Raw genomic sequence first — 125,498 nt, 5'->3', positions numbered from 1 at the left:
GCTGCGCTTTGTGAGGGGTCGAAGTTGGAGGAAGCGTTTAAGTTGTGGAATGATATGTGTTGGGTTCCTTATGTTGATGATAACATGCCCATTTGATTTGTGCTATCTTAGTTTACCTTTTCAGGATTATTGATGTAATCAAGCATGGATTAAGAAGTGTTGAAGTTGTTAATCATCCCATTGTATTAAGTCAAGTGTCATCTAATGTACAAGTGAGAAAGTAGAGTATCTTAGAGTAATAGAAACAGTCCAGACGACTGTTGCTTTAATTAGTAAACAGCTGCTTGGATTGTGCCACAATTCGTAAAACTTGAAGTCCCTTTTTATCTTTCAAAAGCTTTCACGTGACTCTTATTTTTCAAAGATAAAATTCAGATTTGTATTAAGGAGTTGGTCTTCAATAAAGAAGTGGTTTGAATTATTATTATTTTCAAAATGTTTCCTATTTATGCAAATTCAACCCTTTGGTTCTTTAAGAAAACAAAGAATGCTTTTTGCCATTTTAGTGTTAACTTGTCATCATGTGACTTGTCTTTTCTCTCTTTGTTTTCTGAATTTGCATGAGCATTTAAGGTTATCTTTCAAACACTCTTTCTCTATTCTTACCTTTGCAAAAGAGCCGTCTTTGGTACAAGTTTTGGGTGGTTGCAAATACCCTTCACATGTGAGGTCTTTGACCCTTCAAAACCCTAGCAACCCCTTCACTCACCTTCTCTATATAAACCGTGCCTCTCCTTCATAAAATCTCAAGACTTCTTTCTGAAAATAATTTCAAAGTTTGCAAAATTGTTTTTCAAAGCTTTAAACCGTGTCACATTTGCAAAACCTTTAAAGAGTCTTCAAGTTGTTACAGTCGTGGCTACTGTTACTTTATAATACTAAACTCTCTTGCTTAAGAATTGTTGATCTTGTAAAAGTTGTCCATCTCTATTCTTTGCTAAGAATATGTTAGTGGAAACTTGATCCTATAACATTCTAAGTGTGTTAGTAGAGTTTAGGACGGAGTAGTCTTTAACTCTTGGCAACCGGAGTAGGTTGCGAGTTAGCTTGTCATAAGAACGGAGTAGTTCTTGTACTAGCTTTACAACCGGAGTAGGTTGATGTCTTTTATTGTAAGGGTCTTTTAGTTGTCGGAGTAGATCACTAAAAGAAAGCAATAAAAGGTAGATTGGACGTAGGCACTTGAGTATTTGCCGAACCAATTCAAAAATCTTGTGTTCAATTGTTTTACTTTATTTCCGCTGCAATTTACTTTGTTTGTTTGTTTTGATTTGCTTAACCTCTGAAGTAACAGTTCATCATACTGTCACATTTGGTCTGCAGTCGTATTCCACAAACTGAGACAAATAGCTACAGTCAGAACGATTGTTACTTTCATACTTAAGCAAACATTCATCGTGATACTTGTTTAGTCTTTCAATATTATTCAAAGTATCCTCTCATCTCTTTGTCCCTGTAACTCACTTTAATTCAATAAAGTTGAAGTTATAATTTTTAAATAGTACCTAATTCACCCCCTCCCCCTCTTAGGTACTTGAATCCATAAACTCGACAATTGGTATCAGAGCCTCATGCTCTTGATCGAGGCTAATCGCCTTAGAGTTTGATTCGTGGGTAATGGATTCCGAGAAACACTCCAAGATCTCGGTCTTTACCGGTTCGAATTTTGGATGGTGGAAACTCAAAATGGAACATTACATCAAAAGTATCGATTATCAATGTTGGAACATCATCCAAAATGGACCTCTTGTCATTGAGGAAACCGATATTCTAAACGGTTTCACCAAGACAAAAGAGGAAAGAAATTACAATGATAACGACTTCAAGCTTGCCGAAAAGAATTCCAAAGCAATGTCGATTCTTCAACGTTGTGTTGGTGAGGGGGAAGTTAGTCGAATCTCCGGGTGTCCTACGGCAAAATCTATTTGGGATTCCCTTGTACTTGCCTATGAAGGGACGTCCCAAGTAAGAAAACACCGTATTGACCTTCTCATGCAACAATATGAGATGTTTAGAATGTCAAAGGACGAGTCCTTAAATAGTTTCTCTTCACGTTTTTCTTGTATTATTAATGAGCTTAAAAGTCTAGGAAGGAATTTCGAGTCCGAGGACATCATTCGAAAAATCCTTCGTAGTCTAACCCCTAAATGGCAACCTAAAGTCACCGCCATAGAGGAAGCTAAAGACTTGTCAACCCTATCTCTTCATGAACTAATGGGATCACTAATGGCTCACGAGTTTAACCTCGATAAGCATTCTAGTGAGTCATCAAAGGGAAAGAGTCTCGCCCTCACATCCTCTCCAAGTGATGGAGAAGATGAGGAGGAAGACGAGTTTGCTATGTTCACAAGGAATCTAGCCGGGTTGGTCAATGGACAAGGAAACAAAAGGTTTACTAATAATTACTCGAAAAAACGCTTTCCTAAGAAACGACCTAACTCCACCGTGGGATGCTTTAAATGTGGTGATAAAACTCACCAAATTAAAGAATGTCCCAAGTGGGAAGAAATCAAATCAAAGGAAAGAAGAGAAAATGTTAAAAAGGATTATAAACATAGAGTCATGAGTGCTATTTGGGGAATGTCCGACTCCGAGGAAGATGAGGAACTCATCGAGGAGGAACTTGAGGCTAAAATGTGTCTTGCAAATCATGGTAAAGAAAATTTCTCAAAAACCTCAAAACTTGAACACTTAAGATGCCTCATGGCTAACCCCGACGATTCCGACTCCGATTCCGACAACGAGGTAAATCATCTAAAGGCCAAGGCTAGAACTTACTCCAAAGAGAAAGTATGTAAACTTCTTGACCAACTTTTTGATAAGTGTCGGTTTCAAAATGATAAACTCGAGGTAATGCAAAATGAGATTGAGGAAATTGCTCAAGAGAACTTTAATCTGAAAAATGAACTGAAAGCAACAGACAGCGTCACTGTCACATCTGAGGCATATAATGAAGTTAAAAGAGTCAACAAGTTAAACAAACATTTGACTAAAGAACTTGAGCGTCTTAGGTTGACCCCCACGGATGTCTCTGACCTTGAAAATGTCAACACTACCTTGGTGATGCAAGTTTCCTCTCTAACCAAGGAACGTGATGATATTTTGAAGGACAAAGATGCTCTTGAAAATGAGATCTATGACCTTGTAGTTGAAGTTGTAGACTTAAGAGAAACAGTGTCTAAGACTGTTGCTTCCAACAAAGACTTAGACAAGTCTAAAGAAAAGAGTGAATGGTTGGAAAATGAAAACGAGTGTCTTAAAAGTGAGGTTGTTTGTCTCAAGAATGAAATAGAAGGTCTCCATGATAGGCTTACTTTCTTTCAAAAAGGTATGTCCGAATGTAGCACTTCTAGGTCTTCTCCTCACCATAGATCCGATGAAGTCGTAGATCTAAACAAAAGACTTGACGAGATGACATCTAAATATGAAGAGTCCAAAGAAAGAATCATATATCTCGTGTCTAAACTCAACAACCACACCCATGACTTCATTGTTGAGAAAAGATTGTCCATAGAAAGTGTTAACAATGATGAACTCAAGAGAGAAAAAGAAAAGAATTTGCATCTCCTCTCTCGTGTCAATAACTTGACCAATGAACTTGTTAATGCTAAGAACATCACAAAAAACTGGGAAGGAAGTCAAACCGTGTTAAACTTCCTCACGAATCAAACCGATAAATGTGATAAAGTTGCTGGTTTGGGGTTCAAATGGAACAGTCAGACTGACTGTTGCATCCAGAAGCCTAAAACCGATTTTAGAGGAAGGAAATACGTGGGTCTTCCCGAATACATCATTTGCAATTATTGTGGTGGCAATGGTCATGTTTTCAATGGATGTACAAAACGGTTTGATGACATTGACAAGAATACCAAAACGATAAAAGAAATGAGCATTAAGAAAGACACCACAAGTTATGTTGATCACAAAAAGGGACCCAAATTCATTTGGGTTCCTAAACTCAAAAACTAATCTTGTGTAGGGCTTGGTGAGAGGCGGCCGCAATTGGTACTTGGATAGTGGATGCTCTCGTCACATGACGGGTGATAGAAGCCAATTCCTCTCACTTAAAGCATACGATGGTGGCACGGTAAGGTTTGGTGACAACAAGAAAGGTGAAGTAATTGACATTGGAAAAGTTGGTAAGTCATCCTTACTTTGGGTCGACAATGTGCGGCTTGTCAAAGGTTTGAAACATAATCTCCTTAGCATCTCTCAACTTTGTGATAAGGGTAACTTTGTAGAATTTAGTGCTAATGTGTGTCGAATATTTGGTGCCACTACTAATGAACTAATACTCGAAGGAAGACGTGTCAAAGATGTTTACTTAACTAATTTGAACTCTCTATCCGGTCACACCATGTCTTGCATGAGCGTAATGAACAATGATCCTTGGTTATGGCATAAAAGGTTTGGTCATGTTAGTACAAAAACTCTTAATACCCTTAAAAGACTTGACTTAGTTGAAGACATTCCTAATATAAAGTTTGATTTTGATAAAATATGTGATGAATGTGCTAGAGGTAAACATGTTAGAAGTTCCTTTAAATTCAAAAGAATTATGAGTACATCTCAACCTTTGCAACTTTTACATATCGACTTGTGTGGACCAATGAGAACTAGAAGTAGAGGTGGTAGTCGTTATGTGTGTGTCATTGTTGATGATTACTCTAGGTTCGTTTGGGCACTCTTCCTAAGCTCTAAGGATGAGAAATTTGATGAGTTTCTAATTTGGTTAAGAAAGATTCAAAATAAACTTGGTTTAAAACTTGTTTCAATGAGAACCGATCACGGAACCGAATTCGAAAACTCATCATTTGGTGCTTATTGTGATGACAATGGTGTAGACCATAACTTCTCGGCTCCTAGAACCCCACAACAAAATGGTGTGGTTGAAAGGATGAATAGAACCCTTGAAGGAATGGCTAGAACAATGTTATTATCTAGTAAGTTGCCTAAGAACTTTTGGGCCGAAGCGGTAAATACCGCTTGCTACATTCATAATCGTGTCATGATAAGGAGTATATTGAATAAAACTCCGTATGAATCGCTACGTGGAAGAAAACCCAACATTTCATATTTTAGATGTTTTGGAAGCAAATGTTTTGTTCATAACAATGGTAAAAACAATTTGGGTAAGTTCGATCCACGTAGTGATGAAGGAGTATTTATTGGGTACTCCGATCATAGCAAGGCCTATAAAGTTTACAATAAACGAACCTTGTTAATTGAAGAAAGCATCCATGTCATTTTTGATGAATCTAGTGTTCTTGGACAGGTACAAAACATGGATGATGATGATAAGGATGAGGATGATGAGTTTGAGATTGGTCTTGTTCGAAAGGACTTCGTGTTTGCGGATGAAGAAGCTCCTAGCACTGAATTGTAACAGACACAGAGACTGTCACCTTCAAAGGAGATCAGTAACTCAGGGGGAACACGTAGCACCTCTGCTACTGATTCTTCTCTGGAAGCAACATACCCAACGACTGTTGCCTCCACCTCCAGAACTGAAGCAATCCAAAACAGTGAGGATGAAGATCCTTCTAGGCCAATAGAAATAGTCACTGTGACTGATGCTGTTGAGGGGGAACAAGAAACCATTGTTCCAAAAAAGTGGAAACATCAAAGCTCTCATCCACTCACTAATCTCACAAGTGATCTCAACTCGGGAATTCGAACAAGATCATCCCTCAACAATCTCGCTCATCTCAATGAGTATTGTGCCCACAATGCCTTCCTTTCTCAAATTGAACCTTCAAATGTAACAGTCGCTTTGACTGATGCAGACTGGTTGTTTGCAATGCAAGAAGAGCTCAATCAATTCAAAAGAAACGAGAACTAATGAAATCGGAGTTTGAAATGAGCATGATGGGTGAGCTAGGATTCTTCCTTGGGCTCCAAATTAAGCAATCAAAGGATGGAATCATGATCCATCAACAAAAGTATATTAAGAAAATGCTTAAGAAATTTGGGATGACTAATGGTAAGCCTCATGATACACCTATGGTAGCCGGGTCCAAATTGGACAAATATGAACTCGGTAAGAATGTTAGTGATAAGGTGTATAGAGGTATGATAGGCTCACTTCTCTACTTGACCGCAAGTCGTCCCGACATTCTCTTTAGTGTTTGTTTATGTGCTAGGTTCCAAGCAAATCCGAAAGAATCACATTTCAAAGCCGTTAAACGAATTCTTCGGTATTTGATTGGAACACAAAATCTTTACCTATGGTACCCTTTACATTGTCCTTTTGATCTTATAGGCTTTTCGGATGCGGACTATGCGGGGTGCACGGTGGATAGAAAGAGTACCTCCGGAATTGCAACGTTCTTGGGTCCTTGCTTGACTTCTTGGGCCTCAAAGAAACAAAACACGGTAGCTCTTTCTACGGCCGAAAGTGAGTACGTTAGTGCGGCACATTGTTGTTCTCAACTCCTTTGGGTAAAACAACAACTCTTGGATTTTGGTATTATTTTTGACTCCATTCCCTTAATGTGTGATAATACGAGTGCAATAAATATTTCAAAAAATCCTATTCAACACTCTAAAACCAAACATATTGATATTCGTCACCACTTTATTCGTGATCATGTTGAAAAAGGACATATTAAACTTATCTTTTGCAAAACCTAAAATCAAATTGCCGATATTTTCACTAAGCCACTTGCAAGAGAACATTTTGAGAAATTTAGACTAGAAATTAGGTTAATTAATAGCTTGTGATTTTTAGCGTGAGTTTTACAAATTTCCTTAATTGATTAAATTAAAATTGGATATATGTTATTAAGTGTTCTAAGTGCATTGACATCATGTTTAGACCAAAAATTGACACCGTATTTGTGAGTTGGTAATCACTCAACCTCATATCTAAATTTACGTTTATTATATGCTACCTTGCGTTTTTGTTTCGAGTAATTAAATGTGTTTAAGTTGGGCCAACTACCTCACCTTCCACATTTATTGGGCCATTTACTACCTCAACCCACCATTTATCCCTAACCCCGTCCAATCTCACTAACCCGTCCACTTACCCTTTCATCTCCCAAATCCACAAACTCCCTCATATCTAACCTACCCTTAACCCACCATGGTAAAAACCTCTTTCAATACTACCATACCCGTCAAACTAACAAAAATTACCTCACCACGTGTCACATCAAACCCACCGACATCAACAACTCAAACAATGTCTTCACCCAAAATCTCCTACGCCTTTCCTCCACAGACCTCAAACCCGATTCCTTCATCTAACCCAGATCCACCAAACCCACAATCATCACCGACCCCCACTGCTTCATCATCACCAGACGACATCCCTATCTCCACCATGGTAGGTCGTCGCACTCGAGGAGGTCGGAAGAAAAGCTCTGCTGTTCCAAGCTCTTCCTCTGAACCGGTCTTAGTAAATGTTGAAGATGTTGAAGAAACCGAGTTCGATTTAAATGAGAATCCAACCAAGTCCGCCGAATCTGATCCGATTCCGGCGAAGAAAAACCTCAAAAGAAAAGACAAAGCTTTCTCATCCCAATTACCCCTAATTTCTGAGAATGTCGAACAAAGCAACATCGAAAACCCTCTCGTTAATTCCCCTGATGAAACACCCACACCCAGTGAACCACCTCTGAAAAAATCAAAACAATCAAAGAAGAAACTTGTGTACCTCTCTCCCTCTGATCCGGTTTCCCTAACCTCTAAATGGGACTTGGCTATTGTTTGGGATCACCTCGAAAGTATTGATCTTCCCACCTCAATCTACAAAAATTGTGAGAGGCTAATGCATCCCAAGGCAATCCATTCTCCTCGGGTTTACAACCAAACCTGGTTTGAGCCTCCTGCTTTTCATTCTGTCCGTGACATGATATTGGCTCAAGGTTGGGAAAAATTATTGGAAATGCGTGAACCGGTCTTTGTGAGTGAAGTGATTCAATTCTTTGCAACTGTCCGAATTGATAAGTCGGGTGAATTTCTTACGGCTAAGGTGAACGGTAAGCCTCTAAAACTGACTCAATCTGATTTTGCTACCGCCCTTGATATTCCTGTCGGAGGTTATGACAAACTCCCCTCTGAAACACGGGTTGCTTTACCTTATGCCTCACCCCTTAATGTCGCCCAAGTAGTGTGTCCCAAAACTGTCTCTCCTGGTCCAGTGAGCAACACCCAAATACCCCCTCCTCTTCGAATCATTTTTAATATGCTTTGTCGCTCAATTTATCCCTCGGGTGATAGGGGAAAACTCACCATAGCCCAAGAATATTTAATCTATCACATTCCTACTTACAAAAAGGTGAACTTAGTTGGGTTAATGTTCAAGCGTTTTCATCTTATTTCGACCAAACTTCGTAGACCCTCTTCTAGCGTGCTACACTTACCCTATGGAATATGGTTGTCGGTTGTGCTCAAGGCACATGGGATTTTAGTGAGTACTAGCTTGGGGTCATTGGACATGTGTGATGTTATGAGTGATGGTCAAATGGGAAAAATGCTCATCAAAGTTGAAAATGATGAATTAATCTCAGTGAAAATTAAGAAGGACCCGGAGGTTGGGTCGTCTAGTCAAGTGAATTCGGGTAGTATGCGGGAAGTTCTTAATGCCGTGGCTGAGTTGAGTGCTTGGCTTAAGGAAGATGCTCATCAAAAGGATTTGGCAATCTCGGCCCTTGCTTCTACAGTGGACCTCATCCGTGGTGAGGTGGATATCATTTCCACCCTCGTGTCAACAAAGGAAATTGGTGATGATGCTCATGTGGATGATGATCATTTGGGTAGTGGCTCGGATGGTGAACAAGCTTCCTCCCCTTAGCCTATCCCCTCCCTCTCGGCCTACTTGACTTTTACCCGTGCCTTCTCATTTTGTCCCACCATGTTGTGCCCTTCTAAGACATTATTTTCTTTACTTGTTATGTTAATGCTTGGTGGTGTAGTTTAAACTCTATTTAGCCATGTTGAACTTTGATTAACTTATGTTTAATCCTTGTTTATGTTGACCTTGTTACCTTGTCACGATTACATGTGTCTTTTTGTGTTTTCTTGTGAATTATCTGCACTCTAATGCTTTTGACATCCCTATCCGTTTGATGATGTCAAGAGGGGGAAAAGGTAAACTCATGCTCTTAATCTCTTTGCATATTGATTAACTAATGCCTTGTCTAACCTTCTTAGTTTTGAATCTTGTTTTGGGGCAATGTAAAATTGTCATGGTAGTTTGATTCTAGCTCTTGCCTTAGGTAAGGTAATATTGTCCCTTCTCTCATTTGATCTTGCTTGCTTAAAATCTTGAATCAAGGTGTTTACATTGCTGTTTGGAGCTTGTCATCATCAAAGGGGGAATTTGTTGGGTTTCTTATGTTGATGATAACATGCCCATTTGATTTGTGCTATCTTAGTTTACCTTTTCAGGATTATTGATGTAATCAAGCATGGATTAAGAAGTGTTGAAGTTGTTAATCATCCCATTGTATTAAGTCAAGTGTCATCTAATGTACAAGTGAGAAAGTAGAGTATCTTAGAGTAATAGAAACAGTCCAGACGACTGTTGCTTTCATTAGTAAACAGCTGCTTGGATTGTGCCACAATTCGTAAAACTTGAAGTCCCTTTTTATCTTTCAAAAGCTTTCACGTGACTCTTATTTTTCAAAGATAAAATTCAGATTTTTATTAAGGAGTTGGTCTTCAATAAAGAAGTGGTTTGAATTATTATTATTTTCAAAATGTTTCCTATTTATGCAAATTCAACCCTTTGGTTCTTTAAGAAAACAAAGAATGCTTTTTGCCATTTTAGTGTTAACTTGTCATCATGTGACTTGTCTTTTCTCTCTTTGTTTTATGAATTTGCATGAGCATTTAAGGTTATCTTTCAAACACTCTTTCTCTATTCTTACCTTTGCAAAAGAGCCGTCTTTGGTACAAGTTTTGGGTGGTTGCAAATACCCTTCACATGTGAGGTCTTTGACCCTTCAAAACCCTAGCAACCCCTTCACTCACCTTCTCTATATAAACCGTGCCTCTCCTTCATAAAATCTCAAGACTTCTTTCTGAAAATAATTTCAAAGTTTGCAAAATTGTTTTTCAAAGCATTAAACCGTGTCACATTTGCAAAACCTTTAAAGAGTCTTCAAGTTGTTACAGTCGTGGCTACTGTTACTTTATAATACTAAACTCTCTTGCTTAAGAATTGTTGATCTTGTAAAAGTTGTCCATCTCTATTCTTTGCTAAGAATATGTTAGTGGAAACTTGATCCTATAACATTCTAAGTGTGTTAGTAGAGTTTAGGACGGAGTAGTCTTTAACTCTTGGCAACCGGAGTAGGTTGCGAGTTAGCTTGTCATAAGAACGGAGTAGTTCTTGTACTAGCTTTACAACCGGAGTAGGTTGATGTCTTTTATTGTAAGGGTCTTTTAGTTGTCGGAGTAGATCACTAAAAGAAAGCAATAAAAAGGTAGATTGGACGTAGGCACTTGAGTATTTGCCGAACCAATTCAAAAATCTTGTGTTCAATTGTTTTACTTTATTTCCGCTGCAATTTACTTTGTTTGTTTGTTTTGATTTGCTTAACCTCTGAAGTAACAGTTCATCATACTGTCACATTTGGTCTGCAGTCGTATTCCACAAACTGAGACAAATAGCTACAGTCAGAACAATTGTTACTTTCATACTTTAGCAAACATTCATCGTGATACTTGTTTAGTCTTTCAATATTATTCAAAGTATCTTCTCATCTCTTTTGTCCCCGTAACTCACTTTAATTCAATAAAGTTGAAGTTATAATTTTTAAATAGTACCTAATTCACCCCTTCCCCCTCTTAGGTACTTGAATCCATAAACTCAACAATATGAGTCGGGGATACAAGATTGAGCCGAATGTGTTTGTTTACACGTCGCTGATTAAAGGGCTTTGTGACACAAAGGACTTAACCAAAGCTTTCCGACTCAAAGATGAGATGTTAGAAAGAAACATGAAAATCACTTCGCCTATTTTCACTATCCTGATTAGAGGTCTGTTTAAGGTTGGCAGGAAGGATGATGTTCAAGGTGTTTTGGACGAGATGACGAGAATTGGGTGTAAGCCGGATACTGCAACCTACAACGCGTTAATTACTGGTTATTGTGAAGAAGGTCGGATTGAATTAGGTCTAGGAGTATTGAATGAAATGGGAGATAAGGGATGTAAACCTGATGTGGTTAGTTATAATGTCATTATCCGTGCTTATCTTAATGACGGTAAAATTAGAGAAGCCATGGATTTATTCGATGATATGCTAAGACGAGGATGTAAACCTGATGTCGTATCCTATCGGGTACTTGTTCAGGGGCTTGCTGATGAAATGGAGCTGCGGGATTTTTTTTTGTATTTGGATGAAATGGTATTCAAGGGTTTTGCTCCTTATCCTGTAACGATAAACAAGTTCATGAAACGTTTGCATCAGGAAGGGAATTCAGAGATGGTGTTTCGAGTGTTAAATAGCCTAGCTAATGGAAATTACATTGATACTGATTCTTGGACATTAGTGACTTCTATGGTTTGTGAGAACAGCGAGTTGTCAAGTTTCTGTCATCTTTTTGATTCACTGACTAGTGACAATTGCCATGTAGGGTTCAGCAGTTCTGTCAGAGCTCGAATCAGACCGGAGAAGTTTATGCCAAGGTGGATGAATCAAGGAAATGGACCAAAATGAAGGGGAAGACATTAATGGAAATAACACCGTAGCTGTTTACGGGTGCCTCCTTCGTTGGACCCTGTATGTTCGACCTGCAAAAAACGCGGTATGGACTATGCATCTTCTCAAAATTTTGCAAAGGCCATCGTCATACTATCCCAAACCCGTTAGCCCGTTTGTCTAGATTAGCATTTTGATTAAAAATCGAATGAAGTGCTTTGTCAAGTTTTAGATTTGTATTTTGTCATTTTTGTTATTGATCCAGATTATTATTAATGAAGTTGATTTTTTCCTCAAACAGTGCTCTTTTGAGTCTTTCATAAATTTTAATGCCGCTAAAAAAAAAGGTGAAATTATGATTTTTTTTATGAGAACAATAACATAGAATATTAACAATCAAAAGGTTTTAGCTCCCAAAATAACTTCACTGCTTAACTAGTTTTATAATTTATACCCGTGCAAAAAATGCACGGCCCTGTTTAAAAAAAAAATCTACTCGTGTAAATTGTACGACCCTACTTTAAAATAATTGATTATATAATATCACCAGATAACACCACATGTGAAATCTAAACTAACAGATATGGCCTTATTAAAGTAACCCCTTTGTCAATCGGATCAGGTTTGGCCAATTCGGGTTGGCAAGAGTTCGGGTTAGACCAAATTCGGGAACTATTATGAATTTATTTATGGATAATAATAATAGTAATAATATGTTTGTAACCATAAATATTTTGTCGGGTTATATTGGATCAGTCAAACTCGGGCCACGAGTTCGGGTGTCGGATCGGGTTACTCAGGTCGAGTCTAATTTACCGGGTCTACTTGGTATGTGAAAAACTTGACTACACATGTTAAATCCAAATTGCATGAATATACTTTTTCTAATACTCATTTTAAGAGAGCGTAAAAGTGGAATTATTCCCGACAATTAATCATTTTAAGATGTTAGAGCATCCGCAAAGGTGGGGAGGTGCCTCCCCATATGTCCTCTCTCTCCTCATATGGGGCTCCTCATTGTTGCACAAAGCTCCCCAACATTTGAGGTTCCACTGTTTTTAGAGGAGCTCCCCAAAAAAAAAGTAAGGCAATTTGTGTTACTTTTGGGGAGATTCCCAAATTTTTGTGTGTGAATTGGGGAACCCCATTGTTGCATAAATGTAATTATGAAATGGTGAGGGTAAATGGAAAAGTTAGTGGAAAATGAGGTGGACGAATAAGAAAAGGAAAGAGAAGATATGGGGAGCCTCATCTTTGCGGATGCTCTTACTCCATATCTTAGTGTAGATTGATCCACATTTATAAAGTTCAAACTAACTGATTTAGTTAATCGAAAAGAGTAAAGAAATACGAACGAATGAACCCAAGTGTTTGGCCCAAAATTTACTCATTTAAAACCCTACCTATACCTCCATATAAATTTTATTCCCTCAATATTTATTATTTAACCTAACCCTACCCCAAAACATTAGTCACCTACGCCGTTACACTATCACCTGCAGCTCATTTTATTTCCATCTAGAACCCTCCTTATTTCCGTCGCACCTAGTTGGAATTATCTTAGTGTAGCGACTAAAACTGAGCACATTCCATCTCACCTTCTTATATCTTTTCCGTCTCACTTCCGCCTCTACAATATCACCAATTCAAGATCATCCGGGCAGCAGTTGAACTCTCAATATTCCGATCCATGTCCCTCTCTGCGATTCTCCATAAATTTTTCCTATATTTTTTGAGCTCGATAAATTCTTATATTACTGTTTTTGGTCGTAGTTTTTCGGGTTTCGATAAAAAAAATTTTAACAAAAATTTCTATTTTTTTCAATTTAACTAACTTTAACAATCCATGTTTTAAAAAAAAAAAGAAAAAAAAAAAGAAAAAACGTTTAGAGAGAAGAACTTTCTCTCTCTAAAACAGATTCTCTGAAAATCCCCGCCATTTTTACGCTTTCGAGCTCCTGAAACTTTCTCCATGGCTCGCGGCCGAGGTCGTCCACGAAAAGGGAGACCTCCAATGGGTTCTCCATCTCTTTCCGCAGCTCAAGGTACTTCTTTTGCTCCCAATTCTTCTAACTCGCTCGGACTCGCCTAGTGATGCTTTGATTTCTCCACCACGCCAACCTGTGATCTTGAATGATTATCTTGTTGATGCTACTCGATCAAATCCTAAGCGTAGTTCTCCTGCGACTTCCATTGTTATTCCCCCTAATTTGGATAATTCAGCGCCTAATTGTGAAAACCCTATCGCCATTGATGTCCCTGTTTCTGAAACTGTTGTGATATCCACGACGACTACTGAAATTGCTTCTGGAGAAGTCTCTGAAACCCCCGTGTTGGAGACTCTTTCTGCTACATAGGAGGTCCCTTCAGTTGCTCAAGAGATTTCATCTACTACTCAAGAGGTTCCTGTCATAGTAACCTCAGAATCAGTAGGGCAACCTAAGGCTAAACCTACTTGGTCTGAAATTGCTAAACCCAAGAACCCGGTTGGAATGAGTTTATTCATGCACCATGAGAGTAAACATGCCTCTGAAATTGATGTGGGTCTTTCATGTTCATCCAGTTAAGAAGGCTTTTTATCAAATGTGCACCTTCATGAGTGAACCTTCTGATTTCATGGGGACAGGTTCCTTATAAGTTACAATTTATTATATGTTGGCGCATACGTAATGAAATGAAGATAATAAAACAGTACTTACATATACAACATCTTGTTCAAGGTTCGTGGACTTTGTTTCAACCAAAGTTGAAATTTGCCAAACTCGGAATTTCTTCTAAAAGTCTTGCCAGCCCTTTTCGGGCAAAAATGTTGCCCGTTTGATTGACAATGCCTTCCTCCCGTTCAACAAGGCATATCGGCTCGGATTTATTTTATAGTTGAACAATTATTTGGACACGTCCACCTAGCAAGGTGGAACCACATTATCATTTCACCAAGTAGCATTTCCAAGTCAACACATAAATTTCAATTCAATTTTGGCAACTAAAAGTGTTACCGTTGCCTGAATTTTGTTATTAGTTTGTTATGGAAAGCTAGAAGATTGAGAGGGCTCTCTTTAATAAGCTTTAGATAGAAACATACATATATGACTTATGTAAATGGAGTTAAATATAATAAATTTGTTTTTATAAATTTGTATGCAAAATCGACTTACCTAAAATTGGAAAACACGGGACAACCAATCAGCGAGAATCACTAGGCCTTCACATGTAAAACTTGAGCTTGTAGCCTCTAGTCAACAGAAATAATAATGTTAATATTGCTAATATACGTATGTTTTCTATATATTACCACGATTTAATAAAATTTTACCACATTTTATTAGTATTTTGCCACGACTATTACTATCTGATGTTATCTTTTTTTTCTTCTCTTTATTATTATTATTATTATTATTATTATTATTATTATTATTGACTACAAAGTAAATCATAGGTAGATAAGAAATAAGATTTAAACAAATAACAATTGTTAAAAACATTCATACGACCAATAAATGTCTTTTACTTGCCATGCGGATATATAACTTGGAAAACATATCTAGAATTTTTCTACATGAAATACAAGAAAAATAGATGAATATTGTTACAACTAAAAAGTACCGGCGCATCTTGTTTCAGACGGCCGTTTCTCGTCTGAAATAAGACGAGCAACATGTTGTCATTTTGGAATAAAATGTTGTTATATTCTGATAACATGTTACCATTATTTTCCAGAATCATTTTCAGAGTAAAAAAAATGACACATCTGGTGATAACATTTTGTGGATTAAGGCCATGTTCCTTCTGGCTTATTTTCAACCCACTTCTGTTCAACTCAGCTCTATTCAGTTCAGTTCAGCTCAACTCTATTCAGTTCAGTCCAGCTCAGTTCAGTTCAGTTCAGTTCTATTCAGTTCAGTTCAGCTCAGCTCAGCTCCATTCTCAGCTTAGCTCACTTCAGTCCAGCTCCACTAAATTCAGCCAACTTCAAATTTGCGAATCTTAAACTTAATAGTTTTTATTAATATATTATTATTATTATTATTATTATTATTTATTATAAAGGATGCGCGCAACTATTATTATTAACATTATTAATATTATTATTATTATTATTATTTTATTATTTTATTATTTTATTATTATTTTTATTATTATTTATTTATTATTTTTATTTATTGTTATTGTTATTGTTATTGTTATTATTAATTTATTATTAAGTAATCATCCCCATTATTGTTATTATTATGAATATTATGGTTATTAAAATCAATAATATTCATATTAATATAATTAATACTATTATTATTATTATTAATATGAATATTAATTAATAATAATATTACTAATAGCATTGTTAATTTTATTATTAGGAAAAATTACAAATAACCACCACGTATTTGCGCTTTTTTACAAATTACCACCTCGTATTTTCATTTTTACAAATAACCCCCGAACTTTAATGTATACTCCCCAATTACCACCGTATTTTTATCCCGAACATCATTTTTCTTATTTTCCGACTTTTTAAGTTCCGATTTACGCGCAATACCAAGTTTACCCTCATTGACATACACTAACTAATCCATTAATAAACCAAACTTTTCCCTTCTTTCTCATTTCCAGAATTCATTAATAACCAAACTTTTTCCTTCTTCCCCAATTCATTCATTTGTTTTCCAGATTCTCCTTCTTCCTGCTCTCTCACTCTCTCATTTTCCAAACTATTTCAATGCTGCAAATGGTATGATTTTTCAGTGAGTATGATTCATTTTCCAAAGTTTGCCTTCACTTGAATTAACGACAACTTCAACAGACCCGTGCGGTTTTACCATGGACCCAAGTGGGATCGAGTTCAGGACCCGAGCAGGAGCAAGTCGACAAGTAGAGTGGGGTTCATTTTCGGTTCAACGGAGTTCATGCTCTTAGTTAATGATTCATGTCCTCCTTCATTTCGCCACTTCAGTTCTTGCTCGCAATTTATTATTAGGTGCTCAGTTTCGGGTCAACGGAATTCATTTTGTTGGGTTCTACATGGGGCAGCAGTAGAGTGGCGTGAATCCGTGAATGATGATTTAAAACGGTGTTAAACATATGACATGTAATGATGGTACCATGTGAGCTTGAGTTTGGAGTCCCGAACTCGAATTCAGTGTGAAGATTGTATTAATAGTGATTATTGGAGGATGAAATTGGAAGGTGAGAACAGATAAGCTTGTGAGGGAGAGCCAATGCTGGTGTCCTGGGTAGAGCGTGAACCACCAATTGCGGTGGCCTGGTCGTGTGCTTGTGTTGAAGCGGAGATGGTGCTGGTGCGGGTGCAGCGCTGAGTTCATCCAGAAATCGATGTATTATTAGGTAAAGGAAGAGGAGAATCTGGAAATTGAAAGAGAAGAAATTTGGGATTTTTTGGTGTAATTGATGAATCAAGTTGTTATTTGATTAATGAATTAATTAGTGTAAGTTAATAAGGGTAACTTTGGTATTTTGCGTAAATCGTAATTTATCAAGTCGAAAAATAAGAAAAATGATGTTCGGGATAAAAATACGGTGGTGATTGGGGAGTATACATTGAAGTTCGGGGGTTATTTGTAAAAATGAAAATACGGGGTGGTAATTTGTAAAAAAGCGCAAATACGCGGTGGTTATTTGTAATTTTTCCTTATTATTATTATTAATATTAATGTTCTTCTTCTTCTTTTTCTAATAATAATAATAATAATAATAATAATAATAATAATAATAATAACAATAGTAATAACAATAATAATAATAATATTAATTATTATTATTATTATTATTAATGCTAATATTAATATTAATAACTATAATAATTATAATAATAATTATAATAATAATTAATAGTAATAATAATAATAATAATAATTATTATTATTATTATATTTAGTATTAATATTAATATTAATATTATTTAAGTTCAATTCAGCTCCAATCAACTTAGTTCAGTTCAGGTCAGCTCCATTCAGTTCAGTTCAGTTCAGCTCAGCTCCATTCAGTTAAGTTCAGCTCAGTTCAGTTCAGCTCAGCTCCATTCAGTTCAGTTCAGCTCCATTCAGTTCAGTTCAGCTCTAAAAAGCCAGAAAGAACAGAGCCTTAAATAGTTACATTCTCTTAAAAAATAGCAACATTTTGTCGGTTTTATTCCAGACGGGAAAACAGCCTGTCTAAAATAAGAATTTGTGAAAAAACACTGATACAAAAAAAAATAGTTTTTTCATGAGAATGAACAACGGTTCCTCCAATAAAATATAAAACGTTATTCTATGTGCAAAACTTGTATTTCAAAATTAATAAACAATGCGTTACCATCATAAATTAACATACAAAGATATCACGGTTTTTTTGTCATTCTTAGTCAAGCTGATTCATGTAACTAAGCTCATGAGTCAGGATTGGCTAGTTACATTCGATTATGGGTCCATGATGTGTGTAAATGTTTGTGTGAGGTTCTGACCTCATGAGTCATGGTATGGATAATATTCATAAAGTTGATATCTGTGATTCCGTGTAATATGTTGTGTCATTATCTAGTTGAGCGGTTTTAAGAAAATCTTCTGGTCAAGAAAGTTGTACTGAGTTAGTGTTATGAGATTGTAAAAGTTGCGATGTCTATCGATATGGTTGTTGTGGCCGAATGGCGATTCGGGCACGGTTATATAGATTGTTGTTTATTTACTGATTAGACAAACTTTCGAAAGTATATCTCAGTTACTTAGATTGTTGTTTTTTTACTGCTGTTTGCTGTCAGTGTCGGCCTGGGCATATAGAGTGTTGTTTTGTTTATTAATGTTTCTTATCAGTTTCGATTTCGGATTGAGGGTAGAGTAGGATATGGAAGAAAGTTGAGTATGTTTCCGTTGTTGTCATGGTATAGTGATATTCTGTTATTGGGACATAGTGGTAGCAAGAGTTGTGTCAAATGGGTGCATGCTGAGCTAGAAGCGGCAAGTGGTTCGTGATATTTGTTGGGACAGTGAGTGTAGAGTGTTGGGAACTAGTATTATGTTAAGTTATGGATGAGTTTTACGGCAATAAATAGGAGAACTCACTACTACAAATCCAGGCAACTACAACGCCCCATTAACAACGAGTATTCACGAAAATCACAATAGACGTTGTAGAATGTATGGCGCGAATTTTACTAAAATGAATTACAGCGGGTATGGTTATAAAAACCGTTGTTATTAGTTTTAACAACGGGTTACACATACACAACCGTTGTTACTAATGTCGCGCAAAATTGACGCAAAGTTAGTGAAAAGTAATCACAACGTTTGCTTTTGGAACCCGTTGTTAAAACTTCTTTGACAACGGTTGTTGATTTACAACCGTTGTTAAAACTTATTTGACAACGGTTGTTGTTTAATAACCGTTGTCAATATCTTCCATACTATAAACCACACAAACACAAGTCTGCTGCAGCCACAAAACACAAACCTTAATACACAAACACAAACCCAGCAGCCAAACACAAACACAAAACACACACTTTCTCATCGTCTCTTTCTCTCTTTCTCTCTTTCTCATTGTCGCTTTATCTTCTCGCCGTCACTGTTGATTTCATCGTCTCTTTACGTACGTTCTGTAATTATCAGGTTTGTTTCATCGTCATTATTTTATTTTTTTAATTATTTCATTTCCATGTATGTGTTTTTATCGACCATTAGGTTCCGTTCAGCATCTGCTATTTCGTCATATAGCTGCAGCTGCTGCTGCTCCGTCAAGCCATCTTCTTTGGCGTCCTTCAGTACGGATGAAACTGTTGATTTATTTGGAGTTTGTTTTAGCAGTTAGGGTTTGGAGAATATAGTTGAGATAATGCAATGTATTTATACTAAGCAATGTGTGGGTTGAGTTGTTTTTTAATTAATATATATGTTAGGAAGTTGTGTCATAATCATCATCATATCTGGATCTTGATTACTGACTGATCTATGGAGTTCAAAAAATGCAAGCAAATCAAACAAGCATAACTCAACACTTTCAAAATGATCATTTCATTTAATTTTAAACCAAATACATTACAAAGAATTATCGAAATCAAAAGATGTATAATAAGCCGGAACAACCCCGGTTAAGCGTAAAAAGCGCTTCTCAACCTTCCACCAATCACGCCACTCTGGTATACCGCTAACTTCCGGGTCATTGGCTTCATATTTTGCAATAACAGATTGAATATATGCAAGGACACGACTTGCATGTGGAGATAAGGTTGGAAGAGTACAACTCAACATATCTCTCGCGCACCAAGTTGCGAGTAACAGTAGACAAGGGTATGAAGATGATGATGATGATGAGGCTTTGTTGACAAGCCGGACTGCTTCACGCCTCTTAATCCAATAATTCCGTTGATGTTCAAGGGATGCTTTGATTAATGGGTGTTGATCGGCGGGAAGCCCGGCGAGAACCTTCCCATCATCTTCAATCGTTTGTGTAAGCCATTCTTCGTTGTTGATAAAATTAGGGTTCATTGCCATGTTGTTTCAAATTTGTGTAATGTTGATGAAATATTGTGATTTGATTAATGAATGTTAGTAAAGGATGCTTTAATATTTATAGTCACATTTATAATATTTATTATGCATCTAGTAATATTTAATTTAATTTTTTTTTATTTTTTATGAACAAACAACAACGGTTTTGTATATTACAACCGTTGTTATAACTTTCCCTACAAAATTGAGTCACACTTTCCACAACGGGTTTGTATACTTAAAACCGTTGTTAATAGTTTTAACAACGGGTTTCTTAAGAAAACCAACCGTTGTTAAAACCTTTTACAACGGACGCTTTAACAACGTCCGCTTTTTTATATAACAACGGTTTTCAACCGTTGTTATAGCCTGTATCTGTAGTAGTGACTTGAGGATCTAGTATGAGTGTAGGTAACAATTGTGAATCATGAGTTATGATTGTGGAAATAAGTGCATGTATAAAGAAGTATGTCGTTTGTGGTATAGGTTATGTGGTGTGCCGAATGAATTGAGGTATGAGAACAGCTAGAGTAAGATCAGAGAGCCTTGGATATAGGAATGGATGTAGTAGGTGTCGAGGCTATAGGCGAATAACGTTGACATGCGGTGGTGATGAGGATAATGAGAAGATATAGTTAAGGATCTTGTATTAGTGAGTTACGAGGACGTAACATTTATCTAATTAAGAGGAGTAGGATGCGACAAAGAGAGTTTGATGGTTGTACATGTTATAGTATAATTGGAAGTTTGAGTGTTGGTGTAGAGTAAAGGATGGATCTGTGTTATGGTTGATTTTGTTACAGGTAATGGCAGTGCTTGTAATAGTATGTTGGTTGTGAGTGTGAGTAAACTTCGAGAACAAAGTTCGTTTTAAGGATGGTAGAATGTAACATTCCGTTTTGATGGTTGATCTTATTTGGTGGATTGTCTTGGTATTGAGTTGCTAGTGAGTGTTATGGAAGTGAGACAGAGTTGGCAACACTTATGTTATGGTTATTCGATAATATTATGGAGTTAGTATTGAGAGGCTATGTTGTAGTTGAGACGTTATCGTGAGCCGTGTTGTGGAAGTAAGCTTGGTTGGCGGAGTTAGTGTTAGGTGTCCATGTTTTATAGGTTGGGTTGGAATTTCGGGGACGAAATTCTTTTTAAGGAGGGAAGACTGTAATACCACAGTTTTCTTAAGTCTGCTACTCGGCCGAATATGGCTTACTCGGCCGAGTAGGTGTGTCGTGTGTTTCTGGATAGCTTTCTGCCCAGGAATACTCGGCCGAGTATGGGAATACTCGACCGAGTAGTGGATACTCGGCCGTGTATACTCTATACTCGACCGAGTATCCGGTCTGACGGGTGTTGTTTCCGCGGTTTTGATTAAAATGATTAGAGATTATATATAATCGTTTGTCAGTTTCTAAAATCATTTCTTCCAAAACATAAACTACGTTTCATTCTCATCTAATCGTCTTCATCAATTCCAAGGTGCGTCCTCGGCTGAGCGGAGTCACTTGCGGGAGTGGCTTCGCGCCCTAGTTTCGCCCTCTGTGGAACCCGCCACAGGAGGGGATGTGCACATTAATGGACAGGATTATCGCTCGTTGATGAGCGGGGCTTAGGTGGGGATTGGCTGCGGCCCCCCACTGGCGGCGAGATACCTGTTGCGATGGGTAATCTGGCAGGACTACACACTTCAGTGTGTAGTCGGTTACTGTGTGAGAACGGGAGACGGAGGTGGATGTTGATCAGTGATACGGTCGTTATGTACCAAAAATAAATACCTAAGTACTACTAACAGAAGTCAGCGGTAAGTAGGGTCGATCTCTACATGGAGGCGGTTTACTATCTACTTGTCTACTCGGTCTGTCTAATGTCACTAGATCGGGGTTTTGAATTGTTTTGACTAAACTACAAGATAAAGGCAAGAGAGAAGGAATAAGAGAAATTAACAGAAGAAAAGGGAAACTAGGATTTCGGGTCATCAATGAACGTCAGTTAAATGTAGCTAAGGTCACAGATTAGTCGATGTGTCGGTCTAAGGGGCAACGAATATCTCCTTTCGGTCTCAATTCACCCTAAAATGCTATTAGATTAACTTTCGCCCTCACTAAAGCATCCTATTGTTCACTGCGGTCTCACCCCTTCCAACCTTTCGGCCCAGGTCAAGGTTTACCTAAATTAAAAGGCTAATTGCTTCGAATCAACTAGCAGGATACAGTTAAAGCAGCGATTAACAACAGAGACATAACAGCTACGACAGATCTAATAACCTAATCAACAACTAACAACAGTCCATTGACTATCCTAATCCTAGCAAGATAATTAGCTAGACATAAGTAAATGAAGAACAAGAATAAAGGGGAAAGAAATAATAAGCATTAAATTAAAGAGAAAAAGGAAGGGAAAGAAGTTACAGTGGAAAAGGATCCGAAGAATAAAGAGAAGAAAGTAACAGTAGCAAAGTAACAGTGTATGGTAAAATTCGAGAGGAGAAGCCCCGAACAGGGAGAGACAGAGAGAGAGAGAGAGAGAGAGAGAGAGAGAGAGAGAGAGAGAGAGAGAGAGAGAGAGCTAAATGACGTCCTACTCTCCTATTTATAAGAAAATAGGAATTATTTAACCTAATGACGGAAATAAACAAAAAAGCCCAAGCCCGTAGGAGAATCCACTCGATCGAGTGGTTTAAAACTACTCGATCGAGCAAATCAGAGCCCAAACCGTTCGATCGACTAGAAATAGTTCTCGATCGAGTAGACACTAAATAGCAACAGCTCGATCGACCATATAAACTACTCGATCGAACCCTTATTCCATCCTAAACCACTCGATCGACTAGAAAAGCACTCGATCGAGTGAAAACTAACTTCAGCAGCTCATTATTCTCGTTAGTTCAGCTATAACTTGTCCTCTTAGCTCCCGAAATGGCTTCACGCATCCCAAGACAGCTATATTTCCGCTCCAAATTCTCTCTTCCTCCAAATGCATGCAAAACGGACGGTAAAAGGCATGATTTCACTACTTTATGGTCCATTCCTGCAAATTAGACAAAATAAACCAAAGTAGCATATTTGGGGCATTTCGTAGCAATAAACTACGATATTAGCATAAAAATACGTGCTAAAATAGGCTAAAAAGACTATATAAAATGCACATATCAATCAGCTGGTTACCTTTTTGTACTTATCTTATTTTGATTATACAGTAACTGACCCCGTTTAAATGTTTTAAAAACTGTGGTGATCCATTCGTGGATGGTGAACAGTTTGTGATAGGTGATTGTTGTCTTTAGCTACGGGGACGAGATGGGATGTCATCACTTCGAGTCTAACTTCTGCTGTTATGAGTTTAGCTTTTTGATTCAGTTGTATTGAAACTTTATACTTTTCTTTTGAGTCGGATTACGAGATAATGTAATAGTTATCTTTAAATACTTTAATAAATGTTTTGGAATGGTTTCTTTTGATATACTAGCCTCGGGCAACCGAGATGGTAACAGTCTTTCATGCTAGGGTGGTCCTTGGTAAGGCACCTTGGTATGTGGGGGTGTTACAGAGGGTTTATGAGATTGGATTATTGTTTGAATGATTAATTAGTTAATTGGGTATTTATTTAAGATTCGTAATTTGACCCTATGATTCATGTTAATTTATTTAGTTTGATCACTTATATTATTTTTATGAGTCAATTGTTAAATTGAGAGTAATATTAATTGGGTTGGAGTTTTCTGGTCCGATTTTCATTACTTCAATCTTGTTTATTAATTGAATTGTATGGGGTTGTAGTTTTCTGGTCTTATCTGATTCAGTTGATTGGCACTCTTAATGCGACGAGCTTGTTAGTTTAATACATGTTTTCATGGTTGAATTGACATAATTTGATTAGGATTAAATTTGCGTGTTTTTAAGGGATTTAACGAGTAAGAAAGATAAAATCGACAGTTTGCTTATTTTCAAGGGACTAACTAGTTAACCGGCCAATCTATCGAATACTAAGGCTCTGTTTGGCAAAACTAGCTGAAAAGGTAGCTGAAACCTGAAAAGGTACCTGAAACCTGAAAAGGTAGCTGAAACCTGAAAAGGTAGCTGAAAAGGTAGCTGAAAATTAAGAGCTGATAAGGTAGCTGATTTTTATTAAAACTGTTTGGAAACAACCTGAAAAAGTAGCTGATATTTGACAAAATGACGTAAAAGGACATGGTTTATTATTGTTATCGTTTATGTTTTTACTATTATTTTTGTGTTATTGGCGTTGGCGTTATTAGTAATAAAGTCATAATGTAATTTTTTCAATATATATGTAAACAATAGGTCTTGGTATAGACGGGTGGGGCGAACAGACGGATAAAGACCTCTAATAAAATGGATAGGGGAGACAAGGTGAGACACCCCTCATGTGCTTCCCACTTTACGACAAATGGGTATTTTGTGAGGTAAAATGGTATCCGTCTATACGTATAGACGGATAGTGTCCGTCTATAATGAGAATTTGTGATATGTAAAGCTGATTTGAATTATGTAAAGCTCCTAAAGAACCAAGACTCCAATCATCCATCAAACTGATAACATAACTCCTACTAATCAAACCATGATCATCCTCTACAAAACTCACCTATAATGAAATTTTAATTAGATTTTCTATTCATACTAGATAATTAATTAAGCCAATTTGACCGAATCACGCTAAATTAATGAAAAAAAAACAATTAACAATACCTCTATCCGTAGAAGCAAGTCGGTGGAGCAATCCGATGCTCAAGTCTTGTACTTGTGAGAGTGCAGTGAAACGGCAATGGTAATTTTTTTTGGAGAACTATTGAATTGAATGAGGTTTTTTTTTAATTGGTAACATTAAAGAAAAATAAGGGTAAAATAGGTAGTTAAAAGAAATCGTACTGATTTCTCAAAAGCTACATGAGGTAGCTTTTTATTTCAAAACCTTTTCGGTCAAAAAGGTAGTTGCCAAACACTTTAAAAAAAATCAGGTACCTGAAAGTTTTTGCAAAAAAGCTACTTGAGACAAATCAGGTACCTGAAGCGTACTGCCAAACAGAGCCCAATTAGGTGAGTCGATGATTTTACCCCGATATCTATAGAAAATCACATGTTTCCTATTAACTAGATTTTGTGCCCGTACGTTGTACGGGTTATAATATTAACTCGTCTCTAATTGTAACTTTGCAATTGCGAAGTTATGTTTACTTTCTTAACATTACTTTTCTCGTGAGAATGTGAGTATATACAAATACATTGAAATATTTTGTTTAGAATATGAGTATATACAAATAAATTAACCTTTTCCATTTGTTCTTGAATAGCTTCTAAATATTCAAACATCAGTAGAGTCTAATAGGTACGCAAGTGTTTTTTGCAATACTTTGTATATTTTAGTTATCTTTTTTTACTATAATAATGCCATCTCATACTGTATAAAACTAATACTTTGTATATTATTTTAGTAGGGAGTAATTAACTAAATATAGCACGGGATCAATTTCTTTATGCTTGTTCCTGAAGTAAAAAGCGTTCCATCTGTTCTTGAATAGCTTCTAAATATTCAAACACCAGTAGAGTCTAATAGGTACGCAAGTGTTTTTTGCACTAACTCATTTCATATGTATAAAACTAATACTTTGTATATTTTAGTTATCTTTTTTTACTATAATAATTTCATCTCATACTGTATAAAACTAATACTTTAATTTGTATATTATTTTAGTATGGAGTAGTTCATAAAGTAGAATACTCAGATACGTACCGCTCAAAATAGTTATTTGAATATAAATATCTTTAATTTATGATTTGAACAAAAATTAGAAGATAGTCTTTTTAATACCTCATGGATATGCACATAACACAATAAAGGATTCTAATCACCAATTAACCTTTCTTCTTGGATCAATTTATTGTATAGATACCATCATAGACTGGAAGTCTAGAATTTTATCGCTAGAAAAATTAAAAGCTGATCGGCAATTTGGTTTTGACTTATATCTATGATTTTCATTTTATTTATTTAAATTTGTATATTTGTTTAATCAGTTAACATATGTGGAGAATAAAGAAATCATGTGAATCAACCTCATGTAGTCATGTCTACTATCTACAAAATTGAATTCGATTCTCTATACAAATATGGGGTATAAAAACTAAAGAGTCCAACCGTCTACTTTACATGTTTTTGGCTCAAGAGCGCGTGTCCAGGCCTTAATTGAGATTGTGACAATTAAACCAATGTAGTTGTGTGAGAAGTGGTTAAAGAATTACTCAATGTGTTTGGATCCTCTCCAGTACCCTCCCTCAGTACTGGAGGGTCCAGTTCTTTTCTATGGTCAAGATCATTTTGTCCTTTCCAATCCTATGGTCCATATTATTTATGATTATTATAAAAAAAAAAAAAAATAGAACCATTTTCCTCTTCCGTAGCTTCATCAATCATCATCAATGGTGGTCCAAGAAATTGGTTCATATAGCCATGCCTTGCCACGGTGCCACCACCCCAAATATCCACCCCTAAGATCCACGGTAAATCACCTTACCGTTATTTTTATCATACCGTTATTTTTTCCGTACCGTCACACCGGAGAAATAGAAAGCCACTTCGGAGCAGCCTTGAACTTTTTCCTTAATTTGTCTACTTCAAAATTTAGATTGGATGAAAGAAATAGCTTGGTACTGGACCTCCAGTACCTATATTGATTGGTACAAATTAACTGATATATATATGTATATATATATTAGGATACACAGCTAGGGTGCTCTTTGTTCCCGAGAACTGGGTTGTAAGCTCTTCTGGTCATAGGTAACTTCCCCTTATCTGTTCTTTCTTTCCTTGGTATTGGCGCAACATAAGCGATAGGCCCCATAGATAAGGGCTATGGTCTCCAGCATACAAAAACTCCAACATTTGTACCCGTATAAGTAATAAGAGAAGTAGTTGTCCCCTAATTCCTTGCTTTTAGCGGAGAGAGAGTGATAATTAATTCTGGTTCTATTCCGGCATCTTTATCTTTCCCGCGAGCCAATTCAGTTGATCAGGATGGAAATACATATGAAGATACGATCTATAGGCAATGGACTCTATTTGTGGTTTTTTTTGTTCAAATCAAAATACCCTCAGAATTAATACCAAAGATTCATAACAAACCTATATTACGGATACCATTTCCTCTCACAAAATACTCATTTGCCATAAAGTGAGAAGCACATGGGGGTACCCCACCTTGTCCCCCTATCCATTTTGTTAGAGGTCTTTACCCGTTTATACGCCTCACTCGTCGTCTATACCAAGACCTATTGTATTAACATATAGAGTACAAAACTTCCGCAACTATCGTACGTATACGGAGTATTAAACTATTAGTTGTCTCACTTTTAAGCAATCTGAACTCTATTTTCTGAAAAAGCCATTTTTCCATGACAGCTCCACTTCAAATACACGTCTTGGTGACTTGGTGAACCATGGAAGAGTAGCAAAAGTGGGTGGGCCGCTGTTCATATACATGGCTGTTTGTGTAGGCTGGAAGCATGTGGTAGTGAGTGATTTCACAAGGTGAGGATTGTGCAGAGAAGGTGTTCGAGGAAATGTGTGATACAAACCTGTGTATTTCGTCAAAAGATGCGATAATATCTAGTGCACCCCAGGTGTTCGACGAATTGTCTCAACCAGTTTTAAGCACAAATTCAGGTCAGATAATTGAAGAGAACCAAGATCTCATATATAGTTTTTGACAACAATAATGAAATACAAGCTGATGATGAGTGTACTCATGGACATGGGAATGAAGAAACACAAATTGATGCAATAAGCTCATCTAATTTTAAGCACAAATTCAGCATTCCGTGGACGAAGTATACGAATTTAGGGGTGAATCTGACCAACAACTTTGTCAAGGACATTCAACCCGATGCACACAACATGGATGCAGACAACATGTTCGATGAATTGCCACATCTAACTTTTATCATAGATGGGGGAGAGTTGAGCGTTGAATTACATGGGTTGTTAAAATTAATGGGGTATAAATAGAGGATCAAATTGTATGGTTGTTTAAGTAGTTGTGTTTCAATAGAAGTCTTAGCATGAGGCATGACGTATTAATGCATGTTGCTTCTACATTCTTTATCTCTATCTTTTTAAAATTTTATCATTAATATTTTTTTAAATTTCTCTATTATTTATCTATTTAACGTGTTTCATTAAAATTGGAGTCTCTAGAATTGCCTGAAAAAAACCTCTTTTATATATATATATTGATGATTTGTCATTCATAGTCTATAATTAAATAATTAATTATAACTATAGTTATAGATTCGTTATTATAAAAAAAAACCTAAACAAACTCCCATTTATATATTGTAGCTATATATTATAATTAAATAATTCATTTGAGATAGTAACTTCAGTCCCTATGGGTTCGACCCTTACTTACCCTATCTATTTGGTAGAGTGTGAGTGAATATAAATTTATTTTTGACTGCGGAAACGACACACATTAAATTTTGGCGCCGTTGCCGGGACTGATTGTTTATTATCTTAGGTTATATATTTGGTAGTTTAGTTGGTTTGTGCTATTACAATTCAGTTACGGTTCGGATCGGTTCTCGAATACTATTCGAGTTTGTAGATGACAAAAAATAATGTCAAATACCTGTGTACGAGGTGACTTATATGTAAAATAGCTTCAGATAAAAAATTAAAAACTTTTAAAAACGACCTAGGCCCTGTTTGGTAATCAGTAGATTGGAGTAACATATTTGACTAGTATATTTCAATTAGCAGATTTAGTAAAAGTGTTTGGTAATCAGCAGATTTTGGTTAATAGATTGTTGTATCTATGTGTAAATTATTGACAGATTCATATTTTACAATCTACTAATGTGAATATGCTGGGTAGAGCAGCATATTGGAAAAGAGTTGATTGAGCTCCAATCTACTCTTTCAATATGCCATTTACCAAACACTCAAAATAGTAAATTGATGAGTCAAACATGCTAAAAGTCTTGAATATGCTGGAAATTTCTCAATCCGTCGTTTACCAAACACCCCCCTAGATAAATGTATATTTAGAGAGTTGATTTTTTTCCACTTATTCTCATTTCAGACACATTTGACTGTAAATGAATCATATATAATCCGTATGAAAGAATCAAATAAAAATGACGGTTTGAAGAGACCTTCTGTCAAATTATCTACGCGGGAACTTTTTATTTGTATCGACTCTTATACTAAACCGTTACTCTCAGAGTCTCAGCTGTATCAACCAACAAAGATGCAGAAATTAAAACCGATGTCCCAATTTCGTGTCTCATCTTGTATTCGTAACGAAAAAGACCCAATTGCTGCTTTCAATCTCTTCCTAAACCCTAATCAAACCCCCAATTCAACCCTTAAACCCTTCAAACATTCTCTTCTTTCCTATGATCTCATCATCGATAAGCTCGGTCGAGCGAAACTTTTCCATGAATTGGAGCTAATCCTCTCCAAATTGAAGCTTGAGACTCGGATTAGTCCGACTGAAATCATGTTTTGTAATGTGATCACTTGGTATGCTAGAGGTCGTTTAATTGATAAAGCACTCCAGGTGTTTGATGAAATGCCAATGTATCGATGTCCAAAAACGGTGAAGTCGTTGAATACGCTATTAAACGGGCTTTTAATTTGTCGGGAATATGATAAGATGGAGAGGATTTTTTTGGGTTTTGGTCGGTTTGGTTGGCGGGATGCTTGTACTTATAATGTGATGATTAATTCTTGTAGAGCGCGAGGTGATTTGGTGGGTGCGCGGAGATTGTTTGATGAAATGCTTGAGAGGAGGTTTCGGCCAAATGTAGCGACTTTCGCGACTTTGATTGCTGCGCTTTGTGAGGGGTTGAAGTTGAAGGAAGCGTTAAAGTTGTGGAATGATATGAGTCGGGGTTACAAGATTGAGCCGAATGTGTTTGTTTACACATCGTTGATTAAAGGGCTTTGTGACGCAAATGAGCTAACCGAAGCTTTCCGGCTGAAAGACGAGATGCTAGAAAAAAACATGAAAATCACTTCGCCTATTTTCACTACCCTGATTAGAGGTCTGTTTAAGGTTGGCCGTAAGGATGATGTTCAAGGTGTTTTGGACGAGATGACGAAAATTGGGTGTAAGCCGGATACTGCAACCTACAACGCGTTAATTACTGGTTACTGTGAAGAAGGTCGGATTGAATTAGGTTTAGGAGTATTGAATGAAATGAAAGATAAGGGATGTAAACCTGATGTGGTTAGTTATAATGTCATTATCCGTGCTTATCTTAATGACGGTAAATTCAGAGAAGCCATGGATTTATTCGAAGATATGCCAAGACGAGGTTGTAAACCTGATGTCGTGTCCTATCGGGTACTTGTTCAGGGGCTTGTTGATGGAACGATGCTGCAGGAAGTCGTTTCTTATTTGGATGAAATGGTATTCAAGGGTTTTGCTCCGTATCCTGTAGTGATAAACAAGTTCATGACACGTTTGCATCAGGAAGGGAATTCGGAGCTGTTGTTTCAAGTATTAACTAGCTTAGCTAAAGGAAACTACATTTATACTGATTCTTGGACATTGGTGACTTCTATTGTTTGCGAGAACAGCGAGTTGTCAAGTTTCCGTCAGCTTTTTGATTCACTGATAGGTGACAACTGCCAAGTAGGGCTGACTGCTGAGCAGTTCTGTCTGAACTCGAATCAGACCGGAGAGGTTTAGGCCAAGGTGGATGAATCAAGGAATTGGACCAAAAAAGGCGGTATGGAGTTAACTATGCATCTTCCCAAAAATTTGGTAAGCCCATCGCCAAACTATCCCAAACCCGTTAGCCCATTTGTCTAGCTTAGTAGATGTTCATTTTTATTTTAAAAACCCGAACAAAGGCGGTATAGATTTCTATGTTGCCATTTTGATATCAATCCGCTTTATTTTTAATGAAATTGCTCTTTTACTCAAAAAGTGCTCTTTCGAGTTTTAATAATTTTTTGACACACCTAAATAATCGATAAAATTACGGATTTTCTTATGATACAAATAATTTTGATAACAATCACGACCCCAAATAAGACCGATCACATCAAACTGTGGAATTGCAAAAAATCGCGACAACATGACCAATACATGAAAGTTTTTAAATTTACTGAAATCACTTCGTAAAACCTCTATAGATCGCGGTTCTTTGCAATTTAACTCTAAATACGGTTTATCGACTCCAAATAAGACCGGTCACGTATTTACGTGTCAAACATGGAAAAAATGTGTTACTAACTTATTAATTTTCTTTCCTGAAAAAACGTACACTACATTCTAAAATTAGAAACAATTCTTATCCAAATTCCCGTACCAAACGTTGGAATCAATCATAATTCATACAAATTAGGATTTTTACACTTGACTGATTCTTAAATAATTCCCTAGTATCTCTAATTGTTAATTAATAAAGGAGGAATAAGGGATATATTTAAACCTTAAAAATCACAGTTATCTAGTCAGAGAAAAGTAAGGGAGTATTCTTAGGATAGTTTGTTACATGCAACAATATCAAATAAATTCATAATATAAATATGTAAACAACTTAGACAATTCTCATAACAAAAAGTGTAATTTCATTGATCTGATCGTGTCGAGTTCGTGTTTCATGAATTCATTATATAAATATACAAACAACTTAAACAATTCTCATAATAAAAAGTGAAATATTGCTGGCCAGGTCGTGTTGGGTTCGTGTTTCGTGAATTTGTTCTCGTTATAACTCGATAATTTTCATTTTGAGTGATTGGAATTGAAGAAAGAAGATTATTTTGTTGGGTGGAAGATTGATAAAGAAATTTTGTTTGTCTATAAATGACAATAGGATTTATTGGGTCTGTACATAATAGTTTTTCAGCTGGATTGAGAATTGTAGGTGTGACGAAATCGAAGAATTATCAATATCAATATCAGTATCAGTATCAATCGAATTTATCTTCACCTTCACCGGAGTATTTCCTCTTGGCTTCGACTGTTGCACGAGGTTCCCTTTGCGCTAACAAAGTTAGGAAAAAGGTTCGTCTTGCTTTTTATTATATTTCTTGTATATTTTGTGTCGATTTATATTCGTGTAGAGTATATTTTGAGGTAATGTTGTTGTTGTTGTCGTTGTTTTTGATTTTGATTTACGAAATGACATTTTATTCGCAGGACTGATTTACCATGGCGGAAATGAACTCGCCTAATCACATCCATGAGACATCTCAGAAGGTCAGTTTATTTACTACTTGATACATATATTATCTTGAGGCATGACGTGGATCGGACGTCCTTGTTCGGAAATTGATTTACTTATAAAAAAGATTATTCATTAAAATTTAAATCGTGTAAAGAAAGGGTAAAACCGACACTAAGCACTCATGACGCTCTTTGCGATATCATGAGCGGCCTTTTAAAACGCCTAAACGTTGTTTAAATGTGTCTAAACAGGCAAGAGAAGATGCCATTGTGGTTCAGGAAGGACCAGTTAACGGCTCGGAAATCAGTCTTAACAACGAGGATAGGGAAACAACAATTGCTCCAATTTCGCAACAACGAAATGATGCTAGCCCTTCGATTAAAAAGAAAAGAAAAGGAGGCTGGAAATGGGCAATGCTCTTATTAGGTACACATTGTTACCGATTTTGTAATTGTAAAATGGTAGTACTTGGTCCGTCATAAGGGAGACTAATTGAAATCGTATATGTATGTATGACGCAGCAAACCAAGGGCTAGCAACATTATCATTCTTTGGTGTCGGAGTGAACTTGGTATTGTTCTTAACAAGAGTACTTGAACAAGACAATGCTGCCGCGGCAAACAATGTTAGTGTATGGACCGGCACTGTTTATATGTTCTCTCTTGTCGGCGCTTTCCTTAGCGACTCCTATTGGGGCCGGTATCTCACTTGCACCATCTTCCAGCTTATTCTCGTCATGGTATGTTGGACCATTTCATTATCTTCCCCTTTGTTTTTTGTCCATTAGTCTGCATATGTCAGCTAGCATAGTTGGTAAAGTCATGAGATGTGGTAATCATGACCAGGGTTCAATTCCCGTCAGCAACTGATATAAGATCATACAATTTTTTTCAGGGGTTAATGTTGCTATCATTAATATCATCAATATTCTTACTCAAACCGAAAGGGTGTGGAGACGGAAAATTGGAGTGTCACAAGGTATCCACCATCGGCGAGGTAGTATTCTACCTATCAATTTACATGGTAGCCTTAGGATATGGAGGACACCAACCTACATTAGCCACATTCGGGGCAGACCAATTCGATTTAGCCGACCCAAAAGGGGAGTCTTCAAAAGGAGCCTTCTTTTGCTACTTTTACTTTGCTCTTAATTGTGGCTCTTTGTTTTCGAATACTGTCTTGGTATATTATGAGGACACCGGTGCTTGGGCCTTTGGCTTTTGGGTGTCGACCGGTGCAGCTGTACTTGGGCTTGTTCTCTACTTGGTGGGGTCACCCAAGTACCGGTATATCAAGCCCCATGGCAACCCTTTGCCACGGGTCGCTCAGGTTTTCGTTGCTGCTTATCGGAAATGGAATGTTGATGTTGGTGATGCTAATGAACTCTATGAAACTGAAGGGTCTGAATCTGCTATTAAAGGAAGTCGGAAGATTGTTCACACAAATACTTTCAAGTAAGTCTCCCTTAAAAACAGTCCTAATTTAAGTCGAGAAAATGCGAACATTTTATAGTAAAAAGTGATTATTTAATGGTAAAATGTTATAACTAAAATTCTCACTTTTTTATCGATAAACTGATGGTAACATTTTATCAGGAAATAATTACATTTATTGTAAAATGGTCATTTTGTCCGTCTTAATTTCATACTAGTATAGATCCCGCGCAAATGTGCGGTTTTTTAGATAGGAATATTAAAGAAAATATGAAGTAACAATTATAAAACCTGATATTTAACTCAATTTGATATTTAATTATAAAATTTATTATTACTAATGTTTTGTTATAATCGGTGGAATAGGAAAATTTCAGTATAATCCAGTTGTAGATATAATAATATAATGAAAGTACAATTACAGATATGATATAATAAAAGCTCAATTACAGATATGATATAAAGAAAGCCTAATTATAACCAAATTCATTTAGGCAGGAAAATTTGGAGATTTCTTATTCTTTTAGTATAAGGTAGATGGAAAATGCTCGTCTGAAATGAGAATTTGCCAAAAAAATTGAGTGTTTATTGATGAAATTATTGCAGGTTCTTGGACAAGGCGGCGACAGTAACTCGAAAAGACATGGCAGAGCCAAAGAATCCATGGCATATATGCACAATAACTCAAGTCGAAGAAGCGAAATGTGTACTAAGACTACTACCACTTTGGCTATGCACAATCATTTACTCTGTCATCTTCACTCAAATGGCGTCCCTCTTCGTCGAGCAAGGAGACGTGATGAACACAAGTATAGGCCACACTCACCTCCCTGCAGCTAGCATGTCTGTATTCGACATTTGCAGTGTCCTGCTCTGTACCGGCATTTACAGACACATCCTGGTCCCAGTAATCGGAAAACTAAGTGGAAACCCTAAAGGACTGTCTGAACTACAAAGAATGGGAGTTGGATTGGTTATCGGGATGTTAGCCATGGTGGCCGCGGGAATGACAGAGATTGAAAGGCTAAAAAGGGTAGTTCCGAATCAAAGGTCAAGTAGCCTAAGTGTATTTTGGCAAGTACCTCAGTATGTTCTTGTAGGTGCATCAGAAGTGTTTATGTATGTAGGACAATTGGAGTTCTTCAATGGACAAGCTCCTGACGGAATCAAGAGTTTCGGAAGCTCGCTTTGTATGGCTTCGATGTCATTTGGGAATTATGTTAGTAGTCTTATGGTTCATATGGTAATGTTGATTACTAAAAGAGGTGAAAGGCCAGGGTGGATACCTTCTGATCTTAATTATGGACATATTGAGAGGTTTTATTTCCTTATTGTCGCGTTAACTGCTATCGATGTTGTTATTTACGTGTTCTTTGCTAGGTGGTATAAACCGGTTACTTTCGTCGAGAATAGCTATAAGCCTACTGAGGAAGAGATTGTTTATGAAGAAGAGGAAAATGGAGAAGATCAAGTTATTAGAAGAGTGTGATCTTTTGGGTTTTTTAATAGAGTTTTGTAGATCTCAAGGGTACCTACTAGGTAGGTACGAGTCTATAGAACAGATCCGAACAGATGCTGTTCAAGTAAGGTCGTATTTTCTGGTTGATCGAGTTTTAAGTTAAGGATTGTTGGCTTCTTGTTGATCTTTTAGAGATATGATGCTCCTAGCCCTTTTGATTCTTGAATGAATAATGTAGTAATGTTTGATTTTTAATTGGTGCATTATCTATTCTTTTGTCTTTGATCAAAATTCTTTATTTGATGATTATTTGAAATAAAATGTTCTTGTACATTAAAAAATAAAAAAAAAATCGATTATGAATAATTTGAGATCGGTTAACATGAATTATTGCACATGAAAGAATGGTTAGAAGACTATAGACCCTTATGAAATGTTACCAAATTTATTGCACGAGAAACACGTATTCATATAAATTGGTCTCGAATTTCCATTTAAGACTTAAAATTCAAAAATCTTAAGCCATACTAATGGATTAAGCATTAGACTTCTTCCATTAAAATGTTAACAACATCATCATCATTACCTAGCCAGTGCCTTAATGGCTTCCGCGAATTGGGGGGAGAGGAGGTCGAATGTACCACCGTGTACGTAATATTACCCTTTTGTCTGCAACGAAAAGATAACTGTGATAATCTTATTATAAAATGATCCTACATCAAAAAATTTGAAAATTAAAACGGAAATTATACAACTTAATTATCAGCTGAATGATCTCACAATCTCAGCAATGTTACACCTATCAAAAAAAAAGATCAATTAGTTTTAGGATGGAATATTTCGACAGTCGACACTCACATACAATGAACCCCGATTACGTGTGGTATTAGAACATAAAAGGTGACATTTTTGTTGTTTTCCATAAATAGACATTGATTTCCACAGTATATAAACTGTAGATATTACCTTTTTAGGCAGTGGAAAATGAATTTCAATGTCTTAATTCAAGAATTTTGATGCAGTTAACAGTAAAATCCACCTTTTCGAAGTGTTGTATTAGAATGTAATTCTTCATCAAGAAAAAGTCAAAGTTAATTTCTACCTAACTCTAATCCTAGTTAATTAGTTATGTAAGGCAACATCTCAACCATTAGAGTGTCTTAATAGGTTACTTGTAACTTGTAATTTTGTCTTAAAAGATTATTTAGGTACATTTCAATTCTAAATATTTGTTTTTTTATCAGAGTATCCCTATCAATAATAGTGTCAATATCCTTCACTGAAGGCAGTTCTATTAGTTTGATTTTTCAATCGCACATCACGAATCGAACCCTGAACATACATTTGTTTAAGAGCTGAAAGATTTTACCTCTCACACCAATCAACTTTGATCGATTCTAAATATGGAAACTTTTTGCATGAATTGGCATTTTAACTACTTGATTGAACCATATTAGTACACATAATATAATTTGAGTTATGGTATATAAAGTTGTTGATAGTTACATGCATGAGCTAGATTGGCCGACAAGTAGGACTACTTAGTATGTATGTTTATGCAAGCGACTCATTAAATTATTTATGGTAAAAAAAAAAAGTTCTTTTATAAATTTTTAATGTAAGACACTGTTCTTTTGGATTGGAACTGACTGAACTGAACTAAATTAAATTGAACTGAATTGATCTAAATTAAGTTGAACTGAATGAACTCGAACTGAATTGAACTGAACTGAACTTATAAGCAATAATTAATCGAACTAAGCTTGATCAGAACTAAACTAAACTGAACTCATATGATGAACTGAACTGAAGTGAATTGACCTGAACTAAGCTCATCTGAACTGAACTGAATATATCTAAATTACTGAACTTATAAGAATTGAAATTAAGTTCAAAAGAACATGATTTTATTAAAACGTCTTAACAAAAATTTGTATACTACGAGACCAACCAATCAACGATCGAGTACCACTTATCTCTAATGATGCTTGCACTAATAATTTCCATCATCCTCGCACACCAAAGTGGGCAAATTTAATTAGATTCGCTAATCATATATAATAAGAAGCAATTGAAATTAGGGCTACATGAATTTATTAATGTCACAATATTTCTCAAAAAGTTCACCGATATAGAACGGACTAAAATAGAAGTCTCGTCTAGAGTTGGCATAAAGGGCCGCGGGCCGGTGGGCGGCACGGCCAGGCACGGCCCATAGCACGGCACGGCACGGCCCGACGAGAAAATCGAGGAAGCACGGGCACGGCACGAATGGGCTTTGGACGGGCTCCGGCGCGATTTTCATCAAAAATCCGTGCCTAGGCACGCGCACGCCCCACGCGTGGAGTCCGAAGACGCACCACACGACGGGCTTGGCACGGCCCGGCACGAAGAATGGCCCGTTTATTATTATTTATTAAATAAAAAGTACAGTAACATTTAACAAAATATATATTTAAGCCATTAATCATCATTTATTAAACTAAAAGTACACTAATATTTAATAAAATATAAATTTAAACCATTAATCATCATTTATTAAACAAAAAGTACTAAAAATATATCAATTATATAACGTTTTTTTTTTAAATAAAAAAATATTAAAAGCACGTAAGGCGTTTTTTTACATGACAAGACAAAAAAATCCATGGGCATGACGGCCCGAGAACGAAAATGGCCGTGCCTTGAGCGGGCCGCGGCGTAGGTTTGGATCAATGGGCCTGGCACGGCACGGCCCGAGGAGCCCAATATCCGTGCCTGGGCCGGGCCAATTTTTGGGGAAGGCACGATGGGCCGGCACGCGGGCCGGCCCAGCACGGCCCATTGCCTACTCTAGTCTCGTCCCATGCATGTATATTGCAAACATACGTCAATTTCAGCTTACATGTCATATCAAGTAGTGCATATTCCATATAAAACCTGATGATTTCGTATCACCATATTTTATATTTTGGTCGTTCTAGATGTCCCAGATATTTGAAATTTTGACTTTTGTTAGTTAGTGTTATAACGACCTTGTTAATAATTGAGTTTTTTTAACGTGTGCCTTAGGGCAGACATTAAGAGTCTAAATATAGAAAGAATTAAAAGAATATTTCACTAAATATGGAATAAATGAGTTGATTCAGGGCACACGTTAGAAAAATCTTAATTTATTAACATTCGTTCAAAAATGTCTTAAAATGAATATTAAAGGTAAACAAATAACTGAGAGTACTAATTTATAAGCTATATGATCAAGATTACGAACTTAGATTGCCTGGTTAATTGTTTAGCTTGGTGACTATATTTTCGAATTAATAGTCGAATAATAAGGCCTAGGCTTCAATTACAGTAATCAAATCATTTTGTAATCTTGAAATAGTAAAGTCTGACTTAAGGGTAAAATTAAAGTGTACCTCAATTATTATTTTCATTAAATAAGTTTTAAAAAAAATAGAATAGCGGAAATAATACATCAATATTATTCACGTAAATTCAATTTTATAAGTAAAATAGGATGTCATTAAATTTTGTTATATCTTTTAGGATTACATATATAACATTATATGTACTTCAGTAGATCTAATTATTTGTTTACTTTTTTAACTCATTTTTAATAAACTTTTAATTAAAGGTAAATAAATAATTGGGACGGAGTAAATAATTATCAAAAAAGGTTCGAGAAAACAAACCTTATAGGAGTATATCGTTATATAGTACTCCGTATATATGTACATCATTATGCATGCGTAGCAAATCCTATTTGATTTCTGTTGTATTCGGGGATTGGAATTATAACACAAATCATTGACTCGCCCTAGTGGTATATAATTAATTAATTAATTATATTTTTTTTACTCCTAGTAGTATTTTAGAAATATAACAAACATTTGTATATTCAATAATTCATCTTGTTAATTGCATACACTAATAACCGTACGTAATGGCAAATATTACTGTAAAACCGTTTTACATATAAGTATTACTGTAAAATCGGTTATTATTTTACTTAAGTACCCATGCAAGCGTGTTATCAATAACCTTTATGTAGTTATTTAGGTAAATAGAAGCAATGCGATTACAATAAATTTATTGAAAAACCGTCTACTAAAAGAGACGACCTCTAAACTACGAGTAATTCAAAAAAAAAAAGTTTGAGAAAACAAACCTTATTATACAGAGTATATCGTTATATAGTATTCCGTATATATGTACATCAATATGCATGCGTAGCAAATCCTATTTGATTTCTGTTGTATTCGGGGATTGGAATTATATCATCGATCACCTCATCATATTCTCATAACCCTAACACAAATCATTGACTCGCCCTAGTGGTATATAATTAATTAATTAATTAATTAATTAACGATTTTTTTTACTCCTACTAGTAGTATTTTAGAAATATAACAAACATTTGTATATTCAATAATTCATCTTGTTGCATACACTAATAACCGTACGTAATGGCAAATACTACTGTCTACTGTAAAACCGTTTTACATATAAGTATTACTGTAAAAATCGGTTATTATTTTACTTAATAAGTACCCATGCAAGCGTGTTATCAATAACCTTTATGTAGTTATTTAGGTAAATAGAAGCAATGCGATTTTACAATAAATTTATTGAAAAACCGTCTACTAAAAGAGACGACCTCTAAACTACGAGTAATTCATAAAGCAACATAAATGAGATGGCTACTCAACATTGCATGGACATCATATATTCAAACTATAGGTAACTTCCACCATGCATCGTCTTAAATTATCTTCCCATTTTGACCCCCACCCTTCATATAAAATTACTTGATACTTACGTTACTTCGATCACTATAAATTCAACTTGTATCACTACTAAAAAAAACCAACATCATAGGAACATATAATAATAATAATCTCCCAAAATTATAGCATTGTTAAAACAATTAAAATAAATTCCTAAGTCATAATATATTGTTACTAATTTTAACCATGGCTCGCTCGAGCGTGATTATCCTTATAATCATGTTGGTCGGATTAGTCATTTTGGTCGTTCCTAATGAAGCGACAAGGGTTTTAAAAGAAAGTACGAATGGAATGTCTATGAAGGGTAATCTGATGGAAATTGCCCTCCATCATAAGGGAGTCACCATGTTTTCTTATGGTGGTCGCCCTAAGAATGGAGGGCATGGAATAATGCAAGATGAACACCATAATCTCTCATCTACGAGTGACCATGGCCGGTTTTTGCAGTCGGTCCCTAGTCCCGGTGTTGGACACTAGCTAGGTCTCATTTGCAAGATTGTGATTTGTGAAGTAATACTTTATGAAGGATGTGTTATGAGGTCATTATGTTTTATGTATTTACTTTATTTATGTATATACGGAATACAAATACAATAGGTAAACTACATAATTCAACAAATAGTTATATGGATCACTTAAACGGCAATGAAAGCGATCAAAAATTTAGAGGTATTGAATTCAATATCAGTATTATTTCATGCATCATATACGTACATGATTCAGTAGATGAATTTGCATGATGTACAATATTTAGAGTTAAATACAAGATTTTTATTTTATAATTCATTCAGGGCGGTTTCCAAGATTTCGGGGCCCTGTGCGAATAAGGGGGGCCTCAACTATAATTAAATTCTATCTCACTGGGTGAAATTTTGAGGTGCACACTTTGAGTGTTATGTTTTTAAGTTTTCTACGTTCAAAAAACTACTTACATGTTCACGTCATTATAAATTTGTCGAATACTTCCTCGGTTAGTATTGTTAATTTATAGATACTTTAATTAAAGGTAGACAAATGATTGACACAACCAGTATATATTAATTTATGATACTCTATTTTTAAAACTTTGTATGTGTTGTTACATAAGAGTGTTCTTCCATACTTTAATTTAAAATGTTTTAAATCCCTCAAAATATGATCATAATGATATAAAGAAATATTACGAGTCGTGTACTTCTGCAAATATTTAACACATGTTTGGATATAAATAAAATAGGAGACAAAAATTCTTTTAGAGTTTGATAAAGAACGTAGATAAGACTAAGTTTATTCACAGATCGAATATGACTCTTAACAACAATAAAAATGACTTACTTTATCATTAAGACTTAACTCATACGCTCTTATTTATTCCACTTTATCCTCAAACATATCAAAAGTATCAATAATAATAAATATGACCCACTTTTACACACACAATACACTATTCACGGGTCTTAAAGTGGGTCTTGGATATTTCCAAGATCCATTCTAAGACCAGTGAGAATCCTCTGTCCCATTTGGTGTCCCATTGTGTGTGCCACACTATTTAGCTTCTAACACATCAGCAAATTAATATATTTATTCCAATATTTTATTTTGTCATAAGTGATGTGTCGAAATGGAAGTGGTGTGCAGACCCGTCTTTGAGCCCGTGCGGCTGCACATGGCCCCCAAAATTTCAGCCCAAAAACCCAATTAATCAGACTATAATTAAATCTAGCGCATGAAAGAAGTATTGGTAGCATTGTGTCTAGGGATGGCAGTGGGTCGGGGACCCGACCCAGACCCTGAGGGTCGGACCCTAATGGGTCGGGTATGGGTCTCATTTTTTCAGATCCAATGGGTATGGGTCGGGTATGGGTCTTAAGAAAATATTTCGGGTCCGGGTCCGGGTCTAAGTTATGAGACCCATACCCGACCCTTAGACCCTTTATTAAAGAAAAAAAAATCAAAATTACAACTTTTCGGAATTCATACTCGTGTAGAAACCCAACTAAAGTCTCTTTCTCTTCCCTCATCCCATAAAGTGATAAAAATCAACCAAACTCTTCTGACAATACCACCACTCCACCACTGACACAAAAAAACCACCACCACATGATAGGCGACTGGCAACCAGCTCTCTAATAGCCGGCGACCGACAACCACCATTAACGGCAGATTAATAAACTCATAATGTTAAAGTAGTATGATTTTTTTTTTAATATTATAGACCCCATAGCTGTTAATCTTGTTACTAAAGTGGCTGAAACTCGGACCATGGGTAGACCCAGACCTACCCTTACCCATAGGGTCCGGTATGGGTCCTCAAATTTTAGACCCTTGCGGGTCTGGGTCGGGTACGGGTCCAAAGGAAAAATCTCGGGTCGGGTCCGGATCTAGGCGGACCCTACCCAGACCCTACCCATTGCCATCCCTAATTGTGTCCAAGTGGTCTGCCTTTTGCCTTCCATCGTCATATCCCGTGTTCGATTCTTATTAATGTTCAGTCTTTCTCTTGCTTGCATTTAATAGTGGGCCCCACATAATTGGTTTTAATTCCATATTCCTATTTTAGCAAATGAGAGTATAAAACGGTATTGAGAGTTGAGGCCCAGCAGGTCAGCACAATATTTTTCACCTTTTAAGAGTTCAACCAAATTTAAAATAATCTATGTTCAACTAAATTGTAGTCGACCCAAATTATTTTGGGATCACAAAAAATTCAGAGAGACGGTCTCTCAATAGCGTTATTGAGAGACCTCTCACATGATAGGGTGAGTGACCCATTGAATTTCTTTTTTCCTTATTATGTCTTCCACTAAATTAGTGGCAGACAGTCTCTCACGAGACCTACTATTTTGGGATTAAGGCTCTAATGTTGTTGTTAGTTGTCTGTTATAAGTAAGATTTCACTTAAAAAAGACCCAAGGATGACGGGAGATGACGTTCAATTTCGCTCATGAGATTTAAATAACTAATAAATTTATATTTGTACGTGGGTTTAATTTATTATTTCATTTAGCATCCTAAAATGACTTTATAATAAAACTTAGGTTTTATTTCATAATATGTTTAAATTTCAAGCTTTATTTTCGATTGGTAATTGAAATTTAGATTTACACAAAAGTTAGAAAAATTCGTTTTTGAACAGTTACAAGGGCCCATTTTTAAATTTCGCACAGGGGCCTCTTACTCTCCAAGACGGCCCTGGTGGTGTGTGGCACACACAATGGGACAGATGAGCCTGATTGTTCTAAGACTTCTCTACAGTGATGCTACTTTATCCCTCAAAATGTGCAAGTTTGATGCTCACACTTTGCCCAGACCCATGTTAAGACTAGGGATAATCTCAGTCTAAAGATGACTAAAGAAATGCACGTGGACCCCGATTAAATGTTACCGTAACAAAAAAAATAAAAAATAAAAAATAAAATAATAGGTGAGAAATTGTTTTAAGTGAATTGAATTAAACAAAATTTAACGGATTTGAACTGGTCTTAATTAGAGTGAAAGAACCTTAACTGAACTAAAATTTAAGAATTGAAATTAAGTCTAAAAGAGCATGACCTTAATAGTTAAGAGTGTGATTTTTCATGGCATTATCAATGGTCAATAATTTTAGGTTGCAAAAGTTCGAGATAGGACAGGTCGGCCCATAGAATTTTGGGTTTGGATCGTTTTCGGGTAAATAGAATGTGGCATGTTATATGTGGACCTATTTAAGTTCTTTTCTTTGCCATTATCTCTGATAAGCAATTAGCTGGTGCATTTTAAAATACTTGGCCCTATGTTTATCTTGCAAATAAACGGTCGTGAACTTTTATGTGAGCAACTTTAACAATTATTCCAAATAATTCCAAGGAATGGTTACATATATTTAAAATACCACATTTTGTGTGATAATAATATACTCCGTAGTATATATAAGATTAGATTTGGGAAAAAAAAGTAAGAGTAAAGTAAGGATCGAAACTTTACAGGTGAACTCTAATAATTATTATGAGTAGTATAAGATGAGCAAAACTAATTACACATTTCTCGGAATCACGCAATAAATAGAGATTTATGCATATACGATTCTAAACATAGCTTCTTCATATTCGATCATTCATCAAAAATTATAATCAAAACAATACTATTATACTTCATACGAAATATTAGCCTTTTATAATCCAGAAGAAAATAAAATATAAACAAATCATTCAAAAAAATATTTATCCAAAAATTATTGTGACTTACAGAATAGTATATTTGATGGAAAACAAAAAAAAAATTATTTAAAGGCTTGAAAGCATTGGAATTGAAACAATGAATTGGAGAATAAGAATAGGTTTATAACTAATTAGTATTTATGCATATTATAACACTATGATAAGATCAAATTGACATGTGCATCGTACTTTAACAATTTGGCTAAGCAATTTGATTTGTAACCTGTTTGACAAAATAAAAATAGAACATAAGTGTTACAAAGGAGACTAAAGTGTAGGAAAGAGTGAAGGACAATAATGTAACAACATGTCAACAACTTGTTAAAGATTTTTTGCTACCATTCGATATTTCTAATACACCATTGTAGAAAAAAAGAAAAACCGACAAAAATAAAAGAGTCATCCAAACCAAGAAAAAATTCTGTAAAGAAGATCCATAGCCATTATTTCGAATCTCATGCATTGTTATTGATATGTGAGTATGTCATCCTCCTATAATATTAATAGAAACACACACACACACACACACACACACACACACACACACACACACACACACACACACACACACACACACACACACACACACACACACACACACACAAATAACTAATAAAATTCTAATTAATTCAAAACATAATAAAAATAAAAAGTGAAACAATTAATTTAGTTCTCATTGTATAGTTTACCTACCAATTTTTTGAACAAAGTTGAAAATTCATTCTCCTGCAATATTAATATAAACACAAAAAAGTAACTAATAAGATTCTAATTAATTCAAAACATAATAAAAATAAAAAGTGAAATAATTAATTTAGTTCTTTAGCTATTCCTTACCTACCAATTTTTTGAATAAAGTTGGAATTCATTCTCCTGCAATATTAATACAAACACAAAAAATAATAACAAATTAATACAAAACATAAGAAAATAAAAAACGAAACAATTAGTTTACTTTTCTATGTATACTTTAGGTGCTATTTTTTGAATAAAATTGAAAATTAGGGTGAATATAATAGTTATATATATGAAAAATTCTATTACAAATTCTCTCAAAATTTTTTGAATGAAAGAAAAATAAAAAAATATGGTACATAAAACGGAGTTTATATAGTAATGCTGAAAGGAAAGTTAAAAAGTCATTTAATTAAATAAAGGAAATAATGGTGAAATAATGGTTAAATAAATAAGGTAAATAAAAAAAATTACGAGAGGAGATCAATGGCTTACAATTTTTTTTTGTTTTTTTTTTGTTTTTTGTGTTTTTACCTTATATTTTTAAATATTTTTACCTTATATTTTTTAATTTTCTTAAATTGGTAATCCATATCACTTTTTTTTACCATGTCACATTAAAAGTTGCCACGTCACAATTAAACTTGCAATGTCACATTTTTTAAGTTAGCATTTTAATAAGATTTTATAGATTTGCAATTCAATTCTTCCAATCAAATGGTCAATCGTCTATCAAGGTTAGGGGTGTTAATGAGACGAGATAGCTCGCGAGCTACTCGAGATCGGCTCGGTCAAAGCTCGGTCAAAGCTCGGCTCGTGCGAGCTCGACTCGGGCTCGGGCTCGGCTCGAGATCTTAATGAGTCAAGCCGAGCAAAGGCTGGCTCGACTCGAAAAGCTCGCGAGCAGCTCAAACTTGTGTGATTACATCATATATTGCTCATATTTTATGAAAAATTATCATGATTTTATTTTTGTATCACACATATCAAATGTCTCGTTGATTCGCAAAATGTTTTTTTATATATAACCTCCGAACCTTGTTATTGAAAATATCGAAGATAAAAATATATAAAAAAAAAACAGTTTTATATATAGGCTCGATTTGGGCTCAAGTTTGGCTCGAGCTCACATTAAAGCTCGCAAGCTTTATAACGAGCACATTTTTTTCAAGCTCGGGTAAGCTCGAGATCGGCTCGAGCTCGAGTTTTAGTTCTTGAGCACAAGCCGAGCAAGGCCAAGCTCGCGCTCGGCTCGGCTCGTTAACACCCCTAATCAAGGTAATATCATCACTCTCATTCGTTCTTTAATTTTCGTTTGGTGTTTGATTCTGATTTTCATTTCTGTTTTCTATACGTGAACGGTTTAGCGTCGTTAAAGGACAACGAATTCAACAGATTAAAGCCGACATTCATGATTTCCGTCAAACTGAGTCGATGTCCGTTGCGGTATACTATAGTAAATTGAGTCAATTGTGGGATGAACTCGATAAATATGAACCAATTATAAAGTGTAAGTGTCAAAAGTGCGATTGTGACGTTGAAAAGCAACATGTGGCACGTAGAGACTCGGAACGTCTTCATCAGTTTCTCCTTGGATTGCTTCCTCAACCCTATGAGTCTCTCCGGTCTGTGCTTCTTTCTCAAAACCCGCTACCGACGTTGCATCGTGCGTTCCACATTATCTTACGTGAAGAACTTGCTCGTACTCAATCTCCTCCGCCTCTTTTGATGAGGTTTGATCTTCTTTTCTTTCTTTAGATATAAGATCATACTATCATAGTGATAATAAGACAAATTAATGGTTAACCAGCTGATGTGGAGAGTCTTAAGACGAGTCTTGGTGATAATCTCACCCTTGTAGGTTATAGGTAGCGGAATGCTACTACTACCTATTCATATGTGGTTGGAAATAAGCGCTTTTTACAAAACGGATTTTCTAACATGTGCCCTGATCAGAGCACACGTTAATAAGTTAATTAGAATTTTTTGGCAAATTGGTGTTTATTAGCAAAATAATTAGGGAATTGGGGTTGGTTTGAAACTATTTAGATTTATGGTGTCCACGTCATCAGTTTTTATTTTTTTTTCCAGTTTTTATGGTAAGCCGCTAAGTTTATTAGCGGCTTACTATTTTTTTTTTTTTTTTTTTTTTTTTAAAAAAAAAAAAAAGTGAATAGTAAAGCCGCTAAGAAACTAGCGGCTTAGCGGCTTTACTATTCATTTTTTTTTCAAAAACCGTCACCTTCTAACACTGATGACAGCCTATTCTAGAAATGAATAACCACCAAAGCCGTTAAGAAAGTTAGCGGCTTCCTTATTTCTCTATTTTTCATAAGCTTATGACATTTATTATCAAAAAAATGACAAAAAGACAAAGCCGCTAAGAAACTTAGCGGCTTTGCCTAAAAATTGGAAAAAAAAATGAAACTGATGACGTGGACACCATAAGTCTAAATAGTTTCAAACCAACCCCAACTCCCTAATTATTTTGCTAATAAACACCAATTTGCCAAAAAATTCAGTTAATTATATAAAGTTTGTTGAGAATATTTTACTAACTATGGTAAACGTGGGTTTGTCTAATTAGCTTATTAAAAGGGCACATGTTAGAAAAACCCGGCATCTTGGTTGTTTCCTTTTATATACAAGGACGTAATTTTCATCATGGGTCATTCTAAAACAGTCTGTTTGTGTTGTTAACACGAGGGAAGCCCTTGAGACACTGAGGGAATGTCGTCAATGTTGTGCACTCTCTATTTGAATTAGTTATTTTCTCGTTGCACTTGAAACACTGAGAGAATGTCGTCAAAGTTAGTGTTAATGAAAGTCCTTTGCAATTAATTTCAGGAGAATGGCAGCAGCAGAAGAAGAGTTTGCAAATTTGAAAGAAAAGGTGGAATTTTTTTGTGACAAATACGAGATAAATTACGACTGGCAGATGAGAAAACCAGACAAATGGGGAGCGCAACGACAGACAGAGAACGATAAACCAGTCTACTGCGTTGCCTTATCTCATGACAAATGGTCTCTAAAGAATGAAGATTTTAGCAGCGATGAAGTGCAGAGTTTTATAATCCAGATCTTTATCCTAGTCCCGGAAAATTGCTCCCTCTACCATTTTGCCAATTTTATAGCTTCCAGTGAAGGGACCGCCTGCGTGGCTGCTAACTCTAAGATTTACGTATTTGGTGGTGGCTGTGGAACCCGTGTCTGGTACATGGACGCGGTGGGGGAAGGTGATAAGCAAGGGAAGGAGTGGAAACAGGCCAAAGCGTGCTTTAACCGTGAAAAGTGTAACCCTCTCTCATTTTCACTCGGGAATAAGATATACGCCCTTGAGACTCTCTATTTCCCGACCTCTGGTAATGGTTATGGGATAACGGAAGAACAGATTGGAAAAGTTGATGATGATTACTGCTTTGAGGTACTGGACACTAGCACTGATGGCTCCTGCTGGCGTTCTTTGTGCAAACCTCCTTTTCCCTTTGGTGGATCCGCTGTTAATGCGTCTTGGTCTTCTGATGGAGGTGATGATCAAAATGATGACTCGAGAATCTTCATTGAAGCTTGCTACGATTACACCAAGTATCTATTTGTATACGATGTGGGAATTGACACCTGGGGCAAATTTAAACAGCATTGTCCACTGAAACTTGTTCATCATCCGTCGCTTTATCTAGATTATAATCCTTTCTATACATGGGCTCTACACTCGATTGGAAAAGATTTCGCACCTTTTCCGCCTCATGAGCCGTACACTGGTGACCTCCGTGTCTTGACGGGTTTGAAACGGTCCATACCAGAACTACAGCAGATCGCTTCTGAGTGTCAGAAGGGGTTATCTCTGCCCTTTCCTGTTCGGGTTGAAACTGACAGGATGGTAAAACTGAGTGTACCGTGTAAGAATTCATCCCGCTGTCTGACAGGAATGGATTTGGAGTCGCTCTGGACATTACATTGTCTTCCGGTTGAGAAAATGATATTTTGGCAAGCCATTCATTTGGGTGGCTCCAGTTTTTGCACGCTTGCGTACTATATTCATACGTTCTGCTGCAGTAAACATACACATCTGTATGCCCGGGTTGCCAATTTTGATATCACCACCGATGCAGCAGCAGCTGGTGTTGATGCTAATGAGCCCGTCTTTTCTGCTGAATATGGCGCCAACAAATTGTACTTGGTTAGCAAAGGTTTTGGAGCTTCCCCACTTCCCTGCAGCAAACTGCAGCCTGTTTAACCCTGACACAGTTACTGTTTATATGCTTCAGAATTGTTATCAGTAAGACAAATCGACTTTATGAAGTAATTTCCCGACTTATATTTTGTACCGAGTTTATCGCGGTCTCAAAAAGCAAACTCTTAACAATTTTTTGCTTCTACATTTAAAAACATGAAGTTACTGGTGTATTTTCATATCATCATTTTTTTATGAACTGTGTACATACTGTGGGAGAAAAGTCGGTCAAAGTCGATATATTAAAGCTCGCCACAAATTACCAAAATTTGCAAAACAAGTAATATTGGGAACAAGAATGTACAATCTAAGACGACACGAGATAACTACTCGTCTGACGGAGAGCCCCGGTTGCTCAATGCTTTACATTGGTTCCCTTCAACAACTTACATGTCTAACTCCCAACATTAGTCTATAAAAATACAGAAACATTCTACTTCTTCTTTAAATATACAGATAATTCAACTTATTGCCTTTTTGCTCAATAATTTTGAATTGTATTTTTTTTTCTCCGCCGTTACTTCACCCAGAGTTCTTCCTTGTGGCTAGAAAGAGAAGTTCAACTCCTAGTTAATATACTTTACGACCTGGAGGACTTCCTTGCGCAAATATTTCCTACGAAAACTGAAGTATAATGCGGGTCTTCTGAGACTCCGTGAGAGATGCTTCAGAATTTCAACGGTGTTGGAATCTGGTACCCAATAGTTGTCAGTTTCGATAGCTTTCTGTTGACCTTTAGCAATAAAGTCGCAACTATTGTCGACTTCAGTAGCTTCGACACGAGGATAAGAGATAACCTTCTGTGAAACAATGATCTCATATCAGTGGTTGAGGATCACAAAACTTCGTATACAAGCTTTTCAACCATCAGCATGTAACATGACTGACTAATTCATAGCAACTCATGGTTTCATCTTAAGATCTTATAAGGTTATGAATCTTACGATCAGATCGTTTAGCATGTACTCCCTCTGTCCCGGTCAATTGTTGTCCTTTGGTTTTGGCACAAAGACCAAGGAAGGAGGAAGGGGCCAATTACTAAAAGACAAGTGGAACAAACTGAGTGTGAATGATCAAATTGCTCATCAAGTTCATTCTTAAAATAGAAGGACAACAATTGACTGAGACACCCCAATATAGAAAAGGACAACAAATGATCGAGACAGTTGGAGTAACTTTTAAGATAAATCTGTGACTTATAGCTATAAATGGAGTAATGTTTATATATCACCACGCTCCAAGTCGGAAAAACCTCATTATATCTTGACAACTCATGGTTTCATTTTGAAATATAACATGACTGACTAATTCATAGCAAAGACAAAGGAAAGTAGGGAATATGAAGATGATACCTGTATATCAGAAACACGTGAGCCAATCACAAGCCATACCGCCTAAGAACTTTGGTAAGGGTTGGCATTACGTTGTAGGCTTGATAGGACCGTCTGAGATCAATGATTGAGCCCACCTGCAGTCGGAGAACAAGTCCTTGAATAAGCACTTCGGGTTCTTTGAGACATATAAAACAATGATTAACATTAGCCGCAGTAAACTGAAGTGGGACGTGAATCAGACTTACGATAATGAGAATTGAGGTAAATCCAATGGCATAGCTCTCATTAATGCGCCTCAATCGATGATCAAGTATGCTCGAGGATGTGGCTAAGATACTCAGCAACAAGCCCCCTGTATATTGTTTGATAAGTGCATTAGAATCATGAATCCTCACAATTGACAAGACGAGGATAACCTCGGGAAACCATTTAAATACTCCTTCCATCCCATTAATATCCCTATTTGATTTTGGTAATAAACTCTTAACAGCAATTTTCCCAATTAAATATAATAAGAAAATAATTAATCTAGGTAACAAAAAAATTTGATACGGTACTTTTATATAACTGGACTACCGGAGAGATCAATGGCAGTTGATCATCAAAGTCAAAATGGGACAATATAAGCCAGAAAGCCGAGCTAAAAGCACGAGCTGTATAGCATACCCCAAAAACGTGTCGATGCTTGAATTTTAGTTAAATATTCCACTGTAGCCTTTCCAGGCTTTACATTCGGGATCCTAGCGCCCATCTTATTCAAGTATTCAGCAATTTCCTTCGGCATGTTTGCCTGAGATTTTCAACAAGTCGTCAACGGCGCAGTGTAGAATACAGGCAAATGATGAGAAGAAAAAGGAGCCATATTTGCAAAAGCATACAATAAATTGTATAAAAATTGTGGGGAAGTATACTTACAATGTCGAAAATATTGAAAACAAAGACAAAAAATGCATAAATTGCATAGTAAACCCAAGGTGCTGCTCCAATTGATGTCTCGGGATTCAGTATCTCTTTAACATGTCCCCAGAAACGTGAGCCAAGGAGACTGCCAACAAAACTTCAAGTTAGACTATAGAGCACCGAAATCGATTACATAATTGACTGAAAAGGCAAAGACAATAAGTAACACCAACACAGACATATACAAAACAGCGGCAGTTATGCAACCATCTTTCAGTTCTATTCTTATCATCAATTTTTGTGTTTTAGTATAACTACGAGTTCTTATAGTCCCATTTTTGTGTTTTAGTCTAACTACACAAATAACTTGTTTAGAATAGAAACACGGTATCAGAAGAGGACAATGCATAATATTACAGGACGAATTAAGCTCCTAAGTCAAATCAGGCGGAGAATAGGTAGACGAAAACATTCACATCAGTGTACCTATATTGAAGCAAGTAGGGTTTAAACTCCATTATATCCAAAAACCAGAAGGAGCACTTAATTTGGTTTCCGTACTACGTGAAGCAGTCACCCTAGTTATAATTACTACAATGCCTCCAAAGAAGCTGCTGCACCAGGTAAAAGGGGTCGGACAGGGTACCCTTCTGAACATTATCTCTCAAACCATCGAAATTTTAAATAAATAATGACAAACAAAACATTTTTCAAAGACACAACAGAAATCAAACCAAGTAAAGATGAATAACATGGCACCCTTTTAAGACCGTAATATTATGCTTGTAGCATGCGCGTGGAAGCAAAAAAAAAAAAAACTAGTAATAAAATGTTTTAGCAACATTGATATCTGGTTTCAGAATGGGATGCTCTCTAATCCAACGTTCACATTTACAATAGAGCAGAATTTATAACCTTGCTAGGATGCCTGGAAACGCCAAAAGGTATGTTGTGGTGAGAATAGGCTGCATTCCTGATGGGTTTATGTTGAAAGGGATATATGGCTCCACCTCCGTAACAGGAGACTCATTTCTGTGCAATTTGAAAGCAAATGGTTAACCTAATTCCATACTCCAATAGACAGCACCACAGGCATGTGATATAAAACAATAATAAAGGAGTCGTGTCAATGGATCGTCTTCTGAGGTATTCTTCAGGATAAATTAACATCTAAACTTAACTGCTACAAATAATCTTTTGCCACAACTCTCCTTGAAGTAAGAACGAAAGAGACATATCTATCAATGACTTCACGGAAATATCTATTTGTTCTTTACATTTTTGTTCATCTAACCACCACATTAGCTCATTAGCTTCTACTTATAATTGCAAGAGTTGTAATCAGAGGCTAAAAAATTCAAAACTAAAGTAACCAATTAAAAACAACATTACCCCAGCGGCTAAATGGCTCTCGCTGAGTCTCACCTGTAGCAGGGTAAGGGGGGTCTAATGTACTCAACCCTATCCATAGTACCCCCTCTATAACACATACCAGAGTATTAACTACCCACATTTCAAAATTCTCTTCACATATTTGTGGGCCATGGATAGTTTGGCGTGGATTGCAAGGAGTATTAAAAATCGGTTTTGGTCACAATTATTGACTTTTACGGCATAATCTCCCTAAATGCGATAAAATGTGGTCGCAATGACTTTCAAAACCTTTACAAAAACAGTCACCCCAGTGATGCAACATTGATTTAATACCACAGCCCTTATCCTAGATTCCTAGCGTCAACACACAAATAGATTGTTTTCAGATCACCCCTAATGAAACTTGCGTTGCAAAATGCATCTCCACTCTACCACTCTGCTACTTCGGGATATAAGAAGCGTGTTGAGTTTAGGGACCCATTTTGCTGTATTCTATCATATTCCAAACTAAAGTAACAAATCAATGTAAGAAAAAGAAATACCTTGCTGTAGAAGCGAGCTTAAAACCATAGTACTGAAGCTTGATTTTCCTGCAACCCTCGGTCACTACAACTGCCCACATGGTTACTGTCGTGAAGATGCCCAACACAGCTAAGGCATAAGGCCACCAATTTAAAGCGCTGCCTGCAGGAAAGTAGACGAAACGCGAACTTTAGAAGACAATTATTCTATACTTAATGTTTATGTCCAAGTTGCCCAACTGTTTTAATAATAAGATACAATTGCAGTAAACAGAAGAATTGTATACGCAGAAACTAATCAAGCAAATTGTCTGAAATAGAAAGGAAGTACATGCACACTTAAAACTTTCTCATTTTGAGGTTTGACCACTTTAAGATCATATGAAAGCTATATCTGTTCAACATAATAAATTTAGAAAGTGAACAAACCAAGATGAAAATATGGACGATAAGACGGGAAAGGAGGAAGTGTTTTTTAAGCTCAGAATTTGTGACTATTTATTAAAAGATAAATTCATCACTCAGATTTACAGAATATTTTGTATCAGGGCAGATGATCAAATAGCAACTCTTTCAGCACATATGCGGTCCTTTAAACTACTAGGGACAGAAAGGAAGTGTTTGTGCGATGCAATTTTATGTCCACTTTCATACCTGAAAACTGAGACAACATCTTGAATAATGTATCTGTGTAGCTCGTCAATATGCCCACACAAATTACCAGAGATGATCCTTGGCCTGAAATTCAATTTTGATTAGAGATGAAGAGGAAAATAAATAAAAGACATTACTTGATGAAAGATCAGATACACTGGTTTGAACTGCCAAACGCAATACTCTCATAACGATATGGTATGGAGCAAGACGATATAAAACCACAAAAAATTTGGCAACAAGCCATTTCAAACATTCTCAATCATAAGAATATGAAAATACCATACCAAATCCAGAATCGGAAATCTTATCACATATCCATGTCATACTCATCGCTCCGCACACCAGCAAGAGAGACGTAACCATCACATGCTTAACCCTGTGTTTGTGAGAGAAGTCAGAGTATACATTTAGTTATCAAAGTAAAGTCCAGAGTATGCAATAATATCGCCAGGAATTATCTATCATATGACGGCAAGCTTATCCTAGTATCCTAAAACTATAGTGAGCTATCTGTTCTATAAACTAGAAGGCCGAATTATCTGAGCATAACTAAAACCAGAAAAAACTCAGGAAGTAAGATCATTCGAGTTGCAAAAGATAATTTGGCAGAAGTCTTTAAATGTACCCTGTAGAAATATCAAATATGACATATGAATATTGGGGAAAACCAAAATAAATACAATGACATTTTGGCAGAACGGAAATCAGAGCATTTAATATTACAATAAAAAGATGGCAAAGGAGATGATGAAGCTGAAACGCAGAATGATCATATAAAAGTAGAATCCATATTCTACATATTGAAATTAATTTACACCTGACATCTCACAATATGCTCACCGCTAACAGTAAAAACACCACAAAATTAAGTATTACTTCTTCAAAAGGAATTATTCAGTAGTTACCTAAAACTAGCAGCATAGATAGAGTATTGGAGGGAGTTCCATGCCACTATCAAGGCTTCCAATATGGCGAAGCCAAGAGAAATCCACCATCTGAAAACTATCACTTCTCAGTGTTTGATTATTCCTTTTTAAATTAGATAACATTAAGGGAACATCTAGGGTCAAATAAGAAACAGTAGTGAACGCACATATAGCCCTTGATCTTCTCATGACCATCTAAGCCTTCTTTTCGCAGCTTGACCAAGGAAGGAACAATGTGACAAAGTATCTGCACAAAAACACAATAGTCACTTCAGTAGAAGCAGAAAAGAAAAAGATAATAAAAGACCAGAAAAAGAAAATATGCTTAATAAAACATGAAAACCATCTGTCAGTCTGTCACAGATAGGAGAATAACAAAGAGTCCATGGGGCGCACATACATTTCCGTTAAGTGCAAACTAGGCATACTGTGTTTGCAGCCAAACTATGTTTTCAAAAATAAATCATTTGTCCAACTATACCAATCTTTGGATGAAAAAAAGGTTAAAGTAAAGAGAAATAAACGTAGGGTACAATGGGACATAGGGAAGGGCATAACAGAAAAACCAAAATAATGTGGAAAATGCGTAGTAGTGCACTGTGCACCTTGTTGGCCGCGTCTTGTGTAAAAGACGCACCTAAGACGCCCGGGGCATTTTTTTGACAGATACCTCAATTGGTATTGGTTAAACTAAGATGCTATTGTTGAATTAATTATTTGTCTCAACATAATTTCATTATAAATGCATCAGGCATCTGCCATAAATTTGTGACAATAAGGTTATGAAGATAACATAATACATAAGAGTATAAGACACATACATAATTCAGAATTCAGGTCAACTAACCTGCATAAGAATTGATGCTGCTATCTGAGGGCTAATTCCTAACTGAAAAAGCGACATCTTTATTTCGGGAGCAAAATCACCAAGTTGATCTGTCACGATAAACAATAACTGATGGATTAAATTGATAAAATCTATGAGTTCTGCAAGTAGCCTGAATACTTCCAGTACTATACCAACTGAAACTACAGACGACTTATCAAGAGCAATATTGTTGACACTCCTGTTATTCTGAAATATGTAGTAGTATCAAAGTGAAACCATTGCAAAGTCCACTTGCCTTATACGGAGTATTTTTTTGTACATTGACTAAGACGACACCTTTATTACAGGATTATCTGAGGTTTCTTCAATCTACAACATTTTCAGAAAGATCTTACTGAGGAGAATGGAAAACTTTTCAACTTCAGTACTACCTAGACCATGCATCAAATTTTTTCCAAGCACCACCACATATACAAATAATCTCCTAAATCAACGGTGGAGACACGTAGAAGAACCTAGGGTCCAAGACACTAACTATTTCCTTCATCAAGTATAACCATAAAATGACAGTAATTGTAGCAAGTAGCAACACTAGATGATTCAGGCAAGGGAAAAAAAGAGAAGGACGTACCAGAAGCTCCTGCAGCAAAGCTCAAGTAATCTTGAGGTATGAGCCTTCGATCAAACCCAGGCAGAGGAATAAAGTATCCAATACGGCTAAGAACCAGCAATGCAGCAGTGACAAATAACCTACGTCGGATCTCACTCTTGAAAAAGGATTCAGCAGCACCATTAATGACAGAGCCAAAACGTACAAAGTTCAGAAACCTATTTTTGAAGGATTTACTAGCAGGTGGCAAATTATCACCATGATCAACACTATCATTTGGCGATGACACAAATTGTTGAACATCCAATTCGGACAGTGACATGTCACTGGGAAAAGGGTGTGTGGAAGACATAGCCTTGGCATGTTGAGACTCTTTTCCAGTGGACCTCAAGGACAAATCTCTTCTCCGTTTAGAGAAAAAAGGATCACTTGACCTGATAACATGTCTTTGTCGGACAAACAACGAAACATGATTTCTAGGAAGTAAAGGCTGGTATGACCTTCGACTAGGGGTAACATGTCTTCCTGCAAATTGCAAATGGACAGACATCAGCAATGTGGTTAGAAACCAATAACAGAACCTTGACCCTGCAAGTCTTGCATAAATGGCATCACTGATACAGGACACACATAATGTACACTGTAAACAATAAATGAAAGCTTTGGTAGTAGCTTAGTGATCTAGATGAAGTGTTTGTAACATGCAGAAATCTTAAAGTTGAAACATTGATCCTCGCTATCAAAAGAAGAAGTTTGTTCAATTCCTGTTTAAGTTTGATCAGAGACTGGAGCTCTCCCTCACCAGTTCACCTACAAGCCTGAAACTTGATCTCCAGACTACCTCTTTTAGGGCCTTGAACCAAATCATTGCAATGATAACACAATAATAGCTGTTGTAAGACAAACGCTCTGTTCGGAGATGAATGCTAGAGAGCCAAAATACTTGTTTAAGCAACACTCCTTAACTCATACACCAAATGAAACAACCTGCAACACTCCTTCACGCATACACCAAAAGAAACAACCTTCAGTGAAATTTCTTCTAGACAGTGAATATCAAGCGGTCACCATTTCATATCTCGGCTCTCAAAAATCAATCCAACTTTCATCCCAAAACCTAAGCTAAGTAAGACGAATGGCAGGTAATCACTCATCAAATACATTACAGCAACACAAATCCAATGTGTTCCAATAATTGCAAGCTCTTACTAATCAAGACAACGAAAAGACCAAGTCTTTCCCACAATCGGACTCATGTTCATAATTCCTCTCAAATCTTCCATGCTTCTATAATCGTAGTCTCCAATGTATCTATCAACTAATTTGATAACTTCCTTCAATTCTCTTGCTCTTCTAATTTATGCGCCAAGCTCAATTTACACAACACTAGTTTAACGGATTCGCTCAACCCCAACAAATAGTATCAGCTCAGATGTATTCTATTACATATACATACCTATCAGATACAGCTTATTCATATCGAATCAGGCAACCTAAAACTACACTAGCAAGTAACCCAATATACCTCCATTCAACATATCTTACAATCGGTACACTCAAAAACCAACAACAATAGCTAAAAACAAAGAAACTCTTGCTTCAGATTAAGCAACTTTATCAACAAGCCGCAACCCATCAAGGGAATCAACCAATTCAGTAATAAAGTTGGAAACTTTATCAACAATAAGCATAATTCAATCAATTTTAACACCATTTTGAAATCAATAGCCCGTCATAAACCGGTTAATCCGGGCCGAGTAAAGTCCAAGACCCATCAAGGGAATCAACCAATTCAGTATTAAAAGCAGAAACTTTATCAACAATAAGCATAATTCAATCAATTATAACACCATTTGACATCAATAACCCGTCACAAACCCGCTAACCCGGTTCAAGGAAGGTCCGTATGTACGCAGTCTTACCCCTAACCAAAAGAATGCATACTGGGTATCTATCTAATTATCAAATTCAGCATAAAATGATGCACAAAACAAAAATTACTTTGAAACAGAAATAGCAAAGCAATTAAAAGAAGAATTAGGAGAAAAAGGTGAGAGAGAGTGAATTACCAGAAGGAAGGAAGGAGATTGGAGGAGAAAGACGAAGCATTTGGATGAATATGGATGATTATGAGCCCCAATTTTATGGGTTTATCAGGGGTTTTGCTGCAAGTTTGCTGCTACAATTATACTTTTGAATTATCACAAATCCTTCTCTCAAAAACTAATATGAGTATGACTTAAACATAAAACCGGTCAAATAGGTAGATAAGACAAAAGGTAAAATATTGCGGGAATTATTATGTACACTTTGAACAAAATAAAGGTGGGAGATTATTAGTGATTAGTGAATAAAAGGAATAAACATAAAACAGGTCGAATAGACATATATAACAAAAAGTAAAATGTTGCGAGAGTTATTATATACACTTTGAACAAAATAATGGTGGGAGAAATCGGAAAGATCAAGTCGATGTCATGTCATATCGCGGTAGGGCAGAGTACGGATCGGGTATTTGATCCAAAGTGCTAATTCGGATCGGATATCCATATTAAAAATCCTGAAATTAGATATCCAATATCCAAACCAAATGTTTCGGATATCCAATGTTCGGGTATCCAAAATAATCGGATCGGATGCGGATATCCATCGGATATTCATACTTTTGAATTTACTTTAAAATTAAGTTTGAAACACGATTATATTCATAGTCTTACATGATGATTTTCTTTAGTATTCTTATTCCAATGTTCTCGACATAAAATTTAAGTATCACTTAGATATTTCTCTAATATTTTAAACACTAATTAAGTTGTTATATCAAATAAAATTTTATTTTCTCGAAATTATACTAGAAAACTATAGTTTCGGATCAGATCGGATATCCAAATGTTTTAATTCTAATATCCATATCCAAACCAAAACCAAAGATTTCGGATCAGATATCCAAACCAAACTTAACTTTCGGATTGGATATCCAAACATTCGGATCAGATATCGGATCAGTTTGGATAATCGGATTTTTTGCTCTGCCCTATATCGCGGTATGATTAAATCAAGTTAGGTTTGGGTTGCTTATGGGTCGGGTTAGTTCTTAGCTTGGATTTTCAGCCGGGTTTGGTTAGGCTATCAGATATATTTGTTGAGTCAGGAAAAAAGAAATTTAATGGATCCCTTACCCATCATGTGAGATGTCTCTCAATAACGCTATTGAGAGACCGTCTCTTGGGAGTTTTTGTGTTTTGCAAATCTGTCAAGCTTTTCAACAAGATATCGGCTACAAATGGTTAATTACTTCATGTTTGCTAACCTACCTTAGCTAGTCTTCCTTAAGACAATACTATCCACTTTAAGTTTTGTTCCGGGTGTAGTTCCGAAGCAGTTATTTGTTATCACTCGTGGCTTGTAGAATGACGTCCTTGATTGAATCCTCTTTTCGGTCTCCTGAAACAATGAACAAACTGAGGGCTCGGCTTTGGCCGAGCGTACTCACTCCGACGCTCAAGTCAGTGGACTTAAAGAGATAAGTTGTTGTTACTTGGCGAACTATATTTTGTAGAGAGATAAGGAAGATATTACCAGATGAATAGTGATTCTTAGGTTAGATTGTGGATCATTTCCTCAATAAGGGTTGAGGAGTATTTATAGACTTTCACCTTTTGTCACGTAGTGGCCAAGTGGCCAAGTGGCTAGCAGGTGGAAAGACTGATCTACCCTCGGCCGAGGGACCCATGGCAGGCCGACGGGCCCTATTGACTCGCCGCCGAGGGGTCTTGGATATGAGTACGCGGATATGTGCCCCGGCTGGATAGTCACCGTGGCCGGGACATAGGTGACAGGCCGACAAGTTGCGTCGGTTAGGCTGTCTAAGTCGTTGACTTGCTGTGGATATCTTTGACCTTGCTCAATATGTTGACTTGGTCGTGGTGCGAGAATATGCCCCATCAATTTGCCCCCAGCGTAGTCTATGTCGTGGTATGGACCTTCGATGAGTGTTGAGCGTATTCTGCGTAAGTAAAAATTTTTCTGCCCCGGCTTCTTCTACCTCGGCTTGGTTCTGCTTAGGCCGTACCATAGGGCCCTTACAAAGTGGTTGAAGAAATGAGGCCGGGTACATACCGGCTGACAGACATGGAGGGTGTGCCTTTGATGAGCAGTTGGAACACTGACAATCTCAGGAAGTACTTTGTATAGCGGCGGAGGTGTCTAAAACAATTGTTGGCACCCCAACGCATGTTTATATCTAATGGAGAATCATCCAAGTTTTCCATCAAAGTGTTTATCCCCTCCGTAGTCATATCGAGGTAGACGCCACGGCTCAAGCCGGACAGTCACCCCAAGAAGTAGACGCCACGGCAGTCACTACCAGCGCAGTTGATACTCGCGAAAGCGACCAACATGCCTTAGGAACGTATAAGTACAGTTGAGACGCAATTCTAGCCGCCTCGGCCAACCGAAGGCCTGACAGAGGAAGCGATCAATATGTCTACAGATACGAACGCTGTCGAGCCGTAACCTCTAGCCGCCTCGGCCAACCGAAGGCCTGGCAGGGGACACAACGGTCGATACGCTAACATGTTCACAACGGCGGTTGGAACGCAAATCGGACGCCTCGGCCAGACCGAGAGTGAAAGAGGAAGCGACCAACATGCTAACATGTTTAAGAAAAAAGACGTTAAACACAGTTGAAATACGCATTCTAACTGCCTCGGCCAGGCCGAAGGTAAAAACGAAAAAGCGCTCAATTAATAACGCAAGAAGACAAGTGAAGGATTGTGATCAAAACCCGGCCAAGTCGGGGGCCAATAAACAAGCTTTATTAAAAAATGATTACAAGTAAGGAGAATACGACGACGGTCCCCCATAGGGATAAGCCAAAACACAACCTACCAAAGTTTTACAAAATACAAGGAAAAGAAAAGCAAAAGGTTACAGACATATCATTTGAAGCGCCAAAAGATGGCGGGGAGGAAAGGCTTAATAATTGGCCCCGAACAGTGAAGCTATCCGAGATGCTTAAGGTGAGCCTGGTGACGACCGCTTGTCTCCCTATGCCTGTTCTTTGCTTGCCATCGACAACGTTAGCGATCGTCTTTGGTGGGCGACCCGAGAGGCGTGTTGGCGGCCTCGGCTTTCTTGGCGGCCTCGGCCTCGCCTCGGCTTTCTTGGCGACCTCGGCCTCGGCGGCCTCGGTTGCCTTCATCCTCTCGGCTTCCTCCTTGGCGCCTTAGCCTTCTCGGCAAGGGGGTCGCCTTCTCCGCGGCCACCTCTTCCTCCTTCTTCACCCTTGCCTCCTCCTTGGCCTTCTCCTCCGCGGCTTTCTCCTTAGCTTCAAGCTTGTCATCAAGCAGCTCGTCGAATCTTGGCCACGGAAAGGAGCCATCAAGAGGAAAGAGCTCCCCAATCACTTCCCTGGCGGCTTCCTCGGCCAGGTCCCGGTATTGGGCGCACATGTTAGGGAGGATCTCGCGTTGCAGCGTCTCAATGTCCTCCTCCCTCTGGGCGATGATAGCATCCTTATTCCGGACCACCTTCCCCTGGGCCTGAAACTTGGACCTCCATTCCTCCCTCTGCTTAGCATTAAAGTCGGCGACTTTCTGAAGGTGGTCACGCCCCTCCAGCAGCTTAGCAGCTTCAGCCGCCGCAGCCTCAGCCTTGGCTCTCTCAGCGAGGACCGCCTTTTCAGCGTCCTCCCTAAGTTTTCTCTCAGCACGGACTACCTCCGCAGCCTCAGCCTTGGCCCTCTCAGCCTCCTTGTTCGCTGCGTCGAGTTCAAGCCTGAGCCGCTCGAGCTGTGGGGCAGTTTCAGCAATGGTCTTCTCTTGCTCCACAATAAGAGCACCGGCCGTATCAGCCCACTTCGACAGCAACCTGGCCAAACTTAGGCCCTCCGACTTAATCTGTAAGGGGGTAGACTTCGGGAAGGAGGTGACGACGGTGTCATTATTACCACCTGTCTGTGCAGATTGCTTTTCAGGACGCCGTTCAACATTGTGTCCGGTAGACGGCAACGGTTGATCTACAAAAAATTCAATTAAAGCATCCGTGTCAACATACATGGACATACCAAAGAGCCTGTCATCAGGAACGCCTAATGAACCGGCTAAGTCTGAGCCACAGGATAGATCTGTACCATGCTTGGCCTTCTTGGTCGGAGGTCGCATTTCTTTGCCGGCAGCAGATGGCAATGACAGAAGCATCGGCGGCACAGGCTCTTTCCTCTTACGGAAGAGAGGGGTTTCCACTGCCAAGGTGACCACCTCCTCGGCGGTAATATCAACGACCTCCACCGTCTCCTTTTCGACTGAAGGGAGTGGAATTGGAACTGATGTTGACGCCGTCGTCGCCGAAGACTTTGTTTTCCGCGTTCGGCGCGGCATGTTACCATCAACCTTTGCCTGGGCCGCCGCCACATTTAAGCCATTCAGCTGCTGATCCATGAGATCATTCGGCGGCGTTCTGCGATCACGAGCCAGGGCCTTAGGATGCATATCAACAACTGACTTGTCCTTGGCAAGCCCCATTCTTCTAAGGATATTCTCTGACATATCCGGGCCAAAATGGTCTGCAAAGGAAACGAAGCAACAGTCAAGTGAAAGAAATAAATCAAAATTCAAATAACAGAAACATTAAAAGCAGAGATGGGCCTCACACCGACCCCACTCACCCCGTTCGAGAGCCGGTATGAGGCCGACGTGGCAGAGCAGCTCATCCTGGAGAATGATCTGCGTCGGGGGAATTCATCCCTTCGGCATCCCATTCTTCTCCGCCTCAAACAGCCTCATCGCCCGCTTCTCATCCGCATTAAGAAGGACCTTGTTGGCGTCCATCTTAAGCTTACTCCGGGAAACCCATTTGTCATGCTCCGCCTTAGTCTCGCACCGCAAATTGACTTGGTGCTGGAAGGACCGGGGCAGTGGGTAATCCTCCGGAACCTCAACGTACACCCACCGATCTTTCCAATCCTTGCAGGAAGAAAGCTTATCAACGGAGACGTAACCCGGCTCCGTCTGCACGATGTACCACCCAACGCGACCAGGGGCCGACGGCCGAAGGTGATGCATCCGGCGGAATAAGTTCACCGTCGGGACCTCCCCCTTGAAAAGGCAGAGCCACACAAAGCCGACTATAGTCCTAATGGACAACGGGTGGAGTTGGGCCACGGCGACGTTCATGGCTTTAATTATGGCCATAACGTGTTCATTCAGAGGAAACCGGAGCCCATACTCCAGGTGTCTGATGTATAGGCCGATGCAGCCCGGAGGAGGGCAACAGACCGCCTGACCTTCCTCAGGAATTACAATACTATACTCCCTGCCGAAGGAGAAGTGACGTTCGAAAACGTCAGAACCAGAACAGCTGGCAAATTTGTGGGTCCAAGCGCGGTCAGGGCGACCTTGCAGGCGTCGCCGTGATCCATGACGTACGGTCTCTCCTCATTAGGATGAGCCTTTTCAGCATCATCATCGTCATCATCAACATCATCATCATCCTCCTAATCCTCCAAAACTTTTGGATCAACTTCGGGAGAAGGAGACCTAGGGCCCCCAGACCTTATCGGGATGGCGTCTAGTATCTCCTCCTCATCAAGACGCGACGGGGAACCCCCCGGCGCACGGTTACTAGGACCGGCATCAGAAGAAGACAGAAGACATGTTCACAACAAAAAACTTAACAATTAAAAGTTGAAAATTTGTTTGTTTACCTTGAAGAAAAGTGCTACGCCGGCGTAACGCTTCGAAGACTAGAGAGAAGTTTCGTCAAAGAAAGTTAAGCAAGAAGAATTTTTTTTTGAGAAAATGAATTTGGAAGGCCAAATTCAGGGGCTAACTCTCCTATTTATAGGGCAAAGCCCACTCAATCCGACCAATCAGGGCAAAGCCCATGAAGCGTCAACCAATCAACAACGAGACACATGTCAAGCATGCAGCCATGGAAGGTCAATCGACAAACAAGCACAAAACTTCTTCAACACGCTCCTTGACAGAATGCCAATCGACGTATCTTCTTCAACACACCCCTTGGTATCTACTTGCCAAACGGCCCGCCGATTCAACCAAGCTTGGCGACCACTGGGGGCAATCAAAAGCACACGGCACTCACAACCTCGGTCTCGGCCCGCGCCACTTTCTTTTCCACATCTGATGTCCATTACACATCCATGTGGAGGGGGGATATGGTACGGCCTAAGCGAAACCAAGCCGAGGTAGAAGAAGCGGGCGAAAAAAAATTTTACTTACGCAGAATACGCTCAACACTCATCGAAGGTCCATACCACGGCATAGACTACGGCTGGGGCAAATTGATGGGGCATATTCTCGCACCCGTGACCAAGTCAACATATTGAGCAAGGTCAAAGATATCCACAAAGAAGTCAACGACTTAGATGACCTAACCGACGCAACTTGTCGGCATGTCACCTATGTCCCGGCCACGGTGACTATCCAAATGGGCACATATCCGCGTACTCATATCCAAGACCCCTCGGCGGCGAGTCAACAGGGCCCGCCGGCCTGCCATGGGTCCCTCGGCCGAGGGTAGATCAGTCTTTCCACCTGCTAGCCACTTGGCCACTTGGCCACTACGTGACAAAAGGTGAAAGTCTATAAATACTCCTCAACCCTTATTGAGGAAAAGATCCACAATCTAACCTAAGAATCACTATTCATCTGGTAATATCTTCCTTATCTCTCTACAAAATATAGTTCGCCAAGTAACAACAACTTATCTCTTTAAGTCCACTGACTTGAGCGTCGGAGTGAGTACGCTCGGCCAAAGCCGAGCCCTCAGTTTGTTCATTGTTTCAGGAGACCGAAAGGTGGATTCAATCAAGGACGTCATTCTACAAGCCACGAGTGGTAACAAATAACTGCTTCGGAACTACACCCGGAACAAGTTTAAAATGGGTTAATAAATACCACGCAATATGGGTTATGGGTATATAGAACAAGTCTTTTACCTATACCAATGCATTTTGCTTTTGTCTTATTTATTTTACATAAATATATTTAACCTGTCTTAAACGAAAACGTCGTCTTAAATAAAAATTTGTGAACCTAATGATAAAAGGCATGGTGTCAAACTTATCAATACTCAAATGGCTAAATTGGACACCCATGTAGCAATACCATTGTTCTTGGCCTCGTGGGCTGTCTTTCCATTGGTATTAATAAAACCAACACACTCTAACGTTTTTTTTTTTTTTTTGGTGTTGACCAGGGGTATCCTCTACCAACAGCTGGGGCAATCTCCTTCGGGGTACTGAAGGCAATTTAATGGGTTGACCCCTCCCAAGTTTGGCTTTTTCATTCGCAAGAGTCAGAAATCGAACCCCTGACCACTCACACCAGCCAACTTTTGGTACCAACACACTCTAACGTTATACTCATTTCATTGTTCTGTTTTCTTCTCATTTCTCTAATATATATGATGAATATTTTAATGAAATGGAAAGAAAATAAAAAAAATAAAAGGGAGTAAGTTATAACCTGATGAAAAGGTTCACATAGGAAATTTGAAAAGTTATAATTTAGAGCTGATCAAATAGCCCAAATTCGATGGCTCGACCCGCCTTGTCCAGTTCGATTATTTTTGGGCCCTAAAGTAGCCCCAAAAAAGCCCGTTAACTTATATTGGGCCGGGAATCGGCCAAGCATTTGGCCATAATTTTGGCTCAGTTGTGGCTAGGAACTTCAAGGTTTTTAATTAAACTTTTCCAACAATTTTCGAATTTTCTTTAGACCATTACTCGTTCACCTCCGTTGACATTTTTCACCTTTCTGGCTCCTCTATTATCCGACTCTTAACATCACAAATTCACGGTTATCTCAATTGGTTTCAAAATGCAGACTTTGAAGGTTCTAATTCAAGTACGGGTCGTTGTTCAATTGTAACATAAATTAATGCAACATTGCAGAGGATATGATGTGATATAGTCATGCTTAAATAAGTGAACTAATTATAACTTTAGCTAATTACAAATCTAACAAGTAACAACACTATGATATGAATTGTTGGAGGATCTCAATGATCAAAATATCAAATCTTACGATAATTATGCAACCCATGTCACAAGACAAAATTCAAAATTTTTTATTATTAAACTCAGATTCTATACTACCGATTGTACTATAACTGGTGGTATAATCCATATATTGCATGTCACCATGCTTTACAAGTTACAACCCAAACTTGACTAATTCCGAATTACAGCACCACTGTTCTCTCACCCTCGACTCGCTCCACCACTTAGCTCAGTTGCATCAACTCCCATTGATTGTCACCTATTATATATTCAAAGACGGATTACAATGTAAAAACTCAAGGGCTTCATTGCCACCATTTTTTCGTGATTTAAAAGAATTGACGACAATATGTTGTCTACGGGATTCGAACTCAGATCATGAGAATCAACTTTTATGACTTACCAACTAAATTAGCTGACAACAAAGGAAGAAAAAAACACCTTTTTTTTTCATATACACAGAGCATAGAACATGTTACTTGGTGCAATTATACTCCGCATACAACCAAAGAGTACTAGCCCTACTCTTTTTTTACCTAGATATCAACAAAATTTGGGAAAACATGATAGTAAAAACGTTGGAGAATTTAAACTACTCAAGATTTTCTTCCCAATGCCTACAACGGTCACATATTCAAAACACAAACGCCACAAATTAAGGGACAAATTGGCCTAGGTTACCAAAAAAGAAGGGTATCTTTTCATTTTTCCAATGACCCACAAAACCCAACAAAGATCACTATTAAGTATTAACCTATTTCGTCCTTCGATTTAGTTTGTGGGCCCCGCTCTCCGAAGCTCTGGCATTTGACCGTCTCAGCATAGTTTATTGTGTCGGTCATGCACCGGCAAGATACACTTGAGATTGGATACATGTCTTACCGATCTTAAACCCGGGAACTACTGTAAATGCTACGGTTGGATCGGTCCCTGGCAAAAATGCCTCGTCGGAGACACTTTCCATGTACACTTCTGAAAACCGACACCCTTTCTTGAACTGGAAAATGGAGGCTACTGGTTCAAAAGAGAATGCCAAGCAATGCAGAAGCCATATTCTTTTTGCCATTTCTGCAAATGTGGTGAAGAATGCGGTATCGGGGTAATCGCCAGAGTTGACTTGGTTTCTCTGGGTCAAGTTACCAAAGAAGGATGATTCCATCTTAGGGTGCACGACTCGTAAGTACTTGACCCGGCAGAACTTCCCAAAAGTCGATTTAGGCTTTTGACTTAGATAATCCTTCCCTCTGACAGACTTAAGTTCGGTAAATCTCTCGAAAAATAACCTACGTCGTTGCTTGTGATCCGGTAAAGATTCACCGGCAACAGCAAAGTTCGGGATGTGGAAGCTATCAAACATTTCTTTGCACAGAAATGACTCGAATGTGAAGCACTTATGCTCAGGTTTCCAGTACTTCACACCGGGATGAATAACATTCACAGCTGCATCCAAATTCCACCCAGAAGACTGCATCTCATTGACCATCAGCCTCACAAACGTCCTGATAGATCTTATAGTATGTCGAAGAACAGGAATAAAGTGGTTCGGGCTTAGCCCCGACATGTGAAGATTGTCAAGAACAAACAGTTGGCCACTGGCATTCAACCTTTTCTCAATTAACCTATTTTCTTTCTTGGATTCCTCCAGTTTCTCTTTCAGGAATGTGATTTCCGAGTCTTTCAACTTCAGCTGAGACTCCAATTTTCTCCCTAAGATCTCGTATGTTTTCAGTACATTCTTTTGCTCTTCAACTTCATATGTAAGGAGAGCTTTCTCGGGAAAAGGGTCAAATTGTTGCTTGGCAAAACATTGTTTCGACTCCGATAAACTTTTTAGCTCACTGATCACTATCTGATCGGAAGACTGAATGCCTTCGGCATCATAGGGAGATTGAGCATGTTGTAACTGGGCATATGCAGCTTTGATAGATGAAATGCTGGCAAATAGTTTGGCAATAAGAGCATCTCGAGCAATCCTATCAACTAGCTGTTGATCTACCTTTAATGTTGACTTGCATTGGACACCATTTAGTGTCTCAACCTTGTGTGGCTTCAGTTCCCGGCTCTTTTCTTTCGTTTTAACCTTTTGAAATCCATCAGCCGGGGAAACCCCTGTGAGAGCCCGAACATGGAGAACTTTTGAGATCGCACGAGCAATCCTACTCTTACTCGCGGTGGTTGATGGACCTTTAACGGAATCCATCCGCTAAGTAGACACGACTTAGCTCAATTTGCAGCTTAATTTGCAGTAGTTTGATGGATAGGAAACCAAAGACCTGCAACACAAAGGATAGAGTAATTGATTATAGTAATACAATAACAATAACATGCAAGAAAGGAAAAGTAAAGTTTGCTTTAACACTTAGATCAAGAGCATTATTCAAGGGATACTTTATTCATTATGTCTTTTGAGGATCCAGTAATGCTTTCTAAATAAAGTGAGGAAAAGATGCAAACGAGGACCGGGCTAAAGGAAAAAGAACAGGATAAAAAAAAAAGAACAAGAGAACAAACTAAAGATCGGTGTGGTGCATTTTAACTGCTCAACAGAAAATGCCTAAAGTAATCGTCGAAGGTGTGACAAGTTCCTTATGTTATGGCTAGGTACAATGAGTTGAGCGTAAGCACCTAAACTCATATTGAAAACAAGGAGAGATGGAACAGGTTCACTGGATGTCAGATATTTGATCGTATCCAAATCATCTATAAAAATAGATGTCGAGAACTGCTAGATCATCATTTTTGCTAAAATCCAATATGAAAAGTTCAGGTAAATTAGATCATCATTTTTGCTAAAATCCATAGCTTTTCGCTCGATTGGGCTTAAAATAAATCTCCCTAAAATGTAAAACGTTGTATCAGGCAATTATAAACATTTAGCTATCATCTAGACATACTGCACACTTGTCAAAACTTGCCCTAATATAAAAATTAATGTAATGTTTCTTCCTAGACAAGGTAAAAAACAATGGAGAAAAAAAGAAACCAATTTAAGTTTCCAACATTAGACCAGTAAAGAAAAAATATATAAAAACTTTTTCCAGCTATTGTTGCATGTGTTGACTAATGATAGTTTAATGCCAATCAATTGCATGATTTATCGAACATAATAATACACTAATTTTACGTCAAGATTCTTTGGGATTTCTGCACATTCCAAAGAGAAAAGTCATGGTCACATAACTCAAAAGTTCTTGCACAATAATTCCGCTAAAGTGCTGTCTAATTGAAGTGGAAAAACAAGGATTCAAATTATCGCGATGTTGAAATGATTTTTATTTCATGAATCCAACTAAACTTCACATAACAGCCAAATTAACTTTACACAAAGACAATAACTTAATGTCTTGCACAGTTGCACTAGATTACCAAAAAGTATACATATCAACATCACATTACTGGAAGTTAGTGTTTTGGACTCAAGAGCCTCTGGAACAAAAGTGCACCGTTTTATTTGACCACTTGAGACAGATTGGACACAGAAAAAACAATATGATATTAACTATTCATCACATGTTTTGTTTAGCCAAACAAAAATCATTTATTAACAAAAAATTGGCAGTCGTATTGGATTAGCTATAGGATGAACGATTCTCAATCACAGTGAGCTCAGTTTGATCTTTTGGGGTCATGAATAGGGTCAGTGGAGGTCACAATTTCCGGGACCAATCCATAACAAGTTGATATGCTCTTCTAGCAACACCCCCAAAACAGCTCACTCATGTGGAACCTTTTTTTAATAGACAACACAACATGATTTCACCTCATCATTCTAAGTAAAAGTTTGCATGTAATGACCAATGAGATTAACAACCCAAATACAACATTACGCCAAGACCTCAATGGCTCCCATAAATTGCAGGGTAAGGAGGTGGAATGTACGCTACCTTATTCTTGTGTTAGCAACAAAAAGAGACTGTTTCCGATTGACCCGTATAATATTATTATTTTGGTTTTAATTTTTTTATAAAGGGGACCCCCTCAAATCACACAGCCATCCTTAAAAACACTCTAAACACTAGCCAAGTGTGGAGGTAGGCAGTAGCAATCCCTGCATGACCACCAACAAATGTGCGGTATGTGCTGCAGTGCTGCTTTCACGACTTAAATTCCCATGTGGTTAGGTTTCCTCTAAAATATCCAATTTAAGCAATAGTTACCAATTTTATTGCCAACACTGCCTATAATTGATTTTTTCCTCTCTACAAGATTAGTACTTCGCCTTCCCCAAAGCCCCTTGGCAAGAACTGGTTCCAATATGGATCTTAAAATCGGTCATCGTTGCCTAATCCTGGTCATTGTAACTATATATATATATATATATATATATATGGCTAAGAAGAGGGAAAAAGAAGATCAATCAATTAGTGTAAGCCAGGAAAATAATTTCTGGAGTGGTTTAGTGCAGTAAAAGTAAAAGTGAAAACATCAATAATTGCATTTTTCAGGTGAAAATGACAAGATCACAAATTTCTACCACTCATGTAATGCAAATCTAAGAGCTGTGCACAATCCTTCTTTTACCTGTTTCAGTATCATAACTTTATAATTTTGGAACGTTATATTCACTTTACAGATCTCTTTGGATTCTTTGAAGCACTCAAAAAAATTCATGCAGAAGACGCAACATCATACATACACACACATGTACAAACTATGCATAGGCTTGTCTATTGTGTCACCTTGTGACCTACAACTATACAAAAACAATGGCCCCCTACCAAAATATTTCAGCAGAGATTCTCTTAATGCAGAACAAAGCCAACAAATGCTGCATTTCTGTTTTTTCACACTATTATCATAATATAGGAGTCACGTGGACCGGGTTATCGTCCCTACCGAGTAAAATGTAGTACTGTGCCTTTTACAAGGTCCCATTTTTTTCTACGGTCAAGATAATTATTCACTATCTTAGTGATGCATACTCCAAACAACTGATTTCACCATGTGGATAATTATATCTACGTCAAAACCAATTATTGTCCAAAAGTACCCGCCTACTATACCCCAAATTTGGCTACGAGTATCGGACTTGGATACGTGTTGATGTGTATAATCTTACGACAAGTGTGTTTTATGGGTATTAAAGATGGGCTCGTCTAACTACTATTACCGCTATCTTGAAATAGGAAGATAACGTTAATCGAGTGAATACCAAGTTAGACAATCAAATAAAATCCCAAGTCAAAGCTTTGAATCCGGGTCCCTTAAAACATATGTTCCTAGATGTGTATGATCTATTTTAGATCATCTCACACACCAAAAAAAAAATCAATATTAGACAATCTAGCATTGCCAATTTTACTCAATCAGCCACATTCTCCAAAACATAGATCACATATAAAGGCAAATTAAGGTAATTTGGATTTATCGCAATAAGCATTTTCTTAGTTTCAAGGGCTTCAAAAATTGTCTACTCATCAATACCGACCTATATATACCACGTTTTACCAAAACCAAAATCGACAAATAACCCATTTTTTGAAGGCCATAGTAACCTATGAAAAAAAACTCAAAATATAATCTAACAAGCAAAATTTGATTCAAAAGCAATTTAAAATAAGACTTTATGAGCTTTCTAGTCCTTTACATAGAGTGACCCCTTGTCCCACCCTAACGTTATGTAAATGTTGGTGGTTTTGTTAATCAATCACAATGAACTTTCGGCCATGACCATAAGCCCCACATAGATAGACCATTCCCAAATAAAACAATCAATGTTCGATATCCATCTATTTAATACAAATCGTATCAAATCATGAATGTATGCTACAATGAACCATAATAAACAAGTAATGCAAACACATCTAGACAACTCCGACGTGACATTCGTACCTTTAATAATGAGTCAACAAAAATCGGTTCTTGTTCACAAACGATCCTCTAGTACGTTCTCCTACAATTAATAAACGTCCTATTTCGACACGTTCAAATACTACATGTATATAACTAAGAAACTTAATTTTCTGACTAACTTAAAACTTCGCTATCATTATAAATATCAGATTGTCAAATCATCCGTAATTACAAGTGTTACATTTTTAAGCTACACATCTTTTGGCATACCTAATGTTTATCGTACCACATTTTAAGCACTAGACTAAGACATTTCGGCGCCGTGATCACAAAATCTCATTATACACGACACATATCCATCTATAACTAAAGACGGGTCAAACACAATACTACATTCCTAATAGAACAAGCAACAAGTAGGGTGGTGGGGCCAAAAATGTCCCCACTTTCAAGCAATTTGACCCGTATTTAGCTATAGCTGTACCGAGATATTAAAAAAGTTCAAATTTTTGAGCACTACAGCAAAAGAAAATACAATTATATAAGACGGTTTTATAAGACAGTTAGGGAAACAATATTAAATAAAATACCTTGGATTAAAATATCGAGAAATGCAATCCCGTGAGCTACTGTCACCGTCTCAACATCCTGACGAAAAAACCTGCAACAATTCAGGCAAAACACATCTTGATGCTTACTGACGTTATATATACAGTAACATATAAATTATAAAGTTTTTTTATTTATTACTATTAGCTCATCACAAATTACGTAATGAAACCGACTCACAAATCACACCTTTATATTGGTTAAAACGACATACGATAAAAAGACCGTCTCACACGGTAAGACAAAAGCTCAATTAGTTTTATTTATAAAAAGACGGTCTCATTTTATAAGACGGGGATAAGAGAGCTCTTACAACTTGAGCTAACTTTTATTCTCAATCAATTGCATTTATAAAAAGACCGTCTCACACGGTAAGACAAAAGGTTAAAAAGTCATCCATTCATTGCATTATAAGACGGTCTTTCTACAAATACACAATGTGTTACTATTAAACAGTAGAGTTTAATTATGGTAGTTGAGGCATTAATTTAGCAAAAGTTCAATAGATTCTGACTGACGTCAGAAAATGATAATAAAAAGTCATAAAAATAAGTCGTAAAACGACAAATAAATAGAATTTGATACTGTATTTATTAAATTTAATAAATATATTGACTGAGAACACCTACCAAACATTGAATATTTTGATTATAAATACATTATTAATTATAAAAGAACCGTTTCACATTGCAAGACCGTCTTATGCATAATACGATTTAAAAGAAATGTAACATGATTGAAAAGAATCGTTTAATTACATAAGTGAATCGTTTCACAGTGTAAGACGGTCTTATATGAACCATAAAAAGACGGTCTAAAACAAATTTAGCTTTGATTGAAAAGAAATTGACAAAAAAAATAAACATTAAAAATAAACGCGTTAATATTCCTAGAACAAAGAGAAGGTGTTGATCAAATTAACGATTATATATATAAAAAAGAACGGTTTCACTGTGTAAGACCGTCTTAAATTGAGCTTAAAAAATGTAGAAATTGGGGAAAATAATTGAAATATAAATGTTTATATAAATAAGACATTAAATTCAAGGAAATAAGGAGTTACAGAGTATAAATTAGATAACAAATTGAAAAAAGAATAAAAATTTAGATTTGATTAAATAAAAAAAAACAAATAAAGAAGGGGATTTAGTGATTTACCTTGGAAATATGACGGTAAAGCTTGATCATATGCATAGACGAACAAATTTGGAAACTTTTTTTTATTTTTGTGAGGAATTTGAAGGAAAATTAAGGAAATGTGAGGTGAGATTTTTGGGCAAAAATAGAAAATAGGGTTCTTGAGGAAATTAAAATGGGATTTTTTGGGGAGGAAATGTATAGGAAATGAGGAAATTGGGAAAATGAGGAGAGAGAAGAGGCGGGAGGGAGTATGTATGGAGGGTGGAAATTTTAGAAATGGTAAAGGTCAGGTTTATTAGGTTTTTATTAAGATCTGTTTCGTTTTAAATGATGGTATGTGAAGTTACCGTTTCGCCCTTTATGGTGATCGGTCCTTTTTGTGCGTGACGGTTTTTTTATACTCATTTTTTACTTTTTGGTTTTCTAGTTAAGGACTTAAGGTTTAGGTAGCACGGACACTCCTCCTAAATAGCCGTCCCGTGTCGGACACCCGACACTCGTCGGACACCTGCTTAAATATGTTATAGTTTAGACGAGCAATAAAATGTCAAAAGAGATTGATTAGAAGATGTGTTTGGCTGAAAAATGAGAATTAGTTATAGTCAAGGTCAAAGTTTACCTTCACTTATTTAAATTTAATATCAAATACATTAAAAAAATAAAATCATTCGTTATTTATAACCATAAAATATATATTTTATTAAATTTAAATAGCGTGTCCCGTGTCCTAAATTTCATGTGATGCCGTATCACGTGTCCGTGTCGTGTCCGTTTTGGTGCTACCTAGCTTAATGTAAAGTAGTTTTCATTTTTTTTATGATTATGGATTTGTTTTATATAAATACTTCGAGAGTTATGACGAAGTACTCGAATCCAAGTATGATCGTACTCCCTCTATACCAGACCAATGAGAACACTTACCTAATACGGCTGTACCACACTAATAGTAACAATAGGCTGTTTTTTTTCCAATAATACCCTTATATCCTTCTCATATTTACACAAATGTCAACTAGCGAGCCTCTCACCAACCCAATATTTTTACCATGTTACCACTGGTCTGGTATAGAGGGAGTAACATTTAAACAATATCGAGTTCGAGCTGCTGATAAGCTTTTCGAGTCGAGCTTGACCTTGTTCGGCTTGACGTGCGAAGGACTCAGGTTATATTGAGCTAACATGAACCGAGCTTTAATTAAGTCGATTTCAAATTATTCGCGAGGTGTCATGACTTATTATCACATGTAAATAAGACATTTTGTAAACAATATTTCAAAATGAGAGTGTAACGGTGGGAAAGGACGGTGAGGGCCAAGGGGTAAGATGGGAAAAAGGGTGGGGAAGTGTTGTCAGAATAGTTTGATTTAGAGTTACGAGGGGAAACGCAAGTGTGCTCTTCTTTAATTGCCTTTTACTGACTTGCTTTGATTTTTGCGTTTTCTTCTTTTAGTATAATCTTTTTGTTAATATATTTATATTAGTGCATGAGATTATGTCTAGTTAGTTCAAATTAAACGAGATAGTGACTAATTTTATTGGTAATTGAGTGAATTAGGGATTTGGTAAATGGGTTAACCATGCCGGGTTTGAATTAGGTTAGTTTGGGTCAGGGTATTTCCGTGGTTGCGAGAATTCAGATTATTTCGGATCTATCATTATCAACTTCTTTAGGAGTTCATTATATATAGCAATAAGCAATCGTGACTCGAGTTCGAGTTACGAGTCATGCTCGCATCCTGAGTTCAGGTGTCGAGTTGATTACAGGGTTGGGACATTCGAGCCGAATCAATTTTGCGCTGCCTAGTTGAGTATTAAGTACTTGAGATTATGTCTACTTTAGTTCAAATTGATAAGACAGGGACTATTTTTATTTCGTGTCTTTACATTTTACTATTATTTTTCGATCTCTCCACTTATTGAGACAATACATACTCAAAATGACTTGCTAAAATAATTTCTAATTCAGAATATTGTACTTCAAATTAAGGAGGTAATGATTGTTTGGCAGATTATTATTACCAATACAAGCAAATTCAGCAAATCATTATTAGTGGAAACAAATTGTTTCAACAAATTACAAATAACATTGTTTATTGACGAGTTTGACTATTATATATTACTGTAATTCTAATCGGCATATAGTGATTAAGGCAAGCAACTTTGACTAACATTAAACTTAGAAGAAGGTTGCTATTTACCTTTTCCCTCTACCCTCTTACAATCGGTTAAATTAATATATATCGTGTGGATCGGATGGCGAGTGAATGAGTCAAAAACTATTATATTTTAACAGTTTATTAGATGAGAAGGTAGATAGTAATTCTCCACTACGTAAATACCTAATACTCTTTGGTACATCCAAAGATTTCCTATGAAACCAACTAGAACAAATTAACTAACAAATTGCACAAGATAATTACATGTAGGATGAAAAAGATAAAAGCAAAATGTATTGAAAAAGGTACAAGATTTGTCCTATATACACATGCAAGATGATAACCCATTTTAAACTTAAGACGGATAGTAACATCTTAAGAAAGACTAACCGCAAACGGCAAACATAGATATACGAGTAATTCCAAAACCGAACCGAAGAGTTGAAGTAAGAGAGTCCATAGTACGTAAATAACCTCTAGAGGTCACCTATAAGAGTATAAGCTAGTGCCCCCTACTTGGCGGGAATGGCAATATGGCCTCCCAAGAGTGATCGGAAATTCTGAATATCTTACGATATGATGAGTCCAACGACTGGAGTATTGGAGCCAAAACTGGCGCCAAACACAAGTGCATATCACAAATTCTCTTACCGGATAAATGTGACCATTTAATGATAAAATATTATTATTTGATAAATAATAATTTGTAAATAATTACTTGTGACAGATTAAATAATACTCATATGGTTAGATAAAGATAAGTTATTTGTGACTCCTTATGCACTCTAATTCTGTAATGGCTAATATTTCATCCGTTAATCCGTCACAAGGAAGACTTAGGGTGTTTTTGGATAGGAGGATTTAGAGGGAAAGGGAGGGATGATAAATCCTTTGTTTGGTTAGCAAATGGAGGTGAAGGGATTTTGAGGGGAGAGAAAATGGATCCCTCCATTTCCCTCCTCTAAGCCAAATTATTTCCTCTCCAACAAAGGCAAGATTTGGAGGGAAAATGATCTCCTCCATTCTCCCTCCCCTTCCCTTCCATCCCTTTCTCTTCCCTCCTTCTCTCTCCCCTTCCTTTCCCTCCACTTTAGTTATCCAAACACACCCTTAGACCATTCCCAAGCAGAAGGTCGAGTTAATCGGGTCATCAATATTTTTCCTTATTATCACACATTAATTATCTTGACCCACTTTCATCCTCCCAAGCAGAAGGTCACGACCTAGGTCACCAACCCAATCATTTTCCACTTTCTAACCAATGAGAGAGTGCCACCTACCGGGTCACCGTACTCAACCAAAGGTCACCTTCCCTTTATTTTGACGGTTGTCCTCTTTTTTGTTTTCAGCCAATGGAAAAGTGCCACCTAGCGGATCACCAACAAGGTCACCAACTTAACTCAAGGTCACCAATTGACCCTGAGTAGTTGAAGGTCACTAAAATTAACCCCTTAATTTAAGGTGTCATTAAGGTGACCCAACAAGGTCACGACCCAGTCGGTGACCTTGCTTGGGGATGGTCTTAGGGTACTTTCAAGAAAAAAAACTATCACATTTCGTCCGTCACAAGAGAAACTTACTAGGTATATATATAAGAAAAATTCGTATGTCCTCCAGAAAGACCGTACTCCTTATCGTCTTAAGGTGTATGGAGGACGATACTCGTAGAGGTTCACAAGAATTTTTTGGGTATCTAAACACAAAAGCTGAGAACATTGATTTGACAACACCTTCTCAAACTTTGTACTATTACTGCTGCTACTACTACTCTGCTGAGTACTCTACTAGACTACTAAGTACTACCCACTTAGTTGTAGTAGCATTCTGTTCATCACCTAGCCAATCCAGCCTTATGTCTCCTCCTCTTTACTTTTCTTCATTGCTATAATTTGCTTACAGAAGTTTGGTAACAGACTTAACAGTAGAACTGTAGAAGCTCACTTTTGGCAGGTGTATATAAGAAACAAAATGGGCCAAGATTACTTCTTTTGCCAATGGGCTTGGTACATCAAAGCCCGTTTGATGACCAAAGAAACACAGAAAAAAAATACATTCTTCAAGTCCATTAACCATCATGGGTCATACTAGTGATACTACAAATCCGAGTGACCGAGAATCCGAGATAGTGTCCCCGGTAGGGGTGAACAAAAAGTGGTCCGGACCGGTAAACCGGACCGACCCGGACCGTCCGGTCCGGTCCAGACCGGATACATACCGGTCCGGTCTCCGGGTCCCAAAAAATATGGTGACCGGTCTCCGGTCCGGTCCGGTCCGGTCCACATAAACAAATAAAATTAAATTGCCTTATAAATTAGTACCGGTCCTGTCCAAACCCGGAAAAAACCGGACCTAAAGGGTTTCGGTCCGGTCCGGTCCGGGTCCCCTTTTAACCGGTCCGGTCCGCGGTCTTGGGATATGTGGTTATCCGGTCCGCGGGTTCATCCGGTCCGGTCCGGTCCGGTCCGGTTTTGGACCGGTGAGCACCCCTAGTCCCCGGTGGCCGTGGGCAAAGCATTTACCCCTATGGAAATATGGAATACGCGCTCACGAGACTGTGTCCGGTGGAGTTAAGACAGATTTCTTTACCCCACTAGAGTTGGGGAACAGGACGAGTCGGCAAACGGTCCCCCAACCTGGGCCGTGACAGGGTTGGAGCTCCTTGACCTGGCCAGGCCAGGACCGTCCCTCCCCCAGGGCCGGATTAGGGTCTGACCCCGGCCTATGGCCAGCACTAAACCCCATTAACAGGTGTGAGAGCTATTTTAAGTTAAGACGGTTGTGAAAGAAGAATTGAGGGAACATCACACTATAAACTATAAACCAAAAAAAGTAGGTCAAACTACAACATCCAAAAGCATCCCAACCCAACATAATTAGAAAAATTATCAAATCAAAACCAAACAAACAAACTGAGGCCAAAATGATAACAACCTTATTTATCCCACCCCTAACCTGAACAAAAACCTGCTTAGAAATGACTATGACCTGATCCTAACTCAATCGGTCAGAAGTCCATGTTAACGAATGAGCTTAATAATTATCCAGAAAAGATCAAATTGACAATTATCAACTGTTTTGACTTAAAATAATATAAATGAAGCTTCCTTGTGAATTTAATGGTCCAAAATTGAAAATATAAGAGAGTCTATTTCTACAGCATGAACCGGTAACGAACACCTCCGCCTGGCATTTAGATGATGACCCTACATGAAGTGGCTCCACAATAAAACTCAAACCCGAGATGATGTGACTCGCTTTAACCCGAGTAACCGACTGATATCTCTAGGTCAAACTAATTCCAAGCAAAAAGTTAGTGATGAACAAGTGGAATACAAATTGGACCAGAAAGAATAGTGGCTCAAAGGGTCGATATCAGTTACCACTCAGCAGTTTTTTTACCGAGGACAGGTGATCTGATGCTATCAGCCTCCAGCCAAGGTATATCTGTAAACCTCAAAAAACGATAATCTTAACAAACACTCTAATCCTCAATCTACAGCTAGAAATTCAAGGAAACCTGAAAGTCGAGGAGAGAAGCACATCTGTGGTTTCATCAAAAGAATCTAATCCTTTGATAAGCAGCGATTGCAGGAGCACTTGAAACCAAATCCATTGAGTAGGACATTCTGACGAGCATCAAAATCCATACTTGCGTCAATGTAACATATGCGAAGCTCTTCACCTGCAAGAATTACGCAGGAGACACACTACATTCAAACTCAAGTACTGACTCAAAAACACTAAAGAACAAATGTCCTTGGAAATGTGCTAATGTTTATCAGGTATTCAGGTTCTTTGTTATCCAAGTTATACTATCCCAACTCCCGACTAGTGCAGGTGAAAGACTTTCCGGATAACCCATTATGAGAATTGCACCGAGAAATCCAATAAAAAGAAGAGCATTCAGTTTGCTTATTCTGTCAACAATCAAAACAAAGAATAGCAAGTCTTTATCTCCAAAAAGGGTGTTTTGGTCACATGTAATTTAATTTATCCAACAAAATTCTTTCATGCTTCTTAATGTGTTTTTGCATTAGCAGCTTGTCTTGCGTGGAACCATACAGGTCTTCTGTGATTATATTTCGAAAGAGTAATGTGAGTTTCCAATAATGCAACAGGTACAAAGCATACCTTCATCGATGTTACGAAGTGCTTTCAGCCTTGCATGAACATTGTCCATCCATATTATATTCACATTTGGATCTGAAATGGAAAATTCTCATAATCAGTATCAAGCAAACATTATTAGAGCATGCAAAAATTTCTCTTCTAGATACACTAAGTTTGTAGTCTAAAACTAATTAATCGCACTTTTTCACTGCTTTGGAATTCATGAGATATCTTTTTATAGACTATTATTTTGGTTTCAAAATATATAGGTACAATATTTTAAAACGTCGTTTCCCAAAAAGATAGGCGTGACATGCTGACAGCTACTGTATGTTACTTGTGCTACAAAGGAAGCTCTCGGCCAAAGGGAAGCGAATTATACATCCTTTGTTCTTATAGAGGATGACCTTGTGGAAGATGAAGTAATTATACGATTATGATATCATGGAAATGCTACACAGACCTCCCTCCATTCTTCTATTCAAGTGAGAGGAGTAGTTAGTTTGACAGTTGCCAGCTCATTCCATATATATTGTGTCAATTTAATTTTGATAGGCAAACGAAGTAACTTTATTTTCTCATGATGAACAACAGATGTAACTTTTCTGAAATGATAAAACGGAAAAGTATCGATGCATCCAACTTGACAAGGTTTCCCTTGTATTTGGACAAATTAATGGTCAAAGTTGTTAAATGTTAGTCAATGGGATTAATATAAACGATAGGGAGGGGACATGTTATGTATACATGAGTGATAAAAGAGCACAGATAAATCTGATTTACCACAGAGGAACGGTGCTCACCACAATCATGATTGTAAAAAGACGGAAGAATATAAACTGCATTCCCAATCCCAGATTCAGCTTCTACTGATGCTAGTGCGGATGAAAGAAGATCCCCGTATAGTCCACTAACCATTTCAACTCGAAATGCATTAATACGTATACGAGCTAGTACATTAGCGTACCACTGATTCGACAAGACTAGCATGTCAAAGAGCACAATTATTTCCATAAGTGTAAAAATGTCCGCATTCAAAAATGTACTAAAGAAGGCTTAAGGATACATTTCAAGCTTTCCTCTGTCGTATCTGCTGCTTCAAATGCAGTTCGGAGTAGGCTATGCTCCTCTTCAATCTAAAATTAGCAACAATCAATCAAAAAGGGTTCTTAACATATAAGTGTAAAAACAGTCATAGCTATGCTGAATATACACCAAATAATATTGAAAACTTTTTAGACAGTATTAAAAGATAAAGGGCCTTTCTTAGAGGTAAAGTAAAGAGAGCAACAGTTCATATTGAAACATGAATCATATGTGAGACTCGTGGTGCGGCAGCTAATAGTAACATTTCATTCCACGTGAAAGATGACCGTTTTAAAGTCATGGTTTGAGAGAGCTAAACTAGCCAACTGGGGTGTTCATGAAGTGGTCCGGACCGGCAGGTCTGGTCTCCGAGTCCACAAAATTTCATTCCATGTGAGAGATACCGTTTTCTTAAGAGACATTTGAAAACCAGGCAGAATTTATTAAGAATGGCAAACTGGCATTAATAAGTTTGTAACATAAGAATGTTTAATTAAAAATGACTCAATACTTTCACGATTTTCAAGCATACCAACGAGCTGATCATAATCACTGTAAAATTCTACAGAGTACTATAAGTAATCACCTCAGGAAGAACTTGAGCAGGCTGAAGTATGTCGAGGCAATTCTCAGAAGCTGCTCCAGCAATAACCATGCAAGCCAAACGCTTCACCAAAAGCGGATACTTCAAACCATGAGTGCTTCACGAGAATATACAAAACGATTCATTCAAAAGAGCAGATGTATAAGCATCATTGCTAAGAGTTCAAGGATCGCAAATATACCTACAGTATTTGTGATACACGAACCAGTCTGCTTTCTTCTCTAGCTCATAAAATGCCTGTTACGATTGAAACCAAACAAGTAAACAACAATCTATGGGTTTAACCGTTACCACAAACAAAGTACCATTATTTTAACATGAGCAATGAGCATTTAAGCATGTTAATCCGTCACAACGGGATCACCATAATCCCTCCCTGCTATCCTCAAACTAACTACAGCTTCTCAAGTGAAAATGTATGCTGTACAGTTCACACATTCTCTGCGAACACAGAACTAATGACGAATGATAAAATACATCAATTCTCCGTAATAAACAACCATCAATCCATCATTATATGATTATATCCGCTTAAATCCCTTTCCTTTGCACAAAATTTTAGCATAATCAGCTAAAACAACCCAATCATCTATTGCTAAATGGATGACGGTTTCACATACACATCAAATTTCAAATCTTTTTGGTTACCTATCATCCCATGGCAGCAAACTTGTCAATTAAAAACGTAAACAAATGATTGGGACCGAGAAACTAATATTCACAAAAGCTGCAAACTTGTCAATTAAAAACGTAAACAAATGATTGGGACCGAGGGACTAATACACACAAAAGCTCCAAACTTGTCAATTAAAAACGTAAACAAATGATTGGGACCGAGGGATCATCGCTCAGTCATATTCAATTCAACCTCTCTGAATCAAATCAAAATCTTTCATTTCACATAGACAAAACATCAAACACTTGGTGTGCATTACCTTAGATTGTTCCTTACACTCCTCACTACAAAATTGTTCAGTACAATGTCCAGGTTTCAACCTTCTAAGACAAAGATAACAAACGACGTCGCATTTTGACAAAAACGGGTGCGAAACGACAGGGTTAGCTGTGTGAATGAGCTCCCCAGCTGAGATAAACCGCGTGGAGAACACGCCTCGGCCAGCTGACACAGTAAAGTCGACTCGGATCGGTGGGGGACCGAGTCGACTCGGTGAATCGCCGCCGTGATTGGTTGTTGATACGGTGGAGAGAGAAGATTGGAGGATAATTTTTTTGAATTTTGGAGAGAGGTAACGGCTAGTTCTTAGCAATGGTGTCATTGTGTCATGGTGGTTGTGAGTTGGTGGCGGGAAATTCTTAGATACACTCGGTGTACCACGTTATCGTCACAAGACGTGGTTAATTAAAAGTCGTTCTTAGATGTACTCGAGCGCATGAGTTAGCCCGTGTTGGTCATTTTGCTTTCGCTGGGAAAGTTTGGGTCGATACGTTACCTAGGCATACAACTTCTGTAGCGAATTTTAATTTGATGGAAAGGAATTCATCCCGACTTGGAGAATTTTCGTTAATCTTAATTTTCTCATTTATTAAGAATTGTGATGTATAAATGTATAATTACGTGATATACATCGAGGTATATGAGTATTTCTCATCGGTTTACAATACTAACAAGTACGGAGTAGAAATTTACAACATCAAACATGACACGAAATTGACTTAATATGGAGATAAAGACTTAAAATTGTCTTACTCTCGCTTCACCACCTACTACCGGTTGTCTCCTCTGGGTAAAGTAGGTTGACGAGCAAGTTCCGTCTAATAATTTTTCTTCTTAAGAATGAGACCGTCTCATATTATAGAAACTTAAACGGAACAAATATTGCCCGCTGGGCTACGAAGTAGTTAGTTACAGGTTGGTAGTTTGTATATGTTGACTGAATCTTTTCAGCCAGTAGTAAAATTAAAGTACCAGACGTAATTAAGTAGTGTACACAGTAAATTACTTACAAATGAGACAGTCTCATATAAAAATTAGGACGGAAAAGTAGTTTGTATATCTTGACTCAATCTTTTCGGATAGTAGTAAACATAAGAGTACTGGACGTAATTAAGTGGTGTACACTTGAGCATTTCACTAATAATCCTTAAACGACGTCGTATTTGTTTGAAACTTTGTAATTATGGATACATAGATAGAGACAATTGAGAATCACACTACAGTATACAGCCACCAAAGTAGACTAATTAGAAAGTGATAGATGAGACTTTGATTCGTAAAGTGTTCCGTGACGGTAACGTTATCTTATTTTCCATTATCGTGGAAATAATTTCACAGGTTATAGAAAAGTCGACTCTAATAGTAATATTATTACTAATATGGTATTACACCAAAGTTAAGTTCAAACCCGCATAAACATCAGAATTCACGAGAAACGTGATCATTTTATAAACCAAGGTGTTACGTCACCTAGGATATGTCCAAAGCTAGAACATGTTATTGTAAATTGATTTGATATTGCAAATTTAAAGTTGGACAAAAAGTAGTATTTTTTTTGTTTCTTATTGTTGACTAGCTAAATGAGACAATGACTTAAATAATGACCAAAAAAATATCTTATCATACAGCTACCTAAAATTCAGTATTAATAATGAAAATGTTACTCAAGAAATGCACTTGTTTTCTGAGATGCTATTATACTCTCACAGGAAACTTTACTGTCATTCTCCAAAGATCTAGGAAACTTTTTTTAAAGGTTAGCTCTAAAAACTGTTAATTTTTAGTTTTTACAGTCTTGGAAGTTGAAACATTTATTTTCACTCCTATAGTCCTATGTGTAAAAATGTGCTGTAGTAATTTTTTTGGTGTAACTCGGGGTCCATTGTCGATAACAGTGTATAAACTGGAAACCGGGGTGTACTATGAGAGTGTAAATATCATCACCCATTTGTTTGATTTAATATGTTGGTTTAACTCTTCTTTATGTTTTTTTGTTTGTTTTTTTACCTCATTTCTATAGATTAAGGTAGTTTTACTGTGTTATTGACGCAATTTTCATCTTGGTTCATTCAGAAACAGCCTCTTTGTGTTGCTAACAAAAGGGTAAGACTGCGTACATCCGACCCTCCCTTACCCTGCAGTTTGTGGGAGCCATTGAGGCACTGAGGTAATATTGTTGTTGTTGTATTGTATTTTAACTGACTTTATTTGTTAAAAATGTGTACTTTATGGAAGTTATTACAGTTTGAGTTAATTTTGGAGGCATGCTATGACTTTAGAGTTTTAGATAAGACTTTGATCTGATATAGTTGTGTGGTGCGAGAGATACCCGCTCCATTGACATCCCTAGGAAGTAAAATAATAACATACGGAGTAGTCGTGATTCGTGAAGTATGGATCAGCAGTCAGGTGATGTAATTTTTGTTGCTGTAATAATTTCAGTCAGCTGATTTCATTGTGTGGTGGACTGGTGGCCATGGTGGGTCCCAGAGATACCCGCTTCATTGACATCCCTAAAAAGTAACATGCTAACATATGGATCAGCAGTCAGATGATGTAATTTTCACTGCAGTAATAATTTCATGGTAACAGGTGCGGTTAAATCTGTAGTAAAGTTGGTTAAGATGGCAGACAAAGCGACAGGTTATAGCGTGGATGAAGCCCTAGTAACAATGGGGTTCGGAAAGCTGCAATATATGGTGTTCATATATGCAGGAATGGGATGGGTTGCAGATGCAATGGAAATCATGCTGCTGTCGTTTGTCGGACCTGCAGTTAAGTCTGCTTGGAACCTTAGTCCTGCACAAGAAAGTCTGATTACTACTGTAGTATTTGCAGGAATGCTACTCGGAGCTTATTCTTGGGGTTTAATCTCCGACAAATATGGAAGACGGTAAATTTTAGTGTTACCGTCATATTTTTGGAAATTTCGTACTTCTGTAACCCTAGAACAGTTTTTGACTGTACATTTTATTTCTGTTGCATTCCTGCAGGATCGGGTTTTTTGTGCCAGCAATGGTTACTTCTGCAGCTGGTCTTCTAAGCGCAGTATCCCCAAATTACATAGTATTGCTTATATCTCGGTGTTTGGTAGGAATTGGTCTAGGAGGCGGTCCTGTGTTATTCACCTGGTTTACCGAGTTTTTACCTGCACCGAATAGGGGTCTCTGGTTAGTTATTTTCAGTGCATTTTGGACTCTGGGTGTAATCTTGGAGGCAAGCTTAGCATGGGTATGTTTTAACACTTGCTCATCTAATTTTTACTCTAAGAAGTAAGAAAACCGAAGATTAATGAGTCTTTGCCTTCATTGAAAAAAAAAAAAAATATTCTCTCTGTACCCCTCAACTTTTTCATTTTCTAAGATGTACCCCTCTTTTCTTGCAAAAAAAACTTTGACCGTCAATAACTCTTGGCTACAAGTTCAGAATACGATAATTTTTTTTTTCAAATTGACCGTCTTTAAGAGGTCTTCAGTTTGAAAAAAAATTCATCGACGTCTCAACTCGTAATCGGGAATTATGGTCGGTCAAAGTTTATTCGTTAAAAAAACTTTGACCACCATAACTACAGGATACGAGTTCAAAAAGCGGTGACATTTTTTTTTCAAATTCAAGGCCTTAACGAGATAATTGGTTTGAAAAAAAAAAATTAATGCTTTCTGAACTCGTAACATAGGATTATTGTCGGTCTCAGTTTTTTTGTGAAAAACGAAGGGTACACCTTACAAGACGAAAAAGTTCACGGGTATACGAGAGAATCAGCTCTGAACTTGTTCCATTTGCAGATTGTTATGCCGAGATTGGGATGGAGATGGCAGGTGGGTTTATCCGCTCTGCCTTCCCTGATTTTGCTCATATTTTACCCGGCAACGCTGGAGTCGCCTAGGTACTTCTGTCTGAAAGGTAAAAAACAGAAAGCCTCTAAAGTTCTGAATAAAATAGCCAAGATGAATAAAACAGAATTACCTCCTGGTGTTTTACTGACTGATCAAGAAATCGAGCTGAATGGACGAACTATTACTCAAGACGGTACCCAATTATCCGGCCAATCCGTGGATACTCCTAAGTGGAAGGATTCTGATTTGGGAATATTCAGATCACTGGTAATGCTTCTTTCACCTGAATTAGCTAGGACAACTTTGCTCCTGTGGGTAACGTTCTTTGGGAACGCCTTTTCGTATTATGGTCTTGTGTTGCTGACTACTGAGTTGAACAGTAAGAGCAGTTCTTGTGGAACTCACAGGCAATCACATTCTTCTGATACTGTCAATTATAAGAATGTTTTCATCGCGAGTTTTGCAGGTAAGCTCTCCTTTTGTTTCGGAATGGCACAAACACAGTCGCCCTTGGATTTCATACGGATATTGGGATAAGATTCCCTAGTCGCCAGTTTGGCGACTGTTTTCGGTCGCCCGCTTTTTTTTTCGGTCGCCAAATTGGCGACTACACAGTCGCCTGCTTTAGACGCCTTTGACAGATATTCTTGTAGTGGTAACAGTGAGGCTGACATATATATACGCGTTGCTTTCAGAGTTTCCAGGTCTTATTGTATCAGCCCTGATAGTTGATCGAGTTGGTCGTAAAGCTTCAATGGCCGGTTTATTTTTCCTGTGTTGTATATTTATGGTGCCGCTGGTGGTCCATCAGTCGGATGGTGTAACAACAACTCTTCTCTTTGGGGCTCGAGCTTGTATCTCCGGATGCTTCACAATTGTCTATATATACGCCCCTGAGGTAATTATTTATTTATTTATTTTATTTTTTTTGGCAGCGGTAAAGAAAGTTTTCTTAACTAATCATAACTCGTTCAATTTCATTTCAGATTATTTAATTAGGGTCATTTCGAGTTGCGTTAATTTTAGTCCAGGTCCAATTTGGGTTAATACTTTCCCGGTCTAATATCTATTTCTTTGACACAGATATACCCGACCTCAGTGAGGACGACAGGTTTTGGTGCAGCGAGTTCAATGGGAAGAATCGGAGGAATGATATGTCCTCAAGTGGCAGTGATACTGGTACAAGGATGTCATCAAATGGCTGCTATTCTTCTTTTTATCGGCGTAATCTCTGTGTCCGCCATTGCAGTGTTGTTCTTTCCACTAGAAACAAAGGGACTCGAGTTGATTGATAGTGTAGCTAGTCATAAACGCGAAAACCCCAAGGCTTATGCTAAGAAACCCGATGGAAGCACACAATTACAGCATAGCGCGAATCATGTCTAGCTTTATTTATTTGTGCTGCAAAATTTTGTACACTTATGAAATTGTCGAAAGTGCCAAGATTTGTGATGATTTATGGGGGTTTTGCATGAAACGGTCTTATATACTCCCTCCAATCCAATCCAAACTGCCGATTATATTTAATCAAAATTTAAAAATTTATACATAAAATTGACATATTTACATTTGTTATAAAAAGAGGTTTCGGAAAATTATAATTTTGACACAAAAAAATAATATATAAATGAAGAAAAACGTGGGCAACCTGTCGTCTCGTAGACCGTGAAAAGTCGAATGGGTAGTTTGGATTGGATTAGAGGTAAAAAAAAAAAAAAAAAAAAAAAAAAAAAAAAAAGACTTCGATGAAACAGTGAAGAAACCGTAAATGACAAAGCACAGAATGCTAATTCAATAGATCTGTTAAACTGGAGAGTACTAAATAGTTTTCGCAAGATAAGCTGTAAACTTGTTTCAAAACGATACATCTTTCTGCGATCAACTAAGATTCGACAAGCAGAGGAGCTAAATAAAGTAATCTAGTTTACGACTACAACGACAAGCGAAAGAATTAAATAAATGAATCTAATTTATCGTTACAGCGAGGTTTATGATGTTACAACACGGATGCTAGTACAATTGAAATTTACAGACATAAAATTACATTCCTTAAATGGAAATCGATCACGATTAAGAATGAACCAAACCCCTGGCTCCAAACAGTGACAGAAACAACTAATAATAAGCTAAGTAAAATTACAGGCAGTTAATACTTAATGGGTTGTTGCTCGTGAGGACCCTCGTTAACATCTTATTCCCAGATCCGTTATGAAACGGTATCGCTTGTGAAACCAACCTGTAAGCATTCCTCTTTAATTACAGGGTTAAGAGGTTAAACTTACACGTGTCACATGAGATGTTTCAATTAAGTTTATGTGGAGATAACTTCCGCTGCTCGATAAAACTCAGCAATCCTCTTCGCCTCTCGTTCAGCAAATCACAGAAATGCAAACCGTCGTCCAATCACTATTACACGAGAATTGATTCATCTTCTGGTGGTTGTCTTAATCTAAGTCACAGGTTTAGAAAAGACCTCCAAACCTAAACACCCTGCATGCCAAATGAATGGAGTTGACTAAAGTGACAAAAATAATTTCCAAAAGAAATATATCACACATTCACGGGAAGGGTTAACAAGTTTCGAATCAAGGTCATCACTCGATGATAAGACACCGTCACTCAAGACTACCAGCTACTCTATTTAACTGAAATCTACCCGGGAAGAAAACACAAAGTTGAGTAGAGACATCAGCAACCCATGCAGATTGTCACATGTGTGATTGACAACTGCTACGTCAACTCAAGAAAAGTAACATCACACAAAATTTATTTATTTCTCAACTTTGTGTCATAAATACTTGAAAAACATACAATACATGTAGCCAGATAGGCACTGGTGGCCCCCCGGGGGGTTAAATTTTCGGAATTTTTAGTTAAAATTTTTGAAATGTTTTCGAGTGTCCCTTATATCATTACCACTTCGCCCCCCAAACTTGAATCCTGGCTCCGCCACTGCAGATAGGCAGAATCATATGAAGGGTTTGAAGCTAGAAGAAATCCATCACATTCTCGATGAGTGTTATTTACAAGCTTTATTGAAAGAAAGCACATTTCAATATATTTTAAATTTTACGGAGTATCTAGTAAAATGCCTTTAAGTATCGTCACCAGAGTATTTTAAGAGAGTCTAAGATACTATGCAACAGAATAAATTAAAATCGGTAAGAAAAATGTCGACTGGTGCTTACTTTTTCAGATTTAACCTCAAGTGCCTGTAGTTCAGCATACATGTTTGCGTACTCTTGTTGTGCCTCTTCAAGCTCCTTTCTGAGCCGTATTACCTGCATAACTCGTGAACATCAGTACACAGCAGATGAAGTTATAGAAACCCCTTTCTTTACAACAACATTACTCGATGCCTAAAGGGCTCCCGCAAATTGCGGCGTAAGGGGGAGTACGATGTACTACACAACCTTGCCCATATGTTAGCAACACAAAGAGGTTGTTTCCGGATAACCCAGAATGAAACCCCTTTCCTAACATTATTTTCTTTAAAAAAAAAAAAGTTTAATTGAAACCCCCTCAGGCCAACAACCCTAAACCTTGAACCCTAACTTAACCCTAAATGTCCAGAATTTCTAGGATATCAAGCAGCCAACTATCAGTGGCAGAAAGCACAAGGCACAGTTACTTGACAACTGAATTCATAAAGAAGGGTCCAATGAGCTGGATAAAATTTCAGCCACTCAGCATACCTTGTAATTGAGCTCTTCCTCAGATTTCTCGTGTTCTAAGCATCTGAAACATAAAGCAGACATAAACAATAGTAAAATAGAAGTTTTCTTAGTGAATTTTTTATCCATCAAATAATCATAACTGTCATTTCCATTTATCTACCCGTAGCTTTAGATGCTGAAAACTTACTTTTCTTTAAGTTTTTTGGTCTCTTGCATCAACTCCAATGCTTCCTGTCGATTCAGGGCCTTTGAACTAGTGATAGGCTATGTCACAAAAACATAAATTCGTTAGTATGATGTCCTATCTAGCACACGTAAATTACACCCACAGTCCACCACAGACCCACACACCCTCCTTCCAAAATAAATAAAAATTAAAAAAATAAATAAGTCATATTTAGACACAGTAAATATTACAAATGCATGCAGAGTAACCAAAAAAACTCAAAACTCACTACTAAAGTTAATATGCAGGAAAAAAAAAATAACCACAAACATGATACCACTACAAAGGCACTGCTGGGTTACAGGTAAGCAATAGCACTATCTCTCCATTAGCAGGATAAGTGGATATAAGATTCAACTCCTAGACCTAATTTGCTATATGTATTTTTACGTCTTCCTTCTCATAAACAGCATACTCTTCTCACTTCATTGCTATCATTTACATTGCCTTACTAAGCTGCTTTGTGTTGTTAAGACATAGGTAAGGTTGTGTGCATTTAACTCCCCTTATCTTGCCATTTTCAGGATCCATTGAGGACCTGAGGCAGTAGGTAGTGTTCTGGTACAGTTTATGCTCTTTGTATTTTTAAATATCAACAAATGGATGCAATTCTAGACTCAATTTTGATTATTGGTCCTTGAAAAGGAAGTACTTGTGAGGCCCTTACCTCACCATGTGTTTATAGGGGAGGGCCTTTGAGGCATTGGGGTAATCTTGTTGAACCGACCAACATGATAAAGTTTCACTTTAAGGATATTGCCAAGAGTTTACCCTCTACGCAAAATAACAACATTGTTGCCCAGCCGCTCTTAATGGCTCTTATTCCCCCCGCCCCCCTCAAGAGAGATAGTATCACTAAAGGAGACAATCAGGGAAATTAAGGTTTTCATTAACGTCGGGCAATCAATTGACAGATACAGGTGAAAGCCTCACATCTACCATAGTTCATAATAATAAAAATGGAGCCGAACCTGAACTTGCAGAGAATTCCCAGCATTGTTAGTGTTAGATCCTCCCTTATATTGCCTCTTTGTCCCAAGAGCACAAAGAACATCACCAGGTAACCTCTTAGTACCTGAAATCAAGAGAATTATAGTCATCGTAAATGTGCTGTAGCTGTCAGTCACATAGTCTAACATTTTGTTTGATGGAGGAATTTTGAAGTGAAACAATTTTCTTTTGTTTGAGTAGCAAATTGGGGGCTGGAAGAAAATGGAGAGATTCATTGTCCGTCCTAGAAGCCAAATTTATCTCTCCAATGTAGGAATATTTGGGGTAAATATCTTGCTTCATTCCCCTCCCATTCCACTCCTCCCTTAATCCTCTTCATCCCCACCCTCTCCCTTACCTTCCTCCTAATTTTGTAACCAAATAATGCATAAATGCCGAAGTACCTTGCTGAGGGATACTGCTTGGAGCATTATGAGCTAATTGCTTGGCAGGTAAGCGAACCAAAGGATTGAAGCTCTTTGAACTATAGGACGTGGGTTCTGAAGGTGAAGATGCTGGAAGTTTTTTCTTAACTTGATACCCAATAAGTCCACAGTGATAATCCCTGTAATTCAATTAAAAAAAGTGCATCAATAAGTAAATCACCCAATAAGAGACTAATTCCATGTGTGCTCAAATTTATAATGGCACACAAGCTAGAACACGTTAGTCTTCTTCAGACATAGACATGCATCAGCGATCAACAAAACAATACCTACCAATACTCCCATGTCATTTCCTTCAACCGAGTTTCGAGCTTTTGGAAAAGAGAAGTCCTCTCAAAATCTTGTTTGTTATGGGTAGGTTCAACAAAATTTGCTTCCAAGATCCCTAAAAGACACTTCAACCATTTAGAGCATAATTTATGAAATTCACAATATTCACCTTTACTACGAGTAGATGATAAGAGCATACCTACAACCCCTCTTCCTCTGCTATCCGAATAACTGACAACATGCCAAAATGGCTGCAACAAGATGGAAAAAATTATGAACCGCATAAGCAGTTAAAAGTAGGGTACATGAGACATAGCAGAAGAACTAAGACGCAAACATTCTTAGGTTATCGACAAAATTAAGTACTGCCCTTTTTATTTAAGCTTGCTACTTCTGAGCTAACTCCCGAAAAAGGGTATGTACGGTCATGCAATTATGAAATACCTAACGTGACGAGTAAAGTACAATTCTCACTCACTCAGGATTATGTTGGCAAAATCCCTATTAAGCTCTCGCTGCTATTGATTGATGATTTTATTGTATACAAAAAGGTGCTTAAGAATCACGAAACGAAATCAAGTTGTGAGCAAAAACAGAGCATGACAGCATACACTAAAATCATTGCACTTTTTTTCTCTGAACCTCCTTATCATAAAAAATTTAGAGACAACCTGGAATATGGTAACATAACAGAACCTCAAACTATAACTGATGATATTCCACATATAAAAGTAAAACTCATTGAATTGAGAAAGTTGTCATATGCACGAATACACGTGTAGTAGCATTACTGTTTAAAAGAAAGATTTTAGCATATCAAAAAGCACAGGGCCTCAGTATGCTATGAACAGATTAACAGGGTTTACCAAAATAAGTCGGTTCTTATGGTAAACATTGAAGCCATGTAAATAGACATGAGGAGCTTCCTTCAGGAATCCAATTGTCGTCAGGACTTCCTGCAAAAACGAGGCCGAAATACTTAACACTGTCGAATATAGCTATTTAGTAATTATTAAGAAATACATAACAATCCAAGGCAACTGTAAGGTGAGCATTCATTCAGCATGTATCAAAACAGTACTCAAAAGCACACATTCCAACAAGTACCAGTACAAATAAGGCGTCTCTAATTCATTTTGCAAGACCAAAAGGCAAGAAGCTGCATCTCAAGGTTTAGTTGAAGTCATAGCTATACATTATGTCACTTGTAAAATTCTCCGTCAAAAAATTTCCAGAAATAGATAAAAAAAACATAAGCCGTTGTACTGGCCATTAATGCAGGTAAATTCAGAAGAAAACCACACTTCACGTATGGTATCTCTAGAAATATCCTATGGCATGTTATGAAAATGATGGGTGCATGATGCAGATTTAAAGCATATATTGTATAAATGTACTGGACAAGGTAAAATCTAACAAAGGGCTGCGGTCATTTTCAATAGCATTGTTTATTGATAAACACCATAATTCCCAATTCAACTAGAAACCACATTCCAATTTAAGGCACGGAGTGAACGCACACATTTGAGAATTTTGGCAACATAAAAAGCTCTTCTTTGAGAATTTTGGCAGCATTAAAACATGCACGAACAGATAAAGTTGTTATTGTACGTAGAAAGGCACCCAGTCTAAACAGTCTACAATGGTCTCTAAGGATGACAGTAATCTAAGTAGATTTATGGCATGCAAGAGCAAATGAACAACTGCAAGCCTATTATGTCACAAATGCAAGAATGAGAAATGGAGAAAATGAGCATGTGAAGTAACCTCCTTAGTTCCCGCAGTTTGAGGTCTGTACATTATGAACTCTGGATACTTGAGATCGCATGCTATGCGGTGATGTTCCACGTCTTTTCCACGCAATTTAATACTGAAATTAGGTGGAATATGTAAGTACAGAATGGACATGTACACCTGCAGGAACACAAAGATATATTATATATCCAAGCCTTTCTTGCTTTGAGGGATATCTCAAAAGTCAAAACAACACTTACTCGAAGTGAATAGCGATACTGGCTGCCAATATGATCTTCACTTATCATCATTTTCGAACTTAATTTCTTAGAATCATCAGGAGCTCGCAGGCGAATATCCTGTAACCATACAATGACATGTTAAAGAGCGATCAGGAAAAACACACCAAAAAAAATTCAGTTCTTCAGGACTTTAAAGAATCTAAAGGAAGAATTGTAAACCTGAGAATCACTTTCAAAATCAAACTCTAGTTTTCCATCATCAGTTAACCATAGATTGTAGACAATAACTTTGGTTCCATGAGATCCGAGGTCATCAAACTGCCACCAAATTCAACCAAAATTAAACCTTTCAAAACACCTTAGAGAATAAATTAGGCGAGAACCTCATTAATCCAGCACATATAAACTTGCATTCCATTTTCTCTTATGATCAGAAATCTACAAATTTCAAGGGGTAGAACTGCTTAAAATATGGACATGGTAATAAGACAGAGATGAAAATGCTCAATAAAGACAAGCGGTGTCACTAAGAAAGTAGGAGGAATAAAGAAAAGTGGATTCACTTCTCCAAAAATAAAGAGAAGTGCATACAAGACTATGAAATATTAGACTACACACACTCAATACTGAGTGGACAAGGCACGGCAATGTGAGGAGCAAATGGTACAAGCCCAGTCTCAACAAGAAAAGCGACACGAAAAACATTACATTTGGACGATGTGATGGAAGAAGAAAGCCAAACGATAACAAGAAAAGTACTTAGCTAAATCTACACTTGCAGAATTATGGTCTTGATTGGCTTAGCATCGCTCTATGAATCCTAATGCAAACCGTACCTAGGGGCCCTCTTGCCAGTCATTGTTGTAATTTAAGTATGAAACATCGAATTCTCTGCTTTAGGACAAGTAATTACTAAGCTTATAGTCTTACAGAGTAGAATGAATATAGCCCACAAGGGCTCACTTGGGATGAGGGTAATTTTTATAGGGGTAATATAGCTAAAAGCAAGGGGGAAATGGAGGAGATTGATGGTAGGTGGTGGTAGTGGAAGGTGGAAAGAGGAGGTGATGGCAAACTATTGCTTCGTTATGAAAGCGTTACCCAAGGAGGGAGGTGGGTAGCTATTTCCTCCCTTTATGGAATATGGATTACTGTTACCCTCTCTTTCTCAGTTCCACAAGTGTAAGGAATTTGCGCGGGACACTGGGATAATTGTTGTTGGAATCACTCTTGATGTAAGCTACATGATTTGTGGGAGACTGGGAGGGTACAAACAGCAGTCTTAATTATTTTGGATACAAATGACTAAGGTGGTCCTGCAGGTATGCTAGTAAATCTGGGTTGACAAAAGATTTTGTGTACACGGGCATAACATTGATGTTAGACTGTGGCCTGTGGGCTATAGTGCCTACCAGTGACTTGTGGTGTCTTTCAAGCAGAGTGGAGTCTGCTAGTATTAGCAACTTGGAGGATGGGGACGGAGATGGAATATGGAAGTTTAGGTAGGTGACAGACTTCCTGAAATTAATAAACATAGTGTGGTATACTGGTATTTTCCGTAAGATTAGTTTTCAACAGCTAAACAAACGCACCCCCCCACTGAATAACTCGCTTCTTACTCGACTCTTTACTTGCATACACATACAGCCACTTACAAGTTTCAGGAATCAGAATATACCCTCAATTCATTCATTTATAAGATAAGATCACTATAAGGACTACAAGAAGAGACGCGTGTCAAAGCTGAGAAACAGTAAAAGAACAAAAGGCGGGCCTGACTTTAACAGATATAAGAGCCTGTGAAACCCAGTTGCATTTGCACTACCCTAAATAAATTTATTAGCCAACCGAACAATGGCTTTGTCAAATAGTTGATATTAAAAGTCAACTACTGATAGAAGTTGATAGTCTACGCTCAACAATCTTTAAAATGTGCGCTCTGGTTCCGACTTCCATATCAATTTGTACAAAAACAAGCAAATACACCACAAAAGTCTTACAAAGCTAACCTGCTTCATAAGCTCCGCCTCAGTTGAATATGGTGACCATTGCAAAATGATGGATATATTTGATCGATAATGTTCTTGACCAAAACGATATAATGGCTCATAGGTATCTGTTGATCCATTGAACTCATAATCAACCTATGAAAGCAAAAGGTTCGACAAGTTATCAGTCGCAGACTCAAATGCATGATGCGCCGATCGTTACAAAAAGGAGGATATCGGAGCATAAAAACATGCAGAACTTGAACCTAAAGACCATAGATCCCACAACACACTAATAAAAATACACTACCACTGCTTACTAACCTGCACAGCGCTAATACATAAAGTTTCTTACCCAGTGTACAAAGATGATATTATAAGCAGAGAGAGAAGCGAAGTAGCGGACAGACAGGGAAATCTAAGAGGATGTGTGAATGGGTGATTAAGATCAAAGAGATTGGTGAGAGTATGGCAAATAATAGGGCCAGGTCACAAATGGCCCAAGTGAAGGGATAAAATCCATAACCATAAAATAAATTAAGTGTGGTTATGGAAGGAACGGAGTTGTTGTATGAGTTGTAACTCTTACTTTCTTTTCCATTCCAAATTTTCTTTCCATTACTTTTTCACTTTCTTACAACTTTCCCTTCTCACAATTTCTAGACTACTTGAGGTCGTGTTGGCCAATCCAACATTCTTTAGGAACCAAGGTATTATTATTATTGTGATTGTCGTAGTAGAGAATACACATGATATAGAATATAGAACTCTATAGAGTAAAACTAAAAATACCAAAACTTTATATAGGCACTTACAAACTAAAAATACCAAAACTTTATATAGGCACTTACCATGGGTACCACTATCCGGTCAAGGCCAGTCCGAGACAAATATGTATAGGAAAGAAGTCCAATGCTTTGAGTAAACGTCCTGATCATAAAACAAAGACCATTTGAAAAGTATAAGCACAAAAACAAAGACCATTTGAAAAGTATAAGCACAAATAATAGGAGATGAAACATAAGCATTTTCAACCCCGCCTTTCTACCACCACCTTTTCACATACCTATTTCCAACATTTCGACTGAAGACTATAGCATCAGATCCAAGCCTCATGGTACTGGTCTTGAACCCATTCCCATCTGAAAGATTATAATTGACAAGTCAAATACAGCTTTTTCACAAAAAGAGACAGAGATGAAAGAAAGAAAGGCAATTGAATATAAAGTACATCGTCCAATAGCTGTTTTAGATTCCTTGTCTGAAAATCCAAAACTCATACAGCGTCGAATTGCCTCTGGGCCCATTCCTCCTCCATCGTCTGCCACAAAGTATCAAACATAGAAAATATTACATTAATCCTATAAAATTTGAACACACAGTAAACAGGGACAACTGAAAGACAATATAATCATAGTAATACCTTGAAAGAGCAAGGCTGGGCTCCCATCCCTTGGATTTGAGATTTTATCTACAATTACAAAAGAGGCTCCATTTTGTATCTATTAAATTCAGCAAACAAAAAAAAATGGTAGATCTTAAGTATCATAACAGATGTTTTTTATGCCTCAAAACAGTATTTGATCGACAAAGGTGTGATGGAAATGATAGAAGATAGGGCCGAAAAAGCTATGAGGCACAAAAGAATATATTGTGGTTCAAAGAGAGCAAGGGAAAAGAGCTAAAATAAATGATCATGCACACAGGCTATCATTTAGTTTATCCACAAAAAAAAAGAATAAAGAATGAATCAGTCTCAACCACAACAAGTTCCATTTCCGACGATACAGAAACCACCAAACAATGGAGTATTGCCAAGAAGCATTACCTCATCAATTGCATTGTCAAGAAGTTCTGCAATGGCTGCATAATTAACCAAAATGAGTAAAAAAATGCTCAAAAAAAGGTATGGTATACAAGACACTCGTACCGCAAAGGACACCAAAATTTTAAGATGGAAATACCTCCAAAAGCCCACTTATGAGATGTTGCATTGGAATGCAAAAACTTAGGGTGAACATGCAGATAGTTTTTGCTGTCTGCAATGAAAGCACAGACTGTCAGCTACTGTTAGGAACAAAACTTATGAGCTGTACTGAATGGCAAAAAAACATATACAAGACTGTTGTATTAATACAACCAAACCAGTTACGGTGTATTCCTTGTTTATTCATAGGCTAAATGCTTAGGACCATCTCACACGAGACTCACTGAGTGTTAATAATGATTGAGCTCCCAGGAGCAACCTACTACTGCAACTATTGACATATTTAACAAAAAAGGTATTTCAAGTAAAAAAGCAAGACACTAAAAAATTACTAACTTTGAACTTTGGATCTAGATGCCAGCGGGTCTTCATAATTTCCAGCCTTCCAGAATTGTCGGCAAAGCGGTGCTGGACATATGGATGACGCATAGAAGCCATCATCATCAGTGGGAGACTGTGGTTGCACCAACCACCCATTGCTATTTTGAGCAGTGCTTAAGGTATTTAATATTTTGGTGTCTTTACAATCTTGAATTATGGGAAGGACATCCCAACCAGGAGGAGCCAGATAGGATTCGTGAAATTCTTCATGTTGGATTAAAGTTCCATTAAGTCTTGGTTCTGATTTCACATGATTCATATCAACTTCTCCCATTTTTCGACACTGCAATAGTAAACGAAATGTTAAGCACAGGACCACATCATAATACCCCAACCCAAAGTCCCAAACCACTATACAACAAAACAAAAGAAGTCGATAGAGATCCGCTCGTGGCCATGGAACCATAGTTCAGCTCCACCCATAAGATCTAACTAAACTGTAGGAAATTTCGGCTGAAAGATCTGAGGTAATGGCTCCATAATCCATTTTTAAAGTCCTTGCATGATTTGGTACGGTTAATAGTGTATGAGGGGAAGGGAAGGATTGGTACGGTGTTCACAAAAGAAGCCTAAACGATATATAGTCTTGATTCAAGGTTCTTAAATCTCATAAATTTTTCCATAATTCCATATCTTAGCCTGGAGGCTAATTTATGCAGTGCTGATAGACAATAGAAACAGCCACATCAGTGATGTTAAAAAAAAAGGTCATCGAGAGGCCATCTCTCCTCCCCCAAAAAAAAAATCTTAGACATAAACCTTAAGTTGTGAACTTTTTTCCCCTTAAGTCCACTGAGTTGTTAGGTAATCACAGATCTATCCGCAAACAGAAGGAAAACTAACGGTTCTTAAATGGAAACCCAGACAAATACTTATAGGTATCATGGTGATAGACTCGTAGTTGTCCCAGAATATCTATCCAGTATGATTATATTTCTGGTCATGTAATATCCAATCAACATTAAGCAACAAAAACTATACTAATAGTACTAATTAACTAATGAATGTTTCAATTTCAAAGGAAGTGCCTGGCCTCTGGCCTGTGTCTCAGTCGAGTAGTGGTTCAGCTATAGATAAGAGAAGCTACCATGTCAGCATAAATAAGCGAAAAAAATTACATAGAATTTTTTTCCCCATGCTGGTATAGAATTCATTACACCATCAGCAGGTTAAAAGCTTTATCTAAGAATAGCCAAGATGGTCGACAAATGGCTCAATGAGTTCTGTCTAGGTAGTGGTGCTAGCATCGCAGCACTAGCACTAACTGGTTAGGCATTTTGATCGAACAGTACTTTTCATCATTGACAACAACAACTCATCAAGAGGTTGTTTCCCATAGGCTCATAATGAAAATCTCATCAAGTTGCACGAAATGATGGCTCATGGCTCCTTTACAATAGAAAGACGAGCAGCCACCATAGTAAGTCATTTCACTACTTCACGGTAATCAAACATCATCAGGTAGATAAATTACAATTAAACTAAAGTCATTCAAGAAAGCTAAGGATAAAACTCCAAATATCTTTCACATTAAGCCGACTCAACAACCCAAGCTCACAACTCTAGAAATATCAATCCACCTCCACAGCTCAATTGTACTACGACATCACTCTCTCTTAGTTCTTAAATCTTCATCTGAAGATGATCTACCTAAGATACAGAAACCTCAACCGTCATTTGACTACTTAGCATAGTATTACGCCTTATTCCTATGGTGATAATCATCACATCACAATCTTAATAAAATTCTTGCCATCCATCATTAAACCAAAAAGAAGAATAACTCCTCTTCCAGACTTCCAATACCGCCATGGCACCATCCAACTAAATATGTGCACAGAAGCATAGCGAGAACCAAAATTACATCATTACCTAGAGGGAGCATAATATCTCAACTCCCAATATGCAATGCCCACTTAGTTTCATCATCCACCGGCTAAATGTAAAACGAATTCCAGATTACATTGTCAACATAGCTAGTATTCCTAGTAACCTAACAAAAAAACAGACTTCTCCACCTACCTGTATCAAATTTTCTCCAAAGAAGGGACAATTATGCGATTCTAGACTCCAACTGAAGTGAATAAATTGAAAACTTTTATTGTGAAAATGAAGATCAAAGCATAATTGGAACCAGAAATTAATCCTAACGAAGTGAAACAATTCGAGTTATTACAGTCAACGACACTCCTAACAAAATTTATGAAATAATTCAAGTTATTACTCACAACCAATAGCGTAACTCGAACAACAAATTAACCCTACAAAGTGAAAGAATTCAAGTGATTACATTCATCGACTTGCTCCTAACAAAATTTCCAAACTAATTCAACTGATTAAACACAAGTACGCAACTACTAGCATAACTAAGAACAATAAATTAACCCACCTAAAGAACTAAAACAATTCAAGTGATTGCATTCATCGACCTACTCCTAACAGATTTTTGGAAACAGTTCAAGCGATTACACACCACTAGCATAACAAGGGGCAACAAACTAACCCTAACGAGCTGCGATAATTCAAGTGATTAAATTCATCGACTTACTCCTACCAAAATTTCCAAAATAATTAATGATTACACGCAACCACTAGCAAGAATTAACCCTAACGAACAACTCAAAATTTCCAAAGTAATTAGTGATTACACGCAACCACTAGCAAGAATTAACCCTAACGAACAACTCAAGTGATTACATTCATCGACTTACTCCGAACAAAATGTCCAAAATAATTCAAGTGATTACAAACAACGCAATGACTAGCATAACTCGAACAATAAATTACCCCCAAACATACTAAAACAATTGTAGTGATTAATGATTATATCAGACAATTTCCTCCTAACAAAATTTCCAGAATAACACAGATACGCAACCACTAGCCCCATTCGAGCAACAAATTAGCCCTAACGAACATTCAACAATTTTCTCCTAACATAATTTCAGAAATAATTCAAGTGATTACACACAATCACTGAATAATTCAAGTGATTACATTCAACTACTTACTCCTAATAAAATTTCCGAAATAATTCAAGTGATTACATGCAATCACTAATTAATTCAAATGATTACATTCATCAATTTAATTGTAAACAATTCAAGTGATTACATGCAATCACTAATTAATTCAAATGATTACATTCATCAATTTAATTGTAAACAATTCAAGTGATTACATGCAATCACTAATTAATTCAAATGATTACATTCATCAACTTAATTGGAAACAATTCAAGTGATAACACACTAGTACACAACTACTAGCATAAATCCAGCAGCGAATTAAAAGAAAAACTCGAACAAATTAGAGAAAATTAAAGAATCGATGCGAAACCCTAATGCATGTACCTGGAGATGCTAGAGAGAAGGTACTGCCGGTGCGGAAGCGACTGCGATTGACTGCCGGAGAAGTATCGGCGGCGGCGCAGTAATCGGAGAAGTTCGCCGGTAATCGCAGTGTATAGTTTTCTTTTGGTGTAAACCGGGCGGTTCACCGTCGAAAAGTGTGCAGAAATCGGGTGTATAGAGTTTTCTTTTTATGTAAACCGGAGTGTTGTTCACCGTCGATAATAGTGTATCAAAACCGCGATGTATAGTTGAGGAAAAGGAGAAGACTACGAGGAAGTTGTGCCGGTAAGGTGACGTGGCGTAGGCGGGAAGCGGGGAGACTGGAGACTAGAGACAATAGACAAGAGACTAGAGGAGGAGTTTAATTATTTATTTATTTAATTTACTAGTATAAATTCGTGCGCGGTATTTATATAGAGTTTTTATTTTTTAGGGTATTATTTAAATCGGCAATTCATTAATATTTAATATTTCACTGCATTGTATTTTGATATTAAACAAGAGAATTTTGATTGAAAATTTAATACGAATTGATCCATTGTACTCCGTATTTTGATATGAAACAAAAGAATTTTGAAAATTTAACCCAAATTGAGTAAAGTTATGAAATGTGTATTTTTATAAAAGTACTTTTTTTACCATAAAACTACTGTTTTTTTTGTTTTTCTCATCAGTGCCCCTGAAATTTTCACTTTTTCCAACTATGCCCTTGTGTATGGCATAATACTAATTGGTAATTGTGCCCTTGAACTTTATTAGTTATTCTCGTACTAGTGTAAATCCCGCACAAATGCGCGGTAAATATAGGCCTTTTAATTTTTAATGTATTAGTTATAGATTTTAGATTTATACCTCGCGAATATTTATAAAAAATAACTAATATTAAAATTAATCAAAAGAATTGAATAATTCCATGAATTGTGTTTTTTATGAAAATATTTTAACTACAACAAATTTAAAAAAAAAAACTTTTTTCGTCACGAAGTTAATAATAGGAGATACCGTTTTTATGTATAGATTATTTTAAATGGAAAATTAGTTTAATAAATGAAAATCTAATTTGTTTCTATATATATAAGTTTGAGCACTTTGAAGGGAAAACTTTATAGAAGTTATATTCTCTTAGTATATAGGAGGATTTCTACTTCTAAAATTTGCACCTCATTAATATTTATCCGTTCACTCCATTGTATTTTGATATGAAACAAAAAAATTTAAATGGAAAACTAATAAAAAAATTTATTTAAGTTGTGATTGTTTTTAGTGAATGTTTTTTGTCACGAAACTAATAGTAAGCATGTGTCAAGTTATTTTCTACAGTAATAATTATCGCATTACTGAAAAATTTAGCAACTTGTACTTTATAATTTAATATCAATTTTATTTTATTTTAATGAAAAAATCATAATTATGAATTTATTTAAAAAAATTAGAGTTTATTTATAAGAATATATTCATTGAAAAAATAATAATGTAATGAAATAAAATTTTATTTATTACCTTATTTAGCTAGATGCTTTTTGGAGGGAAAACTAAGAGAGTTTTTATTCTCTTAGTAGTAGGGGGGATGTGACTAAAGTACCCTAACCCTAACCCACTTTTGCCGTTAAGTGCCAATATGTCACGATGGAACCATCAAATTGCAACATTTTTACCAAAATCCTCCTTAAATTCAACTCAAGTCTCAATTCCATCAATTACCCGCCTTTTAAAATCACTCTCAAACCCTAAACAAATGAAGTAATTTCTTGCCCAAATGATCATAAAGAACAAAACTTTAGACCATATAACTTTAATGAAATTCATAGATTCCAGTATTTCCTCAAATGGGTTTTCTTATTTTGATGTTATTTTTACTAATTTTAGTGATTTAATTGATACCCATCTTTGAAATTTAGCTTTTAGGACATATACTCACTTAAATAAACATCGGCATTCAATTTATACAAATGCATAAACATAGTATTAAGATGGGTTTTTGCTCAGACATATTTGCTGATACTGCTCTTCTGCATATGTATTGTACTTGCTCGGCGATTGATGATGCGCGGAGGGTGTTTGATGGAATGTCTGAGATAAATTCTGTTGCGTTGAACGCGTTAGTTAATGAGTATGTACATAATAGGCGATTTTTGGAGGGTTTTGATGTGTTTAAGGAGAACATGTTGGCATTTAACACCCAAAAGTGACGGTTTTGGCTACTTTAATCACGGATTAGAATAACTAATAAAGTTCAAGGGTACAATTAGTATTATGTGATATGCAGGGGTACAGTTGGGAAAAGTGAAAATTTCAGGGGCACAGATGAGAAAAACCCTTTTTTTTGTCACGGACCTATACTAGTATGTGTTAAGTTACTTTTTAAAATAATCACTATTGCATTATGAAAAATTTAGCAACTTGTAATCTATAATTTAATACCAATTTTATTTATATGAAAAAATCATAATTCTGAATTTCATTAAAAGATTAAAGTATAATTGTAATAAGAATATATTTTAAGAAAAAAAGATAATCCTCCTATATACTAAGAGGGCGTTTGGTTAGAAAAAGGGAAAGGAAATTAGAAAAGGTAAGAAGGGGAAAGTTAAGGAATTACCTAAAACTTAACTAGTTGTTTGGCTACATCAAGAAAATAAAGTGTGGTGGGTTATGATTTGTTTTGGTGTACGGGTGGTGGTTTAGGTGGGGTGGTGGTGGTGGTGGCAGTGGGGTGGTTGTGGTGGTGGCGTCATGGTGGTTATAGAGGTGGTGATTTATGTGGGGTGGTTGTGGCGGTGGTTTTTTGTGGTGGTTTAGGTAGGGTGGTTGTAGCAGTGGTGGCAGTGGCGTCATGGTGGTGGTGGTGGTGGTGGTGGTAGTGGGGTGGTTGTGATGGTGGTGGTGGTGTTATCGTGGCTGTGGCGGTGGTGGCTTATGTGGGGTGGATGTGGATGTGGTGGTGGTTTTGGTGGTGGTGGTGGTGGTGGTGGCGATGAGGTCTTGTTGGTGACGGGTGTGATGGGAGTCATAAGTGTGGTGGTAGGTAGAGCTGGCAAATAATGACCCGACACGAAAACACGACACGAACCCGACACGAAATTAACGGGTTTGGGTTGAGGCTCAATGACCCATTTATGTAAGTGGGTCGACACGAACACGACACAATATTTAATTGGGTTGGGTTTGGGTTGAGCTCTCTAAACACGAACCCGACACGAATGACCTGTTTAATAAATTAATCCTAATTATTTTATCTTTCATCACATAAATATACTTAAAACTTTCCAAATATTGAAATGACACGAAAAACACGACCCGAACCCGACACGATATTAACGGGTTAAGGTTGAGGCTTGATGACCCATTTATGTAAGTGGGTCGACACGAACACGACACGAGATTTAAACGGGTCGGGTTTGGGTTGAAGATTTTGTGACCCGTTTACATGTGACACGAACACGAACCCGACACGACCCGATCTATTTGTCAGGTCTAGTGGTAGGTAAATACGGTTGTTGAAGGGTAACAAGGGTAATGAAATCTCATACCTTGGGGGGTAGGGGTAAGGAATTAGATGGATTGAGAGGTAAGGAAGGGAATTGCATTCTCTTTCTTTGTGTCAAACAAACACCAACAAAGGGAATCAATAACTTTGTTTCCCTTTCCTTTTCTTATAAACCTCCAACCAAACGTCTCCTATGAGAATAAAACTTATATATGGAAACAAATTAGATTTTTATTTATTAAACTAATTTTTTATTTAAAAATAATATTTTCATCATTAAATTTTAATTATAATCTTTTAACAAAAATAAAATAAAATAGGTATAAAACTATAATCAATCTATACATAAATTGTTACTACTATTATTAACTTCGTGACGAAAAAAAGAATTTATTAAAATAATTTAAGGTAGTTAAAATACTTTCATAAAAAACACACTTCATGGAATTACTCAATTCCCTTGATTGATTTTAAGATTGATTTCTTTTTTAAAAAAATTCATGATATAAATCTAAAATCTATAAGTAATACAGTAAAAATTAAAAGGTCTATAAATACCGCGCATTTGCGTAGGATCTAAACTAGTAGTTTATTAAAAGAAAGTTTTAATTTTAATTGTTTCTTTATTTAAGGTAGATGCATTTTGGAGGGCTGGTCATTGCGGGTCGGCCTTGCTAACTCGGACCCGACCCGCCTATGACTCGTGTATGAACCCGACCCGCCTAACCCGTGCATGGACCCGCCCCGACCCGCCCTATATCCGGGCTGGTTATGGGTTCCCCAAAGACAAGGCCGGGCTGTCTCAACCCGGACCCGATCTAGGCCCACACCTGCTCCGCCATAAACCCGCCCCATGGGTCGCCTTTGACTCGGCCCGACTCGTCTCAACCTGACCCGACCCGCCCTCAATCTCGGGCCAGTTACAGGCCTCCCAAGCCAAGCCCGACTCTCCCCCTGACCCGGCCGACCCGCACTAATGACCACTCCTATGACAGGATATTCAATTATTTATAACAATTTTTGTTTTGTTTTTTTATATCATTCATATTCAAGTTTGGTATGACTACTAGGGTCGTCGTACAACTTTCCCTCAAATTAAGTTACAATTACATATTACCAACTTATCTAAATGATTGAATTTATAACAATTTTTTTTTTGAAAAGAATGATTAAAAAGGTTTTAGAAAGTGGGTAAAAAATTGGGCAAACAATTAGTGGGTGCATTTGGTGGTCATTTAGACCATCCAAGGGACCACAACAACAAAAACATCTATGCCTAAACATGGTAATTTTACACTAATCACTACACAACAACAAAAAGTTGTTATCTACAAATGACTTTTTGTCACTCTCATCCAAATGTGATGAGTTTGACGAGAATTGTGGGTGTTGAGTATTTTATTCCTTTTTTTTGTGATCTTGTTGTTGAGTGGAGGTAAAGACTCATTTTAAACTAATTGTCGTTGTGTGAAGTTTTTGCGAAAAATATATCTTATCATAAGATGAGGTGGATGGGTTGAAAACCCACAAAAAACAACAAAAAGTTTTTGTTGTTGTGGATGCTCTTAGGGATTAGGGAATTAGGGTGATTTTCAAAGTCGATTAATTACAAAAGTAAAATTAGTTCATTATTATAGCCATATAGCTATAGGATACAAGTGTAAGTGATAAGCATAAAAAACTTGAATTTAAGGTAGTGTTTTGGGGTTTTGAATACCATTTGAGTTTGGATTCAATCGTATTAAGTATTAAACAAATTAACATAGTAAATAAGATGAAATGCATACCTCTTAATGCACCAAAATAGTAACAATAATAGGAACTTCGTCCTGTATGCTAGAAATGAAGTGAAGGAAATTAACTTGGGGAAAACTTATTTTTTTTCTCTCTCTCTTAGGGCTTGCTTAGATTGAGGGTAGGGGGAGTGATATATAAGGTGTGTTTTCTATGTTTGGTATAAGAGTAATTATTGACCTCCCGAATCTATTACCCTCATGAAGGGGTAATACATTACCCACCCTCCCCCCTGGGCAATGATTAAGGGAATAAAACACCAACTCAGTAATCATTACTCCTATATGCCAAACTTATCTTCAAATAACACATTACCCAATTAATTAACTTTCCAGTAATTATCACCCAATTAAAATTTACCCCCTAATTATTTCATTCATTCCAGGCAAGCCCTTAGTTGTTTTTCTCTTTATGTTACAAAAAAAAAAAAATATGAATTGGGTAATTAGGTTTGTCATAGAAACCCTCTTATATATATAGAATAAGATACACAAGTTGTTTCCTTAACCCTACAATGAAGCGCAATTGGGTCTAATCAGTGTTAGAGCGCGACTAGTATATTATTATTATAAGTCTGATTTATAATTATACGATTTTTTTTTTCGCAATGCAATTTTTACTCATTAAAATACTTTTTGCACCAAACTTTTCATTTATCTACCCTTACTAAAAAAAATATCAAACTCAACTCTCTCTACCTTCTCTCTAAGGTTGAAGCCTTACTCTTCTTTAAATTTTTCAATGATGAAAGATTATTCCAATGAGCAAATATCTATTTCAATAACCCATTACTAATTAATTTAACTATTTGTTATAATTTTGTACAAAGTATCTTGGTGGGGCATATTCTGCACCCGCTGACCGAGTCAACATATTGACCAAGGTCAAAGCCAAAAGACAACAAGTCAAAGGAAAAGCGACCTAACCGACGAAGCCTGTCGGCCTGTCACTTGGGTCTCGGCTCGGCAACTAGCCGGCCGAGAAGCATATCCGCGTACTCACATCCAGTCCCCTCGGCATGGAGTCAACCAGGCCTGCCGGCCTGTCATGGGCCCCTCGGCCGAGGGTAAGACAGTCTTTCTACCTGCTATGCCACTTGGCCACTACGTGACAAAAGGTGAAAGTCTATAAATACTCCACATCTCTCATTGAGAAACTAACTGGAATATCTGGTATAAACTCCCTTATCTCTCTACAATATACTTTGCCAAGTTCAACACACAACTTATCTCTATAAGTTTACTGACTTGAGCGTCGGAGTGAGTACGCTCGGTACCAAGCCGAGCCTTCAGTTTGTTCATCTTTACAGGAAAGAGTAAAAGGAAGAGACGAGCAACGACATCATTCTACAAGCTTAAGTGGTCACAATCCTGCTCCGGAATTACACCCGGAACAATTGGCGCCGTCTGTGGGGATAGATACTAAAAGCTAGTCACCTACATTTAAAAAAAAAAAAACCCATTCAAAGAGCTAAGAAGATGTCAAAGCAACAAGAAACTATGATTGAAGGAACCGCATTCTTCCAGGATGACACGTTCTGTAATTCTGAGATCGGGCAGTCCCCCACCGGCCGAGTCACTGAGCCGGTGATGTTCGGGATGCCGAAAGAGCCAGAAACACCGCTGCCGACCAACCAAGTCACCGTCATGGGACATGTGGTCGATGCGGCCAAATTAAAGCTATTCCTGGACCTGATGGGTAGTACGCCGATTACCCCTGTCACGACGACGGTGACGGCAGCACATCCACAGGTGAGCAGGGCCCATAAAGTGACTCCGAACAACTTGACCGGAGCGATACAAGGAGCTGGGCATGCTAGGACGCCGGCAGAGCCCGTGGTGCCAGTGGCAGACCTGAGTCCTTCCCCCACTCGCGGGAGGACAGCGTCGCCGCGGCAACAACGAGGCCAGCCCCGAATAAATGAAAGACGTCCGACTCACCAAAGTCGGACAAGAAGCCCTTCCCGCCAGAGGGCGAGAAGTCGGACTAAGGTTGCGAGGAGCCGATCGCCGCGTGTCATTCGACACGTGGTCAGACAGCCCCTCTGTACTTATGTCCTCGAGATCTCTGTGCCGACTAAACTGAACTGCCGCCCTTATCATACAAAGGGGATAGCGACCCAACCGACCATGCCGAGGCTTTCGAGTCGTACATGTCGGTATGGGAGCAGCCTGATGAGGTGTGGTGCCGAGTCTTCCCAACGACCCTGCATAGGATGGCTCAGAGTTGGTACAAGGGGATACCTAATGGCTCGGTATACTGTTATGCCGACCTGAGAGACAATTTCATAGCCCAGTATGCTTGCAACATGAGAAGGGCCGTGGAAACGTGAGATCTCCTAACTATCCGACAGGGGGAGGACGAGTCCCTCCGAAGCTACATGAAAAGATTCGACGCTAAGGTTCAGCAGATCCGTGAGTGAACACCGAACTGGCGGCCTTCGCACTGATGAAAGGCCTACCGAAAGGCGAGTTCAAAAACGAGCTGATCAAGTGCGAAGACCTCAACTTAGACTCCGCCAGAAAGATGGCCGACCGAGCCGTAAAGGTGGAAGACTATCACAAAACCTGGGTAGGCCACAGTGAAGCTGGGCACCCAGAGAGGAAGAGCCGCCGGGACAACATAGATGAAGGTCGCCGTGACGGGAATAGGTCACGGCCTGAGAGATTTAATAGGAAACAGCACTCGGCGGGCGCCGGGGGGAGTTCGGGACCATACAACCAGAAGCGGTACAGTAGTCTCACCCCCTGGTCGCATCTCCATCCGAAGTCTTTACCCTAAGCAAGAATGATGGACAGAAGTGGGCAAGGCCCCCCAAGGCGAGGGGCGGCGGTGACGCAAGCCAGTTTTGCGAGTACCACGGCCACACCGGCCACAAAACCGACAACTGCCGACATCTAAGGAACGCCATCGAAGAGCTAATCCGAAAGGGGAGCCTCAGCAAGTATGTAGCTGTAGGTCCAGAAGCAAGCGCCGATGGGGCGAATAGAAAATCCGTTTTCCAACGGATGGGAGTAATCCAGGTTGTCATCGGGGGAAATGAGAACGGTGGGTCAGCTAATGGGCAAAAACGGCACCTAAATGAGTTATACCAAGCCATCAACTTTGTGCCCAAAACAGCGATCCCCGCTTCCACCATTCCCGATATAACCATTGGAAAGAAGGACTACGAGGGAGTCGTCGCCCCGCACAACGACCCGCTTGTAGTCCACCTGGATATAGTCAACCACTTGGTCAAAAGGTGCCTAATTGACACAAGCGCCTACACGAACATCATGTTCAGGGAGTGCTTTCTTAATCTCGGTCTGAAGATTGGAGACTTGAGCCCCTGCATTAACCCGCTATACAGCTTCTCTGGGGCCGGCCTGGTACCCACAGGGTCAATCGGGATCCGGTGATGTTCGACCAAGCGGACGCGGCTAAAAATGTTCTATCTGAGTTCGTGGTTATCGATGGTTCGTCTGCCTACAATGTTCTCATAGGCCGGGTCACTTTGAGCGAGGCCGATGCAGTGATGTCCATCCGGGCCCTGACATTGATGTACGTCTCAGACCGGGGGGAAGCACAAAAGCTCGTCTCAAAGGACGAGAGAGACGAAATAGTTAATATCCAAGTGTCTGCCAGGGGGAGCAACATGCAATCCCTCAAAGTGGCGAAGAAATCGGAGAAAGGGAAGAGCCCATCCTTGCAGCAGGAACGCGAACCGATGAATACTAATGTCGGCATGGTCGAAGGAGCCGAGACCGAAGAAGTGGAAATTGACCCAGGGCGCACCGTAACTGTCGGTGACGACCTGGAGCCAAAATTCAGAGCTGATCTCCTAGACCTACTGAGGAAAAACAAAGATGTCTTCGCATACTCAGCGGCCGAGATGCCAGGCGTGAGCCGGGAGGTGATCGTTCACAAGCTGAACGTACTCTCCACCGCTCGGCCGGTCAAGCAGAAGATGAGAAACTCCTCGGCCGAGAAGGATGAGGCCATCAAAGCTGAAGTAGACAAATTATTAGCGGCGGGCTTTATCATGCCTTGTACTTACCCTGAGTGGCTAGCAAATGTTGTAATGGTGAGGAAATCGTCAGGGGCGTGGAGGATGTGTGTTGATTTTACCAATCTTAATAAAGCGTGCCCTAAAGATTGTTATCCCTTGCCTCGAATAGATAGTTTAATTGACGCCACGACAGGCTACACTATGCTAAGCCTGCTAGACGCCTTCTCAGGGTATCATCAGGTATTTATGGCCGAGGAAGATATGCCTAAATGCGCATTCATCACCATACACGGCACATTCATGTATAAAATGATGCCGTTCGGTTTGAAGAACGCTGGCGCAACTTACACTAGGTTGGTGGACAAAGTGTTCCAAGATAAAAAGGGCGAAACATCGAGGCTTACGTCGACGATGCTATTGTAAAAAGCAAGTCTGACAGCGAGCACTTAGCCGATTTAAGCGAAACATTTTGTTCACTAAGGAAATATGAAATGAAGCTTAACCCAAAGAAATGCAACTTCGGTGTCCGGGCCGACAAGTTCCTCGGCGGGCTTGTCAGCGCCAGGGGAATTGATGCCAATCCAGAGAAAGGCCAAGCAATACTAGACCTATCGGAGCCGAGAAATCGAAAAGAGGTTATGACGCTGACCGGAAGGATGGCGGCTCTCGCCCGCTTCATCTCTCGGTCGGCCGACAAGAGCACTCCGTTCTTTAAAGTGCTGAAAGGGAATAAAAACTTTAGGCGGGGGAGGAACAGCACGGCTTTCGAGCAATCGAAAGCCCACCTTCTCGACACCGCCGACCCTGTCCGTGCCGACACTGGGGAGACGCTATATCTATACTTAGCGATTACCTCGGCCACGGTCGGTCGTAATCGTCGAGGAAGAAAATAAGCGGCAATACCCAATTTACTTTATCGAGTCATACACTGCTGGCCGACGAAAGAAATTACCCACTAATCGAAAAGGCAGCCCTCGCCGTCGTCGTTGCCGCAAGGAAGCTAAAACCCTACTTCGACGCACATCCCGTGACGGTCTTAACCGACCAGCCATTGGAGAAAGCATTAGAAAAATTCGAAAAATCCGGCAGACTTAACAAATGGGCAGTGGAGCTCTCCGGCTTTGGCATTCAGTACAAGCCGAGGCCTTTGATAAAGGGGCAAGCACTGGCAGACTTCCTGGCCGAGTGCACGTACCAAGAAGAATCACATCCCGGTGTGTGGGAAGTGTATACCGACGGGTCCTCCACGGCGAACAGCTCAGGAGCCGGCATCCTTATCATCAGCCCTAACGGAGACGAGTTTGAGTACGCCTTGAAGTTTACCTTCTCGACCTCAAATAACGAATCCGAATATGAGGCGGTGATAACTGGAGTCGAGTTAGCTAGAGCTGCCGGGGCGGAGCATATTGTGTTGAAAACAGACTCACTCTTAGTGACTAATCAAATCCGAAGAGAGTATGAGACTCGAGACGACGGGATGGTAAGGTACTTGGAGAGGGTAAAAGCTGACACCTCAAAATTGAAATCTTTCCAAATACAGTGCATCCCCAGGTCTGAGAACAACCGAGCCGACGCTCTCTCAAAACTTGCCGTTCAAGCATCAAAAATGTCGGTCGAACCGTCTTTGGTGGATATCGAAATGCTAAAAGCATCACTGAGACCGTCGGCATGGTGGGCGACATCGAAGCCGAGACGACGTGGATGACTCCGATAATGAAATACAAGCTGACAAAAGAGTTGCCGGAGGACCGCAGTCTGTCTCAGAAGATAAGAAGAATCGCTGCAAGATACTCAGTGTTCGAAGGAGAACTGTACAGAAGATCCGTAATAAGACCACTCTTGAAGTGTGTCGGCCCAGCCGACGCGGAACTTATACTGACAGAAATTCACGAAGGCATCTGCGGACATCACATGGGGGCGAGAACGCTAGCCCACAAAGCTCTCAGAGCCGGCTACTTCTGGCCTACCATGCTGAAAGATTCCAGGGCAAAAACCAAGAAGTGCAAGAATTGTCGGATGCATGCTCCGTGTACATGCACCTTCCCGAGACCTGCACCCAGTACTTAGTCCCCTACCATTTGCACAGTGGGGGATGGATCTATTAGGACCATTTCCGACGGCATCCGGAGGAAGGAAGTACCTGATTGTCGCCGTTGACTACTTCACCAAATGGGTCGAGGCTGTCGCGGTACCTGCCAAGACCACGGCGGCCGTAAGAAAGGTGATTTGGGAGAACATCATAACTCGTTTTGGGCTACCCCAAGTCATTGTATTTGACCACGGCCGAGAGTTTTGGAGCGACATGGTGATGAATTGGTTGGAAGAGCTCAGTATCAAATTTGCATACTCCTCCGTCTGCCACCCTCAGAGCAACGGGCAGGCGGAGGCAGCTAATAAAACAATACTGAACGGGTTGAAGAAGAAGGTTGAAGATCTAAAGGGAAGATGGGATGATGAGCTACCCGGCAACGGGCAGGCGGGGGCCGGCGATCTTCAACCTTGGACGGAATTTAGCCTTGGACGGAATTACGGGCGGTAAATTCCGTCCAAGGTTGAAGATCTAAAGGGAAGATGGGATGATAAGCAAGAATGACAACATTTCAGACATGAAGCGCCAAAAGAATGGCAGGGAGGAAAGACTCAATAGTTGGCCCCCGAACAGCTGAAGCTGTCCGAAGGGCCGGGTGAATCTGGTGACGACCGCCCGTCTCCCTATGCTTGTTCTTTGCTCGCCACCGCAGCAGCGATGCAAGCATCACCAACGGTGGGCGGGGCGGCCCGAGAGGACGACTTGGCGGCTTCACTTGCCTTTGCCCTCTCGGCCTCCTCTCTAGCCTCCTTCACCTTAGCATCATGGGCCGCCTTGGTCGCAGCTTCCTGAGCAGCCTTCGCCGCCTTCGCCTCGGCTGCGGCCTTGGCCTCCGCAGCAGCCGCCTTCACATCCAGAAGTCTGTCAAAATCTTGCCACGGGAAGGTGCCTTCAGGAAGGAGCTCCTTAATCGCATCCCTTGTAGCATCTTCAGCTTTGTCCCGGTACCGGGCACACATTTCAGGGATGATGACGGTTTTCAACATCTCAATATCCTTCTCCCTCTGAGCAAGGATAGCCTTTGTGCCCTTATACTCCTTCGCCTCCGCCAAATGCAGGGACTTCCATCTTTCCCTCTGCTCAACCATGGCCTTATAACCACCCTCAAGCTTGTTTCTCTCCTCCCGCAGCTTAGCGGCATCAGCCAACGCAGACTCAACCTTAGCTTTCTCGGCCAGGACCACCTTCTCAGCGTCCTCCTTAAGCTTTCGTTCAGCGAGGAAGTCCTTCATGGTGGTCAGGAAGTCCTTCTTCGTCTTCTCGGCCTCCGCCTTAGAAGCGGCAAGCTCAAGCCTAAGCCGTTCGAGGGCAGAGGCAGATTGAGCCACGAGCTTTTCTTGCTCGAGAAGATGAGTGCCGGCAACTTCAGCCCACTTCACTAGCCTTTTGGCCAACCTTATGCCATCCGCCCTGAGCTGAACGAAGGAAACCTTCTCGGATGAGGAGTCGGCGGCGACATTTTTGTCGCCCGTCTGCGCACAGTTTGCTTCTCCAATTGCCGTTCGGTGAGAACAACAAAAGCGACGGTGATCTATAAAAACCGAGACAAAGCGTCCATGTCAACATTCATCGACATATCGAAAGCTTTGTCATCAGGAATGCATAAGGAACCTGCTAAATCCGAGCCATGGGTTAGATCCGTACCAGTCCTGGCCTTCTTAGATTGAGGGCCGGCTGACCCCTCCTCTTTCCCTGCCTCGGTAACAGCAGCAGGCGTTGTTTCTTTCCTCTTGTTTGAAGGAGGAGGACCCTCCAGAACGGTGACGTCCTCGTCAACATTGACGACCACCTTATCCTTTTGGACTACGGGGATTGGAGATCGAGTGGGGGTTGACGTCGTAGCCGCCGTAGACGTTGTTTTTCGTCTCCGGCGCGGCACGTTACCGCCAATCTCTGCTTGAGTCGCCCCCACATCCATTGCCTTCAACGCCTGCTCCATGAGTTCATGCGGGGCCTGTCTGCGATCACGCGGAGCGGCCTTAGGGTGCAGCTCAACAACTCTCCCGTCCTGGTCAAGTCCCAACTTGTTTAGGATGGAGACAGAGAGATCCCGGCCAAATCGATCTGCAAGAAACAAAGTCAAAAGTTAAGCAAAAGAAGTAAACCAAGGCTTAAATACAGAAGCATAAAAAGCAAAGGTGGGCCTCATACCGACCCCACTCACCCTGGTTGAGGGCCGGTATGAGGCCGACGTGACAAAGCGGCTCGTCTTGAAGGACGATCTGCGTCGGAGGCATCCATCCCTTCGGCGTGCCATCCCTCTCAGCCTCGAACAGGCTCATTGCCCGCACTTCGTCGTCCTTAAGATAGACCTTCTTGGCGTCCATCTTAATCTTATTACGGGAGACATATCTTTCATGCTCCCCCTGACTCTCGCAGCGCAAATTGACGCGGCGCTGGAAGGACCGGGGCAGTGGGTAGTCCTCCGGAACCTCGACATATACCCACCGCCCCTTCCAGTCTTTGCAGGATGTCAGCTTGGAGACGGTCACGTAACCCGGCTCGGTCTGCACGCTGTACCACCACGTGCCGCCTAGGGTAGAATGCCGAAGATGGTGGAGCCGGCGAAAAAGGTTCACCGTTGGGGCCTCCCCTTTAAAAAGACAAAATCATACAAAGCCAATAATCGTCCTAATGGCCAACGGATGCAGTTGTACCACGACGACATTCATGGCTTTGATTATGGCCGCGACGTGTTCATTAAGAGGAAATCGGAGCCCATACTCCAGATGTGTAATATACACGCCGATACAGCCTTCAGGAGGGCAACAGACTGCCTGATCACCCTCAGGGACAATAATTCTATACCCCCTGCCGAAGGAGTAATGGTCTTCAAAAAGTTCAGGCCCGGAGACACTAGTGAACTTGTTTGTCCAAACACGATCGGGTTTAATCGAGCAGGCTTCGCCGTGCCACAAGTAATGCGGCCTCTCTGAATCAGATTGGGTCTTTTCCTCCTCGTCATCATCAACATCCTCGAGAAATTTCTCGTCGATTTCAGGAGAAGGCGACTTGCGACCCCCGAACCCTACCGGGGTGACAACCAGTGGCTCCTGCTCATCAGGATGCGGCGGTTCGCCCCCCGGGGTTGAGGTACTAGGCAGAGCATCAACAGCAGACATGGTGGCAACAAATACTTAACAAATAAAAGTTGGGGGAAGAATTTGTTTGTTTACCTTGAAAGAAAGTGTTACGCCGAGTAACGCTTCGAAAATTAGAAAGAGAAAATGCTTCGAAAACTAGAGCAAAGCCCATTCAGTGGACCAATCAGAGCAAAGCCCATGAAGCGTCCACCAATCAACACCAGGCCACGTGTCAAGCATGCAGCCACGGAATGTCAATCGACATACAGTGACCCATCTTCTTCGACACGCTTCTTGGTATCTACTTGCCAACGGCCAGCTGATCAACCAAGCTTGGCAGCACCGGCCGGGGGCAATCAAAAGCACACGGCACTCCCAACCTTGGTCTCGGCCAGCGCCATTTTGTTTTCCACATTCGATGTCCATTACACAACAATGTGGAGGGGGGATATGGTACGGCCCGAACAGGACCAAGCCGAGGAAGAAGTTTGACATACGCAGAATACGCTCAACACGCATCGAAGGTCCATACCACGACATAGACTACGCTGGGGGCAAATTGATGGGGCATATTCTGCACCCGCTGACCGAGTCAACATATTGATCAAGGTCAAAGCCAAAAGACAACAAGTCAAAGGAAAAGCGACCTAACCGACGAAGCCTGTCGGCCTGTCACTTGGGTCTCGGCTCGGCAACTAGCCGGCCGAGAAGCATATCCGCGTACTCACATCCAGTCCCCTCGGCATGGAGTCAACCAGGCCTGTCGGCCTGTCATGGGCCCCTCGGCCGAGGGTAAGACAGTCTTTCCACCTGCTATGCCACTTGGCCACTACGTGACAAAAGGTGAAAGTCTATAAATACTCCACATCTCTCATTGAGAAACTAACTGGAATATCTGGTATAAACTCCTTTATCTCTCTACAATATACTTTGCCAAGTTCAACACACAACTTATCTCTCTAAGTTTACTGACTTGAGCGTCGGAGTGAGTACGCTCGGTACCAAGCTGAGCCCTCAGTTTGTTCATCTTTACAGGAAAAAGTAAAAGGAAGAGACGAGCAACGACATCATTCTACAAGCTTAAGTGGTCACAATCCTGCTCCGGAATTACACCCGGAACATATCTTTTTAAATTAGGGTTTATGTCAAAAGTCAATTAAAAGTTAATTGGTGTGGGATGGTGGGGGTATTGGTGTACGTGGCCATTTGGGTGTCGCCGGCGAAAAGGACGACATAAGTGGTCGCCGGAGAACTTTCGAAAGACGACTATCGACAGGACTGTATATGTGTTTGCTGAAAACTTGTTCTCAAATTCTTATTATTTTTCTCATCTGCTATAAACTCTCAAGATAATTATTAGCTGTATGAGGGAGGTAAGTTGAAACCACCGGCTTTCAAACGAGCTCAAAAGAGTTGGGCATGAATGTCCAATAGAAGCCACGAGGTCAACAACCTTGTTCCCTTCATGAAAACAATGTTTAATTATCACTTCATCGAAAAATGAAGTCTAATTTCACATCTTTAATAATACTAGAAATTTCCAAGAAATTTGCCAAGTAACTCGAATTGAGTTAATAACACATAAATTATCATCCTCCACAATTAACTTTGAGATTTCTAAGTAAACCCCCACTCCCTCCCTTGATAAGTGATAATTCCTTTGAAATTCACTTCTAATGTTCCAAACTAAACACTTTTTTTTTCATTCATGTGATTTACAAAATCATGAAAATTGCAACTTCCTTAAAACTTCAATTCCTCTAGGGAACCAAACAACCCCTTATTTTGAATTTTTATAGTTACTGCCAAGGTTTGAGCACCAAAACATGGAGAAAAACAAACTCATATTTGAGTGACTTATCGAGATAACAATCTAAAAGGGATACACCCCATCACATATAACACTAGCATGGGTGCATCACCAAGGTGACAATGTGTCCTATTCCGGACCACCAAAGTCGAAACCTGAACCAAAACATTGGAGCATGTTAATGGATGAGTGATGCGAAATTAGAGGAGATAGGTGTGTGAAATTAGAGAAAATACATCAGAGAAAAATTACAGAGAAAAAATGGGAAGAAAAAATAAGAGGGATATAATTGTCAACACTATACTGCAATGAATAAGATGTGTACTGTGAAAATCAACCAGTCTCGGTCACCTATCCCACAAATTTGTCTCACTCCCTGTCCAATCCACAGAAAACTCACGTTTGGCATAAAATAAACAAAAAGAAAAAAATGACACGTGCATCTTCTCTCTTATCCATCACTCCATCTTCTTCCCCTCTCTCTATCTCACAGATGAAACATTACTTTTTATCATGACTTCCGGTCGGAATTTGACACCCACATGGAAAAAAAATGAAAAATCGGAACTTTCAAATTGAAAGACAATAAAAACAATAATAACAATAGGAAAAAAATAAACAAGAGGAGGATGGAGGGATGATTTAGTAGATAGGGGATGATCGGGATGGAGGGAGTATAATAAACAAGAGGAAAAAAATGAAAGACAATAAAAACAATAATAACAATAATCGTGGCAAAACATTAATAAACGTAAGAATATTCATGCCAAATACTAATAATCTATGGTAAAAGTTTAGTAAATTATGGTCATAGTCTATAAGTCGGTTTTGTGTGAAGATTAGGTTTTATTGATGTATTAAACTTGTAATGTGTAGATTTTAATTCTTGTTTTATTTCAATATTCTAGAATTTATATTATTACAAAAAGATCGAATTTGTGTGAAAATTATGTTTTATTGATGTATCAAGCTTGTAATGTGTAGAGTTTAATTCGTATTTTGATTAGTAGGTTGATTGTTGTGAGATTTTCTGAAAGAATTAATTCCTAATACAATATGATACAGGTATCGAAATAACCAAAAAGAATTGAGCTTGAAAACTTCATTATAGACGACAGATGAACATGATGTTCCTTTGTTTTATATGAGATTTTTTGCTCAAGATCATTGGTTTAAAACTTTCGTTTTCTTGTTCGGGGGGAAAGCGAAAGACGTTCGTTTGACAACACTTGAAGAGCTACGAGGTCATAGCGATGATGCAACAAAAATGAAGCTACACTTTGAAAAAGTTTCAGGTGATGGACATTGTAGTTCTTTTTCAATATCCCAAAGGGCATATAAGAATGGTTCGCTACACTATTTTTCCGATAATGATCAGTGTAGTTATTAAAAAATGGTGGAGAATCTGAAGCGAGAAAGGGTTGAAATAACCATATGAATGCTAACGGAAGTTTAACGGCAAATGATGCCAAGTCCTTATCTGGATAATTTGAAAGTTTGGGTCCTTAATTAGAAAATCATCCTAAGTATCGGTCCTTGTCTTACCTATTACTCAATATACTATAGCTAAATTTAGAAGTTGGCAATCTAAGGAAAACTAATAATCAAACATGATTCCCTAGATGAACACTTTCCTGGGGACCTGACGTCCGGAGAGGGAATAATTCCCGCGGAAAAGAACTCACATGGTACAGGCGCCTAGCAGGGTGGGGTCCTGTATCCGGGGAGGATCCAACCTCCTCGTCATCAAAAAAAAAAAAAAAAAAAAAAAAAAAAAAAAAAAAAAAAAAAAAAAAAAAAAAACATGATCTACAAGTGTAAGTAAATAAGAGTAATCCATTTGGGCAAAGGTCAAAATAACATCCTGTTTCAACGGATTAGAAAATGTTGAAATTGCCATTAATAGTGTTATCCACAGCTGTCAATTAAACGCAAATGTAATTCTGGTATTTTTGATCATATTGCATCTCTCTTTTTCACATTTGCTACCATTTAATTTTACAACATTCAAGATAACAAATGAAAAACCAGTTTTTACCTTTTCTTTAAAATTTCTTTTAAATGAAAATGTGAAAACATATTGTCAATTTAACTTTTTCTTTGGAAAATATAGAATATTATTCATCTTTTGATCTTAATTACATAACTTAGATTACAAAGGTACGATATACATATATATAGAAGGGCGCACAAATATTTGTTTCCTATACAAATCTATTTTTATATATATATATATATATCTAACTCGTATTTAAATTGAAATAAGGCATAATCATGAAAATTGTTTATCTCATCTGGTTTGTGTTATAATTTTTCATAATCCAAGATTTTTTCAATTTGGAGGCCAAGAAAATATATTTCAAACCCAGTTTAAAGATACTATGTTATGTTAGGTCGTGCATTTCTTGCTCAGGGAACATTACAAAGTTTCTTTCCCCTGAAAGTGGTTATAACCTTAGAAAAACATCCATGTTTATGAAAGTTTACAAGAATAATTAATTTCGTAAAAGTGCTTGTACACATTTTGAAAAAAGTGATATCTCAACCATGGGAAGGACAATTCCTATGGAAGAGATAACACAAGTTGAACATAGAATTTCAATAATATTGACGTTTATTTGGATGGTAGCTTTGGTAGCTACAATTTCTGGTTTATGTGGGTTGTGGCCAAAGAAAACCTCTAAATCTTCTAATACAGATGCTGAAAATGCAACAAAGGAAGGTGATATTAATACTACAAATCCACAACAGGCTGAATCGCAATTGCAGGCAAATGCTGACGGAACAAGCACAAACGATGATGATCAATTTTCTAGGCCACTACCACCACCCCCTTCGGCGACAAGACTAGAATTAGGGGATCTTCCCGTTGGAAAATTGAAACCAAAGATTGACAAAACATCGTCTTTACAAAATTATATGTCCAAGACAACATCCGCAAGAAAGCTAACATCGAGCATAAGCATGAGAATGTCTATGAAGATCAAAGATAAAGCTTCGGAATTTAAGGGAAAAGTGTCGGAAGTTAAGGACAAAGCGTCGGATTTAACCGATCTTAGAAAGAAACATGAGAACGAGTCATTATGGACTAAGAGAATTATATTGGGTGAGAAATGTAGGCTACCTAATCAAGATGACGAGGTAACGTCGTACGATGTTCAAGGAAATAAGGTTGTTACGTGCCCACCCACAAAAACACGTCAATCGCCTTCTTTGTCCAGAAGTTGTTCTTCAATTGATCATCGTGCAACCTCATCTATTGCTATTCAAGGCGCCAAACTCAACGACAATGGAAAAGGAAAACGGAAACTTCTAGATGATGATGATGACGACGACGACGACAATTATGATAATAATGATACTTCATCATGTTCATAACTGTATATATCCAGCTTTTGTTTTGAAAAAAAAATTGGCGCAGTTTCTTTGGGTATTTTCTTTTATAAATATTAATTGTCAAATTCAATTTATAGAAATTAAGGCAACAACATAGAAATAGGTGTGTATATATGACTAACCTATTCACCAAGTAATCTAATTGATTAATGTACTATTCTTTCGCAAAATTGTTAAATCATGCATGTCCATTTATTTTACTTTTTACGCCCGTGCATTATATGCACGGTATTTAAAGTTTAATATTTTTATAAAATTATTTATATAATATTGATACCTTGTAATTGTTTATATTTGTTCTCATTATATTTTGCTTGGATAAATAAAAGTTAGAACTAAAAATTAGTTAAGAGAATTGAGTAATGAGTTGAAATATATTCTGATGAAAATATTTTTATAGCATAAAACTAATGAGTTTCAATTTATATTTTTTTTTCAATTTTCTTTGTCATGAAAGTAATAACAACGATCGTTTTATACAGAATATGGGTCAACTCATCATCTAATAATAAGATTAATAAAAGATTTAGCAATTTATTGTTTTATATCAAATTTTTTATTTTAATTAAAATAATATAATTTAGAGTTTAATGAAAATAATATAATTTGATGAAAAAAATAATTTTAATGAAAATATAATAGATGATTAAATTGTAATTGTAAGTTTCCTTATTTAGTGAATGAACATAATTATCATTAGTTTCCATTTTTTTAGAATATGCTTTTTGGCGGAAAAATGATAGAGTTCGCCTATTCATTTAGTAGATAGGGGATGATCGGGATGGAGGGAGTATAATAAACAAGAGGAAAAAAATGAAAGACAATAAAAACAATAATAACAATAATCGTGGCAAAACATTAATAAACGTAAGAATATTCATGCCAAATACTAATAATCTATGGTAAAAGTTTAGTAAATTATGGTCATAGTCTATAAGTCAGTTTTGTGTGAAGATTAGGTTTTATTGATGTATCAAACTTGTAATGTGTAGATTTTAATTCTTGTTTTATTTCAATATTCTAGAATTTATATTATTACAAAAAGATCGAATTTGTGTGAAAATTATGTTTTATTGATGTATCAAGCTTGTAATGTGTAGAGTTTAATTCGTATTTTGATTAGTAGGTTGATTGTTGTGAGATTTTCTGAAAGAATTAATTCCTAATACAATATGATACAGGTATCGAAATAACCAAAAAGAATTGAGCTTGAAAACTTCATTATAGACGACAGATGAACATGATGTTCCTTTTTTTTATATGAGATTTTTTGCTCAAGATCATTGGTTTAAAACTTTCGTTTTCTTGTTCGGGGGGAAAGCGAAAGACGTTCGTTTGACAACACTTGAAGAGCTACGAGGTCATAGCGATGATGCAACAAAAATGAAGCTACACTTTGAAAAAGTTTCAGATGATGGACATTGTAGTTCTTTTTCAATATCCCAAAGGGCATATAAGAATGGTTCGCTACACTATTTTTCCGATAATGATTAGTGTAGTTATTAAAAAATGGTGGAGAATCTGAAGCGAGAAAGGGTTGAAATAACCATTAGTGAAACCCGTAAATTTATTGAACATTTCAATAAGGAATAAGAATCTGAAATTCAGATAGAAATAGCGCGTAGAGTGGAGGAAGTAAGTTTATTTTTTTTCTTAGTTTTCCGTAATTCTTTCATCTCAACTATTAATTTGCAATTGTATTGTACGAAGCTTAGCCAAGCGTGTTGTTGTGACTCGCCAAAAATGCATAAAAAAACAGGAAGGTCTAATCTATCCTGAACAAACTACTAGAGAAAAGGTTATGTTGAAAAATATTCTACGGGCTAAAGAAACAAATCTACATAGTATAAAAAATGGGTTTTTTCTTGCCTTTTTATTGGTTCCTCATTTTGAGGGAAAAAAAAATTGACAATTAGAAGTTAATTAGAACGTGGGATTGAGAAATGATTTAATTTAATTGCTTTTCATTTCACATTTTAGATTAGATTACATAAATTTCATATATATTCATATATTCATATGTTAAAAATGCTTATGATAAAAAAAAATAGTTACATTCAATCTTACAGTAAAAATAATAAAATATAAAAAAGTAGAAATTTGCATAAAAAATCTTATATTAAACGACGACAAATTAATACTAATAAATTACAATTCCAAAAAAATCGACTTCTTGAATACCTTGACAGATAAAATTAAAATGTACACAAGCAAATTCATATTCTCATACATCCTTATACATAAAATTAACATTGGTCTGGATTTTAATATATATCTTGATGGAAAAAAACTAAAAAAATTCAATTTTTTTTTACTCCAAATAAATGTGATATAAGAAATGTGATCAACTCTGATTTGATGATGAAATAATTTTATGTTAATAATCACATCATATAAGAATTCGATACTTGATGTAACGTATAAGTGGTTAAATCAGTTTTTACAACCAAATTAAAAAACTGATTAATCTCCTAAATTAATAAGATAATTTTTCTATTTTTCCAAAATCAAATCATCACATTCATAATGCATGAAAAAATAAGGTTGAAAAAAAAAAACAAGATTCAAATAGCCTGAATGAATAATTTTAATAAAATGCACGTGACAAATCTAAATAACTACAGAAATGAGAAACGCAAATAATTTATTATTAATATTTTAAAAATGAATTATCAGTTGCAAATATAAATTGCTATAAAATGGAGTACAAAATCTCATGAGAAAATGCTACGAAAAAAATAAAAATAAAAAAAGATAGATAATTTTATCAAACCTCCTAAAATGGATGGAATTCTTAAATTTTATCACATCATATAACATGTCAATGTTGTTCCCGTAAGAATGGATTAATGTTTTCTGTAAAGTAATTGACAATGGGGAGAGTAAATATATAAGTGGTAAGGTAGCGAGGAAGAAAGTTGCGCATATGAGAAGTTGAAAGACGAGAGAATGTGAGTGAATGAGCAAAACACTATAGAGTATCGACACATGAGGGTTTGTAGCTCATTAACATGGACGGGTCATCCACACTAAATTGTTGGGCTGATGAACCAAATTTAGTATTGGCAAATCAAGATTTTAATACCCAGATTTTTTTATATGTCGGCTTTTTTACTTCCGAGTCACTCATTTCTATGTCCAACAGTTCTTGATATATATGAGTAAATATTATGAAAATGTATAATCGTGTAAAAGCTCTTTATTTCTATAAAGGTTGGTAATAGTAGTTTTACAATTTTGGATGAATATATTTTTGTATAAATTAAAGTTACACGCTCACCCCGTAAAACGAATACATATTTAATCCCGTGCAATTATTGCACGGGCTTAAACAAATTAGATTGAGGGTATTTATGGACGCATGGGTGATTTAGGTGGTATTGATGGTGAGTAACTTATGAAGTATTTTGGATAAATGACTTGTGAGGTGTGAATTTCTGAAATGAGACGGTCTCACTTATACATATAACTAATAAGAGTTAGATTAAATGCAACATTATTGGTAACTAGAGATGAGAATTATAGTATATTAATTTAACGAGTCGAGAATTATGCTAAATGATGATCGGGAACGAAATATGGTGGGAGTTCGGATATCTACATAGTATAAAAGATAACAATTTTTGATTGACTCCTTATTTTAGCAGAAGAAAATTAATTTTCTAATGTGAGGCCTATCCATGATCTTAGCAACAATTAATTGAAATTTGCACGTTTTTACTTAAGTGTTGGGGAATTTATTTGCTTTATTGTTAAAGGTTAAGTACAATTCTCCAATTTAATTTCAGTTCATATTTTTTTTATTTAATTGCTGATAAAATAAATATTATGTCTAATTATATTCATACGAGCTCAGTATATCATAGTTTTAAAACCGACCAGTGCATTTTTTTTTGCACGGGAGTAAAACTAGTATACATTGTAATGTAGTAGGTGGTTATTTGTAATAAACGAAA

The 125,498-nt window shown here is 37.8% G+C and overlaps 9 protein-coding genes and 1 long non-coding RNA gene across 12 annotated transcripts; 6 read left to right on the top strand and 4 right to left on the bottom strand.

The window, feature by feature from the left end:
• The first annotated feature begins 10,830 nt into the window (after positions 1 to 10,830).
• Positions 10,831 to 11,838, top strand: LOC141657928 (uncharacterized). The gene has a single exon (XM_074465320.1). The coding sequence runs from the start codon at positions 10,831 to 10,833 to the stop codon at positions 11,671 to 11,673; it is 843 nt and encodes a 280-aa protein (XP_074321421.1). The 3' UTR covers positions 11,674 to 11,838.
• Positions 11,839 to 26,857: 15,019 nt separating this feature from the next.
• Positions 26,858 to 28,247, top strand: LOC141655780 (uncharacterized). Its single transcript, XR_012548176.1, has 2 exons — positions 26,858 to 26,924; positions 27,546 to 28,247. It is a non-coding gene; the product is annotated as an uncharacterized LOC141655780 (long non-coding RNA).
• A 1,007-nt stretch (positions 28,248 to 29,254) lies between these two features.
• Positions 29,255 to 30,917, top strand: LOC141656330 (uncharacterized). The gene has a single exon (XM_074463182.1). The coding sequence runs from the start codon at positions 29,263 to 29,265 to the stop codon at positions 30,841 to 30,843; it is 1,581 nt and encodes a 526-aa protein (XP_074319283.1). The 5' UTR covers positions 29,255 to 29,262; the 3' UTR covers positions 30,844 to 30,917.
• Positions 30,918 to 31,611: 694 nt separating this feature from the next.
• LOC141656329 (protein NRT1/ PTR FAMILY 7.1-like) lies at positions 31,612 to 35,488 on the top strand. The gene is made up of 6 exons (XM_074463181.1): positions 31,612 to 32,169; positions 32,305 to 32,364; positions 32,584 to 32,758; positions 32,854 to 33,071; positions 33,227 to 33,786; positions 34,372 to 35,488. The coding sequence occupies exons 2-6, from the start codon at positions 32,317 to 32,319 to the stop codon at positions 35,252 to 35,254; spliced, it is 1,884 nt and encodes a 627-aa protein (XP_074319282.1). The 5' UTR covers positions 31,612 to 32,169; positions 32,305 to 32,316; the 3' UTR covers positions 35,255 to 35,488.
• Positions 35,489 to 46,181: 10,693 nt separating this feature from the next.
• Positions 46,182 to 49,210, top strand: LOC141655778 (uncharacterized). The gene is made up of 2 exons (XM_074462836.1): positions 46,182 to 46,636; positions 47,751 to 49,210. Exons 1-2 carry the CDS (start codon positions 46,338 to 46,340, stop codon positions 49,138 to 49,140), a joined length of 1,689 nt encoding a protein of 562 aa, XP_074318937.1. The 5' UTR covers positions 46,182 to 46,337; the 3' UTR covers positions 49,141 to 49,210.
• A 153-nt stretch (positions 49,211 to 49,363) lies between these two features.
• Positions 49,364 to 58,518, bottom strand: LOC141656328 (preprotein translocase subunit SCY2, chloroplastic). Its single transcript, XM_074463180.1, has 14 exons — positions 58,358 to 58,518; positions 56,310 to 56,813; positions 55,697 to 55,785; positions 55,017 to 55,096; positions 54,829 to 54,918; positions 54,208 to 54,299; positions 53,921 to 54,004; positions 53,288 to 53,429; positions 52,287 to 52,403; positions 51,387 to 51,516; positions 51,138 to 51,261; positions 50,717 to 50,823; positions 50,490 to 50,605; positions 49,364 to 49,937 (listed from the first exon to the last, which is right to left on the bottom strand). Exons 1-13 carry the CDS (start codon positions 58,395 to 58,397, stop codon positions 50,516 to 50,518), a joined length of 1,689 nt encoding a protein of 562 aa, XP_074319281.1. The 5' UTR covers positions 58,398 to 58,518; the 3' UTR covers positions 49,364 to 49,937; positions 50,490 to 50,515.
• An 8,221-nt stretch (positions 58,519 to 66,739) lies between these two features.
• On the bottom strand, positions 66,740 to 74,151 carry LOC141656327 (protein GRAVITROPIC IN THE LIGHT 1-like). The gene is made up of 3 exons (XM_074463179.1): positions 73,873 to 74,151; positions 72,696 to 72,766; positions 66,740 to 68,585 (listed from the first exon to the last, which is right to left on the bottom strand). The coding sequence occupies exon 3, from the start codon at positions 68,510 to 68,512 to the stop codon at positions 67,151 to 67,153; it is 1,362 nt and encodes a 453-aa protein (XP_074319280.1). The 5' UTR covers positions 68,513 to 68,585; positions 72,696 to 72,766; positions 73,873 to 74,151; the 3' UTR covers positions 66,740 to 67,150.
• A 4,915-nt stretch (positions 74,152 to 79,066) lies between these two features.
• On the bottom strand, positions 79,067 to 83,323 carry LOC141656326 (histone-lysine N-methyltransferase ATXR4). The gene is made up of 7 exons (XM_074463178.1): positions 82,746 to 83,323; positions 81,992 to 82,047; positions 81,793 to 81,907; positions 81,187 to 81,256; positions 80,924 to 81,103; positions 80,142 to 80,213; positions 79,067 to 79,692 (listed from the first exon to the last, which is right to left on the bottom strand). Exons 1-7 carry the CDS (start codon positions 83,085 to 83,087, stop codon positions 79,574 to 79,576), a joined length of 954 nt encoding a protein of 317 aa, XP_074319279.1. The 5' UTR covers positions 83,088 to 83,323; the 3' UTR covers positions 79,067 to 79,573.
• Positions 83,324 to 84,360: 1,037 nt separating this feature from the next.
• LOC141656325 (organic cation/carnitine transporter 7-like) lies at positions 84,361 to 88,056 on the top strand. 3 transcript variants are annotated; one of them, XM_074463176.1, is made up of 7 exons: positions 84,432 to 84,521; positions 84,839 to 84,932; positions 85,358 to 85,658; positions 85,759 to 85,996; positions 86,551 to 87,067; positions 87,297 to 87,499; positions 87,685 to 88,056. In XM_074463176.1, the coding sequence occupies exons 3-7, from the start codon at positions 85,390 to 85,392 to the stop codon at positions 87,985 to 87,987; spliced, it is 1,530 nt and encodes a 509-aa protein (XP_074319277.1). In that variant the 5' UTR covers positions 84,432 to 84,521; positions 84,839 to 84,932; positions 85,358 to 85,389; the 3' UTR covers positions 87,988 to 88,056. The 3 variants fall into 3 exon arrangements, with proteins under 3 accessions (XP_074319278.1, XP_074319277.1, XP_074319276.1); XM_074463177.1 differs by lacking the exon at positions 84,839 to 84,932 and having other exon boundaries at positions 84,361 to 84,521; XM_074463175.1 differs by lacking the exons at positions 84,432 to 84,521; positions 84,839 to 84,932 and adding an exon at positions 85,037 to 85,174.
• A 468-nt stretch (positions 88,057 to 88,524) lies between these two features.
• On the bottom strand, positions 88,525 to 102,281 carry LOC141656324 (protein MICRORCHIDIA 6-like). The gene is made up of 21 exons (XM_074463174.1): positions 101,896 to 102,281; positions 98,498 to 98,825; positions 98,139 to 98,213; positions 98,003 to 98,037; positions 97,598 to 97,676; positions 97,406 to 97,495; positions 97,241 to 97,316; positions 97,026 to 97,104; positions 96,196 to 96,330; positions 94,406 to 94,504; positions 94,205 to 94,303; positions 93,978 to 94,124; positions 93,077 to 93,166; positions 92,410 to 92,461; positions 92,214 to 92,325; positions 91,899 to 92,059; positions 91,476 to 91,579; positions 90,466 to 90,542; positions 90,297 to 90,339; positions 89,790 to 89,882; positions 88,525 to 89,091 (listed from the first exon to the last, which is right to left on the bottom strand). Exons 2-21 carry the CDS (start codon positions 98,814 to 98,816, stop codon positions 89,083 to 89,085), a joined length of 1,974 nt encoding a protein of 657 aa, XP_074319275.1. The 5' UTR covers positions 98,817 to 98,825; positions 101,896 to 102,281; the 3' UTR covers positions 88,525 to 89,082.
• Between the last annotated feature and the right edge of the window lie 23,217 nt (positions 102,282 to 125,498).

The sequence above is a fragment of the Silene latifolia genome, chromosome 5, assembly GCF_048544455.1.
Source record: "Silene latifolia isolate original U9 population chromosome 5, ASM4854445v1, whole genome shotgun sequence".
Lineage (NCBI taxonomy): Eukaryota > Viridiplantae > Streptophyta > Magnoliopsida > Caryophyllales > Caryophyllaceae > Silene > Silene latifolia.
This window is presented reverse-complemented; position numbering and strand designations above follow the sequence as displayed.

Bases quoted from the DNA above. Each gene is read 5' to 3' on its own strand.
- LOC141657928 (XM_074465320.1), top strand. From the start codon at position 10,831: ATGAGTCGGGGATACAAGATTGAGCCGAATGTGTTTGTTTACACGTCG.
- LOC141656330 (XM_074463182.1), top strand. From the start codon at position 29,263: ATGAAAGAATCAAATAAAAATGACGGTTTGAAGAGACCTTCTGTCAAA.
- LOC141656329 (XM_074463181.1), top strand. From the start codon at position 32,317: ATGGCGGAAATGAACTCGCCTAATCACATCCATGAGACATCTCAGAAG. The intron at 33,072-33,226 runs GTATGTTGGACC...AATTTTTTTCAG, and splicing joins TCCAGCTTATTCTCGTCATG to GGGTTAATGTTGCTATCATT. The intron at 33,787-34,371 runs GTAAGTCTCCCT...AAATTATTGCAG, and splicing joins GTTCACACAAATACTTTCAA to GTTCTTGGACAAGGCGGCGA.
- LOC141655778 (XM_074462836.1), top strand. From the start codon at position 46,338: ATGTCCGTTGCGGTATACTATAGTAAATTGAGTCAATTGTGGGATGAA. The intron at 46,637-47,750 runs GTTTGATCTTCT...AATTAATTTCAG, and splicing joins CCTCCGCCTCTTTTGATGAG to GAGAATGGCAGCAGCAGAAG.
- LOC141656328 (XM_074463180.1), bottom strand. From the start codon at position 58,397: ATGCTTCGTCTTTCTCCTCCAATCTCCTTCCTTCCTTCTG. The intron at 55,786-56,309 runs GTACGTCCTTCT...TTATCGTGACAG, and splicing joins CTTTGCTGCAGGAGCTTCTG to ATCAACTTGGTGATTTTGCT. The intron at 55,097-55,696 runs GTTAGTTGACCT...GTTTTTGTGCAG, and splicing joins CAGCATCAATTCTTATGCAG to ATACTTTGTCACATTGTTCC.
- LOC141656327 (XM_074463179.1), bottom strand. From the start codon at position 68,512: ATGGATTCCGTTAAAGGTCCATCAACCACCGCGAGTAAGAGTAGGATT.
- LOC141656326 (XM_074463178.1), bottom strand. From the start codon at position 83,087: ATGACACCATTGCTAAGAACTAGCCGTTACCTCTCTCCAAAATTCAAA. The intron at 81,908-81,991 runs GTATATTTGCGA...ATTCTCGTGAAG, and splicing joins GTGTATCACAAATACTGTAG to CACTCATGGTTTGAAGTATC. The intron at 80,214-80,923 runs GTGAGCACCGTT...TTTCCATTTCAG, and splicing joins TTTTTACAATCATGATTGTG to ATCCAAATGTGAATATAATA.
- LOC141656325 (XM_074463175.1), top strand. The intron at 87,068-87,296 runs GTAAGCTCTCCT...CGTTGCTTTCAG, and splicing joins TTTCATCGCGAGTTTTGCAG to AGTTTCCAGGTCTTATTGTA. The intron at 87,500-87,684 runs GTAATTATTTAT...TCTTTGACACAG, and splicing joins TCTATATATACGCCCCTGAG to ATATACCCGACCTCAGTGAG.
- LOC141656324 (XM_074463174.1), bottom strand. From the start codon at position 98,816: ATGGGAGAAGTTGATATGAATCATGTGAAATCAGAACCAAGACTTAAT. The intron at 98,214-98,497 runs GTTAGTAATTTT...CTTTCATTGCAG, and splicing joins ATCTAGATCCAAAGTTCAAA to ACAGCAAAAACTATCTGCAT. The intron at 97,317-97,405 runs GTACTTTATATT...ATAATCTTTCAG, and splicing joins TAAAACAGCTATTGGACGAT to ATGGGAATGGGTTCAAGACC.